The sequence below is a fragment of the Rissa tridactyla genome, chromosome 12 (assembly GCF_028500815.1).
Source record: "Rissa tridactyla isolate bRisTri1 chromosome 12, bRisTri1.patW.cur.20221130, whole genome shotgun sequence".
Taxonomy (NCBI): domain Eukaryota; kingdom Metazoa; phylum Chordata; class Aves; order Charadriiformes; family Laridae; genus Rissa; species Rissa tridactyla.
This window is the reverse complement of record NC_071477.1, coordinates 16086568-16225413: the sequence shown is the minus strand read 5'-3', so window position 1 is coordinate 16225413 and position 138846 is coordinate 16086568. Positions and strand designations below refer to the sequence as shown.

Here is a 138846-nt window from a genome sequence, read left to right as displayed (position 1 = left end):
ATGGAGGTTGATGAGAAGGAGGAAGTGGAAGAGATGGAGGTGGATGTGGAGGAGGAGGCGATGGATGTGGACCCGCCATCAGGAGGACAGGCACGTGCTCGCCATGCGCTGCCCGCAGGGAGGGAGGGTCTCCTGCCACCGGGCTGGGGCTGGGGCTGGGGTTGGTGTGGGTGGTCCCCGCTGCAGGGACACGGCGCCCGCTGCCCTCGTGCTGGCGGCACAACCGCCCCCACCGCGCTGCCCTGAGCCCCCGTCCGCTTTGGGCCGGGAGCGGTTCCTTAGGGCCGGGACAGGCAAGTGTAAGCCCGAGCCCAGGTGGGTCTCAGCGCCGGCGGCAGAGTCCCGCTGTCCCCAGCGTGTCCCAGGGCTGTGGCCATCGAATGCCCATCGGGTGAAGCCCAACCCGAAGCAGCTGCTGCCGCTGAGCCGGCTCGGGAAGCCCCAGCTCCGCTGGGTGAGGCGCTGCTCGTTAGCCAAACGGCCGTGCCGCTGGCTTTTCTTCCAGGGGCAGCAGACCAGTGGGAGTTCTGGGCAACGTACTGGAGCTGTGAAGAGGAGGAGGTGTATATAGTTGTTATATTTCTATAGTTTTTATGTTGTTGTATTTCTCTAGTTGTTGTATTTCTCTAGTTGTTGTATTTCTGCCGTTGTGTTTTGTAGTTACTTGTGTTTTTGTCAGTAGTTGTAGGTAGTTGTGTTGTTGTTAATAAAGAGTTGTGTTCATGTTTTTCACACCCAAGTTCTCTTTGCCTTTGTTTGGGCACCCGTGGCATTTGCAGAGTTGTGGTTCCAGTGTCTCAGGGATGGCGGCGCTGGAGGCGGCTGGGGGTAGTGGCACGGCCACCCCGGGGGTCCCTGTGCACAGATGGGATGTGGCTGATGGAAGGGACGTCCCTGGGCACCAGCGGGGTTCATGGGCTGCTGGGGAGTGGGGTCCCCAAGACCAAAGGGGTCCCCAGCCAAGCATGGTCTCTGCCGTGATGCCATCAAAGCAGGCAGGAAACCTGCTGCTGCCCTTGCTGCTGGAGGGAAAGGAAAGGGAGGGACGGGGCACAAGCCAGGATGGGGCCGTAGAGCTGCAAAATGCAAACTGATCAGCCGAGGGCCATGACATCCTTGGGAATGGCTGGTACAAGGATGAGGGGAGAAGGTTTTGGAGCTGTAGGTGCTGATGTTTAAGGCCTTGAACCTCGCCACACTCGGGTCCTTGCTTCTGGTTCTGCCTTGCTTTACCCAGGGCCGTGCCCAGAGCCGAAGCCCGGAGCAAAGCCCTCCTTGCCCTGTGTCACGTCCCACTCCCAGGAAAGAGGGGGAGTAAGTGACTTCAGATTCATAAATCCTCAACAGTGCGCACTAAGGTGAGATAAATCTGAAGGTCCATATAGAAATATTTATTAGCTTCCCCAAATGGTTAGTATAGGTCTTAACAAGTCCACAATAATTGGTTAGGTATATGACAAATGATGGCAAGTGGTGGGGTATGCGTTGTGTTACTTAACAACAGGTACAGGACAACTTATAGCAAGCGGTACTTAAGGTCATACTTAAGGTCGTTACTTAACAGCTGTAAGGGTAAAGAGAAACTGAGAGATAGAGAAAGGAAAAGACAGAGATAAAGAGATCACCGTTCCTGGTTCCAGCGTCTTTTTCAGGGGATCTTCCCAGGCATGATCTTCTTTCTTGGAAAAATCTTCCCAGGTATGGTCTTCTTTCTTGGGAAGGATCTTCCCAGGCATGATCTTCTTCTTTTGTTTCTTCTTTGTTCCCCCTTAGGGGCACTTATTTTCCCCTTTTCTGTTTGCTGAATGAGCATGGTCCAACCCCCCTTGCTGAGGACAGCCTCGTCCCAGGCTTCTCCCTTCTCCCAGGTGAGGTGTAGCTTGGTTTGGGTGGAGAGACGAGTGTCATAGTCATACGTGTTTAGCGTGATCTCTATAATCTTCATTAGCATATGCAGGGTGTGCGCTTTCATACGCATTTCGCGGATAATGAAGCAAAGGTCACTTATTGGACACAATGGCCTGGAGAACTGAGAACTAGCGAGCTCACCACACGAGTGGCAGAACAATCCTGTCTTCACAAGACAGTCCTCCCACGCTTTCAGGTGCCAGAAGTGTTGGCCTTACCAGTTCCTTGAAGGCCGGTCCTGCATTATTTATTTCCTTGCGAGCGTTTGAGGCATTCCACTGAAGGCTTGGAGGGCCTTCTGCCCCTCGGCAGGGAATTTCCAGCCCGGCTCTTACAGCCTGCCGGCATTCCTGCTGCCGGCAGCGGCCCCGGGCCCTGGTCCCCACTCGGGGCGAGCCGTGGAGGGGGCAGCGCAGGCTGCGGGGGGCTTTGGGGAGAGGGAGCTGGTGCAGGGGTGCGGTGGGCGCAGGGTGTCGGGGTGCGGGGAGCCGTGGGTGCCGGCAGAGTGGCGAGGGGGGGCGATGCCGTGCGGGCCGGGGGTGCGGGATGCGGGGAGCCGCGGGGGGCCGGGGCTGCGGGCACGGGGCTGCCGCCGGGCGCTCGGGAGCCGCGGCCCCGCCCGCCCCCTCATTAGCGGCGGCTCATTAGCGCCTCATTAGCGGCGGCCGGGGCGTGGTGCCCTCCCCGCGGAGGCGGTCGGGGAGCGCTGCCGGCCATGGGGGTTGCGGGCGGCGGCGCCCCGCCGTGCTGCTCCTGTCCCTGGGGGAGGCTGCCCGGGCGGGGGTCGGGCTGTGGGGGCCGGGCTGCGGAGGGGCCGCTGCCTGGGGTGCGGAGTCGGGGGGCGATGCGGGGTCCCCTCTCTCCGTGTGGCTGGGTCGGGGCTGTGTGTGTGTGTCCGGTGGGTGTCGGCTGGCGGAGCCGAGCTGTCCGTGCCCCCCCGGCTGTCAAGGCTCCCCTGGACACAGGGGCTTCAGCCAGGGACTCGCAGGTGTCCGGGCTGTCCCAGGGTCAGGCGCTGCAGGGAGCAGCCTGCACCCGGTCTCCACTCGGATCCTGCTGCCCAAAGCCATCCTTCTCCCTTCCCCCCCGCATGCTGAGACCCTTCCTGCGAGAGCTTTCCTCCTTGTGGCTTGAGTTGAGCTCACCCCTGGTGTTGGTGAGTTTGTAGCGAGTGCCCCAAGATGATGGTGTTGGGAGGGCATTAGCTTCAGCAGAGCTGTAACAATCCCAGATGAGCTGGGTAACGAGGGTGGTGTTGGGCGGGTTTGGGGAAAGGTCTGCTTAAAGAGCAATCGAGCAGAAGGGGCAAGGTGGGGGGCAAGTGGGAAGTCAGCAATAAAATGTTTGCGGGGATGACCGGGGGCATCTTTTTGTGCCCGGCAGTGAGTTGTGGGGAGCGCAAAGGAGTTTCAAGGAGCTGCAGGGAGCGATGAAGGGAAAGCCCCGGTGCCTTGGCTCGGAGGAAAGGTGCCAGGGCAAGGCGGGGGCCGAGTGCCCGGTGGGTCAGGCTTCCCAAGCTGCTGCCGAGCCCCCCGTGGGCTGGGAGGGGAAGGCATCGCCCTCAGCGGTGGGGTGGAGGCTGCGGGACGCGCTCCTTGGTGCCAGCCCCGCTGGCTGGCATGTGTCAGGGCTGAGGCGGGCGGGGGGCAGCCGGGACGGGACGGGACGGGGGGTGGCGGCAGGGGGGGGTCTCAACAAGCCGGGACGAGGTGCCGCTGGGGCTGCCGAGGCAAGCGGAGGGTCCTCAGCCCTGCTGCCTGCCCCAGCCAAAATATGGAACTTTGGTTGTTGCCAGAAGGGGAAAACACTTCAGCAAAACTCTTTTGCTCAAGGAGAATGGAAAACATAGTACTGCTCGTTTTTTGAAAATGTCTTTATTTGGTGCTTGCATTCTTCTGCCAGCAAAATGCCGATGGGAGGTTGTCTGTGACCTGCTCTTTATTGCCCCTTCTCCACGGGACAGGCTGGCTCGGGATGAAAATTCTCTCTGGGCTGAGGCCCCAGAGATGCAGAATCCCCCCCAGGTTGGTGTCGGGAGTGGGGTTGCTGCCCACTGGTGGAAAGGAGGAGGTGAGGGGGGAGGAGGAGGGATGAGCACTCTCACCGTTGGCTGGGGAAATGACTTGTTTATTTTTTGCTCACAGGTGCAGGAATGAAGAGTTTTGGTGCCCCCGCAGCAGCCCTGGCCGGCAAAGGGCTGAGATAAGGGGCAGAGCCCCGACTGCGCTGCAGAGCCGGGGGTCCCAGGCTCATCCACCAGCGCAGCAGGAGCTTTGCTTCGCCAGGTCCAGTTCTCCCGACCCTGCTCTGCACGGGCTGCTCGCCCCCACGGGCTGCTCAGGGGAGGGGTTTAAGGCTGCAGAAGGTGGGTTCGCTCCGAGTCCTGCCAAACGGCAGAGAGCTGCTGATTCCTGGGTGTAGTGTCCCCTGACAGGAGAGGTCAAGAAGGGGACCCTTTCCACTGCACAAGGAATGCAGAAAATGTAGGCAGCCCTACAGGGAGGCCCCAAGGGTCCTTGTGCCCATCACCTGTTACTGGGAACCACTGAAAAGACTCTGTCTCCATCCTCTTTAAACCCACCCTTTAGATACTTGGCAACATTAATAAGGTCTCCCCTCAGCCTTCTCTTCTCCAGGCTAAAGAGTCCCAGCTCTCTCAGCCTTTCCTCATAAGGGAGATGCTCCAATGCCTCCATCGTCTTTGTTGCCCTCCGCTGGACTCTCTCCAGCCGTTCCCTGTCTCTCTTGAACTGGGGAGCCCAGAACTGGACACAGTATTCCAGTTGTGGCCTCACCAGTGCAGAGTAGAGGGGGAGAATGACCTCCCTGGACCTGCTGGCCACGCTCTTCCCCGTGCAGCCCAGAATTCCGTTGGCCGCCTTGGCGACAAGGGCACATTGCTTGCTCGTGGATAATTTACTGGTCGTCTTCCCTGTCTGCTCGTTTTCTGGGACTTGGGGATGTGGCCTTCTCCTGAGCTTTTAGGAGTTCCTCCTTGAAGTGAGACCAGCCTTCCTGGGCACCTTTGCCCTTCAGGACTGTCCCCCAAGGGACACTCTCAACCATGCTCCTAAGCAGGCCAAAGTTTGCCCTTCGGAAACCTTCGGGAACCGCTCTCGGGAAACGTCTAAATTATCCCTGGCACCCTCAGAGACACCCCACTCCCACAAGGAGTCAGACAAGGAGTCAGACAGCTGAAGGTGGGGGGGTTGAGGTAGGAGGCAGCTTTCCACCAGTTTTAAGCTGTGCTCCTGAAGCGGTGTTTGTGAAGATGGTTATGGGCTTGGAGGGGCTTGGTTTTTGGATTTGTTTTGCCTTAAGTGTTTTACCCTTCAGGGTAACACTTTCTGTGGCAGCTGGAAACAGTCCTTCTTGTACACCAAACCCAACCCCGTATTTGGAAGGGGCATTTCGGCTGCTGCAACGTGCGTTTTCTTCCCTGGGTGACACTCGGCCCCAAGCATACACAGCCTTTCACTTTGGCACATTCTTGTCCCCCTGGCTGAAAGAGTCTGTATTTTCACGGGTTGAATGCTTCCTCAGCCCACCACAGGCCATAATGACTGTGCCTTTACAGACCACTTCCCTTGCTCACTGCTTTCAGATTTGAGCATCGAAGCCATGGAGGGAGCAGGAGAGCAGCAGCTGGAGGTAGAGCACAACCTGTTTAAGCAGCGGTGGGATGAAGGTGGCAATCGCGTGACTCCAGGGGCCGAGAGACACGGTAAGGCGCTCTTCTGCCTTTCTTGGGCAGATGCTCTGGTCGTCCTGCCATCACTGTGTGCCTGGTTTGGCTTTCACGGGAACAAGGGACAGCTGACGAGCATTTAAACACCTTTAAGGTGTTTGAAACTGAAACACCTTAAGGTTGAACCTTAAACACGTTTAAGGCACGCAAGTCTATGAAACGTGCAGATCAGTCCGACTGCTTTTATACCGGCTACTTTTGCGGGGCAAATCTTTGCCTAGTCCCTCTGAAATCATGACAAGGGCTCATGGATGCATTTCAGGAATAAAGCTCCCAAGTTAATGGTCTTTGAGGACTAGAAAGGAAGCAGCTGTTCTGGCCAAGCTTGGCTTTGGTTGTATCTTTAAATCACAGCAGGCTGACAAATGGGGTGACCTGGTTAGAGGAAAGAGCCTCTCCCCACGGAAGGTTCTGGCGACTCAAGCCTTGAAGCCTAACCTTGCCCCTTACTGCAGGTACTTTGTGTGTGTTCATGCAGACCTGAGAAATATATTGTAGTTGACTTATCGGTTACAAGTTGTAGGAAGTGGCCCTTGGCTACGTGACCCTCTCCTCTACCCTTTCTACCTGTTCTGACTCACCCTCGTTCTTCGATACAAACCAGAGAGGACTCTGGCAAAGTGTTGCAGTCTAACAGGAATACTGTCCTGACTTCTCCTTTCCAAAACATGATCTCCTGACTACCTTTTCTGGGAGACAGTGTCATTCTGTGTGTCAGCATAAAGGGAATTTGTTGGTTTGCATCACTTGGATGTAACTTTCTGGTGTTGAAGCTGAAAGGCTAAACTAAGGCAAGAGCTGAATGATGGGGAGGTACGAGGATTTCTCCCGTTGTCGCGGGAGTGTGGCGATAGTGCTCTCGCTGCAGTGTCCCTTGGCAGCCTTTCTCTATTCACAGGTTGTGGCATTGCAAATTTAATGCCTGGGGACAAGAAGTATTTAAAATGTTGCGTAACGGGTCCTGTATCAGTCACAATGTACTGACTGGGTCTACTTTAGACCCAGGATGCAGCAGCAGCCGGCCCACTCAGGCTTTCGTGCTTCCCGGGGTGACCCGGGGTACGCCCGCACCGTGATGGAAGGGGAAGGATGAGCGCTCTCACTAGGGAACTAATTCTTTTTTGTTTGCTTGCAAGTGCACGACTTAAGGGCTGTAAGTTATGCAAGCTCATGACTTGAGTGGCGAATCAGTGAATTCCCAGGAGAGACGAGGCTGGGGGGCAAAGGGGACTGAGCCCCGTTTGTCGTGTTTCCTCCTGAGCCCATGAAATAGCGCTTTATTCCCGGGGTCCCTTGCCCTGTAACTCGGAACCTTTCCCTCCCGCCCCGGCTTCCCCGTTGCCTGCTGGCGGCCCGGGCCCTTCACGCCGCCCGTCGGGGAGGACAAGGTTCGGGAGCTCCCCCCGGGCACGTCGGCGTTTCGCCCCGGGCCGGGCCCCCCGCTCCCGCGGCAGCCCGGGCCGAAGCCGCAGCCTCCGGCAGAGGCTCCGGCGCTGCCGCCGCCTTCCCCGGGCGACGGCCCGTCCCCGCGGCCTCGGCTCTCGCCCGCCGTCTCGGGGCCCCCCCGACACGCGGCGCGAGGGGACCGTTTCCCCCCGCTCCCGCCCCCAGCGTCGGCCGGGGCCGGTAACGGTCTCCGAGCGGAGCCGGCCGGAGCGAACCGCGGCCGGAGCGGCCTCTTCCCCCGCGGCAGCCCCGCAGCCCGCAGGAAAGCGCCGCCGCAGAGCGGCCCCGAGCGAGCCCGTCCCTCCCGCCCCGCGGCTCCCGGCGGCGCCCGTCAGGCGGCGGAGCCCGGCCGGCGAGCGGGGGCATGGCGGCGCCGGGCCCGGCCTCCCTGCAGCGCCGGCTGCAGAGCTCGCAGGAGGCGCGGCACCGGCAAGCGGTGCTGGTGCGGAAGCTGCAGGCGAAGGTGAGGAGCGGGGGCGCCTGCCCGGGGGGAGCTCCCCGAGGCCGGGCCGGGGTGCCCGCGCCGTCCGCGGACGGGACTCGGCGGCGGAGCCCTCGGGGGGCGAAGGCGCGGCCCCGGCGGGGTCCTGCCCGGGCCCTGCCCTGCGCTGCCGCGGGCGGGACGGCGCCGAGCCCGGAGCTCGGGGGAGGGAGGGAGGCCCCGGGAGCCGCCCCGTCCCGTCCCGTCCCGTCCCGTCCCGTCCGCGGTCACCCCCGAGCCGCTCGCCGGGGCTTGGCCGGGCTCGGGGGAAGCGAAGCTTCCCGGTCCCGAAGGGACTCGGTGTCGGAGCGGCAGCGCCGTGGCGCGGGCTGAGCTCGGGCTGCGGAGAGCGAGAGAAAAGCCGGTGCCGGAGGAGCCGGGTCCGTCCCCGGCTGCACTCGCTCATCTTCATGCCGTGTCTGCGCCCAGGTCCTGCAGTACCGGACCCGCTGCCGAGAGCTGGAGCAGCAGCTGGAAGCAGGAGCGGTGAGTGCGCAGGGCGCGAACTGAAGAGAGCGGCCGTAGCGTTCGGGAGCGAAAAAGCTCCCCGAGCCATGGCAGGGGAAAGCAAGATTGTGCTCCCGGAGGGTTTCAAGAAGCGCTGCGAGTTTGCCCGCCCCTGTTCTGCCCAGTTGCCGCTCTCAGAGCAGCCAGCAGTCCCAGAAATGCAGGATTTGAGTTGTGTGCAGGGGTGCTTTCTTGCCGGGGAGCGTTTCGTCCTGGGTCTCGGGAGAGGGCTTTGCTGCCTGTTCTGGGGCTGTCTGTGAAATAGAATGGGTGGACAGACAGTGTTTTGGAAGGCGAGAATGCTGGCGTCGGCCAGAGAGAGCTGGCTCTGTGCTTTTCGTTCTGCTTGCCGGCTAAAGCAGATCTAGGAAAGAAAGGGCGGGAGCGTAGGAGAGCATTCCTGGGCTTCAGGTGGAAGAATTGGACCAACCATTCGCTTTCTTCTTCAGGGATGCCTCCCAGGCAGGTGGGAAGGCACGGAGGCCCTGGAGAAAGCCCTGCTTCAGGTGAAAGAGGAGCAGCAAAGGTACAAGGAAGAAGCGTTCCCTCCTACTCGGTATCCTGGATGCTCACGGCAGGGAGGGAAAACCTGTCAGTGGTAGGCAGTCTCCGCAAGGGAAGTGTTGGGGCAAGCCCTTTGGAAAGGAGAGAGGTGCCCAACCTGTTGTGTGGGGCAGTAATAGTGGTGTGTGCTGACCGCTTCTGTTTGGAGCGGGGCGTTCCTGCGGGTGAGCTCCAAGGGTCCCTTTCCAGCCTAAACGCTGCCCTGGTGCAGTAGGTGAGGGACTGGGGGCAACGCTAGAGAAAGGTGATGCGTCCAGTGATGAGGCAGCACGAAGGGGAGGCAGCCGTCAACTGTGGGCATCGTCCGAGTTGCAGAGGAAGGGGAAACCCAACCTGTAGGTGGAAACTGAAGGCTTAAAGCAAGGAGAAGCACATGAGTTGGCCATCACCCAGAGATCTTAGTTCATCCTAGAAAGCGCTTTTCCTGCCTCTCAGTTTGAGAACAAAGTCAGTGTTGGGGGAGCCGGGAAATCCCGGGGATGCCGCTTGTGGATAGGGGTTGTTCAGTGACCTCATGGCTGTTCCTCCCTTTGCAAGGTGCGAGGATCTGGCTGAAGCGAACAGTCTGCTGCGGGAGCACCTGGAGAAAGCGAAAGAGGTGAATTCAGCCCTCAAAGAAGATGTTGGAAAGCTGACGGTGGATTGGATGAGGGCGCGGGAGGAGCTGGAAGCGAAGGAGCGCGAATGGCGCCAGGAACGTGAGGTGAGGCTCAGCTGCGGGAATGTCAGAGGTGGTGCCAGCGTGGCATGAGAACGCGTTTTGTTTCTGGCCCAGAGAACTTGCTGTGAGAAGGTTGTGGCTCTGTTGAGGATGTGTTGGTGTTGACGAGCAGAAGAGAGGGGTTGTCGCGGATGGAGCGATAGACTTCACTCCTAAGAGAGAAGCAGCAATATATTTATTGATATAAACCAATGATTTGACCAAGTCGATAGTAGACGCGACAGTTTTAAGGGGGTGCTATAGCAAGGTCCACTTGGTTTTTCACTGCTCGTACAGTGATGGCGGAGGCTGAACTGGCATTTCTTTTTGTCTTTGCATCTGTAGCTCTATGAGAACTACTTCAGGGGTGACCGTGACCGTCTGCTCGGGCTGTGGCATCAGATGGTCACCTTCCGCCGTCATTTCCTGGAAATGAAGACTGCCACGAACCGGTGAGTAGAAGTTGAGGCCCGATCTCTGGCAGAAAAGATGTACCTTCCCTTCACACCTCTCTGAGGTTCCTTTCTCACAGTTGCCTTCTACACAAACAAGAGCAGCGTAGCCGTGAGAGTGTCTGCTGCTGGTGTCAGCAGGCGACTTCAGACTCTGGGTTACTGTCAGCCGTTTATCTTCCTGGATGATGAACCTTCCTTAATGCGTCGAGCGTGCCTTGGTTCTTGAGTTTAGGCTTATTCTTCCTCCGCCTTCCTGAAAAGTTTATTATGTGGCTGTTGTCGTGAGTGTCTGAGCAGTCGCTCGCCAAGGTGTGTCCTGACCCCAGAGTGTCAGGGGAATGATTTGTCCCCAGCCGAGATGTCATCTTTCCTGGCAGCTTTTCCTCTTTGCGCGATTACGTGCGTGAGAAGCGAGTCAGCTGATAGAGCTGGTGGTGTGAACGTTGGCTCTTCCTTTGTTCTTCTGCAGAGATTTGTCAGAGCTGAAGGCAGAGCAAACGAGGCTTTCTGGGTCTGTAATGGCAAACTGCTCCCGTCTAAACTCCAGCGTGATGTCCTTCCAAGCCCAGGGGGAGCTGGAGAAGAAGGAGCTTCAGGACAGGTAAAGGTGTTTTAGACTTTGCTGTTAGCACCGTTCTCTTCTGGGGCTGCCTCTTGCATTCATAGATGGGCTGTGTTCACATTGCAAACACACCCGTTCTGCACAGCCTTGTTTCTGTCCCGAGTCAAACGGTTGCCTTCAACAGAAAGGACGGCAAAAATCGTCTGACTGCCAGAAGCTCCTCTGGGTAAGACCGGACTGGCAAAGAGGTGGCGTATTCCAGTGCTTTTGCTGTGAACTGGTTCTTGGTGAGCAAGCGAGAGCAGCCTAAAGAGAGCTCTGTCTCTGGTACAGCCCTTTTGCTCCCCGGGGCGGTGCTAGAGGAGTTGGCAGGAATTTGCCCAGCACCATCCTAAGCACTGTAGCACCTCTGTGCTGGCAGTTCCTTGCGAGACTGAGTGCAGAAGGCCTTTGGGGCAAGAAGGGCCATTTTGCAACATGCAGCGTATTAACCGGGACCCTCCTGTGATCCCATGGTTATTGGATTGGACATTCGTAGCCGTCTCCCCAGACAGCTTGCAGGGCCTTGGATTCATTCACTGCAGAAGGCAAAAGTAGTTGTGGGAGTCGTAGTCTGGACTTTCAAAGTCTGTTTTAGCCCAAGAAGAACTTGTGCAAGGCTTGTATCCAACGTATGAAAGAGGAGAGAGAGAACTAAGAGGCAGGAAGCTGTTGCCGGTACCTGAACGTTTTGGAAACGTTCTGTGATTTCTGGAAGCTTGATTTACTTTCTCACTGACGAACGTTTCATCCATGACAAAGAGTGACGCAGCTCTAGTCAGGAAATGCCGGTGGTGTTTAGGTGTAGGTCCAAAGCCGTTGGAAATCCTTCCAACTGCCATATCTGGGACACAGTATGTGCTCCTGGTTTTGGAAAGGAGAATGTTTTTACATTGACAACTTGTTTGTCTTTCCCCTTCTCACAGACTGAAGGACTTAGTGGCACTCGAAGACAAACACTGCGTGTTACAGCATGAGTTGGTAGTTGCGAGAGAGGCGCTGGAGGAATCGCACCTTGAGAGGGATGTGCTGAAGGAAGAGAAGCATGAGCTTAGAGTGGCCCTGGAGAAGGTATGGCCACCTTGTGATAGCAAGACCAGCACAGATGCTTTTCTCGTGTCAGTAGAGGCCAGGGAACGTGCTGTTCTCCTCCTTGGGAAATGGTGATGAGACCACGCAGGCTCCTTGGGGTAGTTTGTGGGCACGTGCTTATTGGGAGCGCTGACCTGGGAGTATGTCAGCGAGACACAGGGGATGTGGAGTTGCTGCTCGAAGGCAGGGATTTCCCTGCCCTTGTTGTCATGTTGTTCTTTTGTCTCTTCAGGCCGAGCAGTCGGTGGCAGAGCTGACGGGGGCTCAGCGTGAGCTGAGTGCTGAACTTGCCGATCTACGTGTTGCAACAGCAAACATGAGCTGTATCAATGAAGCTCTTGCGTTGGACAAAGTGCAACTGAACCAACGTGTGCTGCAGGTGAGCAGAGTTGCCACAGGTCTTGGCAGGTGTTTGTCTCCAGCTGCTGCTTCTTCTCAGACTTCTTGCCTTCTGACAGTGTGACTGACTGAATATGGAACTGTTCCTTTTTCTGTCCAAGCCCAACCTTCATAGGAAGTCTAGCAAGAGCGCCACAGATGCTGTTTCTGGCAGGGGAAGACAGGGACAATCATAGACTCGTAGAATTGTCTAGGTTGGAAGGGACCTTTAAAATCATTGAGTCCAAACACGAACCTAACACTGCCAAAACCCCACTAACCCATGTCCCTGAGCACCACGTCTACCCGTCTTTTGAACACCGTGTTGCTCCCTTTCCATTCTCCTACTGTTGTTTAAATGCAGCGTCCTTCTTCTTCTTGGGAAATGGTGATGAGACCACGCAGGCTCCTTGGGGTAGTTTGTGGGCACGTGCTTATTGGGAGCGCTGACCTGGGAGTATGTCAGCGAGACGCAGGGGATGTGGAGTTGCTGCTCTCCTCTTCTTCAGAGTAAGTCTTGCTGTATTTGATTTCCTCTGTGCTTCTGTGATTGCAGCTGGAGCAAGAGAATGAGGCTCTGTTGTGTAAAGTGGATGAGATGGAGAGAGCAAAGATCTCTGCCCAGGAGAAGCTGAGCTTGTGTGAAAGAACAAAGAGCGAGCTCTGTGCAGAGAAAGCCCACCTGGAGCAGCTGCTGAAGAAAGCAGAGGAGCAACAAGAGGAGCTGCGGGTAGAGCTGGGGGTCCTGGCAGAGGAGAAGGAAGAAGCCCAAGAGAAACTCCTTGAGGTGAGACCAAAGACCTGGTGCTTCTGGGTGGGCATGTGGCTGCTTGGCTGGGTGAAGCTGTCCGTGTTGGCCTCCTCTTTGGCTTCTGGTAAGTTGCAGAGAGAGGACTGCATCCACGACTCTACTGTTCTCCCATGTGGCAAAAGCAGCAAACTGTGTAGCTCTGGAGCCTTTGTCTGGGGCAAAAGCCAGGGCTGCACGCAAGGACTCTCACTGCATTTTGTCCCGCTTCCAGGTTTCCCGCCAGCAAGAGTCGTCTCGCAGTGGCCTGGAGCAGTTGCGCCAGGAGTCCTCTCGCCAAGGGCACGCGCTGGCCGAGGTGTGCGCAGAGAAGGAGTTGCTGGTGCGGGAGAAGGCTGCCCTGGAGGTGCGACTGGCAGCCCTGGAGCGGGAGAGACAAGGCCTTTCGGAGCAGCTGGCAGAGGCCAGGTAAGGGCAGGGAGGAGACCCTGGGCAGGACGTTCTTTAATGTCTGTAATGGTAAAGGTGACGGTGGTTACACGGGGACTGATTGCATCCTGTGTGCTTTTCACATGTTTTCGCTTCCATGGACAGAAAATGGAAGAATTTCAAGCAAAAAAACCAAAGTCTACCTTGATTTGAAGGTTATTTTTCTGACAGCTGAAGCTGGCAAAGCTCTCCTGAGCGTTGGGCTCATGTTTATGCCCCCTTACGTGTTCCTCTGTGACATCCACAGCAAGCCGAGTGGGCTCTGAACGGAGCCATAATTAAACCACGCAGACGTTTCCCAGAACGTGAAGTTTCTCTCGGGTCTTGGATTCTTGTTCTGTGCATTTGAACATCGATCTTTCCTTGTCACGTAGTTTGAGGTGGGATCTTCAGAATTGACGGCTATTGCTTATGGAGGTTGTGAGCAGGACGCTGCCCTTTGGGAGAAGCCAGAGGCTCCTGCAGAAAATGTGGAGGGCCTTCTGTTTCTAAGCTAACTGGTGTTAGTGTGGTGCAGGAGCTAGAGCTGGTGACACCAGCAGCAGGGAACCCTCTCTTGAATTCTCGCCAGCCTTCAGGGGTTCCTGCCCGTCACTGATGTCTGTTAAAATGGACATAGTTACTTTGGCCTGCCAGAGACTGGTGTAATCGGAACTGTGTGCTTGTTCTCCTTCTTGAAGATACGTCCTCCGTTGTCCATCCAAGTTTTGCTTGCTGGCACAGGCTTGGTGGGCGCAGCTACCCGTGTGTCGTGGATCAGACCCCAGCAAGTGAAGATTTGGCTATTGCAGTCCAATTCGGCTGGGCTTTCTGTGTGCTGCCAGGTGACAAGGGAAGCCTGGCCATCCCCTCGCAGGGGCCCGCATTGCTATTTTGAAGGGCAGAAATAGGCTCTCTGTGTAGGAGTTTCCAGGCGAGCCTTTTTCCGTAGGCAGGGGTAGGGATCTTGCACCGCTTCTTCCTGGAACAACTCCCTGTGGGTGTCAGGAGCAAGCAGCGCCTTTCTCTCTGTATTCACGCTTTGCAGGTCAGGGAAGGAGACCCTGGAATGCAGCCTGTTGGAGGCTCAGCAGCACTTGTCTGAGCTGGAGATCAGCAGGAGTCATCTTGAAACCCAGCTTCACGCGGTGGCGCAGGCCAAGGAGGTGATCCAAGGTGAGAGCCTCCCGTTTCTGGTGACCCCGTGCCTGGGGAAGGTGGTATGAAAGCAGCTCTCTGTCCGCAGTGCTTCTGAGGAGTGAAGGAGCTGGAGACAGACCCCTCCTCCACGGAAACTCAAAGGGCATAAGGTCAGTAAAGTCAGAGCCGCTGTTTGTGCAGACTCTGACTCTTGCCATTTGTCGTGTTTGCAGGGGAAGTGAAGTGCCTTCAGTGGGAGCTGGAAGCGGAGAGGTCTCTCCTGAAGCGGGAGCGGCAAAACATGGCGCAAGAGCTCCTGCAGAAAGAAGAGCAGCATACCGACACCCTCAAAGTTCGGGAGGCCGACCACCAAGGGGAGATAAACAAGCTCCTGCAAGACGTGGTAGGAAACACTATGCTTCTGAATGCTTCAAGCAAGCTTTGTGGGCTGGCTTGAGGAGAAGAACAGCCTGAGCGTGTGAAATGGCAGCAATGGTCTGTCCCGGGCGACACGGTGCCGGGCCAGGCAGCAGAGCCAGTGGCTCGTCCTGGAAGGAGCGTGGAGACCCCCAGGACTCTGGTGGGACAGTAAATGCAGGCACGGGTTGCGTGTGGGCGTAAGAGGAGTTCAACAGAAGGTTGGGTGGTCCCCAGCCAAAGCATGGCAGCAAAGGGCTGTGATCTTCCCAGCCTCCCGCCCGCCATGGAGTAGACTCCTAACGCTGCTGCCAGCTGCAGGCGGGGGAACTTTGTTCCTTCCTTTCTGTCCTTTGGCGGCTGACAGAGGTGTTGGAGCAGACGGAACAGGCCCCTTGTTCCTGGTACGGGAGTTCGCGGCCTGTCTTGTGAGGAGGGCACGAGGGTCTGGTCCCTTTCTGGCCCTGCAGTCCGTCTGCACCTTTTCCTTGATGAAAAGGGAGCCGAGCTGTGAAAATGGAGGCTGTGAGCCTACGCTGTTCTGAGGAGCTTGGCTGAGACTTCATGAAATGACTGAATGGTTTGGGTTGGAAGAGACCTTAAAGATCTTCTAGTTCCTACCCCCATGCCAGTGGGACACCTCCCACCAGCCCAGGCTGCTCCAAGCCCCGTCCAACCTGGCCTTGAACCCCTCCAGGGATGGGGCAGCCACAGCTTCTCTGGGCAACCTGGGCCAGCGTCTCACCGCTCGCACAGCAAAGAATTTCTTCCTAATATCTCATCTCAGTCTCCCTTCTTTCAGTCTAAAACCGTTCCCCCTGAGCCCCTTTAGGGACTGGAAGGGGCTCTAAGGTCTCCCCGGGGCCTGCTCTTCTCCGGGCTGAACCCCCCCAACTCTCTCAGCCTGTCCTCACAGCAGAGGGGCTCCAGGCCTCGCAGCATCTCTGTGGCCTCCTCTGTCCCCGCTCCAACAGGTCCGTGTGCTGATATTCATGGCCCCAGAGCTGGAGGCAGCACTGCAGGGGTTCTCCCCAGAGCAGAGCAGAGCAGAGGGGCAGAATCCCCTCCCTCGCTCTGCTGGCCACGCTACTGGGGATGCAGCCCAGGATACGGGGGGCTTTCTGGGCTGCAAGTGCACGTTGCCGGCTCTCATCGACCATCACCCCCAAGTCCTTCTGCTCAGGGCTCTCTCAATCCATTCTCTGCCCAGCCTGTGTTTGTGCTTGGGCCGAGAAGAAAATGTTTGCTAGTAATTCACCATTCAGCTGCTCAAACGCTTTCCGTCAAGCCCAGAACTAATGAAAGAACTACGCAGCTTGCCGTTAAAATTAATGCGAGTCCAAGAGCTGTGCGTGGGTGGTTGGTTCTCTCCTATCTAGGCAAGATGAAGCAATGTGTGGCGGTTGGGATTTGGCCTGGAAAGGGCACAGTTGACCAAGCGAATGCACTAAACGTAGTAGAATTTTGTAAGGATGGCTGAACAGCAGCGACACTGATGGTGCTTAGAGGATGCTTTCAGAGATGGAGACTCCTGAGGTCCAGCTTTCCCAGGGTATTAGAGAGAATGGAAATGGTACTGTTGGCTGGTGAGGTTGAAGGCTTCATTGCGCTTTCAGGGTGTTCTTTTGGCGCAGGGATTTCTCCAAGGTGATGTGGAGGAGGGCCCCTGGGAAGGGAGAGTGTTGTTTTGGGCTGTGGGCCGGGAGGAGGAGGAGAAGGGACGTAGCACTGTCCTTTCCTCCATGGTCACTCTCCGCGATGTGTTGACTCTGGCCCTTCTCTCCTTTCTGTGGCACCACTCCCATCATCTGCTCTCTGAATGCCCAGCAGGCGATTGCAGAAGGGCAGCGGCTGTCCTGGCTCTCGGAGAAGAGACTCCTGTCGCAGCGGCTGGAACGTCTGCAGCGAGCAGTTGCAAGGCTGGACCAGGAGAAGACGGAGCTGAAGCAATACAGTGCTGAGCTCAGGAGGACTCTGGAGGAGGTAGACCAGGCTTTCGCTGCCTCTGCGCAGCATCACGGTCCTCTGGAAGACACCGCATTTCCAGAGGCAGCACTGTGGAGTCCTCGGCTTGTTTCCTTCCCTCTCCCACTGTCCCCTGTGGCCACACGCTTTTGTCTTTTCTCTCTCTTCTGGCACCCCGTTGCCTTCGCAAATGCACATTCACTGCGGTACCAGCCTTCTTGCCCCAGTGTCCCCATACACACCCACTGGACACTCTTGTGTCAGGAACTCTTTCCTCCTGCTCGCTCTCTTCCGTGGGCTACTTGGAGTGCTTTTTGGCCCCAGCGTTCTGTGGTGCAATTCACAGTCTCTGAGCAGCCATCTCCTTGCCAGGATGTCCAGAGGTCCTTTTGCGCCTTGTGTGGTGGCAGGTTTCTGTGACCCTTTCTCCTACCCAACGTGCAGGTGGAACGTGAACGGAGGAGGCTGAGGAGATGTTGCAGAGGTCGGGCGCTGCCAGATGCAGGCGGATCTTCTCTCTCCGAGTCTGACCAGCACAAGATGCCGGTGTCTCAGCGGGTGAGACCAGGATCTTCCTTGGTGGGAGGAGGCTCTGGCCAGATGGAGGAACGATGGCAGCAGCCCCCCAGTATAGACCGGGTGAGGAGCAGGAAAGCTCTCATCCAGAGCCGCTGTGGCTGTGCTGATGGGCACAGCTCTGCACGATGCTGTGGCCCGAGTTTTGTTTGGCCATCGGGAAGGGAGGCCGGCAGGCAGTGGGAATACCCAGTCAGACGCGTCCCTTGGCCATGGCCAGACAGCATCGTTCACCGCGGTCTGGTCTCTGTGGTGCCTGTGGGTCAGGCAGGGTGGGAGAGGGATTGGAGGAAACTCAGAAAACGGAATGGATGGGAAATAGAGAATAGTCTAAGGACGTTCCCCTTGAGTCTTGCTCGTCTTGTTGAGCTTTCCCATTTTCCCTTTTCACGCGCTAGCTGTCACGTTTTTAAGGCAGATGAGAGCAGAAGAGTTCCTCAGTGCCTTGTGTAACCAGTAACTCTCCTGCTGAGGAAAAAGCCTGTGGCAGTAAGGTGGCAGTAGCCCCAGTCTCTCTCTTGGAAAGGAGAGTTGGGTGACTTAATCCTGTAGGAACCTCTCTCTCTCATATCCGTGTGATGTCTCGGGGTTGTACGTGTGAATGGTAAGCCAGAGAGAAAGTCAACGTGTTGATAGTGTGAGGTGAGGCCAGGGTGACTCTGGGAGCCTGTGACTTCCATTCCCCGAAGAGCAAGTGTTTGTCGGGGCTGGCGTTAGAGGGTGCGTCTTCCCCGAGAGCCGGTACCGTGGAGCTAGGGCTGGTCCTACCAGCGTGGGCTTGTCTGAGCTCGGCCTTTGGCCTCTTTCAGGTGTCCCTTCCGCAGACGCAGCTGGCGCAAGACGGAAAATAGAAGCGGGACTGGATTGAGTGCTGTGCAAAGACGGGCCAGGAACTTCAAGACCTTGAAGGCCAAAGCTGCTGCTCCGGTGGCAGAGACTCGGGAGCTGCGCTGAACCTTGTCCTGCCGCGGGGGCAGCTGCAGCATCGCGGGGTTCCCGTCTTGGGCCCTTCCCTGGACTGTGTTTGTTTTCCTGTGGGCAGGGGGGGTGCATTTGTTCTGTTTAGATTTTGCAGCATGTGATAGTGATAGTGGGGGTTTATGTTTTTGTACTAAAAGCCATTTTGTACTATTTCTGAAGGGAAAAGGGAGAGGGGTTTTTATGTTTTTGTAATAAAAGCCATTTTGTATTGTTTCTGAAGGAAAAAGAGAGTGGGGTTTATACCTTTTTTGTAATAAAAGCCATTTTGTACTGTTTCTGAAGGAAAAAGAGAGTGGTTGGTACATTCATGGGTTAGAAAAATGTTAGAGTAGGGATGTCAAAAGAATATGGTTAAAAAGTTCCAGGAGCACTTTGTATAGAATTGTAGTAGAACTTTGATGGAACTTGAGCTGAACTCCTGAAATTAAACCTTAATTGGCCTAATTAGGGGGATCTCCCAAACCGTTCCAAACTTGGACTTGAATGCATGTGTCTGAATAGGGCTGGTAAGGGAACTGTAGCTCACCCATGGGCTGTATCTCATCACTGTGAACCTGGGACTGTCGGAAACGCGTGGTGTGCTGGCTGTTGTGAAACGCCCGCCCCCCGATTCTGCAGAACTGAAATAAAGCCAAATATCTCGACTCAGTGTGTTGATTGGTTTTTGCCCAGCGGGTGAAGAACCCTGATTTAGGGACATCTCCTCCCGCCCTGGTTTTTCCCATTCCCTGCTTGCAGCTCCCTTTGGGTGAGCCCTGGCACCGGCTGCTCGAACCTGCTCCGCTGCACCGTTCTGGGCCTCCACAATAGACCTGCCTCCCCGCTGCGCAGCGAGGAGACCCAAAGGACAGGTGGCAGAGCGGTCCCCAGGGGGAGACGCCAGCGTCCGTCCCCAGAGCGGCGGGAACAAGGGTTTTGTGCAGGGCTGCTTGCTCTGAGGAGAAAGAGCCCTGGAGAAAGGATCTCGACACAAGGACCGCCAGAACCCCGGCTCAACAGAGCTGGAGCAGCCCCTCCGATAGCCCGGCCACAAAGCTTCCCAAAGGAGACAAAAGCTGGGTCTTTGCCTGACCCAGGGATTGGGAGGAAGGAAGACGAGGGAAATCATTGCAGGGAAGATGCCCAGACAGACGCAGTATGGCCTGGCTGGAAGGAAGGAAGGCACAAGCAAAGACGTGGGAGTAAACTCTTTATTGCAACGCAAGCGGGTGAGGTCTGTGTCTGCTGCCCAGGGGCTCTACACCTCGCTTGCCGCACGCCTCCTCAGGTCATGGGCCACAAGCCTTCCCGCGAACCCCCTCCTTTCTGAGGCGGGCGGCTGGGGCTCGCCTCCGACAGGCTTTACACGCAGTGATCTGCGCCGGGCTCCTGTCTGGGCAGGGGGCTTGGGACCTGCTGGAGGGACGGGCTGTCGGGACCACTGCGCGCCCATGGAGGGGAGGGCGTCCTTAGCGGGACAGCACGGCTTTCCCTCTCGTGGTGCGCGTGGTTTTGTGACACGCCTTCCAAAACTCAGTTCGGGGGACAGGGCAGGCCCACATTGACAGAACCGCTCCGACGCAGAGTCGACCGTGCAACGTGACCTGGTCCTCACACTCAAAGTGCTGGCTAAAGGTGTCTCAGAGTCAGCATCGCTACTGACCCTCCCGGCCAGCTTGGCACCTTCCCGTCCCCACTCGTATTGGGAGAAGATGTGGCCTTCCTCCAGATCTGCTTTCGCTCTTCTGCGTCGCCCTGATTTCAGGGAGATCTTGGGTGGGGGTGGGCAAGCTGGTCTTCGAGGCTGCAGCAGCCGCTCGCCCAGGCAAGAAGTGTTGATGGCTCCCGGTCGTTTGGGGGCATCCTTCAACTTGGTCATGTGTTGCCGAAGCCTTTCCTGAGAAGGAGACACCAGGCTGTGGCTCGCTGTTGCCTGGACAAGCGCTCGCAGCCCTGTGTGCTGAGCCTTCCCACGGGCACAGGTCAGGGCTCTGCTTCAGCCGTGCGACGAGGGCAGAAGAGAAGGGCTTCCCTCGGCACTCTGCGTGGCTGCACGTTGCCTTCCTGCCCGTGCCCACCCCAGCACCCTGCGCAGGCTCAGCTCCGAGCCCCGTAGTCCTTTCCCCGCCACACAGCCCGGCCCGAAACGGCAGATCGAACACTGAGGGTGATGAAATTCTATTCTTCAAAAAAGCAGTTCAACTTCCTCCCGTTAATTTTCCACCCCTTTATCTCCATTTTTTTTTTTCTCCCCTTTTCGGCTTTCCCGCCGCCCCCCCCAGTAACCGCGGTCGGGTGGTTTTATACCGAAAAGGGTCACCATCGGGTGTTTTTGCAGGGAGCGATGGCGCACAGCAAGGAAGGAGCAGCCGGTCAAGGGAAAGGGAATCCTTGAGCGCTTGTTATTTAACAGAAGTTCTCGTTATTTTCTTTCAGAGAGAAACAATTTGGATTGGAGTTGGGATGCGAAGGACTTGGAGGCCAGAAAATGCACCCCAGTCCCTCGCTGGTGCCCAGAAACCATCGCCGGAGGACGCAGGAGATGGAAAGCGTCCCTCCAAAGCCGAGATGCCTTCAGGGGGACGTCGTGGTGGCTCTGCCGGCTGATTGCCTTCTTGGTACCGTCCACGACAAGGAATTTTCCAGCAGGGAAGGAGGTGGGTGGCGATTTTAGTGATTTTTTTTGAGTGTATTTAGAGAAAACTCCCTTGCTGGAATGGCTTCTGTGAGCCACTGGTCAGCAGTTCAGCAGCTCAGCTAATCCCCCCAATTCTATTCGACTAAGACGGCAGGAATGGGCTTGGTGGTAATGAACGCTAATGGTAACGGAGTTGGTAAAGGTTCCAGGGGCCTGTTGGTGGAATTTCTGGGAAACAGGTAACCTGTTAATCCCTTTGGAGTTGTGATTTAAGTTCCTCCTAAAGCCGCGACCTGATTAGATTGTGCGAGTTTGGGGTAAAAACTGAAGGTAAGCATTAAAAACGCACAGTTCAAAAGACTGGAGGATGGCGAGGAAGGCTAAAGGCTGGTCTTGTTGGAACAATTTCTCTCTCGGGCGTTTTTTTTTGCCTGCCTTCCAGGCAGAATTGCAAGGGGGTTTGGGTGTTTTGGCTGATGAAACAGTAAAATGGGCGCCCAGCCGTGGGAAGAAGAGCAGAGTGTGGGAAAAGGTGGGACGAGGGAAGTGCTGTTGAGGAGTGGGCGTGTGGTTGGTGCAAGGCCCGTTGTGCGCAGGCCCTGGCAGTTGCCATTGAGCTTCTGCCGGTGGCTCGGCCAGTCCTCAAGGGCGCGTTTTTTGAGGCCAAGTTGGCCAGAAATGTGCGGAAATGCCCGACCAAGCGCTGTCACGGAGCGTTGCCGGCCTCCCGCGTTCTACACAACATTCCGAAGCACTTGGTGCTCGGGGGTGGTGGCTCTTGCAGCTCGCTGCTCTTCTCAGAGGGAACGTGACCACTTGGGAGAGGTTTTGAGGAGGAAGAAACCCCCAATTTTCTTGCCCGATGGGGCCCAAGAGGACTCAGGAGGCAGAACGGTACCGTGGTGGTGCTGGAGAAGTTGTTAGAGGAGAGCGATTAGCGCTTTCCTGGGAAATAGGGGCCGTCTTTCTTACAGCTCCTCCCGTATGCGCGCGTTTCTCCTGCCGGAGCTGTTCCCTGCTCGCCTTCCTCACCTCCTCTTCCTCACGCTTTCAGGCACATCAACATTGGAAGCCAATTCCAAGCGGAGCTTCCAGACCTCCAGGACCCATCCCGTTTGGAAGAGGAGGAGGAGGGAGCGTCACTAGTGTGGAAGCCCTGGGGCGACGTGGAAACCAACCCGGAGACGCAGGAGAAAGGTGTTTGGCTTTTTTTTTTCCTACCGCTTTTCTTCCACTTTGACCCCAGCCAGGGATAGGAGGGGTTGAAAATGCCACCTTTTTGGGCTTGTCTCCCTCCTTTTCTTGCCCACCTTCACGTTGGAGGGAAGGAGATGGCTGGGTTTTGGTGGGAGAGTGACTAAAGACTAACGGGCGACGCTCTCGGCAGCGTCTTGCATGAAAAACGGGTGTTTGGAGCCCTCCCATCTCATGTGCGGCGCCCTCCGGAGAGGGGAGGTTTCTCTCTGAGCTTTTAAACAGAGCTCTTTGGGGTACCGGACTTCTTTCTCTGCCTTTTCCTCGTCTGCGGTCTCTGCTGCGCTCGTCCTGTTTTCCCTCCCTCTCCTCTGGCCCCTTTTCTGGAGGAAAACTTGACTTTTTGTGGGTTTTTGTTGCGTTTGTAGTTAGAAACCTGCTCCATTTGGCGTCTCCCAAGGGCGGGCCGGGGGGCCGGGTCAACGCGGAGCTGGCTCTGCATTGTCTGCACGAGGCTCAAGGCGACGTGCTGGTAAGAAGCGGCAATTTCTAATGAAGAACAGACTTTGTTCCTGGTTTGAGCTGGGAGTCGCTCCGAGTTTTGTATTGCGCGGGCGGGAGTCTCTTTGCCGAAGGCGCAGGAGGTTCTTGGGTGCTGCCTGACGCGGCGTTAATGTGTCGTGGGCTTCCCGAGCCCTCTCCAGGTGCATCATTAAGAATTTGTTGTGATTCTGGGACGATTTGGAGAATAGAATTACTCCCGAATGAAGGGATATTGGCTAAAACCCGAGGTGTGCCTTCTATGAGCCCCGAGCGGGTCTGCTTTGCTCCCTCTTCTTGGAAGAAGGGATTTAACACCCCTGGGCTGGGCGTCTGCTGGGGCGTCGCCAGGAGGAGGGAGAATTTCCCTTTTGGCTCCTCCTCCGGAAGAATTTAACTCTTTTTTCCCTATGAAATGTGGCAGGAGGCGGCGGAGATGCTCCGTGCTGGGCCGCCTCGGAGACCCGAGTCCCATCCCCTGGCTGATTATCATTACACAGGTAAAGGAGGAGAACAGCTCCCGCCGTTCCCTTTGCTCTGATTGAATTGAGTCTTCAAAATGTTCCTTTGGGGTGGGGAAAAGAGTAGTTCTAATCCCTTTCCGGGGCTTTTGGAGGCGGGGGATGCCTATTGTAATAGTTTGGCTGTCACTGGTTAATTCCTAGGCTCGGATACTTGGACAGCGGTGGAGGAGCAATTGTTTAAAGAGGCTTTTTACATGCATAAGAAGAATTTTCACCTCATACAGAAGCAGGTAAAGCCGTTAGAGGGAGGCGCAGCTCGTTAGCGTGGGCAATTTCAACCCAGAAAGTCGTATGTTGAGTTGCGTGTTGGAATGCTGTTCTTAGGACCCTTCTTCATGCTAAAAAACCACCGGTACGAGACAAGTTTTTGCCCTCATGTGTGATGGCAAGGGACTATTTAATCTCTCTGGGAGAAAATAGCAGAGATGTTAAAAGAATAGCGACAGTTTTTGTTGTGAAACAGAGAATTCTGCCCTGAAATCGCTTCTTGATGGCGTTTTTCAGCAGGTGACGGTTTCTTTTCTGTCCGAGCTCCCCCGGACATTGCGTTGCGAGAAGCGCAGGAGAGACTCCGGGTCGATCTGCCCCTTGGGTATTTTACTGCCGCGTTTCCCTTATTAAGTGGCTCCTGGTTTTCCTCCCGGCAGATCCAGACTAAAAGCGTGTCTCAGTGTGTTGAATATTATTACACCTGGAAGAAGAAAACCCGTTTTGGCTGCACTCGGCCTCGCCTGACGCAGAAGAAGCGCCCGAGACGCCCGGAGGAGGAGGAAAATGCTAAAGATGAGGTAGAAAAGCTGCTGGGGGATGGATTTTTGTGCCAGCTTCCGCTCCTCCATGAAGCCATCTGGGAAAACATTCCTTAAAAACCAGCGGATTTGGTTCACAGAAATATTTGTAGCTTTGTTCTGGTAGAAACGGGGTGACGGTGTCACTTCGGTGCTTCGGAATTCCATGTTTTCAACCCTTTGGGATAGATTTTTGTTGCGGAAGGCGCTGTTCTGCTAAAAATAAAGAAATAATACGGGTTTTCCTTCAAGGTTTGGTCCTCCCAGAGGAATTAAAGTGTTTTTTTCTCGACTATTTAGTGTTCAGAGTCCACCCGGGCGGGGTTGGGCTGATAAAATGCGGTACCTCTGGCGCAGAAAATCCGATTCCTTTGCCACCCGCAGCTGTTTCAAGCTATTTTTTACCTGATTTACAGGCTCTTTGCAGTGCAAAGAAGAGACGGCGCGTCATCCCAAAGGAAAATCCAAAGGTGGGGAGTCAGGAAGAGAAGCCCCACGACAACGGCAGCTCCTCCATCAATGCCGGCGCTTCCTGGTGCTGGGACGGCAGCGCCGGAGATCCGGGATTTTTCCCCTGCGGCGAGTGTGGAAGGTCAGCTCTTCCTTTTTCTTCTCAAAAGCGGCTGTTTTGGGGCTCAAAAAGCAGCCGTGGGGGCAGCGGGGGAGGGCAGCTGGAGGATTCCCCTTGCCCCGGGGCCGCTTGGCGGTTTTCATTGACTTTCAGCCCCCAAAAATGTGTGTTTTCGGAGTCGGGGAGACCCTCCACCGAGCCCTGAGGTTCAGAGCGGTGGCCCTCCCTTGCGCAAGAATCCCGGCGCTTCTCCTTTTTGACCAAAAAACCCTCATGTTCCGTGAGGATTTGGGGCCTGAGGCTTCCCCGCTCCACTCGCTCGCTCCGAGCAAAATGCCTCGCGTTTCAGTTCAGTCTCATTTAAGCGATGGCCCAATTCATTCTAATATTTTAGTCGCCCACGATCTGTCCTGTTGAACCACTGACGTCCGATACTCTGTCGTACCACGCAGCAAAGCACAAGAGTTCCCAAAAGGAGGAATAACGGAGCTTGGTCTCACAAATTTACAAAAAATGCCAAAGACTTAAAACTGCCTTTCTTTTCTAACTTTCAGGGTGTTTGAGAAGATCCAGGGGAGAAACGCCCACATGAGATTCCATCGCCCCAAAGCTGATGTTTAAAAGGGCCCCGGGAGCTCTTCGAAAGGGTGGCGAAGCCACAAAAGCCCCCGCATTCCGCTGACCTCCTCCCATAACACCTGGGAACTGACACCAAACCAACCCCGAGGCCAGTTTTTACCATTTTTCTGAAAACCGCCCAGCTTTTTCTCCGCATCCGGGCAGCGGCTGGGCTTTGAGGATTCAAGAAGACGCGGTCGCCCCCGCTCTAAAAAGAGAGGGAATGGGGGAAATGGCCCCAAAAGGGTCATCCTATTTAACAGCGTGTTTCCCTGCTGGTGGTGCGCAGCGTTTAAGATCTGGACTGCAGCGCCCTTGTGGTAGAGATAAGGTTAGTTTTCGTGTGTGGATTTTCATTTACTTCTTAAATTTGGTTGGTGAGTTTTCAAGTTCTTGCCCCGCTCCAGCTTTTTGCGCGATCATTAAAGGCTTTAAAACTCGTTGCGCTGGTTCCGGGGCAGCAGAATCGGGGTGGTTAAAGGTGTTGGGTGGCCGTGAGGCGTCTCGGTCCTATTTCAAGCCATCGTTGCGTGTTTATTTTATTAATTGGTGCTCATTTGCATAAATTAACACGGCATTTGGGAGGGAACGTGGAGAGTTTGATTAGTTGAAGGGAGGAAATGGAAAGAAAAGCGTCTTGTCTCTACCGACGGTATAAAAAAGGCTGATTTTTTTTTTTTTTTGTTGTTGTTTCTGGGCCACCACATTTTCATGGCTTTGTTTAATTTTTGCTGAATCTTCATGTCCAGTAGAGGGGAAAAAAAAAAAAAATCTCTATTTTGGTTCTGTTTTTCTCTTGAAAGGACCAATGCTCAGGTCTGGGCCTCCATCAGCTCCTTTCCCCAGAGCAGAAGGCGGGTGGCAACGTTCTCCTTTGGCTTCTCAAGGCTCGTATTTTTCCAAAGAAACCTCACAGTTGCTGGGGGATACGATGGGTCCGTAGACCCCTTGACAGAAGAGACAGAGATTGCAGTGTACCCATAAGAAGGCCGCGAGTTGTGTCATGTAAGGACAATGGAAGAAAAAGGAGAAAGAAGAAGATTGCTTCAGAGAACAAGGAGGAACTAGGCTGTGAGAAAGCCGGATTTTGAGCAATGTGAACAGGATTTCAATAACCAGTCGCATTGTAGCTACGAGCGCATGTGCTATGTAACCGAACCAATTGAAAGTGTAGAAAGAACGCGTGAACGGAGCGTGAACAAGATTAGCTATATAAGAAAGCCAAGTTCACAATAAAGAGAGAGCTTAACTTAACTCTTCAAGGAGAGTCTTGTCGTTTGTCCGTCCCGACTGAAACGACAAGTGTACATCTCAAAAATGTTGCAAGGTTCCCCTTGGGCCGAGGGTTTGGTCTGTGTCCTTACCAGGAGTATCAACGCTAGCGTGCTTCAGATCCCAAGTCAGAGAAAACAAGGGTCTGGGACTGGTGAAAATATCGTTGGTGGGACAGAATTTGGAACGTCGTCCCTTGGCTCAATAAGACCCAAGGGATTTCCAACAACTAGGAGAGGCTCTGACAGCTGGCTGTATGAGAAGGAATATGACACGACCCGGAAAGCAGGAGCCGGGGTCTCCCTCCAGCTGTGCCAGCGCAAACGGCCTTGGGCTGCGCTGGAAGGGACCTGCCCGGGCCCTGGGAATTCCCGATGCTGCAGCCGTGGGCAAGGGCTGCTCACCTGCCCCCGCGCTGCCCGGCCTCCGAGGGTCCCAGCGTCGTCAGAGCCCACGCAGAGGGCATGGCCCGTCCCAGCAGAGCTGGGTGCTCTCGAGGAGCTGCCTTGGCTCAGGTGCCACCAGCAGGAAAGGCTCCAGCCCTGCCCACAGACTGCCATGACCGTCTTGGTGTCAGCGGGAGCTGTCGATTGCTTTTCGGAGTTGTAGCCGGGTTTGCTGTGGGGCTTTGCCTTTGGGTCTATGTTATGGCTGCTCACCTCCAAACCCGTAAGAGCTGTTGTACGATGAGAGCGTAAGGAATGGAGGAGGGTGAGGGGTGGGCGGCTCAAAGGCCTGCAGGGCGCTGCCTGGAGCCTGGGCTGGCACTTGCACGTGAGGACGGGCTGGGTTTTTCCTTGGCATTTCCATCCGTCCAGACCTCTTTGGGAAGGACGGGCACCACTTGACCCCGCGTCCCACAGACAGGCTGCAACGCCTTGGGTAAAACCCACTTGTTAAATAGCCAACAAACTGCCTTCCACAAGTTTCCGTGAGCATTCCTGCCCTGGCAATAACCCACCAGGACTGTCAAGGGCTGTCGTAACTCCATCTGCTGCCGTGGCAGAGATGGGCAATGCTCTTCCTGCCGTAGAGCTGGAGGGGGCACAAGCAGCCCGGGTAGCCCTGCCACACACCATGGTCTCAACTGGTGTGCTGGTCACTGGCGAAAGGTCCCTGGGCACTGGTGAGCACCGCGTGCTGTACAGATGCAGAGCGAGAGCAGAGACCAGACAGGGATGGCCATGAGATGTGAGGTGAACATCAGCTCCTGCAGGAAATAGCTGGAGAGGAACTTGTCTGTGGGTCGTGGGTGACTGCCAGGCACGAGGGGATGGTTAGGAAGAGCTGCTGAAGACAGGAATGAAGTGTACTGTGTTGGGATTCTTAACTTTGGGGGGCACGTATGTATGTATAAAGCTGCCCCCCGCTTTAAGGGGGCTCGTCCCCATCCCCACTGCGCAGTTGTCACTGGGGCTCCCGTTGCCATGGCCCGTGTTCCATCTGCAACTGCCAGTGCCCGGCGACGGGCACAACTCAGCCCTGCTCACCTACTGCCCACGCAGCCCTTCTGCCCTGCTCCTGGTGCCTCGGACCCAGAACCCAGCCCTTCCCCTGTGCACTTCTCCCGACACCTCATTCCTCATCTGTGTGCTGCCATCTCGGTGGCATCATGAAAGCCCAGGGAAAGAAGACGCTTGTGCTGGCAGAGGTATGGCCCCACTCCCCGGAGGGGGGCACCCCCCAGTGCTCAGGGGGCCGGCAGCTTGGCTCGCCCTCTCCCCCCACCCCTGCAAGGCCAGGGGCTGGCAGAAGCCCTTCTGGGCTGCTCATGCCCTGCTGGGGTGCAGCATCCCTGCGCCGGGGGGACACGTCCCCACACACAGCCCAGGCTGCCCCGGGCTGGTGCCGCAGGGATGCTCGGCGGGAGCAGGCGGGTGCTGGCCGGAGCCTGAGCCGGTGCCTGCGCTGCCCCTTTCCAGGCTGGAGCCGTGGGAGCTGAGCCCTGCCAGCGGAGCAGTGCCGAGCCCAAAGGTTGCCTGCACCAAGTAAGGAGCTTCTGGGCGCCAGGGCAGGCGCGGGGCCGGGGTCTACGCGGGGGGCGCCGGGGACTGTGCCCAGAGCCCCGTGGGGCAGGGAGCAGGGCTGCTCACCCCTGCCCTCTCTGCTCCGCCAGATCCACAGGACCGTGCCGCACTCCAAGCTGCTGAAGGAGAGGAAGAAGAGGAGCCTCCAGCTGCAGGCACTGGGGCGTCAGTGCTGGTGGGTGCTGGTGGCCAAGGAGCCACTCAGGTCCAGCCAGTTCCTGCTGGAGCCCCATGGTCCCACGGCTCTCCCCGGGCAGCAAGAGGGGCAGGGGTGTGGAGACCCCCGTCCCACAGGTCCACTGGTCTGGCCAGGGCAGGACCAATGCCCTTTTCTGCTTGCCTTTCGGCTTAGGATGTGCCAGACTGCGCTGGAGGCTGCAGAGGCGGCTGCCAGGAGTGTGGGGATGGAGGAAGAGATGGCGATGGAGGTGGATGTGGCTGAGGAGGAGGAGATGGAGGTGGATGTGGAGGAGGAGGAGGCGATGGATGTGGACCCGCCATCAGGAGGACAGGCACGTGCTCCCCATGCGCTGCCCGCAGGGAGGGAGGGTCTCCTGCCACCGGGATGGGGCTGGGGCTGGGCTGGGTGGTCCCCGCTACAGGGACACGGCGCCCGCTGCCCTCGTGCTGGCGGCACAACGGCCCCCACCACGCTGCCCTGAGCCCCCCTCCGCTTTGGGCCGGGAGCGGTTCCTTAGGGCCGGGACAGGCAAGTGTAAGCCCGAGCCCAGGTGGGGCTCAGCGCTGGCGGCAGAGTCCCGCTGTCCCCAGCGTGTCCCAGGGCTGTGGCCATTGAATGCCCGTCGGGGCGAAGCCCGACCCGAAGCAGCTGCTGCCGCTGAGCCGGCTCGGGAAGCCCCAGCTCTGCTGGGTGAGGCGCTGCTCGTTAGCCAAACGGCCGTGCCGCTGGCTTTTCTTCCAGGGGCAGCAGGCGTGCGGAAGCCAGACCAAGAGCAGATCAAGGAAGAGGAAGTGTTGTAAATAGTTGTCTACAGTTTGTTAATAGTTTTGGTGTTTGTTAATAGTTTTGTTAGTTGTTAATATTTTTGTTAGTTGTTCAGAGTTGTTAAGAGTTGTAAGAGTTGTTACTGGTTGTTAAGAGTTGTAGGTAGTTGTGTTGTTGTTAATAAAGAGTTGTGTTCCTGTTTTTCACACCCAAGCTCTGTGTGCATTTCTTGGGAGCCGCGGCCTTTGCAGAGTTGTGGTTCCAGTGTCTCGGGGATGGCGGCGCTGGAGGCGGCTGGGGGTAGTGGCACGGCCACCCCGGGGGTCCCTGTGCACAGATGGGATGTGGCTGATAGAGGGGACGTCCCTGGGCACCAGCGGGGTTCATGGGCTGCTGGGGAGTGGTGTCCCCAACAGCAAAGAGGTCCCCAACCAAGCGTGAGCTCTGCCATGACCCAACTCTGCCGTGATGCCATCAAAGCAGGCAGGAAACCTGCTGCTGCCCTTGCTGCTGGAGGGAAAGGAAAGGGAGGGACGGGGCACAAGCCAGGATGGGGCCATAGAGCTGCAAAATGCAAACTGATCAGCCGAGGGCCATGACATCCTTGGGAATGGCTGGTACAAGGATGAGGGGAGAAGGTTTTGGAGCTGCAGGGGCTGATGTTTAATGGTGTGAACCTCCCCACGCTCGGGTCTTTGCTTCTGGTCCTGCCGTGCTTTACCCGGGGCCGTGCCCAGAGCCGAAGCCCGGAGCAAAGCCCTCCTTGCCCTCCGGCATTCCTGCTGCCGGCAGCGGCCCCGGGCCCCGGTCCCCACTCGGGGCGAGCCGTGGAGGGGGCAGCGCAGGCTGCGGGGGGCTTTGGGGAGAGGGAGCTGGTGCAGGGGTGCGGTGGGGCCCGTGGGCGCAGGGTGTCGGGGTGCGGGGAGCCGTGGGTGCCGGCAGAGTGGCGAGGGGGGGCGATGCCGTGCGGGCCGGGGGTGCGGGATGCGGGGAGCCGCGGGGGGCCGGGGCTGCGGGCACGGGGCTGCCGCCGGGCGCTCGGGAGCCGCGGCCCCGCCCGCCCCCTCATTAGCCGCGGCTCATTAGCGCCTCATTAGCGGGCCGTGGTGCCCTCCCCGCGGAGGCGGTCGGGGAGCGCTGCCGGCCATGGGGGTTGCGGGCGGCGGCGCCCCGCCGCGCTGCTCCTGTCCCTGGGGGAGGCTGCCCGGGCGGGGGTCGGGCTGTGGGGGCCGGGCTGCGGAGGGGCCGCTGCCTGGGGTGCGGAGTCGGGGGGCGATGCGGGGTCCCCTCTCTCCGTGTGGCTGGGTCGGGGCTGTGTGTGTGTGTCCGGTGGGTGTCGGCTGGCGGAGCCGAGCTGTCCGTGCCCCCCCGGCTGTCAAGGCTCCCCTGGACACAGGGGCTTCAGCCAGGGACTCGCAGGTGTCCGGGCTGTCCCAGGGTCAGGCGCTGCAGGGAGCAGCCTGCACCCGGTCTCCACTCGGATCCTGCTGCCCAAAGCCATCCTTCTCCCTTCCCCCCGCATGCTGAGACCCTTCCTGCGAGAGCTTTCCTCCTTGTGGCTTGAGTTGAGCTCACCCCTGGTGTTGGTGAGTTTGTAGCGAGTGCCCCAAGATGATGGTGTTGGGAGGGCATTAGCTTCAGCAGAGCTGTAACAATCCCAGATGAGCTGGGTAACGAGGGTGGTGTTGGGCGGGTTTGGGGAAAGGTCTGCTTAAAGAGCAATCGAGCAGAAGGGGCAAGGTGGGGGGCAAGTGGGAAGTCAGCAATAAAATGTTTGCGGGGATGACCGGGGGCATCTTTTTGTGCCCGGCAGTGAGTTGTGGGGAGCGCAAAGGAGTTTCAAGGAGCTGCAGGGAGCGATGAAGGGAAAGCCCCGGTGCCTTGGCTCGGAGGAAAGGTGCCAGGGCAAGGCGGGGGCCGAGTGCCCGGTGGGTCAGGCTTCCCAAGCTGCTGCCGAGCCCCCCGTGGGCTGGGAGGGGAAGGCATCGCCCTCAGCGGTGGGGTGGAGGCTGCGGGACGCGCTCCTTGGTGCCAGCCCCGCTGGCTGGCATGTGTCAGGGCTGAGGCGGGTGGGGGACAACCGGGATGGGGCGGGGGGTGGCGGCAGGGGGGGGTCTCAACAAGCCGGGACGAGGTGCCAGTGCCACTGCCGAGGCAAGCGGAGGGTCCTCAGCCCTGCTGCCTGCCCCAGCCAAAATATGGAACTTTGGTTGTTGCCAGAAGGGGAAAACACTTCAGCAAAACTCTTTTGCTCAAGGAGAATGGAAAACATAGTACTGCTCGTTTTTTGAAAATGTCTTTATTTGGTGCTTGCATTCTTCTGCCAGCAAAATGCCCATGGGAGGTTGTCTGTGACCTGCTCTTTATTGCCCCTTCTCCACGGGACAGGCTGGCTCGGGATGAAAATTCTCTCTGGGCTGAGGCCCCAGAGATGCAGAATCCCCCCCAGGTTGGTGTCGGGAGTGGGGTTGCTGCCCACTGGCGAAAGGAGGAGGTGAGGGGGGAGGAGGAGGGATGAGCACTCTCACCGTTGGCTGGGGAAATGACTTGTTTATTTTTTGCTCACAGGTGCAGGAATGAAGAGTTTTGGTGCCCCCGCAGCAGCCCTGGCCGGCAAAGGGCTGAGATAAGGGGCAGAGCCCCGACTGCGCTGCAGAGCCGGGGGTCCCAGGCTCATCCGCCAGCGCAGCAGGAGCTTTGCTTCGCCAGGTCCAGTTCTCCCGACCCTGCTCTGCACGGGCTGCTCGCCCCCACGGGCTGCTCAGGGGAGGGGTTTAAGGCTGCAGAAGGTGGGTTCGCTCCGAGTCCTGCCAAACGGCAGAGAGCTGCTGATTCCTGGGTGTAGTGTCCCCTGACAGGAGAGGTCAAGAAGGGGAGGGACCCTTTCCACTGCACAAGGAATGCAGAAAATGTAGGCAGCCCTACAGGGAGGCCCCAAGGGTCCTTGTGCCCATCACCTGTTACTGGGAACCACTGAAAAGAGTCTGTCTCCATCCTCTTTAAACCCACCCTTTAGATACTTGGCAACATTAATAAGGTCTCCCCTCGGCCTTCTCTTCTCCAGGCTAAAGAGTCCCAGCTCTCTCAGCCTTCCCTCATAAGGGAGATGCTCCAATGCCTCCATCGTCTTTGTTGCCCTCCGCTGGACTCTCTCCAGCCGTTCCCTGTCTCTCTTGAACTGGGGAGCCCAGAACTGGACACAGTACTCCAGTTGTGGCCTCACCAGTGCAGAGTAGAGGGGGAGAATGACCTCCCTGGACCTGCTGGCCACACTCTTCCCTATGCAGCCCAGAATTCCGTTGGCCGCCTTGGCGACAAGGGCACATTGCTTGCTCGTGGATAATTTACTGGTCGTCTTCCCTGTCTGCTCGTTTTCTGGGACTTGGGGATGTGGCCTTCTCCTGAGCTTTTAGGAGTTCCTCCTTGAAGTAAGGCCAGCCTTCCTGGGCACCTTTGCCCTTCAGGACTGTCCCCCAAGGGACACTCTCAACCATGCTCCTAAGCAGGCCAAAGTTTGCCCTTCGGAAATCTTCGGGAACCGCTCTCGGGAAACGTCTAAATTATCCCTGGCACCCTCAGAGACACCCCACTCCCACAAGGAGTCAGACAACTGAAGGTGGGGGGGTTGAGGTAGGAGGCAGCTTTCCACCAGTTTTAAGCTGTGCTCCTGAAGCGGTGTTTGTGAAGATGGTTATGGGCTTGGAGGGGCTTGGTTTGTGGATTTGTTTTGCCTTAAGTGTATTACCCTTCAGGGTAACGCTTTCTGTGGCAGCTGGAAACAGTCCTTCTTGTACACCAAACCCAACCCCGTATTTGGAAGGGGCATTTCGGCTGCTGCAACGTGCGTTTTCTTCCCTGGGTGACACTCGGCCCCAAGCATACACAGCCTTTCACGTTGGCACATTCTTGTCCCCCTGGCTGAAAGAGTCTGTATTTTCACGGGTTGAATGCTTCCTCAGCCCACCACAGGCCATAATGACTGTGCCTTTACAGACCACTTCCCTTGCTCACTGCTTTCAGATTTGAGCATCGAAGCCATGGAGGGAGCAGGAGAGCAGCAGCTGGAGGTAGAGCACAACCTGTTTAAGCAGCGGTGGGATAAAGGTGGCAATCGCGTGACTCCAGGGGCCGAGAGACACGGTAAGGCGCTCTTCTGCCTTTCTTGGGCGGATGCTCTGGTCGTCCTGCCATCACTGTGTGCCTGGTTTGGCTTTCACGGGAACAAGGGACAGCTGACGAGCATTTAAACACCTTTAAGGTGTTTAAAACTGAAACACCTTAAGGTTGAACCTTAAACACGTTTAAGGCACGTTTAAGGCACGCAAGTCTAAAAAGAGAGGGAATGGGGGAAATGGCCCCAAAAGGGTCATCCTATTTAACAGCGTGTTTCCCTGCTGGTGGTGCGCAGCGTTTAAGATCTGGACTGCAGCGCCCTTTTGGTAGAGATAAGGTTAGTTTTCGTGTGTGGATTTTCGTTTACTTCTTAAATTTGGTTGGTGAGTTTTCAAGTTCTTGCCCCGCTCCAGCTTTTTGCGCGATCATTAAAGGCTTTAAAACTCGTTGCGCTGGTTCCGGGGCAGCAGAATCGGGGTGGTTAAAGGTGTTGGGTGGCCGTGAGGCGTCTCGGTCCTATTTCAAGCACCCGTTGCATGTTTATTTTATTAATTGGTGCTCATTTGCATAAATTAACGTGGCATTTGGGAGGGAACGTGGAGAGTTTGATTAGTTGAAGGGAGGAAATGGAAAGAAAGGCTTCTTGTCTCTACCGACGGTATAAAAAAGGCTGGTTTTTTTTTTTTTTTTTTGTTTTGTTTCCGGGCCACCACATTTTCATGGCTTTGTTTAATTTTTGCTGAATCTTCATGTCCAGTAGAGGGGAAAAAATAAAAGTCTGTATTTTGGTTCTGTTTTTCTCTGGAAAGGAGCAATGCTCAGGTCTGGGCCTCCATCAGCTCCTTTCCCCAGAGCAGAAGGCGGGTGGGAACGTTCTCCTTTGGCTTCTCAAGGCTTGTATTTTTCCAAAGAAACCTCAAAGTAACGTTTTTATCTAGCCCTTAAGGATTCCCAAGGGAAAGCGGCTGCCTTCCGAAAACGAAGACGGGCCTCCCAGGAAGGCCGGAGTCAGCGGCAGCCCTGCCAGCTGGGAGGACGGGGAGTTTTTAACCAACAAAACCCGGGGGCTGTTTCCTTTTCAAAAAAGAACCAGAGGTGGCTGTTGCAGCGCTGTCTGATTTTTTTTTTTTTTTTTTTAATTCCATCTGAGGGATGAGTTTTGAGCAGTTTGGCTCCGGAGGGGGAGTGAGAAAGCGAGTGCCGGGAGGCGGCGGCGCGTTCACGCCTCCTGGCTGCCAAAGCCATGCCGAAAGCGCAGGAATTTGGCAAAATACTCGGCGTCCCACGGCCCCGCCGCGGGGCTGGATTTAAACCCCCGCCGACCCCCGGAAAGGCTGGGCGTGGGGATTCCTGCTCGGCGCCTCGTTGCTGTTCCCGCTTGATTCTGAAATCTCCAAGTTTTGGCGCAAGAAGAGCGTTTGGTGCAGGTTCTGCGGCGCCAGGACGGCTCGCCGATGCTCCCGGCCGCTCTGGCCGGCGGCGAAGGCCTGCTGGGGCGAGAGGGCGGTGGCCGGGGTGGGCAGGTCCTGCCGGCTCAGCCGCCCCCGCCATTCCCCCTGCGCCCACCTCTTCTCTCCCCGGCTCTCCATGCCCCGGCCCACGCGGCGGAGGAGCAGGTGAGTGGGGCGTGTGGGGGTTACGCGGAGTTCCCCCCAGAAGAGGCGGCTCACGGCCCCACCATGTCTGGGAGTTGGGCGGGGGGCGCGGTGGTTCAAAAACGTCCAAAGCTGGAACTCTGGGGGCGAGGCGCTGAACTAGAGAAGAAGCTCTTCTTTTTCGAGCTCTTGAAAACTACTCTTCATTTCTGTAGCTCCAAGGAGGTGAAAATCCAAAGCGCGCTCTCTGCGGGTGCTCTGATCCTGGCCGCTCTCCAGGAGCTTAGACTAGGAAAAGGGTTGGAAAAGCTGTATTTAGAGCGAGCTATTGCAGCGTCGCACTGTCTGTCTGAAGGGAGAGCCAGTGTAATGAGCTGTTGTGTATCACAAGTGTCAGCATCTGAGTCTACAGAGACGTGCCTCTGTTCAGCAGCTCTTGTGTCGACGTGTCAAGAGGCGCTTTGTGTTCTCTGAGGAGAGATCTGTGTGTGCCCAGGTAGGGAAGGGGCGATGTCTGCGCGGCAGGAGGTTGCGAAAAGGCAAAGAAGGGCTGTTTCTGCCTCTAAGGCTTCTATGAGTTTTTCTGACGTGAAGGAGTTGAGAGCAGGAAAAGACTGGGGCAGGATTTCTTTGGGCAGAGAGCCGGGAGCGTGCAAGTGCCCGTGTGGGCAGAGAGGCGGTGGAGGGCCGTGGGCTGCCGTAGGGCCGTAGTGCGCATGCGCGGCGTCCCATTGGTGGGCTGGCGGGGGCGGGGGTGGGGCGCGGCGGGGATTGACGGCGGCGAGGGGCCAGTGGAGGGTGGGTGTGCGAGGAGGAGGGGGCGGGCGTCGTGGCGTGGGCGGCCAATGGGCGGGCGTGTGGTGGGGCGGGCCGGGCCGGGGCGGGGCGGGCGGTCGGGGCGTCGTCGAGGCCGTGGTGAGGCCGGTGGAGCGCGTGAAGGTGAGCGGGCGGCCCCGAGGGGTGATGGGGGGGGCGGGAGGGAGTGTGGGGGCACGGGGGGCCTGAGGGGGGGCATTGTCGTGTGGGAGGCGGGTGTGTGGGCCCGTCTCCCCTTGGGGTTCCCTTGGTGCCGGGGGCTTTGTGGTGCGGTGCCGGCGCTGGCGGAGAAGTGAAGGCCGTGAGGGCGGTAAGAAAGCGGCGGCCGGGCCGTGGTGGTGGCGCCCCGCAGGGAGGCGGGCCGGGCCGTGCGCGGTTGTGCAGCGCTCCCCCCAGAGCGGGCGTGGGGCCCTGGGTGTGTCGGGCTGTGGGGTGTGTGCGCTCCCTGAGCGTGGTGCAGGGGGGCTGCCGAGGGGGTGAGGAAGCGGAGAGGGGGAGGCGGTTTGGGGCGTGAGAGGGCGAGCGGGTGTGGTGGTGTCGGGGCTGGGGAAGGGCCTGGCGTGTGTGGTTGTGGGGCTGCGCAAGCGAGGGAGTTGTGTGGGTTTGGGCTGAGGAAGAGGGCTGGAGATGAACCGGGCGCCAGGCCCGCTCTGTCTGCGCGGAGGGTCCGTCCCGGCCGCGCTGCCGGGGGGGCAGAGGTTGTGTGAGAAACAAGTTCGGGTCCGAATGAAATAGGCTGGGGCAGAATCCTCTGTGAAGCACATTTTTGTTCACGTTCCTGCAAGAGCGGGTGACCTAGCAAGTAGGCACACTTTCAGTTCTTGAAACACACCTTTTTGTTTCCTGATCCCGGCCGAGTTTTTCCCTCCCCTGTTTCCCATTGGTTAGGTACTGCAGGGTTCACAGTCTGTGCGAGGCGCCTAAAATTCTTCCCGCGTGTCCTGCCTCTGTTTCCTTCTCGTTATGCTACACCTAAAGGGATTATCTGACTAGTTTATTTCTTTCCTTTTTGGTAAAAAAATTGCTGAATGCCTTTAGCCCTGGTTAAATGTTTGAGTGCCCGTCGAGACACTAATGCAGTAGGAATCAGTTTGTCCTTTTGTCTGTGTGATAAGAGATGTTCTACAAGGCTTTGCTGGAGCCTCTTTGTCTTGGTCCTTCCCTTATCATGCCACCTCTGATGGCAGCGGCTTTTCTCCTCTGCAAAAGCAATAGGTGCCTTTCTTACAGTTGGGTGGGGGTCCCCCGGCTCGTCCCCCTTGTGTGGGTGTGACAACCGGGCTCATTTTTCAGCTCTTCTTTTCCCAGGGTGACCTTGTGCGGCACGGCAAGAAAATCCTGCCCGGCTGATTGCGCTCGCTGCTGAGGTAATGGCACACGTGTGTAATGGCACACATAATGAGTGTCTCATCGGCCATGGGAGGGAAAAGGGGAGATCAAGAGTCCACCTAAACGAACCTTGCGGCGTTAAGAGACTGTTCTCTGGGGGGTTCACCGCGAAAATTATGTGTTGGGGAAGCTCGTTTTACCGAGCGACGTGCTGCGGCCGGTTTGGGGAGTCAATATCTCCAAACTTTGGTGTTGGTTAAGTGCTTTTTGGTTGTTAGTTGGATGTCTTGGGTTTTTTCTTTCCCTATTTACCACCTTTTCCTGCTAAAGGAACTGCAGAGATTTCCCAAGTAGGCCCGAAACGGCGGATCGAGCGCTGAGGGTGCTGAAATTCTATTCTTTAAAAAAGCGGTTCAACTTCCTCCCCTTAATTTTCCACCCCTTTATCTCCATATTTTTTTTTTCCACTTTTTGGCTTTCCCACCGCCCCCCCAATAACCGCGGTCGGGTGGTTTTCTACCGAAAAAGGTCGCCATCGGGTGTTTTTACAGGGAGCGATGGCGCAAAGCAAGGAAGGAGCAGCAGGTCAAGGGAAAGGGAATCCTTGAGCGCTTGTTATTTAACAGCAGTTCTCGTTATTTTCTTTCAGAGAGAAACCATTTGGATTGGAGTTGGGATGCGAAGGACTTGGAGGCCAGAAAATGCACCCCAGTTCCTCGCTGGTGCCCAGAAACCATCGCCGGAGGCCGCAGGAGATGGAAAGCGTCCCTCCAAAGCCGAGATGCCTTCAGGGGAACGTTGCGGTGGCTCTGCCGGCTGATTGCCTTCTCGGTACCGTCCACGAGAAGGAATTTGGCAGCAGGGAAGGAGGTGGGTGGTGATTTTAGTGATTTTCTTTTGAGTGTATTTAGAGAAAACTCCCTTGCTGGAATGGCTTCTGTGAGCCACTGGTCAGCAGTTCAGCAGCTCAGCTAATCCCCCCAATTCTATTCGACTCAGACGGCAGGAATGGGCTTGGTGGTAATGAAGGCTAATGGTAACGGAGTTGGTAAAGGTTCCAGGGGCCTGTTGGTGGAATTTGTGGGAAAGAGGTAACCTGTTAATCACTTCGGAGTTGCGATTTAGGTAAATCCGCGACCTGATTAGATTGCGCGAGTTTGGGGTAAAAACTGAAGGTAAGCATTAAAAACGGACAATTCAAAAGACTTGAGGATGGCGAGGAAGGCTAAAGGCTGGTCTTGTTGGAACGATTTTTCTCTCAGGCGGTATTTTTTTGCTACCTTCCGGGCAGAATTGCAAGGGGGTTTGGGTGTTTTGGCTGATGAAACAGTAAAACGGGCGCCCAGCCGTGGGAAGAAGAGCAGAGTGTGGGAAAAGCGGGGACGAGGGAAGTGCCGTTGAGGAGTGGGCGTGTGGTTGGTGCAAGGCCCGGTGTGCGCAGGCCCTGGCAGTTGCCATTGAGCTTCTGCCGGTGGCTCGGCCGGTCCTCAAGGGTGGGTTTTTTGGGGCAAAGTTGGCCAGAAATGTGCGGAAATGCCCGGCCAAGCGCTGTCACGGAGCGTTGCCGGCCTCCCGCGTTCTACACAACATTCCGAAGCACTTGGTGCTCGGCAGTGGTGGCTCTTGCAGCTCGCTGCTCTTCTCAGAGGGAACCTGACCACTTGGGAGAGGTTTTGAGAAGGAAGAAATCCCCAGTTTTCTTGCCCAATGGGGCCCAAGAGGACCCAGGAGGCAGAACGGTACCGTGGTGGTGCTGGAGAAGTTGTTAGAGGAGAGCGATTAGCGCTTTCCTGGGAAATAGGGGCCGTCTTTCTTACAGCTTCTCCCGTATGCACGCGTTTCTCCTGCCGGAGCTGTTCCCCGCTCGCCTTCCTCACCTCCTCTTCCTCACGCTTTCAGGCGCATTAACATTGGAAGCCAATTCCAAGCGGAGCTTCCAGACCTCCAGGACCCAGCCCATTTGGAAGAGGAGGAAGAGGGAGCGTCGCTGGTGTGGAAGCCCTGGGGCGATGTGGAAACCAACCCGGAGACGCAGGAGAAAGGTGTTTGGTTTTTTTTTTCCTACCGCTTTTCTTCCACTTTGACCCCAGCCAGGGATAGGAGGGGTTGAAAATGCCACCCTTTTGGGCTTGTCTCCCTCCTTTTCTTGCCCGCGTTCCCGTTGGAGGGAAGGAGATGGCTGGGTTTTGGTGGGAGAGGGACTAAAGACTAACGGGCGACGCTCTCGGCAGCGTCTTGCATGAAAAAGGGGCGTTTGGAGCCCTCCCAGCTCATGTGCGGCACCCTCGGGAGAGGGGAGGTTTCTCTCCGAGCTTTTAAACAGAGCTCTTTGGGGTACCGGACTTCTTTCTCTGCCTTTTCCTCGTCTGCGGTCTCTGCTGCGCTCGTCCTGTTTTCCCTCCCTCTCCTCTGGCCCCTTTTCTGGAGCAAAACGTGACTTTTTGTGGGTTTTTGTTGCGTTTGTAGTTAGAAACCTGCTCCATTTGGCGTCTCCCAAGGGCGGGCCGGGGGGCCGGGTCAACGCGGAGCTGGCTCTGCATTGTCTGCACGAGGCTCAAGGCGACGTGCTGGTAAGAAGCGGCAATTTCTAATGAAGAACGGACTTTGTTCCTGGTTTGAGCTGGGAGTCGCTCCGAGTTTTCTATTGCGCGGGCGGGAGTCTCTTTGCCGAAGGCGCAGGAGGTTCTTGGGTGCAGCCTGACGTGGTGTTAATGTGTCGTGGGCTTCCCGAGCCCTCTCCTGGTGCATCACTAAGAGTTTGTTTTGATTCTGGGAGGATTTGGAGAATAGAATTACTCCCGAATGAAGGGATATTGGCTAAAACCCGAGGTGTGTCCTCGATGAGCCCCGAGCGGGTCTGCTTTGCTCCTTCTTCTTGGAAGAAGGGATTTAACACCCCTGGGCTGGGAGTCTGCTGGGGCGTGGCCAGGAGGAGGGACAATTTCCCTTTTGGCTCCTCCTCCGGAGGAATTTAACTCTTTTTTCGCTATGAAATCTGGCAGGAGGCGGCGGAGATGCTCCGTGCTGGGCCGCCTTGGAGACCCGAGTCCCATCCCCTGGCTGATTATCATTACACAGGTAAAGGAGGAGAACAGCTCCCGCCGTTCCCTTTGCTCTGATTGAATTGAGGCTTCCAAATGTTCTTTTGGGGTGGGGAAAAGAGTAGTTCTAATCCCTTTCCGGGGCTTTTGGAGGCGGGGGATGCCTATTGTAATAGTTTGGCTGTCGCTGGTTAATTCCTAGGCTCGGATACTTGGACACCGGTGGAGGAGCAATTGTTTAAAGAGGCTTTTTACCTGCATAAGAAGAATTTTTGCCTCATACAGAAGCAGGTAAAGCCGTTAGAGGGAGGCGCAGCTCGTTAGCGTGGGCAGTTTCAACCCAGAAAGTCGTATTTTGAGTTGCGTGTTGGAATGCTGTTCTTAGGACGCTTCTTCATGCTAAAAAACCACCGGTACGAGACAAGTTTTTGCCCTCATGTGTGATGGCAAGGGACTATTTAATCTCTCTGGGAGAAAATAGCAGAGATATTAAAAGAATAATGACAGTTTTTGTTGTGAAACGGAGAATTCTGCCCTGTAAACGCTTCTTGACGGCGTTTTTCAGCAGGTGAAGGTTTCTTTTCTGTCCGAGCTCTCCCGGACTTTGCGTTGCGAGAAGCGCAGGAGAGACTCCGGGTCGATCTGCCCCTTGGGTATTTTACTGCCGCGTTTCCCTTATTAAGTGGCTCCTGGTTTTCCTCCCGGCAGATCCAGACTAAAAGCGTGTCTCAGTGTGTTGAATATTATTACACCTGGAAGAAGAAAACCCGTTTCGGCTGCACTCGGCCTCGCCTGACACAGAAGCAGCGCCCGAGACGCCCGGAGGAGGAGGAAAAGGCTAAAGACGAGGTAGAAAAGCTGCTGGGGGAGGGATTTTTGTGCCAGCTTCCGCTCCTCCATGAAGCCATCTGGGAAAACTTTCCTTAAAAACCATTGGATTTGGTTCACAGAAATATTTGTAACTTTGTGGTGGTAGAAACGGGGTGACAGTGTCGCTTCGGTGCTTCGGAATTCCATGTTTTCAACCTGTCGGGGTAGATTTTTGCGTCAGAAAGCGCTGTTCTGCCTCAAATAGAGAACTGATAGGGTTTTTCTTTCAAGGTCTGGTCCTCCCAGAGGAATTAAAGTGTTTTTTTCTCGACTGTTTAGTGTTCGGAGTCCACCCGGCCGGGGTTGGGCTGATAAAGTGTGGTACCTCCGGCGCAAAAAATCCAATTCCTTTGCCGCCCGCAGCTGTTTCAAGCTATTTTTTACCTGATTTACAGGCCCTTTGCAGTGCAAAGAAGAGGCGGCGCATCATCCCCAAGGAAAATCCAAAGTTGGGGAGTCAGGAAGAGAACCCCTGCAACGGCGGCAGCTCCTCCATCAATGCTGCTGCTTCCTGGTGCTGGGACGGCGGCGCCGGAGATCCGGGATTTTTCCCCTGCGGCGAGTGCGGAAGGTCAGCTCTTCCTTTTTCTTCTCAAAAGCGGCTGTTTTGTGTCTCAAAAAGCAGCCGTGGGGGCAGCGGGGGAGGGCAGCTGGAGGATTCCCCTTGACCCGGGGCCGCTTGGCGGTTTTCATTGACTTTCAGCCCCCAAAAATGTGTGTTTTCGGAGTCGGGGAGACCCTCCACCGAGCCCTGAGGTTCAGAGCGGTGGCCCTCCCTTGCGCAAGAATCCCAGCGCTTCTCCTTTTTTGAACAAAAAACCCTCAAGTTCTGTGAGGATTTGGGGCCTGAGGCTTCCCCGCTCCACTCGCTCGCGCCGAGCAAAATGCCTCGCGTTTCAATTCAGCCTCATTTTAAGCGATGGCCCAATTAATTCTAATATTTTAATCGCCCACGATCTGTCCTGCTGAACCACCGACGTCGGAAACTCTGTCGTACCACGCAGCAAAGCGTAAGAGTTCCCAAAAGGAGGAATAACGGAGCTTGGTCTCACAAATTTACAAAAACGGCCAAAGACTTAAAAATGCCTTTCTTTTCTAACTTTCAGGGTGTTTGAGAAGATCCAGGGGAGAAACGCCCACATGAGATCCCATCGCCCCAAAGCTGATGTTTAAAAGGGCCCCGGGAGCTCTTCTAAAGGGTGGCGAAGCCACAAAAGCCCCCGCATTCCGCTGACCTCCTCCCATAACACCTGGGAACTGACACCAAACCAACCCCGAGGCCAGTTTTTACCATTTTTCTGAAAACCCCCCAGCTTTTTCTCCGCATCTGGGCAGCGGCTGGGCTTTGAGGATTCAAGAAGACGCGGTCGCCCCCGCTCTAAAAAGAGAGGGAATGGGGGAAATGGCCCCAAAAGGGTCATCCTATTTAACAGCGTGTTTCCCTGCTGGTGGTGCGCAGCGTTTAAGATCTGGACTGCAGCGCCCTTTTGGTAGAGAGAAGGTTAGTTTTCGTGTGTGGATTTTCGTTTACTTTTTAAATTTGGTTGGTGAGTTTTCAAGTTCTTGCCCCGCTCCAGCTTTTTGCGCGATCATTAAAGGCTTTAAAAGTTGTTGCGCTGGTTCCGGGGCAGCAGAATCGGGGTGGTTAAAGGTGTTGGGTGGCCGTGAGGCATCTCGGTCCTATTTCAAGCACCCGTTGCATGTTTATTTTATTAATTGGTGCTCATTTGCATAAATTAACGTGGCATTTGGGAGGGAACGTGGAGAGTTTGATTAGTTGAAGGGAGGAAATGGAAAGAAAGGCGTCTTGTCTCCACCGATGGTATAAAAAGGGCTGATTTTTTTGTTGTTGCTGGGCCACCACATTTTCATGGCTTTGTTTAATTTTTGTTGAATCTTCATGTCCATTAGAGGGGGAAAAAAAATAAAAGTCTGTATTTTGGTTCTGTTTTTCTCTGGAAAGGACCAATGCTCAGGTCTGGGCCTCCATCAGCTCCTTTCCCCAGAGCAGAAGGCGGGTGGGAACGTTCTCCTTTGGCTTCTCAAGGCTTGTATTTTTCCAAAGAAACCTCAAAGTAACGTTTTTATCTGGCCCTTACGGATTCCCAAGGGAAAGCAGCTGCCTTCCGAAAACAAAGACGGGCCTCCCAGGAAGGCCGGAGTCAGCGGCAGCCCTGCCAGCTGGGAGGACGGGGAGTTTTTAACCAACAAAACCTGGGGGCTGTTTCCTTTTCAAAAAAGAACCAGAGGTGGCTGTTGCAGCGCTGAGTGATTTTTTTTTTTAATGCCATCTGAGGGATGAGTTTTGAGCAGTTTGGCTCCGGAGGGGGGGTGAGAAAGCGAGTGCCGGGAGGCGGTGGCACATTGTTGAATAATTACTAAAATGGCCTAAATATAGCATTGTTTAGACATTAAGGAAAGTTATAAAATCAAAAGGCTTCTGAGGTAGAATACAGCCACAGCTGGCATGCGAAGAATGCGACATCTGCGGTTCCGTATACAAGGTTGTTTGCGAAGCTACAGGAGGAATGGAACGGAACGCGATCATTCCGTGGCCTTGCCTTGTGACGAAGAGCAGATACGGGAACGAGATGCTGCTACAGAACTGATAAGCTGCCTACTCTCTACCCTGAGCCAACATTTCATCAAATGTTGATGAAATGGTGTCCTTTGTGCGAACTTTGCTCATTACAATGTACCAAAACACGCCTCCATCCCGGAGGCTACCCGCTTCCAAGGTGAGACCACTCCTCCTTGAGTACACCAATCCTAGTAAAAGTGTTAATGACTAAAGTCACTCAAACTCCACGTTGAAGATAAAAAAATAGTATAAAAATAGCCCGAGAGAGGGGGGATATCGAGGAAGACACCATCACGAACCAGTCAAGGAGAACTCCATCAGTGACGTCCGGGACCAGTCGACGGGCTGGGCCTTTCTTCCCCCCATAGGGATGCCTTTGGGTAAGAGTCAGAATATACCGAGTGTGTCCTCGGGGAACTTAGAAATCTCTCTAGAGAATCTCTCTCCTGCATTTATAGCCAGGCCGTATTGTTTATAACTTTGTCGCGTGTTTTGTGTACTTAACAACACCTTTATTTGCACGTGCTTTGCAGACAGCGTATTTATCACCGGCAATCCTAAGAACCTCTATATCTGTTGTTTAAATAAACTGCACTGTTTAAGTAGCCGGTCGTTTCGGTTTCTCGCTGAACGTGACCAAAGACTCGAGAGAGGCCGTGCTAGTTCAGGAGCACGACTAGACTGAAGGTGCAGTCCACTGTTAGTGTATCCAAACCGTAACAGTTTAATACATATTAAACGCGACTGGACTGATCGTGGCGAATTGGGCATCACTCAGAATTTAAACCCAGCCGCACCCGGCCTCCCACCTGGGTGAGGAGTGTCAGAATGCAAGGGGGGTTATCTTCCGCCAAAACCGCTTTGTCCCTTTTCACGCAGCAGAGGTGTCCCTGCCCAGGGCAGGGGGGTGGCACTGAATGGTCTGTAAGGTCCCTTCCAACCGGAACTGTTCTGTGATTCTCAATCTTGTACAGAACACTTTACGTTAAAGCTTGGTTGAATTGTATATAGAAGTGTGCGCTTCCGCACTGGTACCTGGTTTTGGTGTATTGTAGGAATATTGTCGTTTTCATTTCTGTTCAGAAATGTACATTTACGCAATTTCTAGGAGTGCGACCCACATACTGCTTACAGACGGCACGCGCGGATGGCAGTCTGACTCCCTTTTGTTTTCAGATCTCCCTATGACTTTATCTAGCTGCCGCCTTGGACTAGTTATCTGTTGGATAATCCCGTGTCAGTTGCTAGATCTGGAGCATAAAGTGGTTGGTTTTTTTCAGTTCTGGGATTACTTACAAAGAACGTTGTAATTCTGAAATGCTCCAGTGCTGTCTCCTACTGTTCGTAACATTGCTTTGATGATCCTGGCTATAGCATATACGCTTTCAAATTGACAAAAAATTCTCATCCTGTTAAAGACTGGATGTAGCAGGACAGGTTTGCTGCCCCAAAACGTGACCCTTCCATGATCCAAGGTAAAGAACAAGGACACTCTAAAGCCCATTTCACTGAAGGCCATCAGCCCACTGTGATGTAGGTCAGAGCATTGGGAAGATTAAATAACCAGTTTGTCAGTTCTCAGGTGCCTCTGAGGCACAGTTACTTGCTACACAGTACAAAAGATTAAAAAAAAAGCTCGATCTGCGCTTGCAACTCATTTCACCATCGGTTTGAGCAAGACACACGTATCCAGAGGCCTGAGGTGTAACCCAGCGATTACAAGGATTAAATACTGAACAGCACGATCCGTGCAAGCCCAGCAATGTATTTCCCACCACGAAAGGAATCGGTTCTGACACGTTGTTATCACTGAATAACCGTAACTGGGTTAACGTTGCTGGAAAGGACCAGAGCCATCTACAGACGTCAAGAAGGGTCTAAAGAAGATAGTTATCAGCGGCCTGCAGAAAACAAGTTGCAAGCAGAAAGCGGTGGATAAATACAGAGTATACAAGGAAAACTACTGGGTATACAAGGAAAGTATACAAGAGTATACAAGGAAAACTACAAGGTCCAACAACCTGCTGCTTAATAGCAACAGATAAATACCAAAAGGGTATTAGATGCCCTAGGTACCTAGATGCCCACTGCCTGCAAGATAAAACTGACACCAGACCAGGGCGTAACCAAAAGGAATACGCCACAGTTCATATTGCATATGCAACATACGCAGCTTCAGAGAGTTACAAGAGGCTTAACTGAAAAGAAAATCAGTTCTGTTTTACCTCCAACCGGGACACTCTCTACGTGCACTGACCTCCAGACACTGTCCCACAGGCCTTCAAGGCACCTCTAGGAACAGCTGATGGCATTTGTGCTCACTCAGGTTTATCCCAGCACCCCCCAGACCTTCATGTCCCTCCCAGGAGCCTGGCTGTGCAAGGACACTGCTGTGTGCTCCCACCCTGCGCACTCACTCACGTTTGCTCTTCACTGATGTTCCTTCTCCTGGGCACGTTACTGGCCGTGTGCTTGAGAGGCATTTTGGGACGAGACCTGAGCCTTCAGGCACTGCCCTGACGCGATCCCCTCGTTATGATGGAAATGCTGTTTTGGAGGCCAGCTCTGTCACCAAGCTTCAAGAGCACTCAAGCCTTATAGCAAGAGAGGAGCTAAGAAGGAGAGCGCTGAAGTGGAAAGGGAGCAGCTCTGGGAAGACCAAGCGCTGGTGCTCCTTGACAGTGCTCCGGTGCCGGGACTCTTTTCCCCTCCAGCTCTGCACGCAGGATCTGCCCCTGCAGCTCTAGAGAAGGTCTCAAAGGAAGGATCTCAGACAAATAATTCATTGGAAGGTCCTTTATTTTGTTAAAACAGAGAGGGAGGGTGGCTCCTCCTTTACACAGTCTCTGGGTCACACAGAAGGTGGATAAATACGTAATTAGAAATGTCACAAATAATGACATTTCTCTGTGGACAATATTATAATATAGAAAACAAAGCAAAAATACCCCAAACTCACAACCAAAACCAACCTGCAATGAGTTCCATTAGGAGTGATTTGCAGAAGACGACAAGCAGTTTAATGCCTCTGAAAGCATCCAGTTATCAGTTTCCACACTGCATCCTTGAGCTGCTGGTTCCTCATGCTGTAGATGAAGGGGTTCACTGCTGGAGGCACCACGGAGTACAGAACTGCTGTCACCAGATCCAGGGATGGGGAGGAGAGGAAGGGGGGCTTCAAGTGGGCAAACACTGCAGTGCTGACAAGCAGGGAGACCACGGCCAGGTGAGGGAGGCACGTGGAAAAGGCTTTGTGCCGTCCCTGCTCAGAGGGGATCCTCAGCACGGCCCTGAAGATCTGCACGTAGGACACCACAATGAAAACAAAACAACCAAAGCCCAAACAGACACTGACCACAAGAAGCCCAACTTCCCTGAGGTAGGCGTGTGAGCAGGAGAGCTTGAGGATCTGGGGGATTTCACAGAAGAACTGGTAAATAGCATTGCCCTGGCAGAGGGGCAGTGAAAATGTATTGGCCGTGTGCAGCAGAGCAGTGAGAAAGCCACTGCCCCAGGCAGCTGCTGCCATGTGGACACAAGCTCTGCTGCCCAGGAGGGTGCCGTAGTGCAGGGGTTTGCAGATGGCCACGTAGCGGTCGTAGGCCATAACGGTGAGAAGAAAATACTCAGCTGACATAAAAAACAAAAAGAAAAAAAGCTGGGAAGCACATCCTGAGGAGGAAATGGTCCTTGTATCCCACAGCGAATTGGCCATGGATTTGGGGAGAGTGGTGGAGATGGAGCCCAGGTCAAGAACAGAGAGGCTGAGGAGGAAGAAGTACATGGGGGTGTGGAGGTGATGGTCCCAGGCTACGGCGGTGATGATGAGGCCGTTGCCCAGGAGGGCAGCCAGGTAGGTGCCCAGGAAGAGCCAGAAGTGCAAGAGCTGCAGCTCCCGCGTGTCTGCGAATGCCAGGAGGAGGAACTGGGTGATGGAGCTGCTGTTGGACATTTGGTGCCTCTGGGCACTGGGACCTGTCTATGGAAGAAAAAAAAAAAAAAAAAAGTGAGAAATTAGAGCAGACTTCTTTCAAATAAAAGTATTCTATTGCTCTTAGAGCCCCACCCAACTGCGTCTCCCCTTTCAGGAAGACCTTTGGAAGGTCCTTTCTGTACACTCTGGTTGGTGCTGGCTGACAGTCCAGCAGGGAGCTGAGAGCTCTGCAGGATGCAGTCCTGCCCTACAGCCATGGGTAAAAAGGAACACGGGGTGATCTCAGATTAAATCCGCTTGTGGCATCAAAGGGCTTTTCAGCATTGTCATCCCAAATTCACCCGACTGCAGAGCAGAGCTGAGGGCACCTTTTTGTTGCTGTTCTCTTTTCCCACCACAGCCGAGGGGTGTTTTCAAGGCAGAAATCCCTGTCATTTCTGTTGTGCTGCAAGTGAAACCTCGTGGGTCCTAAGAGCCAAGGGGACCGTCCCTCCGTGCAGAGTGAGGACAGCGAGTTTGTCCATCGGAATTGCTCTCAGCTGCCCTGTGCTGGTACCTCTCTCAGCTGGAGGACAATCCCAAGCAGACATTCCCATGAGAAGAAACTGGACACTGCTGAGAGCAGAGGGAGACCATTTACAAGCGCAGGTCTCCCAACCCTTCATGCCATCTCTTTGGACCCGAGGAGGATCTCGGCTCTCCCCTCCCAGCCAGGGACACAGAGGGCTCATTGCGGCTGCCTACCTTCAGCCCTCCAGCTGGATTTACGTGGCCTTGGCACTGACATGTCTACTCTGTGGGGCTCCCAGACAACACAGAGATGCCACGGGAGAGCTGTGCCCTTCTGGAGGGCAGCGTGCAGCCAAGCAGGACGCTCCAGGGAGAGAGTCAACTACCCTAAAGATGGGGTATCCTGATGGGAGGGTCGTCTTACTCTCAGTCCCTCACACTGCCGTCCCCAGAGCCCCAAAAATAAGTGGATTTGGATGCTGTTCCTCCATGGATACACCCGCGTGACAGGACATGCAGCATCAGCGTCTGAGCTGCACCTGAATCCTCACCCCTCACCACAGCAAAAAGAAGGGAAAGAACAACGGCAGCAGAGGCAAGAGGGGAACATGCCAAAGTTCTGCCAAGAGAGTCAGGACAGGGAGACACAGTCAGACACTCGAGCATTTCTCCTCTTTGGTGGTTGGGCTGCTGGAAAGGCAACTCAAGACTAAGTCACCAGCATATTAAGGGGTGGGGAACTCTACTGTGTGGGAGAGGAGACCACGAAATGTCTCCGGGGAAGGTATCCCCACTTGAGGGGATGGCAGGGAGGTGCCATCCTAAACAGGAAAAGAAATTCCTATCTCCCACTACCCATCCATCCCACCAAGCGTGGAAAATTACAACTTTTTTTCTTTCAGGTAAATGCTGCCTTGTAGTCCTTCTTCAAAACGACCATTAGTAAATGTCCTGGGGGTGATCTGGAGCTGGAAACCTGACCCACACAGCACCCACCCGACTTCAGAAGGACCCTGCCATGCCCTGGGTGGAGACACTCATTCCCTCCATAGCTTCTCCCCACAGGGCCATGGGGAGCTCCCTGGGCAGGCTGAGAGCTGACCCGGGCAGGCAGCAGAGTCCCTGGCCCAGCACACAGTTCCCTGGGACACGGGGACCCTGCTCTCAAGGACGGTCCTGAGCACCCCTGGATGCACACCCACCTTCACAGCCCGGCAGCCGTCCCTGGGAGAAGGCAGCCGACGTGCCCTGTACCTTTGATGATGTGGTAGGGGCGCCCTGCTCTCGAGCACATCCTCAACACCAACGCAGCCTTGAGAGCCTTCCTGACAGATCACATGAGACATGGGCCGTGCCAGCTTTAGGAGACTGATCCAGGAAGCCTCTCCACATTATACTGCAGCAGAGACACATCATGCCCTGTCCCTCTGATGGCGCAGCAGGGAAGCCCTGCTCCACACGTTGTCCTTCTCCTCTACGCTAGAGAAACTGTGAGAGTTGTACTTGCAGATCCCGTAGGCTGTGGGTTGTTCCTGCTTCTGGAGATCCCTCCAGCAGCTGCAGATTCATTGCCCTGCAGCCAGAGACTGTGGCAAAGGCTGTGAGGATTTCTCCCAGTGAGCTCTCAGTATTCTCCCACCACAGGCTGCCTTTAAGCTCTGCCGGCCTCACACATCTCCCCTGGGTGCCTGCAGGCCGTGCCCTCAGCCCTGCTGCGCTTGGCAGAGGAGCTGCTCCTGGGCAGGGCTGTCTCTCTGCAGCGCTGCCCGCTTGCCATGAGCTCCCTCCGTCCCAGGAGCCCAGCCCAGCTCCGCAGCAGAGGACCAGCCCGAGGCGTTTTAATGACCCCTCTGGTGGGTTTGGTACCGAGTCCATGAAACTCAGACCCTGAGAGGAAGATGAAGTCGAAGTCAGATTCAAAACCCAAAGTTTCCTGGAGCATTAATGGGTCCCACTGAGGACCATTACCGACAAAGCCTCCACAGTGGCTGGTTAGAGCAGTCAACTGGTGGCAGAGAGGCAAAGGGAATGTAAAGGCGGAATAGATTTGGAGTAAGCCTGGATGGGTTACATTCAGGCAAAGGGCCAAGCCGCGACCCCCAGCCCCTGGGAAGGGAGATCCTGTCCCTCAGAAGTAACTCCGGGCTCTTCCTGGGGCAGTGTGATGTGGGGATGCTCAATGCCAACGGTAGGACTGTGGAACAAGAGCTCCCAGGCTCTTGGGCGGGGAAGGGGAGGCAATGAGACGCTAATGGTGTCAGGATAAAGTGCTTCCTCATAGGCATCAGTGGCAGAGACAGCAGCCATAGCCGAGGGCAGAAAGAGCTCATCTCTGTTGGTGCGTTTCAGACTTTCTTCATCCCTCTGTCAGCTCCACCACAGGCTGTCCTGCAGTGTCCCACACCTGCACCTCTTTTTCTGCAGGCTGTAGACGCCCACCCTGCTACCACACCTTGCTCTCACCTCAGCATCTTCCTTCCTTTACGGATATCTCTCCATCCTCCCTGGCTGCTCCTTGAAACACAAAGCCTCGGGCTGATCCCGTCTCCCTCTGGGTGACTTGTTACAGCACAGCACTGCCCTTGGAGTGACATTTCTTTTTCTTCCTGTGCAGTCTGGACCTCCCCAGATGAAGGTTGCGTCGTTATTTCTTTCTCATGCTGTACCTTACGAGAAAGAAAAGGTCCGTCACCTCTGAAAGCAGCCTTCAAGCACTCTCAGGCTACTGCTATACTGCTTGGAGCCCCCCCAGTGCTGGGGTGAAGAACTCCAGGTCCCTCAGCCACCCCACACAGGTCGTGTGCACTAGGTCCCCAACCCCACCTTGGCAGACCTCCACTCGACACTCTCTAGTCCATCACTACTTCTCAGAAATGGGGAGCAACACACTGGGACACAGCCATGTGTGTGGGGCCACACCGGTGCTGAGCTGAGGGGGACGAGAACTCAGGTTGTCTGGGTGGCCCACGTTCCTCCTAATGCAGCTTGGCCTTGTTCATAGTGTCCATACTCTACTGGCTCGTAGTGCCCAGGCCCAGGTCCTTCTCCTCAGAGCCTCTGCTCAGCCGGTCAGGTCCCAGCCTGTCCTGATGGATGGGCTTATTCTCCCCTTTCCCCCCGGCACACACCGATGCAGGACTGGCCACTTCTCCTTGTAAAACTTCAAGTGACTACTGTTGGCCGAATCCCAGTTTCACAAAGTCCCCATGGACTGAAGCACCGTTTGCTCAGCATTTAATGTTCGCATGCAGCTGGCTCATCTTGACTGGGGCGCCTCTCACAAGAGAAGAGCATGAGGAGATGCAGGGCACTACAAATATCTCTCCTAGAGAAACTTGGGGGTCGGTGCTGATCATGCCATAGGTCTGGACCCAGAGGGGAAGTTGCCCTTTCTGGGAGAGAGCAGCAGGAACACCTGTGGCTCTGCCTGGGGGTGGAAGATGACTCAACTGAGAGCTGAAGGGCCAGCACGAGAGGGCAGAACATGGGCACCGCTGTGGTGGGTGGATGTCTGTCTGCTATGGATCCCCTGCTCAGGAAGAGGAAGCAGATGAGGCCTTCTTTAGTCACCTGGAAGAAACCTCATGTTTGCAGGCCCTGGTCCTCATGGCAGACCTGAACTACCCCAGCATTTGCTGAAGGGGCAACACGGTGAGGTGCAAGCCTTACAGGAGAGTTTTGGAGCTCACTGGGGATGTCCTGCTTAGAAGGGTGACTGTGATGCCATGAGGTGAAGTGCCCTGCAGGACTTCCTCCTTACAAACAGGGAAGAGCTGGTCAGGGCTGTAACAGTCAGGGACGAGAAGGTAAAGGTGAGGCTCCCGAAAGAAGCAAACCCATAGGTTTTTCCTTGTGTTTCTTCCCCTCTTCTGAGTCGCCTTTTTAAATCTTCTTTTATTTTTCCCCCTGACAGCCAGAATGTTTTATCAAAAGTGTTTTTCAGCAAGAAAGTTGTCAGTGACTGAGGAGGAATCTGCTTACAAAGCTTTCTGTTCTACCTGGCAAAGTTCAAGAATGGATGGAAGGAAGAACACAGGCTTTTCCTCTTTGCCCTGTTTGGCTCTGGTTTTCCCTGATAATCAAACCTTCTCCTTTTCTCCGTCTCTCCTGCTTACCTTTACTTCCCACATCTCATTTGTCACCATCTCCATACTGCTTTCTCTCTGTTTCTCTCCTAATGAAAGGTTAAAGCCACTTTGCTGAGGTGTTTTATCTTTCAGTAGAATTACCTTTAGCCCATCCTAGAAGATGTATTTAAATAGACTAGAGTAAGAACAATTCAGAAACCCCTATGTTTTTCTCCATCGACTGTAAAGAGACTCTTGCGTAAGAGCCCAAATCCAATCACTTACCTACTGTTTATAGCGGAGTCCTACTCTAAGTCCCATAAGAAGTTTGTTCTTTGTGCAGAAAAGGATGTCTTCTTGTTCTCGGCTGATTCTCCTCTCCATTCTTCTGTTTTCCTTCCAGCCTGTGCCCGAATGTCCCCATGAGCCTCTTTTCTCATCCTTCTACATTCTTTTGCTCTGTCTCATCTTTTTTTAACCTCCTGAAGCATTGCTTCCTCCACTGACCATCTGACCTTACTCATTGCAGCTGGGATACAAAATATTGAACCATACCAATGTCACGGAGCTCCTCCTTTTGGGCTTCTCCTCCACCGTCAGGAGCACCTAACGGCAATAACTCTCCGTGCTTTGTACCTGGTTATCTTAGTTTGCCCTTTTTAGAGGCCTGTTTGACGGAGTCCCTTGGGAAGCAGTCCTGAAGGGCAAAGGAGTCCTGGAAGGCTGGACAGGAGCAGGCCGTCCCCATGTGCCTAAAACCAGGCTGGTGGGGAAGAAGACCAGCCTGGCCAAACAGAGAGCTTTGTCTTGAACTTGGGGAAAAAAGGAGTTTATGACCTTTTGAAGAAGGGGCGGGCAACTCAGGGGGACCACAAGGATGTCGTGAGCTTATGCAGGGAAAAAATTAGAGGGGCCAAAGCCATCTAGGTCTTTACCTGGCTACTGCCGTAAAAGACAATAAAAAATGTTTCTATAATTACATTAGAAACACAAAGAGAGCTAAGGAGAATCTCCATCCTTTATTGGATGCAGCGGGAAACATAGTGATAATGGGTGAGGAAAAGGCTGAGGTACTTCATACCTTCTTTGCCTCAGTCTTTAACGGTAAGACCAGTAGTTCTCTGGGTACGCAGCCCCTGAGCTGGAAGACAGGGATGGGGAGCAGCATGGAGCCCCCATAATCCAAGGGGACTAGTGAGGGACCTGCTACAGGACCTAGACATAGACAAGTCTATGGGGCCAGATGGGATCCACCCAAAGGTACTGAGGGAGCTCTTGGAGAAGCTCACCAAGCCCCTTTCCATCATTTATCAGATGCCCATCTACAAGAAGGGAGAGAAGGAGGATCCGGGGACCTACAGGCCTGTCGTCTGACCTCGGTGCTGGGGAAGATTATGGAGCAGATCATCCTGAGTGCCATCATGCGGCACATGAGGACAACCAGGTGATCAGGCCTAGTCAGCATGGGTGTATGTAGGGCAGGTCCTGCTTGACAAACCTGATCTCCTTCTATGAGAAGGTGACCCGCTTAGTGGAGGAGGGAAAGGCTGTGGATGTTCTTTACCTAAACTTTGAGAAAGTCTTTGACAGCCATTTCCCAAAGCATTCTTCTGGAGAAACTGTCTGCTCAGGGCTTGGGCAGGCATACTCTTCGCTGGTAAAAACCTGGCTGGATGGTTGGGCCAAAGAGTGGGCAAAGTGGTGGTGAACAGGGTTTAATGCAGTTGGCAGCTGGTCACACGTGGTGTTCCCCAGGGCCTACAACTGGGGCCAGTTCCTTTTCATGTCTTTATCAATGATTTGTATGAATGTTTCGAGTGCACCCTCAGTAAGTTTGCAGGAGACACCAAGTTGTGCTGGAGTGTCGACCTGCTTGAGGGTAGAAAGGCTTTGCAGAGGGATCTGGACAGGCTGGATCGATGGGCCGAGGCCAGTGATATGAGGTTCAACAAGGCCAAGTGCCGGGTCCTACACTTGGGTCACAACAACCCCATGCAGCGTTACAAGTTTGGGGAAGAGCAGCTGGAGAGCTGCCTGGCAAAAAAGGACCTGGGGGTTCTGGTTGACAGCCGGCTGGATACGAGCCAGCAGTGTGCCCAGGTGGCCAAGGCGGCCAACAGCATCCTGGCCTGTATCAGGACCAGTGTGGCCAGCAGGACTCGGGAAGTGATTGTACCTCTGTACTATGCACTGCTGAGGTCCCACCTCGAGTGCTGTGTCCAGTTTTGGTCCCCTCAGTTTAAGAAAGACATTGAGGTCCTGGAGCATTTCCAAAGAAGCTGAACGAAGGTGGTGAAGGTTCTGGAGCGGCTGAGGGAGCTGGGGGTGTTCAGCCTGGAGAAAAGGAGGTTGAAGACCTTCTCGCTCTCTACAACTTCCTGAAAGGAGGTTATAGGGAGGTGGGTGTTGTCTCTTCTCCCAAGTAACGAGATATATGAAGAGAGGAAATGGTTGTAAGTTGTGCCAGGAGAGATTTAGATTGGATAGTAGGAAAAACTTCTTCACTGAAAGGTTTGTCAAGCACTGGAACAGGCTGCCCAGGCTGAGTCACCATCCCTGGAGGTGTTTATGGGATGTGGAGATGTGGCACGTAGGGATGTGGTGTAGTGGTGGACGTGGCAGTGTGAGGTTTACAGTTGGACTCAATGATCTTGAAGGTCCTCTCCAACCTAAATGATTGTGTGAGTCGATGATTCATTTGAAGCTCAGGACTTTGTTTCGTTCTTGCCCCTTCTTTGGGAGGCCAGGAGGTGCCACAGAATGTTCCTACCCTTGGCATTGCTCCCCCTCACATCCCACTGCCCCCAGGAAGAGCCCTGGGCCACAAGTGAGGGACAGGAACTGCCTTGCCAGGGCCGGGGGCGAGGGCTTGGCCTTTCTGCTGCATCAAACCAAGCCAGGGTTTGCTCAGCATCACAGCCACCTGCACTCTGCCTTTGCCCACCTGCAGTCACAGCCTCCACTTATCTGCTCTAACGAGTCCCTGGGAAGGCCTTGTCAGTAAAGGCCCTCAGAGGGCTCATTAATGCTTCCAGGTACTTGGAGTTTTTCCTTCTGATTTCTTGAGCACTCTGTTCAATCTTCTCTCAGGATCTGAGGCTCATGGACCCAGCAGCAAATACCCCGTGGGGCTCATTAAAAGACAGAAAGCCCTAACAAGGTATTTCTCTCTTTGTAATTTTCTTCAAGTCTTCAAGAGCAGTACAGCTAATTGGAGAGGTTCTGTAGTATAGTTAAGGAGGAAGGTTTCCAAGTGCATCTAATGAAAACGATTTCTTGCTTTTCAAGGGTATATTTTATTCCTTTTCAGTGTAAAGAAGAGGTGACAGAAGCATTCTCCAAGGGACAGTGATGCAGAGTGTCTCCTCAGGAGGTCTGGACAGGGAGGAAAAGCGGTCCCTTGGGGTCTGGCACTGTGTGGACAGCTTTGCTCCTCACCTCCCACACCCCACCATTTCTGGCGTTGGCCACCTGGGACTTCCATCACTGCTCCTTGCATCAGACTTCTCCACTGACCTCTGCAGCTGGATGTTACAGCCCCATTGCACCATCTCCCACCTGCTCAGCTGAGAGACCTGGCTGCACACGGGCACAGGAGAATTTGTCCTGTTCCTCAGAAAAGACAAGTAAAGCATAATCAGTTTTCATAAACGATAAAATAGACTCTGTAATCATACGCTAAGCACAAGCTACCACTAAGGAGCTTGCCTTTCTGCAAGGGAAAATCTTAATGAGAAATATTTGAGGCAGGTAGAGACAAAAAGGTAGATCTAAACACAATTAAAGAGCTGGCTTAGGAGACAATTGGAGTGTGTAAAGACAGGCAAGCTTTTAATCCCAGAAGCTCAAAGCAGCAGCACAGGTGAGAGGTATCTGAATGAGCAAAGAGCAAAGGCAGGAGAAAACTGGAGAATAATGGAAAGGGCCTTTGCCTAGACAGCCTGCGTCTGAAACAATGACTGCAGAAACGGCCGTTGCACCAGGATAAGTGTAAGTATATGAAAGATTAGAGGAAGTAAACACGCTGCATTAGAGGGAGACTAGTGGTAATGAGGTTGCAGGGGAAGATCGATGTTTCTTTGGAATATCCCTTTTGAAAGGTCATGGGATCGGCAGAGGTCTCTTGTGAGAAGTGAAAAATCGGTCTTGCACTCCTCTGTGCAAGAGGCCAAGAGTGCAACCCAGGGAAGCCCAGGCTGTACAAGCTCACTTTGGTGATCAGTGTGCCATCACTGAGAGTCTTCCTGGGGGACATTTCTGGGCACCAATAGCAGAAGAACGTGTCCAAGAACCATCAGCATGGAGTTACCAAGGGTAAATCAAAGAAAAAGGAAGCAAGGTGGAAGCAAGGACAAGTAGACGGGGAGGAATAAAGGGAAATTGTCCAAGCAGCCAGGGGTCACGTTAAGCAAGCCAAAGCCCAGATGGAGTTAAATGTGGCCTGGAACGTCAAGGGCAACAAGCAAAACTTCTATAGCTATGTCAGTGACAAAAGGAAGACTAGGGAAAATGTGCGCCCACTCAGGAAGGAAACGGGAGACCTGGTCACCTGGGATATGGAGAAGGCTGAGGTACTCAATGACTTCTTTGCCTCGGTCTTCACCGGCAAGGGTTCTAGCCACACCTCCCAAGTCACAGCAGGCAAAGGCAGGGCCTGGGAGAATGAGGTACTGCCCACAGTAGGTGACGATCAAGTACGAGACCATCTAAGGAAGCTGAAGGTGCACAAGTCCATGGGACCTGATGAGATTAATCCGCGGGTCCTGAAGGAACTGGCAGATGAAGTTACCAAGCCACTACCCATCACATTTGAGAACTCGTGAAGTTCTTGCTGGCTGAAAAAGGGGAAACACAGCACCTGTTTTCGAAAAGGGAGTATAGTTAGATCTGAGGAACTACAGGCCGGTCAGTCTCGCCTCTGGCCTTCCCAGCAAGGTCATGGAGGAGATTCCTCCTGGAAACTTGGCTAAGGCCCATGGAAAATAAGGAGGTGACTGGTGACAGCCAATATGGCTTCACTAAGGGCAAATCGTGACTGACAAATATGATGGCCTCCTACGATGGTGGTGGTAGGCATTTGTGGATAAGGAAAGAGCAACTGATATCATCTGCCTGGACTTGTGCACAGAATTTGACACTGTCCCGCTCACCATCCTGGTCTCTAAATTGGAGAGACATGGATTTGGTGGAAGGATCACTCAACGGATACAGAATTGACTGGATGGCTGTACTCAAAGAGTTGCGGTCAATGGCTCAATGTCCAAGTGGCGTGCAGTGATGAGTGGTGTTCCTCAAGGGTTGGTACTGGGACCGGTGCTGTTCAACATCTTGGTTGGCAACATGGAGAGTAGGATTGCGTGCACCACAACAAGCTTGCTGATGACACCAAGCTGTGTGGTGCGGTCAACACGCTAGAGGGAAGGGATGCCATCCAGAGGGACCTGAACAGGCTGGAGAGCTGGGCCTGTGCAACCATCATGAAGTTCAACAAGGCTGAGTGCAAGGTCCTGCACTGGGTCACAGCAATCCCAGGCACAACTACAGGCTGGGCAGAGAATGGCTTGAGAGCATCCCTGAGGAGAAGGCCTTGGGTGTATTGGCTGCTGAGAGGCTCAACATGAGCTGGCGATGGGTGCCACAGCCCAGAAAGCCAACTGCATCCTGGGCTGCATCACGAGCAGCATGGCCAGCAGGTTGAGGGAGGTGATTCTCCCCCTCTGCTCCGCTGTAGTGAGACCCCCACCTGGAGTCCTGCGTCCAGCTCTGGGGCCCACAATATAAGAAGGACATGGACCTGTTGGAGTGAGTTCAGAGGACATGAAGACGATCCGAGGGCTGGAGCACCTCTGCCATGAGGACAGGCTGAGAGAGTTGGGGGTGTCCAGCCTGGAGAAGAGAAGGCTCCGGGGAGACCTTAGAGTCCCGTCCAGTCCCTAAAGGGCTACAGAAAAGGTGGAGAGTAACTCTTTGTCAGGGAGCGTAGCAATTGGACAAATTTTCCATTAAAAGAGGGTAGATTTACCTTTGCTATTGGGAAGAAATCTTTCACTCTGAGGGTGGTGAGACACTGGCACCGGCTGCCCAGAGAAGTTGTGGATGCCTCTTCCCTGGAGGTTTCGATGCCAGGTTGGATGGGATCTTTGAGTAACCTGGTCTAGTGGGAGTTGTCCCTGCCCATGGCTATGGCCTTTAAAGGTCCTTTCCAACCCAAAGTAGTCTAAGATTCTATGATAAGAAAGATGATGAAAGCACTAGAGGGGTTTCAGAGACTGGAACCTAAAAAGAATTGTCTCAAAGCTTGCTAAATTTTCTGCAAGCCGTCAGGGGGTTTGCCGCCTACGGGCCGACAAGAAGCTGGTGCAGACTTTCGTCAGACCAACAGGGTGTCTGGAAATTTGCCTGCTGCTGCCTGTGTGGTGTACGTGCCAACCAACTAGTGCCATGCCAGCCCCCAGTTGGGAGCCTCACCACCCTCACTTGAGAACTACGGATCAACGGGACACCGTTGAACTCCAAGGACCGTCGAGATGCCAGCGGGCCTGTGGTGGTGACTATACTCTTGCTGTGCTCCGTAACACTGCTTCTCTCTTTTCTTCCTGTTCTCTCTTTCCTCCTTTACTCTATCGCTCGTCTTGGTGACTAATGCTGGGGAATAACAATAAATCTGCAGTGAGCGGCATCTGACCTCATTTGTGTCTTAATCTCATGCTCAGAATCAGCCCGAACCCCTCCCAGACCAAATGTAGTCAGACCAGGATGTAACAAGGGCTTTGTGATGTGAGGGGTGACCTTCATTGCCGAGGGGTGACCTCCATTGCCGAGGGGTGACCTCGTTGCTGTCTTCAACGTCCTCCTGCTGGGGAGTGCAGAGGGAGGTGCTGACCTCTTTTCTCTAGTGTCCGGTGATAGGATGCAAGGGAATGGCTTACAGCTGTGTCTGTCAAAGTTCAGACTGGCTACTGGAAGTAAGTTCTTCCCTAGAAGAGTGGTCAAGCACTGGAATAAGCTCCCCAGGGAAGTGGTCATGACCCCAAGCCCACCATTGATCAAGAAGCGACGTGACAACGCTCTTAGATATGTGCTTTAACTTGCAGGTTGCCCTGTGTGGAGTCAAGAGTTGGACTTGATGATCCTCATGGCTCCCTTCCAACTGCTGTGATTCTATGAGCCCCATCCAGTTCCTCCTTGTCTGTGAGTAAGAGTGCAAATGTGGTCAGCTCAGGAGCTTTCTCGGCCAAAACCTGTCTTCAGCATCCTCTGGAAATCTCTTGGGCTGATTCTTTCCAGCGCCACTGACCTTGCAGCAGATTTTGTGGTGGTTCAACTACCCACGTAAGGCTGGAGCAGCGACTACAAGGCTTCCTCCGAGACAAGGCCCTCTGCGCTCCCTGCTCCCCTGTGCACAGAGCACACCTCTGCCTCCTCACCACCCTGCCTGCCTTCCTGAGGAACCCTACCCATCCATGGCTGCCCTCCCACCACCCAGCCTGTCCCACCACAGCTCTGCCATCCCATGGAGGCAGGGCAGAGACAGGTGCCGGTAAAGAGGAAGCTGATGGATATTGGATGTGGAGTCCATCGGAGACGATGACAGAAGAAGAGAGGGCGCGAAGCAGGCAAAGGTGACCCAAATTGAGGTGTTGCTTGTGAGTCGCTTCTTTTACAGGACCCTGACTGGCCAACAGCTGGGAGGAGCCATTTTGAGGCAAAGAGGCACATCACAAAACCACTCATCCCAACAGAGGAACATACAGGGGCTGAGTAAAATTAGGGGCAGAGAGGAGGGACTCCTGACTTCTCATGCCACCATCAAGTACAGGTGAGCTTTGCCTTTTCTCAAAACATGCCCGTGTGACACAGGCACTAAATATCAAAGCCTTTTCTGTAGCCTGTCCTTGCTTTCACTTCCTAATGGCTGCTTCGAGGCCGCTGCCAGCGCACTGTCCGTCACTGGCACAGCCCTGCTGCCCCAAATGTGGTCCCATAGACCTGCTGCACAGGAACGGTAGAGGGTAAGTTCATTCAGGGTGGGGAGATGCAACCCTGGCACAGTCCCCTGACAGCCCTCAGGGCTCTGTCCTTATCAGCCTTCCTGCTCGGGCAGCCTCCAGCAGTGCCCTTGTCGCGCAGGAGCTGCTGCGAGCTGATGTGTGACAGAGAAACCTGATTCTCCTTCTCACATCTCATTTCTGACACACACACGGTGCCCCGTGCTTCTCCAGGGACAGGCCTGCTCCCCAGAGAGTCTTTCCCCAGCTGACCGGTCAGTGCTTGCCTGGCCAGACATTCCTGGTTCCCTCCCCATGCTCCCTGCAAGGCCTCAAGCTGGTGGTGCTGCTCTGCAGAGCAAGGGGCTTGTGGAGCCCCTGGGCAACGAGGAGAGCCCACACTGGCTGTGCTGGCCAGGCTGGGAAGCAGACCCTTCCCAGGGCTCTGTGGACAATCACGAGACATTCCATCTCTCTCAGGGAGTGTGTCAGGCTCATCACGGGATCTAGCCCATGGCCCTCATTAGCCTGGCCATCTTTTGCTTTTACCTTCTTGTGAAACTCCATCCATTGTGCACCCAACGCAAGGCACGCGGTGTCTCTGGACACCTCTTGTGCTCTTCTGGTAGCTCCTGATAGCGCCCTGAAGAACACGAGTCTTCAGCAGGTACGGGAGCCCATGGCAGGGATGATTTATAGGGTCCCTTCTAACCCAAACCGTTCTATGATTCTATGAAAAAAGCAAGTATTTGTGTAGTGACAGGTTTATAACTGATACAATGACCACAAGACAAATGCTGCCGGAAATAAATACGAGGTCACTTGTAAAGAGAGATGGGAGATTCGCTGCTGCTGAAGCAAACTGGTAGAATCACAGGCCTTCCAGAGGGCACCCTTGAGCTCCTTGTTCCTCAGGCTGTAGATGAGGGGATTCACTGTTGGAGGAACCACCAAGTACGCAACAGCCACCACCAGATCCAGGGATGGGGAGGAGAGGAAGGGGGGCTTCAAGTGGGCAAACACTGCAGTGCTGACAAGCAGGGAGACCACGGCCAGGTGAGGGAGGCACGTGGAAAAGGCTTTGCGCCGTCCCTGCTCAGAGGGGATCCTCAGCACGGCCCTGAAGATCTGCACATAGGACACCACGATGAAAACAAAACAACCAAACAATAAATAGACAGTAAGAACAAGAAGCCCAACTTCCCTGAGGTAGGAGTGTGAGCAGGAGAGCTTGAGGATCTGGGGGATTTCACAGAAGAACTGGTAAATAGCATTGCCCTGGCAGAGGGGCAGTGAAAATGTATTGGCCGTGTGCAGCAGAGCAGTGAGAAAGCCACTGCCCCAGGCAGCTGCTGCCATGTGGACACAAGCTCTGCTGCCCAGGAGGGTGCCGTAGTGCAGGGGTTTGCAGATGGCCACGTAGCGGTCGTAGGCCATGATGGTGAGAAGGGCAAACTCTGCTCCAAAGAAGAAGGCAAGCAGAAAGACCTGGGCAGCACATCCCGCATAGGAGATGACGCTGGTGTCCCAGAGGGAATTGGCCATGGATTTGGGGAGAGTGGTGGAGATGGAGCCCAGGTCAAGAACAGAGAGGTTGAGGAGGAAGAAGTACATGGGGGTGTGGAGGTGATGGTCCCAGGCTACGGCGGTGATGATGAGGCCGTTGCCCAGGAGGGCAGCCAGGTAGATGCCCAGGAAGAGCCAGAAGTGCAAGAGCTGCAGCTCCCGCGTGTCTGCGAATGCCAGGAGGAGGAACTGGGTGATGGAGCTGCTGTTGGACATTTGCTGTTTCTTGTCATGGGGGCTCTGTGCAAAGAAGGAAAAACACAGGGAAAAATTAGGACAGCCTTCTTTGAGCAAAGATGCTCCCTTTTTCTTCCGTTGTCTGTGTTTTTCATTTTTCACTATCACATCTGGTGAGTGTTCTTTTTAAGGGCAGAAATCCTCATTTTTATCACTAAAAATGGGAAGAGTCTTGAGACGGGACAAGCAAACAGGCTCAGCTCCCTTTGGCCTAGTGCAGAGCCAGGAGAGCTGCTGTGTCCATCAGTCTTTTTCCCATCTGTCCTGCACTTTTGCTTGTGCTGCACCTGAAGATGAATTCACACACAACTCGCTCTTGCATAAAACCCAAACAGCTGAGCTCCCACGGGAGCAGAGGAGCACTGGTTCAAAGAGCAGATCTGCGAACTCTTCTCTGTCTCAGCCCAGAGATGGAGCTGTGAGTGTGATGGAGACAGCAGGACACGACACAACCCCTCCCAGCGAGAAGCAAAGGACTCGGAGAGGAGAGTGCCGAACCCCCGAGGAAAGGCTCAGCCCTCCCTGGGATCCCACCGGAGAGCTGTGCCTTTCTGGGGGCAGCTGGCAAGCCCAGCAGGACAGGCAAAGCGGACAGTCAGGGGTCCCAGAGATGGGGTGCTCTAGAGAGTCACGTCATTGCCCCTCAGTCAACGCCCAGAAGACAACTCCAGTGAAGGACCAAGAGAGAGCTGCCTGAACGCCCCCTCCCCAGTGCGTGTCGGCATTTCCCCCCAGCCCTTGCCCATGTCTCTGCTGCCTGGAGCTGCCCCTGCCCGGAGCCCTTTGTCTGCGCCCAGGTCTCCTCCCTGCCAGTGCCCCCAGAGCCCATCCCACCCGCTGGGGGCTCAGCTCTGCCCTGCACACCCCTCCCGGCAGCAGGGCACTGCCCAGGGCCATCTCTGGCTGTGCAGGCTCCCGTGGGGACATCGAGCAACCCTGATGAGGCTGGAAAAGCGATATTGGTGCTGTCTGTGAGCAGCAGGGTGTTGCTTCCTGATACTCCCTGGTTCATTCACCTCTAACAGAAACAGATTGGGAATTTCAGTGCCTCCTCCTGAACTGAGAGATAAAGCTCTCTGCCCACCCAGAAAACGCAGAGTAGGAGATTAAAAGAACAGAATCCTTGCCTTTCAGGCAGAGCCTGCCTCGCTGTGCTTCTTGAAAAGTCTCCTGTAGTCACCTGCAGCTGTGGGCAGCCCCGAACCACGCAGCACCCCCTTGACAGCAGGGCCCTGCCCTGCCGGAGTTTCTCCTTCCACCCACAGCTTCTCCCCACAGAAGCTCCGGGGGGAGCTCCCCGGGCAGGCTGAGAGCTGACCCTGGCAGACGGCAGAGGCCCTGCCCCGGCAAACAGCCCCTGGGGTGCAGGGACCCTGCTCTGAAGGACAGCCCTGGGCACCCCTGGCTGCACGCCCACTTGCACACCTCCACAACCATCCCCAGCAGAAAGCAGCCGTCGTGCCCTGTGCCTCTGATGGCGCAGCAGGGAAGCCCTGCTCGGGAGCACACCCTCCTCCTGTACAGTAGAGAAACTAAGAGAGTCCTCCTGACAGATGCCATCGGCTGTCAGAGGCACCAGGTCTAGGAGATCCCTCCAGGAACTGAAGCTGCAGTGCCCTGCAGCCAGAGGCTTACCGCGCAGAGGGCTGTGAAGATTTCTTCCCCAAAGAGGTCTCAACGTCCTCCCACTCCCAACTGCTTTAAGCTCTCTCAGCCTCACAGATCTCCTCTCGCTGCCTGCAGGCAGTGCCCCCAGCCCTGCTCCTGGGCAGAGCTGTCTCTCTGCAGCGCTGCCCGCTTGCCATGAGCTCCCTCCGTCCCAGGAGCCCAGCCCAGCTCCGCAGCAGAGGACCAGCCCGAGGCAGCGCTTCCTCTGTCCCCTCTTGGCTCCCTCAAACATCTCCCTGGGGCTCCAGGGGAACCGCCTGTGAAACAAACTGAAGTCATTACTGATGTTCCCTTCCTCAGCTGGGGAGAGAGACTTCTTTCCAGCTGGGTTCTTTCCCCTCCCAGAGACAGAGTTAGGGACAAGAAGAGTTGATTTTGGACCAAGAATCTAGGTCCAAGAATCACCTCTTCTTGTCCCACTATGAGATAGGACATTCAAATAGTGAAAGGGAGAAATCTCCCCTACCTCCTGTACCCTCGCAAACAACAGGGGACATCTGAGGTGCCAGAGGTGGTCCAGAACACTTGCAGGTAACAGTAAGCTCTAACGGAGCGGTTCAGCGGGACAGGGCAGCGTCTGGGGCCGTCATTTTGGGACATTGCTTTGGCCAGCTGAAGTGACAGCAGATGTCCATGTTTAGGACAATGAAGCCTGTTCCTGCTCAATATGTCCAGGGCAGCCTATAGAGCTATTCCTCTGAGCAAATGGAGTCATTGCCACTGGAAGAGTTCTCTCTCTCTCTCTTCTCCACCAGCTGTCTTTACCAGATCTCCATTAGGGCTGGTTTCTCATTGACACCCCTACAATGCCTAACCTAATTCAGGGCAGCTGCCCAATTTCAAGGTTAACTCCATCCCGTGGTGCTGCCTGAGGTGCCAGGGCTCTCCAGCACAACTGCGTGCAGCCAGCAGGGACAGCACAAGACTTGCACGAACACCATCCCCATTCAGAGCAGCCGTGTAACAGACCCCAAGAGAACTTGAGACACGTTCGGTGCTTTCATTCAAGCAACTGCAGTGAGGCAAGTCCTGTCCCATCTCAATCCAGTAGATGTAGGCAGTGCTTCTCCCACATCCTTCAGTCATACCTGTGATGACGCAGTCAAGGAACAGAGCAATGATTTTCACAGTGTTCCTGGATCACGGGATGTCTATAGCCAAGGACATTTTGAAAAGCACCTTGTCCTTCCTGGAGATCAGCTTCACCTGCACCACAGGCCCTCTGGGGCTGCAGAGACCCCACAGACAGCAAAACCCTCTCCTGCCCGGGCTGCACCATCCAGCCCTGCTTCTCTCTCGTCCTGAGGAGAGCAGGGTTTGATCTCCTCATTTCGCCTTTATGTTGCCATCTGCCATCCCCCCCCAGCATGCTCTGAACCAAACCTTTTGCCTTCATGGTACTTGGGCACTTGGGAACAGCTTGCTCTGTTGCACGCCTGAGCTTGGCCCTGGTGCCACGACTGAGGTCCAGCACATCTCTGCTCTGACAAAAAGAACCAGTAATCAAGGAGAGGAAGTGGACCAACTCTTATTTAACCAACCTGAGGGAGTCTTGGGATCATCAATGACTTTGCGTCTTCCTGGGGACATCAGTGGCCCTGTGTATTGAGTTGACATGGATAGGTTTTGGTAGGGGTGAGGGGGGGTTGCAGAGGCAGCTTAGGAGAAAAGAGATCAAGAGCTGACTCCATGTGAGAGAGAGCCCATTTCAGCTGGCTCCAAAACGGACATGCCACTGCCCAAAGCTGCGCCCGTAAGCAATTCTCGTGGCACCTCTGTGACAGCATATTGAAGAAAGGCTAAAAGAGAGAGGAGTGAGACACATGGAGAGGAACAGCCCTGCAGACAGCAAGGCGAGTGAAGAAGGTGGGGGAGCTGGAGTGAAGCTGGGTGGGCACCCGGCAGGCAAAAGTCAGCCCAGCACCCCCTGACATTCACAGGAGAGCACCGGGCAAATGCTCCTTTAGGTGTCTGGAGGCTCTTTGCCTCAGCTTTTTAGCAGAGCTGCCAGATGGGCCAACCAATGTGATGCTCATCTGGATTGGAAAACCTGCGTCGTCCTTGTCAGCCTTGGCTCTAGTAGCAAAGAGTGAAGTCTCAGCTCCCAAGGGAGTGAGGAAGAAGAGCAGTGCAGATTCCAGGTCTCAGGGTGGCAAATGTTGGCCTATTCCGGGAACTTTCCATTCAGGCTGGAAGTGACCTTGCAAGATGTCTATAGACGAACACACTACTCAAAGCAGGGTCACACCAGCTCGCTCATGGCTTTATCCAGGTGGGTCTTTGAAAATTCCAGGCACGGAAGCAGCACACACTCTCTGCAAAATGTCTGACTGTCCTCGAGTGTCAAATATTTCTCTTTATATCAAGCCTGACCCTCTTCTCTTCACCAAGAACAAGGAGGCCCATTGCCTCTTGTCTTCCGCTCTTGCACCAGAGTGTCTAATTGGAAACCGCGCTGTAGGCAGTGAAAGGCTGCTTTCCCAAAAGCCCTCCATTCTCCAGTCTGAACAAGCTCAGCTCCCTCAGCCCCTCCTAACAGGGCAGGTGCTTCAGCCCTGACCATGTTTCTTGACCTCCACTGAACGGGCTCCAGTTTGCCAAGGTCTCTCTGGTATTGCGGGGCACCAAAACCTGGTAAAGTGTTCTGGATGTGGTCTAACGTGCACTGAGCAGAGCAAGATAATCACTGCCCCTGCTCATACAGCCCGGGATGCTGTTGGCCTCCTTTGCTGAATGGCCCATGTTTTGCCTAATGCAACGCAAGGACCATCGCAGCCTTTCCTGAAGAACTGCTTCTTAAACCTAGTCAGTCGCAGGCCTCTGTCTTTGCAGGAGCTTAGTCCACCTCAAGAGCAGGACTTTGCATTTATCCTGATGGCATATCATGAGGTTCCTTCCATGGCTCCAGCCTGTCTAGGTCCTTTGGGATGACGTCCCTGCCCGCCACTGTAGTGTCTGCTCTCCTCAAAGGACTGTCATCTACAAATGTTACGAAAAAGCACTCTCTCATCTTGGCTGGGTGATTAAAAATGCGTTAAACAGGGCAAGTTGCACGCCAGACCTCTGCAGGACCCTGTTAGCTAGAGTCTTCCAGGCAGAGCAGCACGCATTGACCACATCTGTCCAAGCCTCACTGTCCAACTGGTTTTTTACCTGCCCACTTATTCACCCGTGTGGACCATAATGACTTAACTCGGACACCGGCATATCGTGGGGAATAATGCTGAAAGCCTTTCTGACTTTGAGGTAAAAGACAACCTCTGCTCTCCCCGCATCCAGCAATCCCGTCCTTTCATCAGAGGAAGCAAAGAGGATGGCCAGGCACAGTCTCCCTGGGGCAAATTCTCTATTCAGTACCCAGAAATGGAATCCAAGTGAGCTTGCAATGGGGACAGCCTAAACCCTTTGGCTTTTGCCCTTTGGGCCTTTTTCAGAAAGTGCATGCAGCCTTTGGGTGCTGCCAGTTGTTAAGGACTTCCCGCAAACTCCAGATCCTTTCAAAGACGATGGGGAGTGGCTTTACTGTGGCATCGCCCTGCCCTCTCAGCTCCCTTGGACGCCACCCCTCCAGTCTCATCGACTGGTAAGGATTGAGCTGGCTCAAGTAACTCCCGACTTGATCCAAATTCACCACGGAGGCCTTGCTGGAGGAGACTAAGGCAAGAAGGACACAGAAAATCTCGGATTAATCTACACCTGCTGTTACTAAATTCCAGCAGTGGCCACTCATTCTCTTGGTTTCTTCTTTAACTGTTCCTGAAGCAGCGGCCTCTCCTCTTGGTGCCCTTGAACCCCTTGCAAGGGTCTACACCTGGGAAGCTCTAGCTTACCTAAAGCCACCCCCATTTCTAAATTACTCCTTGAGTTCCTGCATCTACCTCTTGGATACTCTCTTTTTACTATGGAACTTCCTGATGAGGTCCCATTTTAGCCAATTCTCTGTCCGGAGATACCTGGTTGTTTTCCCGTGTATTGGTGTGAACAGTTCTTGTACTTGAAAGATAGTCCTTCCAACTCAGGACCACAAACCAAGGAGGAGGTGCCTCGAATGACAAAGCTGACCGCCTTTGCTCAGCAGGGGCAAAGGAGATCTGCCACTGTCCAGGTTTCCTGTCTCATACCAGAAGTAACAAGACCTTTCTCGTGCGCAGCTCTCTCTGATAGGAGAATTTACACGGCTGGAAAAAAGTGTCTCTCCACAGGTGCAAGAGAGACCACACAGTATTACTTCAGTCCCTTTCCCAATAGGATCCTCTGGAGCCCCAGGGAGATGTTTGAGGGAGCCAAGAGGGGACAGAGGAAGCGCTGCCTCGGGCTGGTCCTCTGCTGCGGAGCTGGGCTGGGCTCCTGGGACGGAGGGAGCTCATGGCAAGCGGGCAGCGCTGCAGAGAGACAGCCCTGCCCAGGAGCAGGGCTGGGGGCACTGCCTGCAGGCAGCGAGAGGAGATCTGTGAGGCTGAGAGAGCTTAAAGCAGTTGGGAGTGGGAGGACGTTGAGACCTCTTTGGGGAAGAAATCTTCACAGCCCTCTGCGCGGTAAGCCTCTGGCTGCAGGGCACTGCAGCTTCAGTTCCTGGAGGGATCTCCCAGACCTGGTGCCTCTGACAGCCGACGGCATCTGTCAGGAGGACTCTCTTAGTTTCTCTACTGTACAGGAGGAGGGTGTGCTCCCGAGCAGGGCTTCCCTGCTGCGCCATCAGAGGCACAGGGCACGACGGCTGCTTTCTGCTGGGGATGGTTGTGGAGGTGTGCAAGTGGGCGTGCAGCCAGGGGTGCCCAGGGCTGTCCTTCAGAGCAGGGTCCCTGCACCCCAGGGGCTGTTTGCCGGGGCAGGGCCTCTGCCGTCTGCCAGGGTCAGCTCTCAGCCTGCCCGGGGAGCTCCCCCCGGAGCTTCTGTGGGGAGAAGCTGTGGGTGGAAGGAGAAACTCCGGCAGGGCAGGGCCCTGCTGTCAAGGGGGTGCTGCGTGGTTCGGGGCTGCCCACAGCTGCAGGTGACTACAGGAGACTTTTCAAGAAGCACAGCGAGGCAGGCTCTGCCTGAAAGGCAAGGATTCTGTTCTTTTAATCTCCTACTCTGCGTTTTCTGGGTGGGCAGAGAGCTTTATCTCTCAGTTCAGGAGGAGGCACTGAAATTCCCAATCTGTTTCTGTTAGAGGTGAATGAACCAGGGAGTATCAGGAAGCAACACCCTGCTGCTCACAGACAGCACCAATATCGCTTTTCCAGCCTCATCAGGGTTGCTCGATGTCCCCACGGGAGCCTGCACAGCCAGAGATGGCCCTGGGCAGTGCCCTGCTGCCGGGAGGGGTGTGCAGGGCAGAGCTGAGCCCCCAGCGGGTGGGATGGGCTCTGGGGGCACTGGCAGGGAGGAGACCTGGGCGCAGACAAAGGGCTCCGGGCAGGGGCAGCTCCAGGCAGCAGAGACATGGGCAAGGGCTGGGGGGAAATGCCGACACGCACTGGGGAGGGGGCGTTCAGGCAGCTCTCTCTTGGTCCTTCACTGGAGTTGTCTTCTGGGCGTTGACTGAGGGGCAATGACGTGACTCTCTAGAGCACCCCATCTCTGGGACCCCTGACTGTCCGCTTTGCCTGTCCTGCTGGGCTTGCCAGCTGCCCCCAGAAAGGCACAGCTCTCCGGTGGGATCCCAGGGAGGGCTGAGCCTTTCCTCGGGGGTTCGGCACTCTCCTCTCCGAGTCCTTTGCTTCTCGCTGGGAGGGGTTGTGTCGTGTCCTGCTGTCTCCATCACACTCACAGCTCCATCTCTGGGCTGAGACAGAGAAGAGTTCGCAGATCTGCTCTTTGAACCAGTGCTCCTCTGCTCCCGTGGGAGCTCAGCTGTTTGGGTTTTATGCAAGAGCGAGTTGTGTGTGAATTCATCTTCAGGTGCAGCACAAGCAAAAGTGCAGGACAGATGGGAAAAAGACTGATGGACACAGCAGCTCTCCTGGCTCTGCACTAGGCCAAAGGGAGCTGAGCCTGTTTGCTTGTCCCGTCTCAAGACTCTTCCCATTTTTAGTGATAAAAATGAGGATTTCTGCCCTTAAAAAGAACACTCACCAGATGTGATAGTGAAAAATGAAAAACACAGACAACGGAAGAAAAAGGGAGCATCTTTGCTCAAAGAAGGCTGTCCTAATTTTTCCCTGTGTTTTTCCTTCTTTGCACAGAGCCCCCATGACAAGAAACAGCAAATGTCCAACAGCAGCTCCATCACCCAGTTCCTCCTCCTGGCATTCGCAGACACGCGGGAGCTGCAGCTCTTGCACTTCTGGCTCTTCCCGGGCATCTACCTGGCTGCCCTCCTGGGCAACGGCCTCATCATCACCGCCGTAGCCTGGGACCATCACCTCCACACCCCCATGTACTTCTTCCTCCTCAACCTCTCTGTTCTTGACCTGGGCTCCATCTCCACCACTCTCCCCAAATCCATGGCCAATTCCCTCTGGGACACCAGCGTCATCTCCTACGCGGGATGTGCTGCCCAGGTCTTTCTGCTTGCCTTCTTCTTTGGAGCAGAGTTTGCCCTTCTCACCATCATGGCCTACGACCGCTACGTGGCCATCTGCAAACCCCTGCACTACGGCACCCTCCTGGGCAGCAGAGCTTGTGTCCACATGGCAGCAGCTGCCTGGGGCAGTGGCTTTCTCACTGCTCTGCTGCACACGGCCAATACATTTTCACTGCCCCTCTGCCAGGGCAATGTTATTTACCAGTTCTTCTGTGAAATCCCCCAGATCCTCAAGCTCTCCTGCTCACACTCCTACCTCAGGGAAGTTGGGCTTCTTGTTCTTACTGTCTATTTATTGTTTGGTTGTTTTGTTTTCATCGTGGTGTCCTATGTGCAGATCTTCAGGGCCGTGCTGAGGATCCCCTCTGAGCAGGGACGGCGCAAAGCCTTTTCCACGTGCCTCCCTCACCTGGCCGTGGTCTCCCTGCTTGTCAGCACTGCAGTGTTTGCCCACTTGAAGCCCCCCTTCCTCTCCTCCCCATCCCTGGATCTGGTGGTGGCTGTTGCGTACTTGGTGGTTCCTCCAACAGTGAATCCCCTCATCTACAGCCTGAGGAACAAGGAGCTCAAGGGTGCCCTCTGGAAGGCCTGTGATTCTACCAGTTTGCTTCAGCAGCAGCGAATCTCCCATCTCTCTTTACAAGTGACCTCGTATTTATTTCCGGCAGCATTTGTCTTGTGGTCATTGTATCAGATATAAACCTGTCTCTACACAAATACTTGCTTTTTTCATAGAATCATAGAATCATAGAACGGTTTGGGTTAGAAGGGACCCTATAAATCATCCCTGCCATGGGCTCCCGTACCTGCTGAAGACTCGTGTTCTTCAGGGCGCTATCAGGAGCTACCAGAAGAGCACAAGAGGTGTCCAGAGACACCGCGTGCCTTGCGTTGGGTGCACAATGGATGGAGTTTCACAAGAAGGTAAAAGCAAAAGATGGCCAGGCTAATGAGGGCCATGGGCTAGATCCCGTGATGAGCCTGACACACTCCCTGAGAGAGATGGAATGTCCCGTGATTGTCCACAGAGCCCTGGGAAGGGTCTGCTTCCCAGCCTGGCCAGCACAGCCAGTGTGGGCTCTCCTCGTTGCCCAGGGGCTCCACAAGCCCCTTGCTCTGCAGAGCAGCACCACCAGCTTGAGGCCTTGCAGGGAGCATGGGGAAGGAACCAGGAATGTCTGGCCAGGCAAGCACTGACCGGGTCAGCTGGGGAAAGACTCTCTGGGGAGCAGGCCTGTCCCTGGAGAAGCACGGGGCACCGTGTGTGTGTCAGAAATGAGATGTGAGAAGGAGAATCAGGTTTCTCTGTCACACATCAGCTCGCGGCAGCTCCTGCGCGACAAGGGCACTGCTGGAGGCTGCCCGAGCAGGAAGGCTGATAAGGACAGAGCCCTGAGGGCTGTCAGGGGACTGTGCCAGGGTTGCATCTCCCCACCCTGAATGAACTTACCCTCTACCGTTCCTGTGCAGCAGGTCTATGGGACCACATTTGGGGCAGCAGGGCTGTGCCAGTGACGGACAGTGCGCTGGCAGCGGCCTCGAAGCAGCCATTAGGAAGTGAAAGCAAGGACAGGCTACAGAAAAGGCTTTGATATTTAGTGCCTGTGTCACACGGGCATGTTTTGAGAAAAGGCAAAGCTCACCTGTACTTGATGGTGGCATGAGAAGTCAGGAGTCCCTCCTCTCTGCCCCTAATTTTACTCAGCCCCTGTATGTTCCTCTGTTGGGATGAGTGGTTTTGTGATGTGCCTCTTTGCCTCAAAATGGCTCCTCCCAGCTGTTGGCCAGTCAGGGTCCTGTAAAAGAAGCGACTCACAAGCAACACCTCAATTTGGGTCACCTTTGCCTGCTTCGCGCCCTCTCTTCCTCTGTCATCGTCTCCGATGGACTCCGCATCCAATATCCATCAGCTTCCTCTTTACTGGCATCTGTCTCTGCCCTGCCTCCATGGGATGGCAGAGCTGTGGTGGGACAGGTTGGGTGGTGGGAGGGCAGCCATGGATGGGTAGGGTTCCTCAGGAAGGCAGGCAGGGTGGTGAGGAGGTAGAGGTGTGCTCTGTGCACAGGGGAGCAGGGAGCGCAGAGGGCCTTGTCTCGGAGGAAGCCTTGTAGTCGCTGCTCCAGCCTTACATGGGTAGTTGAACCACCACAAAATCTGCTGCAAGGTCAGTGGCGCTGGAAAGAATCAGCCCAAGAGATTTCCAGAGGATGCTGAAGACAGGTTTTGGCCGAGAAAGCTCCTGAGCTGACCACATTTGCACTCTTACTCACAGACAAGGAGGAACTGGATGGGGCTCATAGAATCACAGCAGTTGGAAGGGAGCCATGAGGATCATCAAGTCCAACTCTTGACTCCACACAGGGCAACCTGCAAGTTAAGGCACATATCTAAGAGCGTTGTCACGTCGCTTCTTGATCAATGGTGGGCTTGGGGTCATGACCACTTCCCTGGGGAGCTTATTCCAGTGCTTGACCACTCTTCTAGGGAAGAACTTACTTCCAGTAGCCAGTCTCAACTTTGACAGACACAGCTGTAAGCCATTCCCTTGCATCCTATCACCGGACACTAGAGAAAAGAGGTCAGCACCTCCCTCTGCACTCCCCAGCAGGAGGACGTTGAAGACAGCAACAAGGTCACCCCTCGGCGATGGAGGTCACCCCTCGGCAATGAAGGTCACCCCTCACATCACAAAGCCCTTGTTACATCCTGGTCTGACTACGTTTGGTCCGGGAGGGGTTCGGGCTGATTCTGAGCATGAGATTAAGACACAAATGAGGTCAGATGCCGCTCACTGCAGATTTATTGTTATTCCCCAGCATTAGTCACCAAGACGAGCGATAGAGTAAAGGAGGAAATAGAGAACAGGAAGAAAAGAGAGAAGCAGTGTTACGGAGCACAGCAAGAGTATAGTCACCACCACAGGCCCGCTGGCATCTCGACGGTCCTTGGAGTTCAACGGTGTCCCGTTGATCCGTAGTTCTCAAGTGAGGGTGGTGAGGCTCCCAACTGGGGGCTGGCATGGCACTAGTTGGTTGGCACGTACACCACACAGGCAGCAGCAGGCAAATTTCCAGACACCCTGTTGGTCTGACGAAAGTCTGCACCAGCTTCTTGTCGGCCCGTAGGCGGCAAACCCCCTGACGGCTTGCAGAAAATTTAGCAAGCTTTGAGACAATTCTTTTTAGGTTCCAGTCTCTGAAACCCCTCTAGTGCTTTCATCATCTTTCTTATCATAGAATCTTAGACTAGTTTGGGTTGGAAAGGACCTTTAAAGGCCATAGCCATGGGCAGGGACAACTCCCACTAGACCAGGTTACTCAAAGATCCCATCCAACCTGGCCTCAAAACCTCCAGGGAAGAGGCATCCACAACTTCTCTGGGCAGCCAGTGCCAGTGTCTCACCACCATCAGAGTGAAAGATTTCTTCCCAATAGCGAAGGTAAATCTACCCTCTTTTAATGGAAAATTTGTCCAATTGCTACACTCCCTGACAAAGAGTTACTCTCCACCTTTTCTGTAGCCCTTTAGGGACTGGAAGGGACTCTAAGGTCTCCCCGGAGCCTTCTCTTCTCCAGGCTGGACACCCCCAACTCTCTCAGCCTGTCCTCATGGCAGAGGTGCTCCAGCCCTCGGATCGTCTTCATGTCCTCTGAACTCACTCCAACAGGTCCATGTCCTTCTTATATTGTGGGCCCCAGAGCTGGACGCAGGACTCCAGGTGGGGGTCTCACTACAGCGGAGCAGAGGGGGAGAATCACCTCCCTCAACCTGCTGGCCATGCTGCTCGTGATGCAGCCCAGGATGCAGTTGGCTTTCTGGGCTGTGGCACCCATCGCCAGCTCATGTTGAGCCTCTCAGCAGCCAATACACCCAAGGCCTTCTCCTCAGGGATGCTCTCAAGCCATTCTCTGCCCAGCCTGTAGTTGTGCCTGGGATTGCTGTGACCCAGTGCAGGACCTTGCACTCAGCCTTGTTGAACTTCATGTCGGTTGCACGGGCCCAGCTCTCCAGCCTGTTCAGGTCCCTCTGGATGGCATCCCTTCCCTCTAGCGTGTTGACCGCACCACACAGCTTGGTGTCATCAGCAAGCTTGTTGTGGTGCACGCAATCCTACTCTCCATGTTGCCAACCAAGATGTTGAACAGCACCGGTCCCAGTACCAACCCTTGAGGAACGCCACTCATCACTGCTCGCCACTTGGACATTGAGCCATTGACCGCAACTCTTTGAGTACAGCCATCCAGTCAATTCTGTATCCGTTGAGTGATCCTTCCACCAAATCCATGAGTCTCCAATTTAGAGACCAGGATGGTGAGCGGGATAGCGTCAAATTCTGTGCACAAGTCCAGGCAGATGATATCCGTTGCTCTTTCCTTATCCACAAATGCTGTAACACCATCATAGGAGACCATCATATTTGTCAGTCACGATTTGCCCTTAGTGAAGCCATATTGTCTGCCACCAGTCACCTCCTTATTTTCCATGGGCCTTAGCCAAGTTTCCAGGAGGAATCTCCTCCATGATCTTGCTGGGAAGGCCAGAGGTGAGACTGACCGGCCTGTAGTTCCTCAGATCTAACTATACTCCCTTTTCGAAAACAGGTGCTGTGTTTCCCCTTTTTCAGCCAGCAAGAACTTCACGAGTTCTCAAATGTGATGGGTAGTGGCTTGGTAACTTCATCTGCCAGTTCCTTCAGGACCCGCGGATTAATCTCATCAGGTCCCATGGACTTGAGCACCTTCAGCTTCCTTAGATGGTCTCGTACTTGATCTTCACCTGCTGTGGGCAGTACCTCATTCTCCCAGGCCCTGCCTTTGCCTGCTGTGACTTGGGAGGTGTGGCTAGAACCCTTGCCGGTGAAGACCGAGGCAAAGAAGTCATTGAGTACCTCAGCCTTCTCCATATCCCGGGTGACCAGGTCTCCCGTTTCCTTCCTGAGTGGGCGCACATTTTCCCTAGTCTTCCTTTTGTCACTGACATAGCTATAGAAGTTTTGCTTGTTGCCCTTGACGTTCCAGGCCACATTTAACTCCATCTGGGCTTTGGCTTGCTTAACCTGACCCCTGGCTGCTTGGACAATTTCCCTTTATTCCTCCCCGTCTACTTGTCCTTGCTTCCACCTTGCTTCCTTTTTCTTTGATTTACCCTTGGTAACTCCATGCTGATGGTTCTTGGACACGTTCTTCTGCTATTGGTGCCCAGAAATGTCCCCCAGGAAGACTCTCAGTGATGGCACACTGATCACCAAAGTGAGCTTGTACAGCCTGGGCTTCCCTGGGTTGCACTCTTGGCCTCTTGCACAGAGGAGTGCAAGACCGATTTTTCACTTCTCACAAGAGACCTCTGCCGATCCCATGACCTTTCAAAAGGGATATTCCAAAGAAACATCGATCTTCCCCTGCAACCTCATTACCACTAGTCTCCCTCTAATGCAGCGTGTTTACTTCCTCTAATCTTTCATATACTTACACTTATCCTGGTGCAACGGCCGTTTCTGCAGTCATCGTTTCAGACGCAGGCTGTCTAGGCAAAGGCCCTTTCCATTATTCTCCAGTTTTCTCCTGCCTTTGCTCTTTGCTCATTCAGATACCTCTCACCTGTGCTGCTGCTTTGAGCTTCTGGGATTAAAAGCTTGCCTGTCTTTACACACTCCAATTGTCTCCTAAGCCAGCTCTTTAATTGTGTTTAGATCTATTTTTTTGTCTCTACCTGCCTCAAATATTTCTCATTAAGATTTTCCCTTGCAGAAAGGCAAGCTCCTTAGTGGTAGCTTGTGCTTAGCGTATGATTACAGAGTCTATTTTATCGTTTATGAAAACTGATTATGCTTTACTTGTCTTTTCTGAGGAACAGGACAAATTCTCCTGTGCCCGTGTGCAGCCAGGTCTCTCAGCTGAGCAGGTGGGAGATGGTGCAATGGGGCTGTAACATCCAGCTGCAGAGGTCAGTGGAGAAGTCTGATGCAAGGAGCAGTGATGGAAGTCCCAGGTGGCCAACGCCAGAAATGGTGGGGTGTGGGAGGTGAGGAGCAAAGCTGTCCACACAGTGCTAGACCCCAAGGGACCGCTTTTCCTCCCTGTCCAGACCTCCTGAGGAGACACTCTGCATCACTGTCCCTTGGAGAATGCTTCTGTCACCTCTTCTTTACACTGAAAAGGAATAAAATATACCCTTGAAAAGCAAGAAATCGTTTTCATTAGATGCACTTGGAAACCTTCCACCTTAACTAAACTACAGAACCTCTCCAATTAGCTGTACTGCTCTTGAAGACTTGAAGAAAATTACAAAGAGAGAAATACCTTGTTAGGGCTTTCTGTCTTTTAATGAGCCCCACGGGGTATTTGCTGCTGGGTCCATGAGCCTCAGATCCTGAGAGAAGATTGAACAGAGTGCTCAAGAAATCAGAAGGAAAAACTCCAAGTACCTGGAAGCATTAATGAGCCCTCTGAGGGCCTTTACTGACAAGGCCTTCCCAGGGACTCGTTAGAGCAGATAAGTGGAGGCTGTGACTGCAGGTGGGCAAAGGCAGAGTGCAGGTGGCTGTGATGCTGAGCAAACCCTGGCTTGGTTTGATGCAGCAGAAAGGCCAAGCCCTCGCCCCCGGCCCTGGCAAGGCAGTTCCTGTCCCTCACTTGTGGCCCAGGGCTCTTCCTGGGGGCAGTGGGATGTGAGGGGGAGCAATGCCAAGGGTAGGAACATTCTGTGGCACCTCCTGGCCTCCCAAAGAAGGGGCAAGAACGAAACAAAGTCCTGAGCTTCAAATGAATCATCGACTCACACAATCATTTAGGTTGGAGAGGACCTTCAAGATCATTGAGTCTAACTGTAAACCTCACACTGCCACGTCCACCACTACACCACATCCCTACGTGCCACATCTCCACATCCCATAAACACCTCCAGGGATGGTGACTCAGCCTGGGCAGCCTGTTCCAGTGCTTGACAAACCTTTCAGTGAAGAAGTTTTTCCTACTATCCAATCTAAATCTCTCCTGGCACAACTTACAACCATTTCCTCTCTTCATATATCTCGTTACTTGGGAGAAGAGACAACACCCACCTCCCTATAACCTCCTTTCAGGAAGTTGTAGAGAGCGAGAAGGTCTTCAACCTCCTTTTCTCCAGGCTGAACACCCCCAGCTCCCTCAGCCGCTCCAGAACCTTCACCACCTTCGTTCAGCTTCTTTGGAAATGCTCCAGGACCTCAATGTCTTTCTTAAACTGAGGGGACCAAAACTGGACACAGCACTCGAGGTGGGACCTCAGCAGTGCATAGTACAGAGGTACAATCGCTTCCCGAGTCCTGCTGGCCACACTGGTCCTGATACAGGCCAGGATGCTGTTGGCCGCCTTGGCCACCTGGGCACACTGCTGGCTCATATCCAGCCGGCTGTCAACCAGAACCCCCAGGTCCTTTTCTGCCAGGCAGCTCTCCAGCTGCTCTTCCCCAAACTTGTAACGCTGCATGGGGTTGTTGTGACCCAAGTGTAGGACCCGGCACTTGGCCTTGTTGAACCTCATATCACTGGCCTCGGCCCATCGATCCAGCCTGTCCAGATCCCTCTGCAAAGCCTTTCTACCCTCAAGCAGGTCGACACTCCAGCACAACTTGGTGTCTCCTGCAAACTTACTGAGGGTGCACTCGAAACATTCATACAAATCATTGATAAAGACATGAAAAGGAACTGGCCCCAGTTGTAGGCCCTGGGGAACACCACGTGTGACCAGCTGCCAACTGCATTAAACCCTGTTCACCACCACTTTGGCCACTCTTTGGCCCAACCATCCAGCCAGGTTTTTACCAGCGAAGAGTATGCCTGCCCAAGCCCTGAGCAGGCAGTTTCTCCAGAAGAATGCTTTGGGAAATGGCTGTCAAAGACTTTCTCAAAGTTTAGGTAAAGAACATCCACAGCCTTTCCCTCCTCCACTAAGCGGGTCACCTTCTCATAGAAGGAGATCAGGTTTGTCAAGCAGGACCTGCCCTTCATACACCCATGCTGACTAGGCCTGATCACCTGGTTGTCCTCATGTGCCGCATGATGGCACTCAGGATGATCTGTTCCATAATCTTCCCCAGCACCGAGGTCAGACGACAGGCCTGTAGGTCCCCGGATCCTCCTTCTCTCCCTTCTTGTAGATGGGCATCTGATAAATGATGGAAAGGGGCTTGGTGAGCTTCTCCAAGAGCTCCCTCAGTACCTTTGGGTGGATCCCATCTGGCCCCATAGACTTGTCTATGTCTAGGTCCTGTAGCAGGTCCCTCACTAGTCCCCTTGGATTATGGGGGCTCCATGCTGCTCCCCATCCCTGTCTTCCAGCTCAGGGGCTGCGTACCCAGAGAACTACTGGTCTTACCGTTAAAGACTGAGGCAAAGAAGGTATGAAGTACCTCAGCCTTTTCCTCACCCATTATCACTATGTTTCCCGCTGCATCCAATAAAGGATGGAGATTCTCCTTAGCTCTCTTTGTGTTTCTAATGTAATTATAGAAACATTTTTTATTGTCTTTTACGGCAGTAGCCAGGTAAAGACCTAGATGGCTTTGGCCCCTCTAATTTTTTCCCTGCATAAGCTCACGACATCCTTGTGGTCCCCCTGAGTTGCCCGCCCCTTCTTCAAAAGGTCATAAACTCCTTTTTTCCCCAAGTTCAAGACAAAGCTCTCTGTTTGGCCAGGCTGGTCTTCTTCCCCACCAGCCTGGTTTTAGGCACATGGGGACGGCCTGCTCCTGTCCAGCCTTCCAGGACTCCTTTGCCCTTCAGGACTGCTTCCCAAGGGACTCCGTCAAACAGGCCTCTAAAAAGGGCAAACTAAGATAACCAGGTACAAAGCACAGAGAGTTATTGCCGTTAGGTGCTCCTGACGGTGGAGGAGAAGCCCAAAAGGAGGAGCTCCGTGACATTGGTATGGTTCAATATTTTGTATCCCAGCTGCAATGAGTAAGGTCAGATGGTCAGTGGAGGAAGCAATGCTTCAGGAGGTTAAAAAAAGATGAGACAGAGCAAAAGAATGTAGAAGGATGAGAAAAGAGGCTCATGGGGACATTCGGGCACAGGCTGGAAGGAAAACAGAAGAATGGAGAGGAGAATCAGCCGAGAACAAGAAGACATCCTTTTCTGCACAAAGAACAAACTTCTTATGGGACTTAGAGTAGGACTCCGCTATAAACAGTAGGTAAGTGATTGGATTTGGGCTCTTACCCAAGAGTCTCTTTACAGTCGATGGAGAAAAACATAGGGGTTTCTGAATTGTTCTTACTCTAGTCTATTTAAATACATCTTTTAGGATGGGCTAAAGGTAATTCTACTGAAAGATAAAACACCTCAGCAAAGTGGCTTTAACCTTTCATTAGGAGAAAAACAGAGAGAAAGCAGTATGGAGATGGTGACAAATGAGATGTGGGAAGTAAAGGTAAGCAGGAGAGACGGAGAAAAGGAGAAGGTTTGATTATCAGGGAAAACCAGAGCCAAAGAAGGCAAAGAGGAAAAGCCTGTGTTCTTCCTTCCATCCATTCTTGAACTTTGCCAGGTAGAACAGAAAGCTTTGTAAGCAGATTCCTCCTCAGTCACTGACAACTTTCTTGCTGAAAAACACTTTTGATAAAACATTCTGGCTGTCAGGGGGAAAAATAAAAGAAGATTTAAAAAGGCGACTCAGAAGAGGGGAAGAAACACAAGGAAAAACCTATGGGTTTGCTTCTTTCAGGAGCCTCACCTTTACCTTCTCGTCCCTGACTGTTACAGCCCTGACCAGCTCTTCCCTGTTTGTAAGGAGGAAGTCCTGCAGGGCACTTCACCTCATGGCATCACAGTCACCCTTGTAAGCAGGACATCCCCAGTGAGCTCCAAAACTCTCCTGTAAGGCTTGCACCTCACCGTGTTGCCCCTTCAGCAAATGCTGGGGTAGTTCAGGTCTGCCATGAGGACCAGGGCCTGCAAACATGAGGTTTCTTCCAGGTGACTAAAGAAGGCCTCATCTGCTTCCTCTTCCTGAGCAGGGGATCCATAGCAGACAGTCATCCACCCACCACAGCGGTGCCCATGTTCTGCCCTCTCGTGCTGGCCCTTCAGCTCTCAGTTGAGTCATCTTCCACCCCCAGGCAGAGCCACAGGTGTTCCTGCTGCTCTCTCCCAGAAAGGGCAACTTCCCCTCTGGGTCCAGACCTATGGCATGATCAGCACCGACCCCCAAGTTTCTCTAGGAGAGATATTTGTAGTGCCCTGCATCTCCTCATGCTCTTCTCTTGTGAGAGGCACCCCAGTCAAGATGAGCCAGCTGCATGCGAACATTAAATGCTGAGCAAACGGTGCTTCAGTCCATGGGGACTTTGTGAAACTGGGATTCGGCCAACAGTAGTCACTTGAAGTTTTACAAGGAGAAGTGGCCAGTCCTGCATCGGTGTGTGCCGGGGGGAAAGGGGAGAATAAGCCCATCCATCAGGACAGGCTGGGACCTGACCGGCTGAGCAGAGGCTCTGAGGAGAAGGACCTGGGCCTGGGCACTACAAGCCAGTAGAGTATGGACACTATGAACAAGGCCAAGCTGCATTAGGAGGAACGTGGGCCACCCAGACAACCTGAGTTCTCGTCCCCCTCAGCTCAGCACCGGTGTGGCCCCACACACATGGCTGTGTCCCAGTGTGTTGCTCCCCATTTCTGAGAAGTAGTGATGGACTAGAGAGTGTCGAGTGGAGGTCTGCCAAGGTGGGGTTGGGGACCTAGTGCACACGACCTGTGTGGGGTGGCTGAGGGACCTGGAGTTCTTCACCCCAGCACTGGGGGGGCTCCAAGCAGTATAGCAGTAGCCTGAGAGTGCTTGAAGGCTGCTTTCAGAGGTGACGGACCTTTTCTTTCTCGTAAGGTACAGCACGAGAAAGAAATAACGACGCAACCTTCATCTGGGGAGGTCCAGACTGCACAGGAAGAAAAAGAAATGTCACTCAAAGGGCAGTGCTGTGCTGTAACAAGTCACCCAGAGGGAGACGGGATCAGCCCGAGGCTTTGTGTTTCAAGGAGCAGCCAGGGAGGATGGAGAGATATCTGTAAAGGAAGGAAGATGCTGAGGGGAGAGCAAGGTGTGGTAGCAGGGTGGGTGTCTACAGCCTGCAGAGAAAGAGGTGCAGGTGTGGGACACTGCAGGACAGCCTGTGGTGGAGCTGACAGAGGGATGAAGAAAGTCTGAAACGCACCAACAGAGATGAGCTCTTTCTGCCCTCGGCTACGGCTGCTGTCTCTGCCACTGATGCCTATGAGGAAGCACTTTATCCTGACACCATTAGCGTCTCATTGCCTCCCCTTCCCCGCCCAAGAGCCTGGGAGCTCTTGTTCCACACTCCTACCGTTGGCATTGAGCATCCCCACATCACACTGCCCCAGGAAGAGCCCGGAGTTACTTCTGAGGGACAGGATCTCCCTTCCCAGGGGCTGGGGGTCGCGGCTTGGCCCTTTGCCTGAATGTAACCCATCCAGGCTTACTCCAAATCTATTCCGCCTTTACATTCCCTTTGCCTCTCTGCCACCAGTTGACACCAGTTGTGTCCTAATTTTTCCCTGTGTTTTTCCTTCTTTGCACAGAGCCCCCATGACAAGAAACAGCAAATGTCCAACAGCAGCTCCATCACCCAGTTCCTCCTCCTGGCATTCGCAGACACGCGGGAGCTGCAGCTCTTGCACTTCTGGCTCTTCCTGGGCATCTACCTGGCTGCCCTCCTGGGCAACGGCCTCATCATCACCGCCGTAGCCTGGGACCATCACCTCCACACCCCCATGTACTTCTTCCTCCTCAACCTCTCTGTTCTTGACCTGGGCTCCATCTCCACCACTCTCCCCAAATCCATGGCCAATTCGCTGTGGGATACAAGGACCATTTCCTCCTCAGGATGTGCTTCCCAGCTTTTTTTCTTTTTGTTTTTTATGTCAGCTGAGTATTTTCTTCTCACCGTTATGGCCTACGACCGCTACGTGGCCATCTGCAAACCCCTGCACTACGGCACCCTCCTGGGCAGCAGAGCTTGTGTCCACATGGCAGCAGCTGCCTGGGGCAGTGGCTTTCTCACTGCTCTGCTGCACACGGCCAATACATTTTCACTGCCCCTCTGCCAGGGCAATGCTATTTACCAGTTCTTCTGTGAAATCCCCCAGATCCTCAAGCTCTCCTGCTCACACGCCTACCTCAGGGAAGTTGGGCTTCTTGTGGTCAGTGTCTGTTTGGGCTTTGGTTGTTTTGTTTTCATCGTGGTGTCCTATGTGCAGATCTTCAGGGCCGTGCTGAGGATCCCCTCTGAGCAGGGACGGCACAAAGCCTTTTCCACGTGCCTCCCTCACCTGGCCGTGGTCTCCCTGCTTGTCAGCACTGCAGTGTTTGCCCACTTGAAGCCCCCCTTCCTCTCCTCCCCATCCCTGGATCTGGTGACAGCAGTTCTGTACTCCGTGGTGCCTCCAGCAGTGAACCCCTTCATCTACAGCATGAGGAACCAGCAGCTCAAGGATGCAGTGTGGAAACTGATAACTGGATGCTTTCAGAGGCATTAAACTGCTTGTCGTCTTCTGCAAATCACTCCTAATGGACCTCATTGCAGGTTGGTTTTGGTTGTGAGTTTGGGGTATTTTTGCTTTGTTTTCTATATTATAATATTGTCCACAGAGAAATGTCATTATTTGTGCCATTTCTAATTACGTATTTATCCACCTTCTGTGTGACCCAGAGACTGTGTAAAGGAGGAGCCACCCTCCCTCTCTGTTTTAACAAAATAAAGGACCTTCCAATGAATTATTTGTCTGAGATCCTTCCTTTGAGACCTTCTCTAGAGCTGCAGGGGCAGATCCTGCGTGCAGAGCTGGAGGGGAAAAGAGTCCCGGCACCGGAGCACTGTCAAGGAGCACTGTCAAGGAGCACCAGCGCTTGGTCTTCCCAGAGCTGCTCCCTTTCCACTTCAGCGCTCTCCTTCTTAGCTCCTCTCTTGGTATAAGGCTTGAGTGCTCTTGAAGCTTGGTGACAGTTTTGTTGTGTGGTGGTCCTGTGGCTGCAGGCAGGGACAGGGAATGAGCACTTCTGTGACAGAGCTGGCCTCCAAAACAGCATTTCCATCATAACGAGGGGATCGCGTCAGGGCTCAGGTCTCGTCCCAAAATGCCTCTCAAGCACACGGCCAGTAACGTGCCCAGGAGAAGGAACATCAGTGAAGAGCAAACGTGAGTGAGTGCGCAGGGTGGGAGCACACAGCAGTGTCCTTGCACAGCCAGGCTCCTGGGAGGGACATGAAGGTCTGGGGGGTGCTGGGATAAACCTGAGTGAGCACAAATGCCATCAGCTGTTCCTAGAGGTGCCTTGAAGGCCTGTGGGACAGTGTCTGGAGGTCAGTGCACGTAGAGTGTCCTGGTTGGAGGTAAAACAGAACTGATTTTCTTTTCAGTTAAGCCTCTTGTAACTCTCTGAAGCTGCGTATGTTGCATATGCAATATGAACTGTGGCGTATTCCTTTTGGTTACGCCCTGGTCTGGTGTCAGTTTTATCTTGCAGGCGGTGGGCATCTAGGTACCTAGGGCATCTAATACCCTTTTGGTATTTATCTGTTGCTATTAAGCAGCAGGTTGTTGGACCTTGTAGTTTTCCTTGTATACTCTTGTATACTTTCCTTGTATACCCAGTAGTTTTCCTTGTATACTCTGTATTTATCCACCGCTTTCTGCTTGCAACTTGTTTTCTGCAGGCCGCTGATAACTATCTTCTTTAGACCCTTCTTGACGTCTGTAGATGGCTCTGGTCCTTTCCAGCAACGTTAACCCAGTTACAGTTATTCAGTGATAACAACGTGTCAGAACCGATTCCTTTCGTGGTGGGAAATACATTGCTGGGCTTGCACGGATCGTGCTGTTCAGTATTTAATCCTTGTAATCGCTGGGTTACACCTCAGGCCTCTGGATACGTGTGTCTTGCTCAAACCGATGGTGAAATGAGTTGCAAGCGCAGATCGAGCTTTTTTTTTTAATCTTTTGTACTGTGTAGCAAGTAACTGTGCCTCAGAGGCACCTGAGAACTGACAAACTGGTTATTTAATCTTCCCAATGCTCTGACCTACATCACAGTGGGCTGATGGCCTTCAGTGAAATGGGCTTTAGAGTGTCCTTGTTCTTGACCTTGGATCATGGAAGGGTCACGTTTTGGGGCAGCAAACCTGTCCTGCTACATCCAGTCTTTAACAGGATGAGAATTTTTTGTCAATTTGAAAGCGTATATGCTATAGCCAGGATCATCAAAGCAATGTTACGAACAGTAGGAGACAGCACTGGAGCATTTCAGAATTACAACGTTCTTTGTAAGTAATCCCAGAACTGAAAAAAACCAACCACTTTATGCTCCAGATCTAGCAACTGACACGGGATTATCCAACAGATAACTAGTCCAAGGCGGCAGCTAGATAAAGTCATAGGGAGATCTGAAAACAAAAGGGAGTCAGACTGCCATCCGCGCGTGCCGTCTGTAAGCAGTATGTGGGTCGCACTCCTAGAAATCGCGTAAATGTACATTTCTGAACAGAAATGAAAACGACAATATTCCTACAATACACCAAAACCAGGTACCAGTGCGGAAGCGCACACTTCTATATACAATTCAACCAAGCTTTAACGTAAAGTGTTCTGTACAAGATTGAGAATCACAGAACAGTTCCGGTTGGAAGGGACCTTACAGACCATTCAGTGCCACCCCCCTGCCCTGGGCAGGGACACCTCTGCTGCGTGAAAAGGGACAAAGCGGTTTTGGCGGAAGATAACCCCCCTTGCGTTCTGACACTCCTCACCCAGGTGGGAGGCCGGGTGCGGCTGGGTTTAAATTCTGAGTGATGCCCAATTCGCCACGATCAGTCCAGTCGCGTTTAATATGTATTAAACTGTTACGGTTTGGATACGCTAACAGTGGACCGCACCTTCAGTCTAGTCGTGCTCCTGAACTAGCACGGCCTCTCTCGAGTCTTTGGTCACGTTCAGCGAGAAACCGAAACGACCGGCTACTTAAACAGTGCAGTTTATTTAAACAACAGATATAGAGGTTCTTAGGATTGCCGGTGATAAATACGCTGTCTGCAAAGCACGTGCAAATAAAGGTGTTGTTAAGTACACAAAACACGCGACAAAGTTATAAACAATACGGCCTGGCTATAAATGCAGGAGAGAGATTCTCTAGAGAGATTTCTAAGTTCCCCGAGGACACACTCGGTATATTCTGACTCTTACCCAAAGGCGCCCCTATGGGGGGAAGAAAGGCCCAGCCCGTCGACTGGTCCCGGACGTCACTGATGGAGTTCTCCTTGACTGGTTCGTGATGGTGTCTTCCCCGATATCCCCCCTCTCTCGGGCTATTTTTATACTATTTTTTTATCTTCAACGTGGAGTTTGAGTGACTTTAGTCATTAACACTTTTACTAGGATTGGTGTACTCAAGGAGGAGTGGTCTCACCTTGGAAGCAGGTAGCCTCCGGGATGGAGGCGTGTTTTGGTACATTGTAATGAGCAAAGTTCGCACAAAGGACACCATTTGATCAACATTTGATGAAATGTTGGCTCAGGGTAGAGAGTAGGCAGCTTATCAGTTCTGTAGCAGCATCTCGTTCCCGTATCTGCTCTTCGTCACAAGGCAAGGCCACGGAATGATCGCGTTCCGTTCCATTCCTCCTGTAGCTTCGCAAACAACCTTGTATACGGAACCGCAGATGTCGCATTCTTCGCATGCCAGCTGTGGCTGTATTCTACCTCAGAAGCCTTTTGATTTTATAACTTTCCTTAATGTCTAAACAATGCTATATTTAGGCCATTTTAGTAATTATTCAACAATGTGCCACCGCCTCCCGGCACTCGCTTTCTCACCCCCCCTCCGGAGCCAAACTGCTCAAAACTCATCCCTCAGATGGAATTAAAAAAAAAAAATCACTCAGCGCTGAAACAGCCACCTCTGGTTCTTTTTTGAAAAGGAAACAGCCCCCGGGTTTTGTTGGTTAAAAACTCCCCGTCCTCCCAGCTGGCAGGGCTGCCGCTGACTCCGGCCTTCCTGGGAGGCCCGTCTTCGTTTTCGGAAGGCAGCCGCTTTCCCTTGGGAATCCTTAAGGGCTAGATAAAAACGTTACTTTGAGGTTTCTTTGGAAAAATACAAGCCTTGAGAAGCCAAAGGAGAACGTTCCCACCCGCCTTCTGCTCTGGGGAAAGGAGCTGATGGAGGCCCAGACCTGAGCATTGGTCCTTTCCAGAGAAAAACAGAACCAAAATACAGACTTTTATTTTTTTTCCCCCTCTAATGGACATGAAGATTCAACAAAAATTAAACAAAGCCATGAAAATGTGGTGGCCCGGAAACAAAACAAAACAAAAAAAAAAAAACAAACCAGCCTTTTTTATACCGTCGGTAGAGACAAGACGCCTTTCTTTCCATTTCCTCCCTTCAACTAATCAAACTCTCCACGTTCCCTCCCAAATGCCACGTTAATTTATGCAAATGAGCACCAATTAATAAAATAAACATGCAACGGGTGCTTGAAATAGGACCGAGACGCCTCACGGCCACCCAACACCTTTAACCACCCCGATTCTGCTGCCCCGGAACCAGCGCAACGAGTTTTAAAGCCTTTAATGATCGCGCAAAAAGCTGGAGCGGGGCAAGAACTTGAAAACTCACCAACCAAATTTAAGAAGTAAACGAAAATCCACACACGAAAACTAACCTTATCTTTACCAAAAGGGCGCTGCAGTCCAGATCTTAAACGCTGCGCACCACCAGCAGGGAAACACGCTGTTAAATAGGATGACCCTTTTGGGGCCATTTCCCCCATTCCCTCTCTTTTTAGACTTGCGTGCCTTAAACGTGCCTTAAATGTGCCTTAAACGTGTTTAAGGTTCAACCTTAAGGTGTTTCAGTTTTAAACACCTTAAAGGTGTTTAAATGCTCGTCAGCTGTCCCTTGTTCCCGTGAAAGCCAAACCAGGCACACAGTGATGGCAGGACGACCAGAGCATCTGCCCAAGAAAGGCAGAAGAGCGCCTTACCGTGTCTCTCGGCCCCTGGAGTCACGCGATTGCCACCTTTATCCCACTGCTGCTTAAACAGGTTGTGCTCTACCTCCAGCTGCTGCTCTCCTGCTCCCTCCATGGCTTCGATGCTCAAATCTGAAAGCAGTGAGCAAGGGAAGTGGTCTGTAAAGGCACAGTCATTATGGCCTGTGGTGGGCTGAGGAAGCATTCAACCCGTGAAAATACAGACTCTTTCAGCCAGGGGGACAAGAATGTGCCAAAGTGAAAGGCTGTGTATGCTTGGGGCCGAGTGTCACCCAGGGAAGAAAACGCACATTGCAGCAGCCAAAATGCCCCTTCCAAATACGGGGTTGGGTTTGGTGTACAAGAAGGACTGTTTCCAGCTGCCACAGAAAGCGTTACCCTGAAGGGTAATACACTTAAGGCAAAACAAATCCACAAACCAAGCCCCTCCAAGCCCATAACCATCTTCACAAACACCGCTTCAGGAGCACAGCTTAAAACTGGTGGAAAGCTGCCTCCTACCTCAACCCCCCCACCTTCAGCTGTCTGACTCCTTGTCTGACTCCTTGTGGGAGTGGGGTGTCTCTGAGGGTGCCAGGGATAATTTAGACGTTTCCCGAGAGCGGTTCCCGAAGGTTTCCGAAGGGCAAACTTTGGCCTGCTTAGGAGCATGGTTGAGAGTGTCCCTTGGGGGACAGTCCTGAAGGGCAAAGGTGCCCAGGAAGGCTGGTCTCACTTCAAGGAGGAACTCCTAAAAAGCTCAGGAGAAGGCCACATCCCCAAGTCCCAGAAAACGAGCAGACAGGGAAGACGACCAGTAAATTATCCACGAGCAAGCAATGTGCCCTTGTCGCCAAGGCGGCCAACGGAATTCTGGGCTGCACAGGGAAGAGTGTGGCCAGCAGGTCCAGGGAGGTCATTCTCCCCCTCTACTCTGCACTGGTGAGGCCACAACTGGAGTACTGTGTCCAGTTCTGGGCTCCCCAGTTCAAGAGAGACAGGGAACGGCTGGAGAGAGTCCAGCGCAGGGCAACAAAGACGATGGAGGCATTGGAGCATCTCCCTTATGAGGAAAGGCTGAGAGAGCTGGGACTCTTTAGCCTGGAGAAGAGAAGGCTGAGGGGAGACCTTATTAATGTTGCCAAGTATCTAAAGGGTGGGTTTAAAGAGGATGGAGACAGACTCTTTTCAGTGGTTCCCAGTAACAGGTGATGGGCACAAGGACCCTTGGGGCCTCCCTGTAGGGCTGCCTACACTTTCTGCATTCCTTGTGCAGTGGAAAGGGTCCCCTTCTTGACCTCTCCTGTCAGGGGACACTACACCCAGGAATCAGCAGCTCTCTGCCGTTTGGCAGGACTCGGAGCGAACCCACCTTCTGCAGCCTTAAACCCCTCCCCTGAGCAGCCCGTGGGGGCGAGCAGCCCGTGCAGAGCAGGGTCGGGAGAACTGGACCTGGCGAAGCAAAGCTCCTGCTGCGCTGGTGGATGAGCCTGGGACCCCCGGCTCTGCAGCGCAGTCGGGGCTCTGCCCCTTATCTCAGCCCTTTGCCGGCCAGGGCTGCTGCGGGGGCACCAAAACTCTTCATTCCTGCACCTGTGAGCAAAAAATAAACAAGTCATTTCCCCAGCCAATGGTGAGAGTGCTCATCCCTCCTCCTCCCCCCTCACCTCCTCCTTTCGCCAGTGGGCAGCAACCCCACTCCCGACACCAACCTGGGGGGGATTCTGCATCTCTGGGGCCTCAGCCCAGAGAGAATTTTCATCCCGAGCCAGCCTGTCCCGTGGAGAAGGGGCAATAAAGAGCAGGTCACAGACAACCTCCCATCGGCACGTTTGCTGGCAGAAGAATGCAAGCACCAAATAAAGACATTTTCAAAAAACGAGCAGTACTATGTTTTCCATTCTCCTTGAGCAAAAGAGTTTTGCTGAAGTGTTTTCCCCTTCTGGCAACAACCAAAGTTCCATATTTTGGCTGGGGCAGGCAGCAGGGCTGAGGACCCTCCGCTTGCCTCGGCAGCGGCACCTCGTCCCGGCTTGTTGAGACCCCCCCCGCTGCCACCCCCCGTCCCGTCCCGGTTGTCCCCCGCCCGCCTCAGCCCTGACACATGCCAGCCAGCGGGGCTGGCACCAAGGAGCGCGTCCCGCAGCCTCCACCCCACCGCTGAGGGCGATGCCTTCCCCTCCCAGCCCGCGGGGGGCTCGGCAGCACCTTGGGAAGCCTGACCCACCGGGCACTCGGCCCCCGCCTTGCCCTGGCACCTTTCCTCCGAGCCAAGGCACCGGGGCTTTCCCTTCATTGCTCCCTGCAGCTCCTCGCAACTCCTTTGCGCTCCCCACAACTCACTGCCGGGCACAAAAAGATGCCCCCAGTCATCCCCGCAAATATTTTATTGCTGACTTCCCACTTGCCCCCCACCTTGCCCCTTCTGCTCGATTGCTCTTTAAGCAGACCTTTCCCCAAACCCGCCCAACACCACCCTCGTTACCCAGCTCATCTGGGATTGTTACAGCTCTGCTGAAGTTAATGCCCTCCCAACACCATCATCTTGGGGCACTCGCTACAAACTCACCAACACCAGGGGTGAGCTCAACTCAAGCCACAAGGAGGAAAGCTCTCGCAGGAAGGGTCTCAGCATGCGGGGGGGAAGGGAGAAGGATGGCTTTGGGCAGCAGGATCCGAGTGGAGACCGGGTGCAGGCTGCTCCCTGCAGCGCCTGACCCTGGGACAGCCCGGACACCTGCGAGTCCCTGGCTGAAGCCTCTGTGTCCAGGGGAGCCTTGACAGCCGGGGGGGCACGGACAGCTCGGCTCCGCCAGCCGACACCCACCGGACACACACACACAGCCCCGACCCAGCCACACGGAGAGAGGGGACCCCGCATCGCCCCCCGACTCCGCACCCCAGGCAGCGGCCCCTCCGCAGCCCGGCCCCCACAGCCCGACCCCCGCCCGGGCAGCCTCCCCCAGGGACAGGAGCAGCACGGCGGGGCGCCGCCGCCCGCAACCCCCATGGCCGGCAGCGCTCCCCGACCGCCTCCGCGGGGAGGGCACCACGCCCCGGCCGCCGCTAATGAGGCGCTAATGAGCCGCGGCTAATGAGGGGGCGGGCGGGGCCGCGGCTCCCGAGCGCCCGGCGGCAGCCCCGTGCCCGCAGCCCCGGCCCCCCGCGGCTCCCCGCATCCCGCACCCCCGGCCCGCACGGCATCGCCCCCCCTCGCCACTCTGCCGGCACCCACGGCTCCCCGCACCCCGACACCCTGCGCCCACCGCACCCCTGCACCAGCTCCCTCTCCCCAAAGCCCCCCGCAGCCTGCGCTGCCCCCTCCACGGCTCGCCCCGAGTGGGGACCAGGGCCCGGGGCCGCTGCCGGCAGCAGGAATGCCGGAGGGCAAGGAGGGCTTTGCTCCGGGCTTCGGCTCTGGGCACGGCCCCGGGTAAAGCACGGCAGGACCAGAAGCAAAGACCCGAGCGTGGGGAGGTTCGCACCATTAAACATCAGCCCCTGCAGCTCCAAAACCTTCTCCCCTCATCCTTGTACCAGCCATTCCCAAGGATGTCATGGCCCTCGGCTGATCAGTTTGCATTTTGCAGCTCTACGGCCCCATCCTGGCTTGTGCCCCGTCCCTCCCTTTCCTTTCCCTCCAGCAGCAAGGCCAGCAGCAGGTTTCCTGCCTGCTTTGATGGCATCACGGCAGAGACCATGCTTGGCTGGGGACCCCTTTGGTCTTGGGGACCCCACTCCCCAGCAGCCCATGAACCCTGCTGGTGCCCAGGGACGTCCCTTTCATCAGCCGCACCCCATCTGTGCACAGGGACCCCCGGGGTGGCCGTGCCACTACCCCCAGCCGCCTCCAGCGCCGCCATCCCCGAGACACTGGAACCACAACTCTGCAAAGGCCGCGGCTCCCAAGAAATGCACACAGAGCTTGGGTGTGAAAAACAGGAACACAACTCTTTATTAACAACAACACAACTACCTACAACTCTTAACAACCAGTAACAACTCTTACAACTCTTAACAACTCTGAACAACTAACAAAAATATTAACAACTAACAAAACTATTAACAAACAACAAAACTATTAACAAACTGTAGACAAGTATTTACAACACAAATCCACACACGAAAACTAACCTTCTCTCTACCAAAAGGGCGCTGCAGTCCAGATCTTAAACGCTGCGCACCACCAGCAGGGAAACACGCTGTTAAATAGGATGACCCTTTTGGAGCCATTTCCCCCATTCCCTCTCTTTTTAGAGCGGGGGCGACCGCGTCTTCTTGAATCCTCAAAGCGCAGCCGCTGCCCGGATGCGGAGAAAAAGCTGGGGGGTTTTCAGAAAAATGGTAAAAACTGGCCTCGGGGTTGGTTTGGTGTCAGTTCCCAGGTGTTATGGGAGGAGGTCAGCGGAATGCGGGGGCTTTTGTGGCTTCGCCACCCTTTAGAAGAGCTCCCGGGGCCCTTTTAAACACCAGCTTTGGGGCGATGGGATCTCATGTGGGCGTTTCTCCCCTGGATCTTCTCAAACACCCTGAAAGTTAGAAAAGAAAGGCATTTTTAAGTCTTTGGCCGTTTTTGTAAATTTGTGAGACCAAGCTCCGTTATTCCTCCTTTTGGGAACTCTTACGCTTTGCTGCGTGGTACGACAGAGTTTCCGACGTCGGTGGTTCAACAGGACAGATCGTGGGCGATTAACATATTAGAATTAATTGGGCCATCGCTTAAAATGAGGCTGAATTGAAACGCGAGGCATTTTGCTCGGCGCGAGCGAGTGGAGCGGGGAAGCCTCAGGCCCCAAATCCTCACGGAAATTGAGGGGTTTTTGGTCAAAAAGGAGACGCGCTGGGATTCTTGCACAAGGGAGGGCCACCGCTCTGAACCTCAGGGCTCGGTGGAGGGTCTCCCCGACTCCGAAAACACACATTTTTGGGGGGTTGAAAGTCAATGAAAACCGCCAAGCGGCCCCGGGGCAAGGGGAATCCTCCAGCTGCCCTCCCCCGCTGCCCCCACGGCTGCTTTTTGAGCCCCAAAACAGCCGCTTTTGAGAAGAAAAAGGAAGAGCTGACCTTCCACACTCGCCGCAGGGGAAAAATCCCGGATCTCCGGCGCCGCCGTCCCAGCACCAGGAAGCACCGGCATTGATGGAGGAGCTGCCGCCGTTGCAGGGGTTCTCTTCCTGACTCCCCAACTTTGGATTTTCCTTGGGGATGATGTGCCGCCTCTTCTTTGCACTGCAAAGGGCCTGTAAATCAGGTAAAAAATAGCTTGAAACAGCCGCGGGCGGCAAAGGAATTGGATTTTTTGTGCCGGAGGTACCACATTTTATCAGCCCAACCCCGGCCGGGTGGACTCCGAACACTAAACAGTCGAGAAAAAAACACTTTAATTCCTCTGGGAGGACCAGACCTTGAAAGAAAAGCCCTATTAGTTCTCTATTTGAAGCAGAACAGCGCCTTCCGCCACAAAAATCTACCCCGACAGGTTGAAAACATGGAATTCCGAAGCACCGAAACGACACCGTCACCCCATTTCTGCCATCACAAAGCTACAAATATTTCTGTGAACCAAATCTGCTGGTTTTTAAGGAAAGTTTTCGCAGATGGCTTCATGGAGGAGTGGAAGCTGGCACAAAAATCCCTCCCCCAGCAGCTTTTCTACCTCGTCTTTAGCCTTTTCCTCCTCCTCCGGGCGTCTCGGGCGCTTCTTCTGCATCAGGCGAGGCCGAGTGCAGCCAAAACGGGTTTTCTTCTTCCAGGTGTAATAATATTCAACACACTGAGACACGCTTTTAGTCTGGATCTGCCGGGAGGAAAACCAGGAGCCACTTAATAAGGGAAACGCGGCAGTAAAATACCCAAGGGGCAGATCGACCAGGAGTCTCTCCTGCGCTTCTCGCAACGCAACGTCCAGGAGAGCTCGGACAGAAAAGAAACCTTCACCTGCTGAAAAACGCCGTCAAGAAGCGTTTTCAGGGCAGAATTCTCCGTTTCACCACACAAACTGTCGTTATTCTTTTAATATCTCTGCTATTTTCTCCCAGAGAGATTAAATAGTCCCTTGCCATCACACATGAGGGCAAAAACTTGTCTCGTGCCGGTGGTTTTTTAGCATGAAGAAGCGTCCTAAGAACAGCATTCCAACACGCAACTCAAAATACGACTTTCTGGGTTGAAACTGCCCACGCTAACGAGCTGTGCCTCCCTCTAACAGCTTTACCTGCTTCTGTATGAGGCGAAAATTCTTCTTATGCAGGTAAAAAGCCTCTTTAAACAATTGCTCCTCCACCGGTGTCCAAGTATCCGAGCCTAGGAATTAACCAGCGACAGCCAAACTATTACAATAGGCATCCCCCGCCTCCAAAAGCCCCGGAAAGGGATTAGAACTACTCTTTTCCCCACCCCAAAAGAACATTTGGAAGCCTCAATTCAATCAGAGCAAAGGGAACGGCGGGAGCTGTTCTCCTCCTTTACCTGTGTAATGATAATCAGCCAGGGGATGGGACTCGGGTCTCCGAGGCGGCCCAGCACGGAGCATCTCCGCCGCCTCCTGCCAGATTTCATAGGGAAAAAAAGAGTTAAATTCCTCCAGAGGAGGAGCCAAAAGGGAAATTCTCCCTCCTCCTGGCCATGCCCCAGCAGACGCCCAGCCCAGGGGTGTTAAATCCCTTCTTCCAAGAAGAGGGAGCAAAGCAGACCCGCTCGGGGCTCATCGAGGACACACCTCGGGTTTTAGCCAATATCCCTTCATTCGGGAGCAATTCTATTCTCCAGATCCTCCCAGAATCAAAACAAACTCTTAGCGATGCACCAGGAGAGGGCTCGGGAAGCCCACGACACATTAACGCCGTGACAGGCAACATCCAAGAACCTCCTGCGCCTTCGGCAAAGAGACTCCCGCCCGCGCAATAGAAAACTCGGAGCGACTCCCAGCTCAAACCAGGAGCAAAGTCCGTTCTTCATTAGAAATTGCCGCTTCTTACCAGCACGTCGCCTTGAGCCTCGTGCAGGCAATGCAGAGCCAGCTCCGCGTTGACCCGGCCCCCCGGCCCGCCCTTGGGAGACGCCAAATGGAGCAGGTTTCTAACTACAAACGCAACAAAAACCCACAAAAAGTCACGTTTTGCTCCAGAAAAGGGGTCATAGGAGAGGGAGGGAAAACAGGATGAGCACAGCAGAGACCGCAGACGAGGAAAAGGCAGAGAAAGAAGTCCGGTACCCCAAAGAGCTCTGTTTAAAAGCTCGGAGAGAAACCTCCCCTCTCCCGAGGGCACCGCTCATGAGCTGGGAGGGCTCCAAACGCCCCTTTTTCATGCAAGACGCTGCCGAGAGCATCGCCCGTTAGTCTTTAGTCACTCTCCCACCAAAACCCAGCCATCTCCTTCCCTCCAACGGGAACGCAGGCAAGAAAAGGAGGGAGACAAGCCCAAAAAGGTGGCATTTTCAACCCCTCCTGTCCCTGGCTGGGGTGAAAGTGGAAGAAAAGCGGTAGGAAAAAAAAAAGCCAAACACCTTTCTCCTGCGTCTCCGAGTTGGTTTCCACGTCGCCCCAGGGCTTCCACACCAGCGACGCTCCCTCTTCCTCCTCTACCAAACGGGCTGGGTCCTGGAGGTCTGGAAGCTCCGCTTGGAATTGGCTTCCAATGTTGATGCGCCTGAAAGCGTGAGGAAGAGGAGGTGAGGAAGGCGAGCGGGGAACAGCTCCGGCAGGAGAAACGCGCGCATACGGGAGGAGCTGTAAGAAAGACGGCCCCTATTTCCCAGGAAAGCGCTAATCGCTCTCCTCTAACAACTTCTCCAGCACCACCACGGTACCGTTCTGCCTCCTGAGTCCTCTTGGGCCCCATCGGGCAAGAAAATTGGGGGTTTCTTCCTTCTCAAAACCTCTCCCAAGTGGTCAGGTTCACTCTGAGAAGAGCAGCGAGCTGCAAGAGCCACCACCGCCGAGCACCAAGTGCTTCGGAATGTTGTGTAGAACGCGGGAGGCCGGCAACGCTCCGTGGCAGCGCTTGGCCGGGCATTTCCGCACATTTCTGGCCAACTTTGCCCCAAAAAACCCACCCTTGAGGACTGGCCGAGCCACCGGCAGAAGCTCGATGGCAACTGCCAGGGCCTGCGCACACCGGGCCTTGCACCAACCACACGCCCACTCCTCAACGGCACTTCCCTCGTCCCCCCTTTTCCCACACTCTGCTCTTCTTCCCACGGCTGGGCGCCCATTTTACTGTTTCATCAGCCAAAACACCCAAACCCCCTTGCAATTCTGCCCGGAAGGTAGCAAAAAAAAACGCCCGAGAGGAAAATCATTTAACCAGGACCAGCCTTTAGCCTTCCTCGCCATCCTCAAGTCTTTTGAACTGTGTGTTTTTAATGCTTACCTTCAGCTTTTACCCCAAACTCGCACAATCTAATCAGGTCGCGGCTTTAGGAGGAACTTAATCGCAACTCCAAAGTGATTAACAGGTTACCTGTTTCCCACAAATTCCACCAACAGGCCCCTGGAACCTTTACCAACTCCGTTACCATTAGCCTTCATTACCACCAAGCCCATTCCTGCCGTCTTAGTCGAATAGAACTGGGGGGATTAGCTGAGCTGCTGAACTGCTGACCAGTGGCTCACAGAAGCCATTCCAGCAAGGGAGTTTTCTCTAAATACACTCAAAAAAATCACTAAAATCGCCACCCACCTCCTTCCCTGCTGCCAAATTCCTTCTCGTGGATGGTACCGAGAAGGCAATCAGCCGGCAGAGCCACCGCAACGTTCCCCTGAAGGCATCTTGGCTTTGGAGGGACGCTTTCCATCTCCTGCGTCCTCCGGCGATGGTTTCTGGGCACCAGCGAGGGACTGGGGTGCATTTTCTGGCCTCCAAGTCCTTCGCATCCCAACTCCAATCCAAATGGTTTCTCTCTGAAAGAAAATAACGAGAACTCCTGTTAAATAACAAGCGCTCAAGGATTCCCTTTCCCTTGACCTGCTGCTCCTTCCTTGCTTTGCGCCATCGCTCCCCGCAAAAACACCCGATGGCGACCTTTTTCGGTAGAAAACCACCCGACCGCGGTTCTTGCCGGGGGGAAGCCGAAAAGTGGAGAAAAAAAAATATGGAGATAAAGGGGTGGAAAATTAAGGGGAGGAAATTGAACCGCTTTTTCAAAGAATAGAATTTCATCACCCTCAGTGTTCGATCTGCCATTTCGGGCCAGGCTGTGTGGCGGGGAAAGGACTACGGGGCTCGGAGCTGAGCCTGCGCAGGGTGCTGGGGTGGGCACGGGCAGGAAGGCGACGTGCAGCCACGCAGAGTGCCGAGGGAAGCCCTTCTCTTCTGCCCTCGTTGCACGGCTGAAGCAGAGCCCTGGCCTGTGCCCGCGGGAAGGCTCAGCACGCAGGGCTGCGAGCGCTTGTCCAGGCAACAGCGAGCCACAGCCTGGTGTCTCCTTCTCAGGAAAGGCTTCCGCAACACCCGACCAAGTCGAAGGATGCCCCCAAACCGCCAGGAGCCATCAACACTTCTTGCCATTTAGGATGGCCCTAAATCAGGGTTCTTCACCCGCTGGGCAAAAACCAATCAACACACTGAGTCGAGATATTTGGCTTTATTTCAGTTCTGCAGAATCAGGTGCCGGGCGTTTCACAACAGCCAGCACACCACACGTTTCCGACAGACACTGTCTCCCAGAAAAGGTAGTCAGGAGATCATATTTTGGAAAGGAGAAGTCAGGACAGTATTCCTGTTAGACTGCAACACTGTGCCAGAATCCTCTCTGGTTTGTATCGAAGAACGAGGGTGAGTCAGAACAGGTAGAAAGGGTAGAGGAGAGGGTCACGTAGCCAAGGGCCACTTCCTACAACTTGTAACCGATAAGTCAACTACAATATATTTCTCAGGTCTGCATGAACACACACAAAGTACCTGCAGTAAGGGGCAAGTTCAGGCTTCAAGGCTTGAGTCTCCAGAACCTTCCCTGGGGAGAGGCTCTTTCCTCTAACCAGGTCACCCCATTTGTCAGCCTGCTGTGATTTAAAGATACAACCAAAGCCAAGCTTGGCCAGAACAGCTGCTTCCTTTCTAGTCGTCAAAGACCATTAACTTGGGAGCTTTATTCCTGAAATGCATCCATGAGCCCTTGTCATAATGTCAGAGGGACTAGGCAAAGATTTGCCCCGCAAAAGTAGCCGGTATAAAAGCAGTCGGACTGATCTGCACGTTTCATAGACTTGCGTGCCTTAAACGTGTTTAAGGTTCAACCTTAAGGTGTTTCAGTTTCAAACACCTTAAAGGTGTTTAAATGCTCGTCAGCTGTCCCTTGTTCCTGTGAAAGCCAAACCAGGCACACAGTGATGGCAGGACGACCAGAGCATCTGCCCAAGAAAGGCAGAAGAGCGCCTTACCGTGTCTCTCGGCCCCTGGAGTCACGCGATTGCCACCTTTATCCCACCGCTGCTTAAACAGGTTGTGCTCTACCTCCAGCTGCTGCTCTCCTGCTCCCTCCATGGCTTCGATGCTCAAATCTGAAAGCAGTGAGCAAGGGAAGTGGTCTGTAAAGGCACAGTCATTATGGCCTGTGGTGGGCTGAGGACGCATTCAACCCGTGAAAATACAGACTCTTTCAGCCAGGGGGACAAGAATGTGCCAAAGTGAAAGGCTGTGTATGCTTGGGGCCGAGTGTCACCCAGGGAAGAAAACGCACGTTGCAGCAGCCAAAATGCCCCTTCCAAATACGGGGTTGGGTTTGGTGTACAAGAAGGACTGTTTCCAGCTGCCACAGAAAGCGTTACCCTGAAGGGTAATACACTTAAGGCCAAACAAATCCACAAACCAAGCCCCTCCAAGCCCATAACCATCTTCACAAACACCGCTTCAGGAGCACAGCTTAAAACTGGTGGAAAGCTGCCTCCTACCTCAAACCCCCACCTTCAGCTGTCTGACTCCTTGTGGGAGTGGGGTGTCTCTGAGGGTGCCAGGGATAATTTAGACGTTTCCCGAGAGCGGTTCCCGAAGATTTCCGAAGGGCAAACTTTGGCCTGCTTAGGAGCATGGTTGAGAGTGTCCCTTGGGGGACAGTCCTGAAGGGCAAAGGTGCCCAGGAAGGCTGGTCTTACTTCAAGGAGGAACTCTTAAAAGCTCAGGAGAAGGCCACATCCCCAAGTCCCAGAAAACGAGCAGACAGGGAAGACGACCAGTAAATTATCCACGAGCAAGCAATGTGCCCTTGTCGCCAAGGCGGCCAACGGAATTCTGGGCTGCATAGGGAAGAGTGTGGCCAGCAGGTCCAGGGAGGTCATTCTCCCCCTCTACTCTGCACTGGTGAGGCCACAACTGGAATACTGTGTCCAGTTCTGGGCTCCCCAGTTCAAGAGAGACAGGGAACGGCTGGAGAGAGTCCAGCGGAGGGCAACAAAGACGATGGAGGCATTGGAGCATCTCCCTTATGAGGGAAGGCTGAGAGAGCTGGGACTCTTTAGCCTGGAGAAGAGAAGGCCGAGGGGAGACCTTATTAATGTTGCCAAGTATCTAAAGGGTGGGTTTAAAGAGGATGGAGACAGACTCTTTTCAGTGGTTCCCAGTAACAGGTGATGGGCACAAGGACCCTTGGGGCCTCCCTGTAGGGCTGCCTACATTTTCTGCATTCCTTGTGCAGTGGAAAGGGTCCCCTTCTTGACCTCTCCTGTCAGGGGACACTACACCCGGGAATCAGCAGCTCTCTGCCGTTTGGCAGGACTCGGAGCGAACCCACCTTCTGCAGCCTTAAACCCCTCCCCTGAGCAGCCCGTGGGGGCGAGCAGCCCATGCAGAGCAGGGTCGGGAGAACTGGACCTGGCGAAGCAAAGCTCCTGCTGCGCTGGTGGATGAGCCTGGGACCCCCGGCTCTGCAGCGCAGTCGGGGCTCTGCCCCTTATCTCAGCCCTTTGCCGGCCAGGGCTGCTGCGGGGGCACCAAAGCTCTTCATTCCTGCACCTGTGAGCAAAAAATAAACAAGTCATTTCCCCAGCCAACGGTGAGAGTGCTCATCCCTCCTCCTCCCCCCTCACCTCCTCCTTTCGCCAGTGGGCAGCAACCCCACTCCCGACACCAACCTGGGGGGGATTCTGCATCTCCGGGGCCTCAGCCCAGAGAGAATTTTCATCCCGAGCCAGCCTGTCCCGTGGAGAAGGGGCAATAAAGAGCAGGTCACAGACAACCTCCCATCGGCACATTTGCTGGCAGAAGAATGCAAGCACCAAATAAAGACATTTTCAAAAAACGAGCAGTACTATGTTTTCCATTCTCCTTGGGCAAAAGAGTTTTGCTGAAGTGTTTTCCCCTTCTGGCAGCAACCAAAGTTCCATATTTTGGCTGGGGCAGGCAGCAGGGCTGGGGACCCTCCGCTTGCCTCGGCAGCAGCACTGGCACCTCGTCCCGGCTTGTTGAGGCCCCCCCCCTGCCGCCACCCCCCGCCCCATCCCGGTTGTCCCCCACCTGCCTCAGCCCTGACACATGCCAGCCAGCGGGGCTGGCACCAAGGAGCGCGTCCCGCAGCCTCCACCCCACCGCTGAGGGCTATGCCTTCCCCTCCCAGCCCGCGGGGGGCTCGGCAGCACCTTGGGAAGCCTGACCCACCGGGCACTCGGCCCCCGCCTTGCCCTGGCACCTTTCCTCCGAGCCAAGGCACCGGGGCTTTCCCTTCATTGCTCCCTGCAGCTCCTTGAAACTCCTTTGCGCTCCCCACAACTCACTGCCGGGCACAAAAAGATGCCCCCAGTCATCCCCGCAAACATTTTATTGCTGACTTCCCACTTGCCCCCCACCTTGCCCCTTCTGCTCGATTGCTCTTTAAGCAGACCTTTCCCCAAACCCGCCCAACACCACCCTCGTTACCCAGCTCATCTGGGATTGTTACAGCTCTGCTGAAGTTAATGCCCTCCCAACACCATCATCTTGGGGCACTCGCTACAAACTCACCAACACCAGGGGTGAGCTCAACTCAAGCCACAAGGAGGAAAGCTCTCGCAGGAAGGGTCTCAGCATGCGGGGGGGAAGGGAGAAGGACGGCTTTGGGCAGCAGGATCCGAGTGGAGACCGGGTGCAGGCTGCTCCCTGCAGCGCCTGACCCTGGGACAGCCCGGACACCTGCGAGTCCCTGGCTGAAGCCCCTGTGTCCAGGGGAGCCTTGACAGCCGGGGGGGCACGGACAGCTCGGCTCCGCCAGCCGACACCCACCGGACACACACACACAGCCCCGACCCAGCCACACGGAGAGAGGGGACCCCGCATCGCCCCCCGACTCCGCACCCCAGGCAGCGGCCCCTCCGCAGCCCGGCCCCCACAGCCCGACCCCCGCCCGGGCAGCCTCCCCCAGGGACAGGAGCAGCACGGCGGGGCGCCGCCGCCCGCAACCCCCATGGCCGGCAGCGCTCCCCGACCGCCTCCGCGGGGAGGGCACCACGCCCCGGCCGCCGCTAATGAGGCGCTAATGAGCCGCGGCTAATGAGGGGGCGGGCGGGGCCGCGGCTCCCGAGCGCCCGGCGGCAGCCCCGTGCCCGCAGCCCCGGCCCCCCGCGGCTCCCCGCATCCCGCACCCCCGGCCCGCACGGCATCGCCCCCCCTCGCCACTCTGCCGGCACCCACGGCTCCCCGCACCCCGACACCCTGCGCCCACCGCACCCCTGCACCAGCTCCCTCTCCCCAAAGCCCCCCGCAGCCTGCGCTGCCCCCTCCACGGCTCGCCCCGAGTGGGGACCGGGGCCCGGGGCCGCTGCCGGCAGCAGGAATGCCGGAGGGCAAGGAGGGCTTTGCTCCGGGCTTCGGCTCTGGGCACGGCCCCGGGTAAAGCACGGCAGGACCAGAAGCAAAGACCCGGGCGTGGGGAGGTTCACACCATTAAACATCAGCCCCTGCAGCTCCAAAACCTTCTCCCCTCATCCTTGTACCAGCCATTCCCAAGGATGTCATGGCCCTCGGCTGATCAGTTTGCATTTTGCAGCTCTACGGCCCCATCCTGGCTTGTGCCCCGTCCCTCCCTTTCCTTTCCCTCCAGCAGCAAGGGCAGCAGCAGGTTTCCTGCCTGCTTTGATGGCATCATGGCAGGGGTCGGTCATGGCAGAGTCCGTGCTTGGCTGGGGACCACTTTGCTGTTGGGGACCCCACTCCCCAGCAGCCCATGAACCCCGCTGGTGCCCAGGGACGTCCCTTCCATCAGCCACATCCCATCTGTGCACAGGGACCCCCGGGGTGGCCGTGCCACCACCCCCAGCCGCCTCCAGCCCCGCCATCCCTGAGACACTGGAACCACAACTCTGCAAATGCCACGGGTGCCCAAACAAAGGCAAAGAGAACTTGGGTGTGAAAAACATGAACACAACTCTTTATTAACAACAACACAACTACCTACAACTACTGACAAAAACACAAGTAACTACAAAACACAACGGTAGAAATACAACAACTAGAGAAATACAACAACTAGAGAAATACAACAACATAAAAACTATAGAAATATAACAACTATAGAAATACAACTATATACACCTCCTCCTCTTCACAGCTCCAGTACGTTGCCCAGAACTCCCACTGGTCTGCTGCCCCTGGAAGAAAAGCCAGCGGCACGGCCGTTTTGCTAACGAGCAGCGCCTCACCCAGCAGAGCTGGGGTTTCCCGAGCCGGCTCAGCGGCAGCAGCTGCTTCGGGTCGGGCTTCGCCCTGACGGGCATTCGATGGCCACAGCCCTGGGACACGCTGGGGACAGCGGGACTCTGCCGCCGGCGCTGAGACCCACCTGGGCTCGGGCTTACACTTGCCTGTCCCGGCCCTAAGGAACCGCTCCCGGCCCAAAGCGGAGGGGGGCTCAGGGCAGCGCGCTGGGGGCCGTTGTGCCGCCAGCACGAGGGCAGCGGGTGCCGTGTCCCTGCAGTGGGGACCACCCAGCCCAGCCCCAGCCCCAGCCCGGTGGCAGGAGACCCTCCCTCCCTGCGGGCAGTGCATGGGGAGCACGTGCCTGTCCTCCTGATGGCGGGTCCACATCCATCGCCTCCTCCTCCTCCACATCCACCTCCATCTCTTCCACTTCCTCCTTCTCATCAACCTCCATTTCTTCCTCTCTCTTCACACTCCTGGCAGCATCCTCCGAAGCCTCCAGCGCAAGTTCTAACATCCTAAGACAAGAGGCAAGCAGAAAAGTGCATTGGTCCTGCCCTGCCCAGCTGAGGGGACCCACGGGACAGGTCTCTCCACGCCCCTGCCCCTCTCACCACCTGGGGAGAGCCGTGGGCACATCCCCAGCAGGAACTGGCTGGACCTGGGCAGCTCCTTGGCCACCAGCACCCACCAGAGCTGACGCCCCAGCGCCTGCAGCTGGAGGCTCCTTTGCTTCTGCATCTTCATTATTTTGGTGTTTCGCATGGTCTTCTGGATCTGATGGTGCAGAGAGGGCAGGGGTGAGCAGCCCTGCTCCCTGCCCCGCGGGGCCACGAGCACAAACCCCGGGGCCCCCACACACAGATCCCGGCCCACGCGTGGTGTGCCTGGGCGCCCAGAAGCTCCTTACTCGGTGCAGATGGCCTTTGGGCTCGGCGCTGCTCCGCTGGCAGGGCTCAGCTCCCACGGCTCCAGCCTGGAAAGGGGCAGCGCAGGCACCGGCTCAGGCTCTGGCCAGCACCCGCCTGCTCCCGGCGAGCATCCCTGCGGCACCAGCCCGGGGCAGCCTGGGCTGTGTGTGGGGACGTGTCCCCCCGGCGCAGGGATGCTGCATCCCAGCAGGGCATGAGCAGCCCAGAAGGGCTTCTGCCAGCCCCTGGCCTTGCAGGGGTGGGGGGAGAGGGCGAGCCAAGCTCCTGGCACCACGACTACGGGGGGCTGCCCACCTCCAGGGGGCAGGGATGTACCTCTGCCAGCACACATGGATTCTTCTTCATCGCCTTCATTATCACAACGCTAGGGGAAAGAAATTGGGATCAGGCGGGATGGGAAGGGAAGGGCTCAGTCGAGGGTAGGAGCTGTGAGGAGCAGGAGAGCAGGGCTGTGTGGGGAGCAGGAGAGAAGGGCTGTCGGGCGCAGGGCAGAGGGGATGCGTTGTGCCCGTCGCCAGGGACTGGCAGTTACAGATGGAACACGGGCCATGGCAACGGGAGCGCAGTGGGGATGGGGACGAGCCCCCTTAAAGGTGGGGCAGCTTAATACATACCTACCCCCCAAAGTTAAGAATCCCAACACATTACACTTCAGTCCTGTCTTCAGCGGCTCTTCCTGACCATCCCCTCATGCCTGACCATCCCCTCATGCCAAGCTGCTCCTCAGTTTAGTCTCAGAAGCGTGCCGGAGAAGACGTGCCCAACAGCATCCAGCCTACGCTGCTGCGGGCTACGCTGGCCGAAGAGCAGGAGCTTAAAGAGGAGGCTGAGACCGTGGTCGGGGAAGTGCTGGATGGGGGAAGGCGCTGGATCAGTCCCTCCATGTCTTCAGGAGGGCTCCCCATGGGGTCGGCGGGAGGTTGTTTGCCAGTGCCAGAGAGGCAGAGCCTTTGGACACTTCTCCTGCAGAGCGACGGCAGGAATTTGGACTGGTGGCTCGAGAGATTGTGGCGAGCGAGTTGGGGAGCTTTGGGCAGCGTTTGGTCCTGAGGAGGTGTGCGGCTCCTGGGGCACAGAGTCCCCGCGCAGCCCCACCAGGCGGACAAGAAAACGTTTGCCCCCAGGGGGTGCCTTGTGCCTTCCTTCCTTCAGGCCAGGCCATACTGTGTCTGTCTGGGCATCTTCCCTGCAATGATTTCCCTCTTCTTCCTCCCTCCCACAGCCTGGGTCAGGCGAAGACCCAGCTTTTGTCTCCTTTGGGAAGCTTTGTGGCCGGGCTATCGGAGGGGCTGCTCCAGCTCTGTTGAGCCGGGGTTCTGGCGGTCCTTGTGTCGAGATCCTTTCTCCAGGGCTCTTTCTCCTCAGAGCAAGCAGCCCTGCATGAAACCCTTGTTCCCACCGCTCCAGGGACGGACGCTGGCGTCTCCCCCTGGGGACCGCTCTGCCACCTGTCCTTTGGGTCTCCTCGCTGCGCAGCGGGGAGGCAGGTCTATTGTGGAGGCCCAGAACGGTGCAGCGGAGCAGGTTCGAGCAGCCGGTGCCAGGGCTCACCCAAAGGGAGCTGCAAGCAGGGAATGGGAAAAACCAGGGCCGGAGGAGATGGCCCTAAATCAGGGTTCTTCACCCGCTGTGCAAAAACCAATCAACACACTGAGTCGAGATATTTGGCTTTATTTCAGTTCTGCAGAATCGGGGGCCGGGCGTTTCACAACAGCCAGCACACCACACGTTTCCGACAGTCCCAGGTTCACAGTGATAAGATACAGCCCATGGGTGAGCTACAGTTCCCTTACCAGCCCTCATCAGACACATGCATTCAAGTCCAAGTTTGGAACGGTTTGGGAGATCCCCCTAATTAGGCCAATTAAGGTTTAATTTCAGGAGTTCAGCTCAAGTTCCATCAAAGTTCTACTACAATTCTATACAAAGCGCTCCTGGAACTTTTGAACCATATTCTTTTGACATCCCTACTCTAACATTATTCTAACCCATGAATGTACCAAGCACTCTCCTTTAACTTCAAGAAACAGTACAAAATGTCTTTTATTACAAAAAGGTAAAAACCCCACTCCCCCTTTCCTTCAGAAACAGTACAAAATGGCGTTTATTACAAAAAAGGTAAAAACCCCACTCTCCCTTTCCTCCAGAAATAGTACAAAATGGCTTTTATTACAAAAACATAAAAACCCCTCTCCCTTTTCCCTTCAGAAACAATACAAAATGGCTTTTATTACAAAAACATAAAAACCCCTCGCCCTTTTCCCTTCAGAAATAGTACAAAATGGTTTTTAGTACAAAAACATAAACCCCCACTATCACTAGCACATGCTGCAAAATCTACACAGAACAAATGCACCCCCCCTGCCCACAGGAAAACAAACACAGTCCAGGGAAGGGCCCAAGACGGGAACCCCGCGATGCTGCAGCTGCTCCGCGGCAGGACAAGGTTCAGCGCAGCTCCCGAGTCTCTGCCACCGGAGCAGCAGCTTTGGCCTTCAAGGTCTTCAAGTTCCTGGCCCGTCTTTGCACAGCACTCAATCCAGTCCCGCTTCTATTTTCCGTCTTGCGCCAGCTGCGTCTGCGGAAGGGACACCTGAAAGAGGCCAAAGGCCGAGCTCAGACAAGCCCACGCTGGTAGGACCAGCCCTAGCTCCACGGTACCGGCTCTCGGGGAAGACGCACCCTCTAACGCCAGCCCCGACAAACACTTGCTCTTCGGGGAATGGAAGTCACAGGCTCCCAGAGTCACCCTGGCCTCACCTCACACTATCAACACGTTGACTTTCTCTCTGGCTTACCATTCACACGTACAACCCCGAGACATCACATGGATATGAGAGAGAGAGGTTCCTACAGGATTAAGTCACCCAACTCTCCTTTCCAAGAGAGAGACTGGGGCTACTGCCACCTTACTGCCACAGGCTTTTTCCTCAGCAGGAGAGTTACTGGTTACACAAGGCACTGAGGAACTCTTCTGCTCTCATCTGCCTTGAAAACGTGACAGCTAGCGCGTGAAAAGGGAAAACGGGAAAGCTTAACAAGACGAGCAAGACTCAAGGGGAACGTCCTTAGACTATTCTCTATTTCCCATCCATTCCGTTTTCTGAGTTTCCTCCAATCCCTCTCCCACCCTGCCTGACCCGATGGCACCACAGAGACCAGACCGCGGTGAACGATGCTGTCTGGCCATGGCCAAGGGACGCGTCTGACTGGGTATTCCCACTGCCTGCCGGCCTCCCTTCCCGATGGCCAAACAAAACTCGGGCCACAGCATCGTGCAGAGCTGTGCCCATCAGCACAGCCACAGCGGCTCTGGATGAGAGCTTTCCTGCTCCTCACCCGGTCTATACTGGGGGGCTGCTGCCATCGTTCCTCCATCTGGCCAGAGCCTCCTCCCACCAAGGAAGATCCTGGTCTCACCTGCTGAGACGCCGGCATCTTGTGCTGGTCAGACTCGGAGAGAGAAGATCCGCCTGCATCTGGCAGCGCCCGACCTCTGCAACATCTCCTCAGCCTCCTCCGTTCACGTTCCACCTGCACGTTGGATAGGAGAAAGGGTCACAGAAACCTGCCACCACACAAGGAGCAAAAGGACCTCTGGACATCCTGGCAAGGAGATGGCTGCTCACAGACTGTGAATTGCACCACAGAACGTTGGGGCCAAAAAGCACTCCAAGCAGCCCACGGAAGAGAGCGAGCAGGAGGAAAGAGTTCCTGACACAAGAGTGTCCAGTGGGTGTGTATGGGGACACTGGGGCAAGAAGGCTGGTACCGCAGTGAATGTGCATTTGCGAAGGCAACGGGGTGCCAGAAGAGAGAGAAAAGACAAAAGCGTGTGGCCACAGGGGACAGTGGGAGAGGGAAGGAAACAAGCCGAGGACTCCACAGTGCTGCCTCTGGAAATGCGGTGTCTTCCAGAGGACCGTGATGCTGCGCAGAGGCAGCAAAAGCCTGGTCTACCTCCTCCAGAGTCCTCCTGAGCTCAGCACTGTATTGCTTCAGCTCCGTCTTCTCCTGGTCCAGCCTTGCAACTGCTCGCTGCAGACGTTCCAGCCGCTGTGACAGGAGTCTCTTCTCCGAGAGCCAGGACAGCCGCTGCCCTTCTGCAATCGCCTGCTGGGCATTCAGAGAGCAGATGATGGGAGTGGTGCCACAGAAAGGAGAGAAGGGACAGAGTCAACACATCGCGGAGAGTGACCATGGAGGAGAGGACAGTGCTACGTCCCTTCTCCTCCTCCTCCCGGCCCACAGCCCAAAACAACACTCTCCCTTCCCAGGGGCCCTCCTCCACATCACCTCGGAGAAATCCCTGCGCCAAAAGAACACCCTGAAAGCGCAATGAAGCCTTCAACCTCACCAGTCAACGGTACCATTTCCATTCTCTCTAATACCCTGGGAAAGCTGGACCTCAGGAGTCTCCATCTCTGAAAGCCTCCTCTAAGCACCACCAGTGTCGCTGCTGTTCAACCATCCTTACAAAATTCTACTACGTTTAGTACATTCGCTTGGTCAACTGTACCCTTTCCTTTCCAGGCCAAATCCCAACCGCCACACATTGCTTCATCTTGCCTAGATAGGAGAGAACCAATCACCCACGCACAGCTCTTGGACTCGCATTAATTTTAACGGCAAGCTGCGTAGTTCTTTCATTAGTTCTGGGCTTGACGGAAAGCGTTTGAGCAGCTGAATGGTGAATTACTAGCAAACATTTTCTTCTCGGCCCAAGCACAAACACAGGCTGGGCAGAGAATGGATTGAGAGAGCCCTGAGCAGGAGGACTTGGGGGTGATGGTCGATGAGAGCCGGCAACGTGCACTTGCAGCCCAGAAAGCCCCCCGTATCCTGGGCTGCATCCCCAGTAGCGTGGCCAGCAGAGCGAGGGAGGGGATTCTGCCCCTCTGCTCTGCTCTGCTCTGGGGAGAACCCCTGCAGTGCTGCCTCCAGCTCTGGGGCCATGAATATCAGCACACGGACCTGTTGGAGCGGGGACAGAGGAGGCCACAGAGATGCTGCGAGGCCTGGAGCCCCTCTGCTGTGAGGACAGGCTGAGAGAGTTGGGGGGGTTCAGCCCGGAGAAGAGCAGGCCCCGGGGAGACCTTAGAGCCCCTTCCAGTCCCTAAAGGGGCTCAGGGGGAACGGTTTTAGACTGAAAGAAGGGAGACTGAGATGAGATATTAGGAAGAAATTCTTTGCTGTGAGGGCGGTGAGCCCCTGGCCCAGGTTGCCCAGAGAAGCTGTGGCTGCCCCATCCCTGGAGGGGTTCAAGGCCAGGTTGGACGGGGCTTGGAGCAACCTGAGCTGGTGGGAGGTGTCCCACTGGCATGGGGGTAGGAACTAGAAGATCTTTAAGGTCTCTTCCAACCCAAACCATTCAGTCATTTCATGAAGTCTCAGCCAAGCTCCTCAGAACAGCGTAGGCTCACAGCCTCCATTTTCACAGCTCGGCTCCCTTTTCATCAAGGAAAAGGTGCAGACGGACTGCAGGGCCAGAAAGGGACCAGACCCTCCTGCCCTCCTCACAAGACAGGCCGCGAACGCCAGTACCAGGAACAAGGGGCCTGTTCTGTCTGCTCCAACACCTCTGTCAGCCGCCAAAGGACAGAAAGGAAGGAACAAAGTTCCCCCGCCTGCAGCTGGCAGCAGCGTTAGGAGTCTACTCCATGGCGGGCGGGAGGCTGGGAAGATCCCAGCCCTTTGCTGCCATGCTTTGGCTGGGGACCACCCAACCTTCTGTTGAACTCCTCTTACGCCCACACGCAACCCGTGCCTGCATTTACTGTCCCACCAGAGTCCCGGGGGTCTGCACGCTCCTTCCAGGACGAGCCACTGGCTCTGCTGCCTGGCCCGGCACCGTGTCGCCCGGGACAGACCATTGCTGCCATTTCACACGCTCAGGCTGTTCTTCTCCTCAAGCCAGCCCACAAAGCTTGCTTGAAGCATTCAGAAGCATAGTGTTTCCTACCACGTCCTGCAGGAGCTTGTTTATCTCCCCTTGGTGGTCGGCCTCCCGAACTTTGAGGGTGTCGGTATGCTGCTCTTCTTTCTGCAGGAGCTCTTGCGCCACGTTTTGCCGTTCCCGCTTCAGGAGAGACCTCTCCGCTTCCAGCTCCCACTGAAGGCACTTCACTTCCCCTGCAAACACGACAAATGGCAAGAGTCAGAGTCTGCACAAACAGCGGCTCTGACTTTACTGACCTTACGCCCTTTGAGTTTCCGTGGAGGAGGGGTCTGTCTCCAGCTCCTTCACTCCTCAGAAGCACTGCGGACAGAGAGCTGCTTTCATACCACCTTCCCCAGGCACGGGATCACCAGAAACGGGAGGCTCTCACCTTGGATCACCTCCTTGGCCTGCGCCACCGCGTGAAGCTGGGTTTCAAGATGACTCCTGCTGATCTCCAGCTCAGACAAGTGCTGCTGAGCCTCCAACAGGCTGCATTCCAGGGTCTCCTTCCCTGACCTGCAAAGCGTGAATACAGAGAGAAAGGAGCTGCTTGCTCCTGACACCCACAGGGAGTTGTTCCAGGAAGAAGCGGTGCAAGATCCCTACCCCTGCCTACGGAAAAAGGCTCGCCTGGAAACTCCTACACAGAGAGCCTATTCCTGCCCTTCAAAATAGCAATGCGGGCCCCTGCGAGGGGATGGCCAGGCTTCCCTTGTCACCTGGCAGCACACAGAAAGCCCAGCCGAATTGGACTGCAATAGCCAAATCTTCACTTGCTGGGGTCTGATCCACGACACACGGGTAGCTGCGCCCACCAAGCCTGTGCCAGCAAGCAAAACTTGGATGGACAACGGAGGATGTATCTTCAAGAAGGAGAACAAGCACACAGTTCCGATTACACCGGTCTCTGGCAGGCCAAAGTAACTATGTCCATTTTAACAGACATCAGTGACGGGCAGGAACCCCTGAAGGCTGGCGAGAATTCAAGAGAGGGTTCCCTGCTGCTGGTGTCACCAGCTCTAGCTCCTGCACCACACTAACACCAGTTAGCTTAGAAACAGAAGGCCCTCCACATTTTCTGCAGGAGCCTCTGGCTTCTCCCGAAGGGCAGCGTCCTGCTCACAACCTCCATAAGCAATAGCCGTCAATTCTGAAGATCCCACCTCAAACTACGTGACAAGGAAAGATCGATGTTCAAATGCACAGAACAAGAATCCAAGACCCGAGAGAAACTTCACGTTCTGGGAAACGTCTGCGTGGTTTAATTATGGCTCCGTTCAGAGCCCACTCGGCTTGCTGTGGACGTCACAGAGGAACACGTAAGGGGGCATAAACATGAACCCAACGCTCAGGAGAGCTTTGCCAGCTTCAGCTGTCAGAAAAATAACCTTCAAATCAAGGTAGACTTTGGTTTTTTTGCTTGAAATTCTTCCATTTTCTGTCCATGGAAGCGAAAACATGTGAAAAGCACACAGGATGCAATCAGTCCCCGTGTAACCACCGTCACCTTTACCATTACAGACATTAAAGAACGTCCTGCCCAGGGTCTCCTCCCTGCCCTTACCTGGCCTCTGCCAGCTGCTCCGAAAGGCCTTGTCTCTCCCGCTCCAGGGCTGCCAGTCGCACCTCCAGGGCAGCCTTCTCCCGCACCAGCAACTCCTTCTCTGCGCACACCTCGGCCAGCGCGTGCCCTTGGCGAGAGGACTCCTGGCGCAACTGCTCCAGGCCACTGCGAGACGACTCTTGCTGGCGGGAAACCTGGAAGCGGGACAAAATGCAGTGAGAGTCCTTGCGTGCAGCCCTGGCTTTTGCCCCAGACAAAGGCTCCAGAGCTACACAGTTTGCTGCTTTTGCCACATGGGAGAACAGTAGAGTCGTGGATGCAGTCCTCTCTCTGCAACTTACCAGAAGCCAAAAAGGAGGCCAACACGGACAGCTTCACCCAGCCAAGCAGCCACATGCCCACCCAGAAGCACCAGGTCTTTGGTCTCACCTCAAGGAGTTTCTCTTGGGCTTCTTCCTTCTCCTCTGCCAGGACCCCCAGCTCTACCCGCAGCTCCTCTTGTTGCTCCTCTGCTTTCTTCAGCAGCTGCTCCAGGTGGGCTTTCTCTGCACAGAGCTCGCTCTTTGTTCTTTCACACAAGCTCAGCTTCTCCTGGGCAGAGATCTTTGCTCTCTCCATCTCATCCACTTTACACAACAGAGCCTCATTCTCTTGCTCCAGCTGCAATCACAGAAGCACAGAGGAAATCAAATACAGCAAGACTTACTCTGAAGAAGAGGAGAGCAGCAACTCCACATCCCCTGCGTCTCGCTGACATACTCCCAGGTCAGCGCTCCCAATAAGCACGTGCCCACAAACTACCCCAAGGAGCCTGCGTGGTCTCATCACCATTTTCCACGAAGAAGAAGGACGCTGCATTTAAACAACAGTAGGAGAATGGAAAGGGAGCAACACGGATAAACTACCCCAAAGAGCCTGCGTGGTCTCATCACCATTTTCCAAGAAGAAGAAGGACGCTGCATTTAAACAACAGTAGGAGAATGGAAAGGGAGCAACACGGTGTTCAAAGACGGGTAGACGTGGTGCTCAGGGACATGGGTTAGTGGGGTTTTGGCAGTGTTAGGTTCGTGTTTGGACTCAATGATTTTAACGGTCCCTTCCAACCTAGACAATTCTACGAGTCTATGATTGTCCCTGTCTTCCCCTGCCAGAAACAGCATCTGTGGCGGTCTTGCTAGACTTCCTATGAAGGTTGGGCTTGGACAGAAAAAGGAACAGTTCCATATTCAGTCAGTCACACTGTCAGAAGGCAAGAAGTCTGAGAAGAAGCAGCAGCTGGAGACAAACACCTGCCAAGACCTGTGGCAACTCTGCTCACCTGCAGCACACGTTGGTTCAGTTGCACTTTGTCCAACGCAAGAGCTTCATTGATACAGCTCATGTTTGCTGTTGCAACACGTAGATCGGCAAGTTCAGCACTCAGCTCACGCTGAGCCCCCGTCAGCTCTGCCACCGACTGCTCGGCCTGAAGAGACAAAAGAACAACATGACAACAAGGGCAGGGAAATCCCTGCCTTCGAGCAGCAACTCCACATCCCCTGCGTCTCGCTGACATACTCCCAGGTCAGCGCTCCCAATAAGCACGTGCCGACAAACTACCCCAAGGAGCCTGCGTGGTCTCATCACCATTTCCCAAGGAGGGGAACAGCACGTTCCCTGGCCTCTACTGACACGAAAAAAGCATCTGTGCTGGTCTTGCTATCACAAGGTGGCCATACCTTCTCCAGGGCCACTCTAAGCTCATGCTTCTCTTCCTTCAGCACATCCCTCTCAAGGTGCGATTCCTCCAGCGCCTCTCTCGCAACTACCAACTCATGCTCTAACACGCAGTGTTTGTCTTCGAGTGCCACTAAGTCCTTCAGTCTGTGAGAAGGGGAAAGACAAACAAGTTGTCAACGTAAAAACATTCTTGTTTCCAAAACCAGGAGCACATACTGTGTCCCAGATATGGCAGTTGGAAGGATTTCCAACGGCTTTGGACCTACACCTAAACACCACCGGCATTTCCTGACTAGAGCTGCGTCACTCTTTGTAATGGATGAAGCGTTCGTCATTGAGAAAGTAAATCAAGCTTCCAGAAATCACAGAACGTTTCCAAAACGTTCAGGTACTGGCAACAGCTTCCTGCCTCTTAGTTCTCTCTCTCCTCTTTCATACGTTGGATACAAGCCTTGCACAAGTTCTTCTTGGGCTAAAACAGACTTTGAAAGTCCAGACTACGACTCCCACAACTACTTTTGCCTTCTGCAGTGAATGAATCCAAGGCCCTGCAAGCTGTCTGGGGAGACGGCTATGAATGTCCAATCCAATAACCATGGGATCACAGGAGGGTCCCGGTTAATACGCTGCATGTTGCAAAATGGCCCTTCTTGCCCCAAAGGCCTTCTGCACTCAGTCTCGCAAGGAACTGTCAGCACAGAGGTGCTACAGTGCTTAGGATGGTGCTGGGCAAATTCCTGCCAACTCCTCTAGCACCGCTCCGGGGAGCAAAAGGGCTGTACCAGAGACAGAGCTCTCTTTAGGCTGCTCTCGCTTGCTCACCAAGAACCAGTTCACAGCAAAAGCACTGGAACACGCCACCTCTTTGCCAGTCTGGTCTTACCCAGAGGAGCTTCTGGCAGTCAGACGATTTTTGCCGTCCTTTCTGTTGAAGGCAACCGTTTGACTCGGGACAGAAACAAGGCCGTGCAGAACGGGTGTGTTTGCAATGTGAACACAGCCCATCTATGAATGCAAGAGGCAGCCCCAGAAGAGAACGGTGCTAACAGCAAAGTTTAAAACACCTTTACCTGTCCTGAAGCTCCTTCTTCTCCAGCTCCCCCTGGGCTTGGGAGGACATCACGCTGGAGTTTAGACGGGAGCAGTTTGCCATTACAGACCCAGAAAGCCTCGTTTGCTCTGCCTTCAGCTCTGACAAATCTCTGCAGAAGAACAAAGGAAGAGCCAACGTTCACACCACCAGCTCTATCAGCTGACTCGCTTCTCACGCACGTAATCGCGCAAAGAGGAAAAGCTGCCAGGAAAGATGACATCTCGGCTGGGGACAAATCATTCCCCTGACACTCTGGGGTCAGGACACACCTTGGCGAGCGACTGCTCAGAGGCTCACGACGACAGCCACATAATAAACTTTTCAGGAAGGCGGAGGAAGAATAAGCCTAAAACGGCGTAACGAAAAAGCACAAAGAACTCAAGAACCAAGGCACGCTCGACGCATTAAGGAAGGTTCATAATCCCGGAAGACAAATGGCTGACAGTAACCCAGAGTCTGGAGTCGCCTGCTGACACCAGCAGCAGACACTCTCACGGCTACGCTGCTCTTGTTTGTGTAGAAGGCAACTGTGAGAAAGGAACCTCAGAGAGGTGTGAAGGGAAGGTACATCTTTTCTGCCAGAGATCGGGCCTCAACTTCTACTCACCGGTTCGTGGCAGTCTTCATTTCCAGGAAATGACGGCGGAAGGTGACCATCTGATGCCACAGCCCGAGCAGACGGTCACGGTCACCCCTGAAGTAGTTCTCATAGAGCTAAAGATGCAAAGACAAAAAGAAATGCCAGTTCAGCCTCCGCCATCACTGTACGAGTCTTTCCGCTGGCAGAGAGCACAACCACCATCGCCAGCTCTCCTTGAATAACTATTCCGACAGGGCACCAAGGACTGAGGAGGCACCGCAGAAGCAGCCCCAGCAGACCTGTCACCTGCCTTCAAAGAAGTCAACATCCACCCTTCTCCTGCGGGAGGGGACATCAGCAAAGCAAGCTGACCCCGAGTCAGCACCTCGCCTTGCAGAGCTGTCTCACACTCTTGGTGGAGGAAGACAAAGACAAGCCCCTCCAAGACCACCGTCCCATTTGCTAGCGGTGACGGAGGCCTGTCTTCTTCTTCCCTTGGCTGCTCTGAATCTCAAAACACACAGACCTCTCTGCTCTCACGGCTCTAGACGGAGATTTAAGAACCATCAAAAAGACGAGCGCTCCCGTGTCGCTGCCCTACAGCGTCCAGCAGCAGCAAGCATTTGCCTTCAGGACCCAGCAGCACGGCCACAGCAGGTGGGCCTCTTCCGTCACCACAATTTGCTGACACTCCCCCAGCACCCTCTTAAAACTGTCGCGTCTGCTATCGACTTGGTCAAATCATTGGTTTATATCAATAAATATATTGCTGCTTCTCTCTTAGGAGTGAAGTCTATCGCTCCATCCGCGACAACCCCTCTCTTCTGCTCGTCAACACCAACACATCCTCAACAGAGCCACAGCCTTCTCACAGCAAGTTCAGCTGAGCCTCACCTCACGTTCCTGGCGCCACTCGCGCTCCTTCGCTTCCAGCTCCTCCCGCGCCCTCATCCAATCCACCATCAGCTTTCCAACATCATCTTTGAGGGCTGAATTCACCTCTTTCGCTTTCTCCAGGTGCTCCCGCAGCAGACTGTTCGCTTCGGCCAGATCCTCGCACCTTGCAAAGGGAGGAACAGCCATGAGGTCACTGAACAACCCCTATCCACAAGCGGCATCCCCGGGATTTCCCGGCTCCCCCAACACTGACTTTGGTCTCAAACTGAGAGGCAGGAAAAGCGCTTTCTAGGATGAACTAAGATCTCTCGCTGATGGCAAACTCATGTGCTTCTCCTTGCTTTAAGCCTTCAGTTTCCACCTACAGGTTGGCTTTCCCCTTCCTCTGCAACTCGGACGATGCCCACAGTTGACGGCTGCCTCCCCTTCGTGCTGCCTCATCACTGGACGCATCACCTTTCTCTAGCGTTGCCCCCAGTCCCTCACCTACTGCACCAGGGCAGCGTTTAGGCTGGAAAGGGACCCTTGGAGCTCACCCGCAGGAACGCCCCGCTCCAAACAGAAGCGGTCAGCACACACCACTATTACTGCCCCACACAACAGGTTGGGCACCTCTCTCCTTTCCAAAGGGCTTGCCCCAACACTTCCCTTGCGGAGACTGCCTACCACTGACAGGTTTTCCCTCCCTGCCGTGAGCATCCAGGATACCCAGTAGGAGGGAACGCTTCTTCCTTGTACCTTTGCTGCTCCTCTTTCACCTGAAGCAGGGCTTTCTCCAGGGCCTCCGTGCCTTCCCACCTGCCTGGGAGGCATCCCTGAAGAAGAAAGCAAATGGTTGGTCCAATTCTTCCACCTGAAGCCCAGGAATGCTCTCCTACGCTCCCGCCCTTTCTTTCCTAGATCTGCTTTAGCCGGCAAGCAGAACGAAAAGCACAGAGCCAGCTCTCTCTGGCCGACGCCAGCATTCTCGCCTTCCAAAACACTGTCTGTCCACCCATTCTATTTCAGAGACAGCCCCAGAACAGGCAGCAAAGCCCTCTCCCGAGACCCAGGACGAAACGCTCCCCGGCAAGAAAGCACCCCTGCACACAACTCAAATCCTGCATTTCTGGGACTGCTGGCTGCTCTGAGAGCGGCAACTGGGCAGAACAGGGGCGGGCAAACTCGCAGCGCTTCTTGAAACCCTCCGGGAGCACAATCTTGCTTTCCCCTGCCATGGCTCGGGGAGCTTTTTCGCTCCCGAACGCTACGGCCGCTCTCTTCAGTTCGCGCCCTGCGCACTCACCGCTCCTGCTTCCAGCTGCTGCTCCAGCTCTCGGCAGCGGGTCCGGTACTGCAGGACCTGGGCGCAGACACGGCATGAAGATGAGCGAGTGCAGCCGGGGACGGACCCGGCTCCTCCGGCACCGGCTTTTCTCTCGCTCTCCGCAGCCCGAGCTCAGCCCGCGCCACGGCGCTGCCGCTCCGACACCGAGTCCCTTCGGGACCGGGAAGCTTCGCTTCCCCCGAGCCCGGCCAAGCCCCGGCGAGCGGCTCGGGGGTGACCGCGGACGGGACGGGACGGGGCGGCTCCCGGGGCCTCCCTCCCTCCCTCCCCCGAGCTCCGGGCTCGGCGCCGTCCCGCCCGCGGCAGCGCAGGGCAGGGCCCGGGCAGGACCCCGCCGGGGCCGCGCCTTCGCCCCCCGAGGGCTCCGCCGCCGAGTCCCGTCCGCGGACGGCGCGGGCACCCCGGCCCGGCCTCGGGGAGCTCCCCCCGGGCAGGCGCCCCCGCTCCTCACCTTCGCCTGCAGCTTCCGCACCAGCACCGCTTGCCGGTGCCGCGCCTCCTGCGAGCTCTGCAGCCGGCGCTGCAGGGAGGCCGGGCCCGGCGCCGCCATGCCCCCGCTCGCCGGCCGGGCTCCGCCGCCTGACGGGCGCCGCCGGGAGCCGCGGGGCGGGAGGGACGGGCTCGCTCGGGGCCGCTCTGCGGCGGCGCTTTCCTGCGGGCTGCGGGGCTGCCGCGGGGGAAGAGGCCGCTCCGGCCGCGGTTCGCTCCGGCCGGCTCCGCTCGGAGACCGTTACCGGCCCCGGCCGACGCTGGGGGCGGGAGCGGGGGGAAACGGTCCCCGCGAGCCGCGTGTCGGGGGGGGCCCGCGACGGCGGGCGAGAGCCGGGGCCGCGGGGACGGGCCGTCGCCCGGGGAAGGCGGCGGCAGCGCCGGAGCCTCTGCCGGAGGCTGCGGCTTCGGCCCGGGCTGCCGCGGGAGCGGGGGGCCCGGCCCGGGGCGAAACGCCGACGTGCCCGGGGGGAGCTCCCGGACCTTGTCCTCCCCGACGGGCGGCGCGAAGGGCCCGGGCCGCCAGCAGGCAACGGGGAAGCCGGGGCGGGAGGGAAAGCTTCCGAGTTCCAGGGCAACGGGCTCCGGGAATAAAGCGCTATTTCATGGGCTCAGGGGGGAAACACGACAAACGGGGCTCAGTCCCCTTTGCCCCCCGGCCTCGTCTGTCCTGGGAGTAGAGAAAGGCTGCCAAGGGACACCGCAGCGAGAGCACTATCACCACACTCCCGCGACAACGGGAGAAATCCTCGTACCTCCCCATCATTCAGCTCTTGCCTTAGTTTAGCCTTTCAGCTTCAACACCAGAAAGTTACATCCAAGTGATGCAAACCAACAAACTCCCTTTATGCTGACACACAGAATGACGCTGTCTCCCAGAAAAGGTAGTCAGCAGATCATGTTTTGGAAAGGAGAAGTCAGGACAGTATTCCTGTTAGACTGCAACACTGTGCCAGAATCCTCTCTGGTTTGTATCGAAGAACGAGGGTGAGTCAGAACAGGTAGAAAGGGTAGAGGAGAGGGTCACGTAGCCAAGGGCCACTTCCTACAACTTGTAACCGATAAGTCAACTACAATATATTTCTCAGGTCTGCATGAACACACACAAAGTACCTGCAGTAAGGGGCAAGGTTAGGCTTCAAGGCTTGAGTCGCCGGAACCTTCCCTGGGGAGAGGCTCTTTCCTCTAACCAGGTCATCCCATTTGTCAGCCTGCTGTGATTTAAAGATACAACTAAAGCCAAGCTTGGCCAGAACAGCTGCTTCCTTTCTAGTCGTCAAAGACCATTAACTTGGGAGCTTTATTCCTGAAATGCATCCATGAGCCCTTGTCATAATGTCAGAGGGACTAGGCAAAGATTTGCCCCGCAAAAGTAGCCGGTATAAAAGCAGTCGGACTGATCTGCACGTTTCATAGACTTGCGTGCCTTAAACGTGTTTAAGGTTCAACCTTAAGGTGTTTCAGTTTCAAACACCTTAAAGGTGTTTAAATGCTCGTCAGCTGTCCCTTGTTCCCGTGAAAGCCAAACCAGGCACACAGTGATGGCAGGACGACCAGAGCATCTGCCCAAGAAAGGCAGAAGAGCGCCTTACCGTGTCTCTCGGCCCCTGGAGTCACGCGATTGCCACCTTTATCCCACCGCTGCTTAAACAGGTTGTGCTCTACCTCCAGCTGCTGCTCTCCTGCTCCCTCCATGGTTTCGATGCTCAAATCTGAAGGCAGTGAGCAAGGGAAGTGGTCTGTAAAGGCACAGTCATTATGGCCTGTGGTGGGCTGAGGAAGCATTCAACCCGTGAAAACACAGACTCTTTCAGCCAGGGGGACAAGAATGTGCCAAAGTGAAAGGCTGTGTATGCTTGGGGCCGAGTGTCACCCAGGGAAGAAAACGCACGTTGCAGCAGCCGAAATGCCCCTTCCAAATACGGGGTTGGGTTTGGTGTACAAGAAGGACTGTTTCCAGCTGCCACAGAAAGCGTTACCCTGAAGGGTAATACACTTAAGGCCAAACAAATCCACAAACCAAGCCCCTCCAAGCCCATAACCATCTTCACAAACACCGCTTCAGGAGCACAGCTTAAAACTGGTTGAAAGCTGCCTCCTACCTCAACCCCCCCACCTTCAGCTGTCTGACTCCTTGTCTGACTCCTTGTGGGAGTGGGGTGTCTCTGAGGGTGCCAGGGATAATTTAGACGTTTCCCGAGAGCGGTTCCCGAAGATTTCCGAAGGGCAAACTTTGGCCTGCTTAGGAGCATGGTTGAGAGTGTCCCTTGGGGGACAGTCCTGAAGGGCAAAGGTGCCCAGGAAGGCTGGCCTTACTTCAAGGAGGAACTCCTAAAAGCTCAGGAGAAGGCCACATCCCCAAGTCCCAGAAAACGAGCAGACAGGGAAGACGACCAGTAAATTATCCACGAGCAAGCAATGTGCCCTTGTCGCCAAGGCGGCCAACGGAATTCTGGGCTGCGTAGGGAAGAGTGTGGCCAGCAGGTCCAGGGAGGTCATTCTCCCCCTCTACTCTGCACTGGTGAGGCCACAACTGGAATACTGTGTCCAGTTCTGGGCTCCCCAGTTCAAGAGAGACAGGGAACGGCTGGAGAGAGTCCAGCGGAGGGCAACAAAGACGATGGAGGCATTGGAGCATCTCCCTTATGAGGGAAGGCTGAGAGAGCTGGGACTCTTTAGCCTGGAGAAGAGAAGGCCGAGGGGAGACCTTATTAATGTTGCCAAGTATCTAAAGGGTGGGTTTAAAGAGGATGGAGACAGACTCTTTTCAGTGGTTCCCAGTAACAGGTGATGGGCACAAGGACCCTTGGGGCCTCCCTGTAGGGCTGCCTACACTTTCTGCATTCCTTGTGCAGTGGAAAGGGTCCCCTCCTTGACCTCTCCTGTCAGGGGACACTACACCCAGGAATCAGCAGCTCTCTGCCGTTTGGCAGGACTCGGAGCGAACCCACCTTCTGCAGCCTTAAACCCCTCCCCTGAGCAGCCCGTGGGGGCGAGCAGCCCGTGCAGAGCAGGGTCGGGAGAACTGGACCTGGCGAAGCAAAGCTCCTGCTGCGCTGGTGGATGAGCCTGGGACCCCCGGCTCTGCAGCGCAGTCGGGGCTCTGCCCCTTATCTCAGCCCTTTGCCGGCCAGGGCTGCTGCGGGGGCACCAAAACTCTTCATTCCTGCACCTGTGAGCAAAAAATAAACAAGTCATTTCCCCAGCCAACGGTGAGAGTGCTCATCCCTCCTCCTCCCCCCTCACCTCCTCCTTTCGCCAGTGGGCAGCAACCCCACTCCCGACACCAACCTGGGGGGGATTCTGCATCTCCGGGGCCTCAGCCCAGAGAGAATTTTCATCCCGAGCCAGCCTGTCCCGTGGAGAAGGGGCAATAAAGAGCAGGTCACAGACAACCTCCCATCGGCACGTTTGCTGGCAGAAGAATGCAAGCACCAAATAAAGACATTTTCAAAAAACGAGCAGTACTATGTTTTCCATTCTCCTTGAGCAAAAGAGTTTTGCTGAAGTGTTTTCCCCTTCTGGCAACAACCAAAGTTCCATATTTTGGCTGGGGCAGGCAGCAGGGCTGAGGACCCTCCGCTTGCCTCGGCAGCGGCACCTCGTCCCGGCTTGTTGAGACCCCCCCCCTGCCGCCACCCCCCGCCCCATCCCGGTTGTCCCCCACCCGCCTCAGCCCTGACACATGCCAGCCAGCGGGGCTGGCACCAAGGAGCGCGTCCCGCAGCCTCCACCCCACCGCTGAGGGCGATGCCTTCCCCTCCCAGCCCACGGGGGGCTCGGCAGCAGCTTGGGAAGCCTGACCCACCGGGCACTCGGCCCCCGCCTTGCCCTGGCACCTTTCCTCCGAGCCAAGGCACCGGGGCTTTCCCTTCATTGCTCCCTGCAGCTCCTCGCAACTCCTTTGCGCTCCCCACAACTCACTGCCGGGCACAAAAAGATGCCCCCAGTCATCCCCGCAAACATTTTATTGCTGACTTCCCACTTGCCCCCCACCTTGCCCCTTCTGCTCGATTGCTCTTTAAGCAGACCTTTCCCCAAACCCGCCCAACACCACCCTCGTTACCCAGCTCATCTGGGATTGTTACAGCTCTGCTGAAGCTAATGCCCTCCCAACACCATCATCTTGGGGCACTCGCTACAAACTCACCAACACCAGGGGTGAGCTCAACTCAAGCCACAAGGAGGAAAGCTCTCGCAGGAAGGGTCTCAGCATGCGGGGGGGAAGGGAGAAGGATGGCTTTGGGCAGCAGGATCCGAGTGGAGACCGGGTGCAGGCTGCTCCCTGCAGCGCCTGACCCTGGGACAGCCCGGACACCTGCGAGTCCCTGGCTGAAGCCCCTGTGTCCAGGGGAGCCTTGACAGCCGGGGGGGCACGGACAGCTCGGCTCCGCCAGCCGACACCCACCGGACACACACACACAGCCCCGACCCAGCCACACGGAGAGAGGGGACCCCGCATCGCCCCCCGACTCCGCACCCCAGGCAGCGGCCCCTCCGCAGCCCGGCCCCCACAGCCCGACCCCCGCCCGGGCAGCCTCCCCCAGGGACAGGAGCAGCACGGCGGGGCGCCGCCGCCCGCAACCCCCATGGCCGGCAGCGCTCCCCGACCGCCTCCGCGGGGAGGGCACCACGCCCCGGCCGCCGCTAATGAGGCGCTAATGAGCCGCGGCTAATGAGGGGGCGGGCGGGGCCGCGGCTCCCGAGCGCCCGGCGGCAGCCCCGTGCCCGCAGCCCCGGCCCCCCGCGGCTCCCCGCATCCCGCACCCCCGGCCCGCACGGCATCGCCCCCCCTCGCCACTCTGCCGGCACCCACGGCTCCCCGCACCCCGACACCCTGCGCCCACCGCACCCCTGCACCAGCTCCCTCTCCCCAAAGCCCCCCGCAGCCTGCGCTGCCCCCTCCACGGCTCGCCCCGAGTGGGGACCAGGGCCCGGGGCCGCTGCCGGCAGCAGGAATGCCGGAGGGCAAGGAGGGCTTTGCTCCGGGCTTCGGCTCTGGGCACGGCCCCGGGTAAAGCACGGCAGGACCAGAAGCAAAGACCCGAGCGTGGGGAGGTTCACACCATTAAACATCAGCCCCTGCAGCTCCAAAACCTTCTCCCCTCATCCTTGTACCAGCCATTCCCAAGGATGAAATGGCCCTCGGCTGATCAGTTTGCATTTTGCAGCTCTACGGCCCCATCCTGGCTTGTGCCCCGTCCCTCCCTTTCCTTTCCCTCCAGCAGCAAGGCCAGCAGCAGGTTTCCTGCCTGCTTTGATGGCATCACGGCAGAGACCATGCTTGGCTGGGGACCCCTTTGCTGTTGGGGACCCCACTCCCCAGCAGCCCATGAACCCCGCTGGTGCCCAGGGACGTCCCTTTCATCAGCCGCACCCCATCTGTGCACAGGGACCCCCGGGGTGGCCGTGCCACTACCCCCAGCCGCCTCCAGCGCCGCCATCCCCAAGACACTGGAACCACAACTCTGCAAAGGCCGCGGCTCCCAAGAAATGCACACAGAGCTTGGGTGTGAAAAACAGGAACACAACTCTTTATTAACAACAACACAACCACCTACAACTCTTAACAACCAGTAACAACTCTTACAACTCTTAACAACTCTGAACAACTAACAAAACTATTAACAACTAACAAAACTATTAACAAACAACAAAACTATTAACAAACTGTAGACAAGTATTTACAACACAAATCCACACACAAAAACTAACCTTATCTCTACCAAAAGGGCGCTGCAGTCCAGATCTTAAACGCTGCGCACCACCAGCAGGGAAACACGCTGTTAAATAGGATGACCCTTTTGGGGCCATTTCCCCCATTCCCTCTCTTTTTGGAGCGGGGGCGACCGCGTCTTCTTGAATCCTCAAAGCCCAGCCGCTGCCCGGATGCGGAGAAAAAGCTGGGGGGTTTTCAGAAAAATGGTAAAAACTGGCCTCGGGGTTGGTTTGGTGTCAGTTCCCAGGTGTTATGGGAGGAGGTCAGCGGAATGCGGGGGCTTTTGTGGCTTCGCCACCCTTTAGAAGAGCTCCCGGGGCCCTTTTAAACATCAGCTTTGGGGCGATGGAATCTCATGTGGGCGTTTCTCCCCTGCATCTTCTCAAACACCCTGAAAGTTAGAAAAGAAAGGCATTTTTAAGTCTTTGGCCGTTTTTGTAAATTTGTGAGACCAAGCTCCGTTATTCCTCCTTTTGGGAACTCTTATGCTTTGCTGCGTGGTACGACAGAGTTTCCGACGTCGGTGGTTCAACAGGACAGATCGTGGGCGATTAAAATATTAGAATTAATTGGGCCATCGCTTAAAATGAGGCTGAATTGAAACGCGAGGCATTTTGCTCGGCGCGAGCGAGTGGAGCGGGGAAGCCTCAGGCCCCAAATCCTCACGGAACTTGAGGGTTTTTTGGTCAAAAAGGAGAAGCGCCGGGATTCTTGCGCAAGGGAGGGCCACTGCTCTGAACCTCAGGGCTCGGTGGAGGGTCTCCCCGACTCCGAAAACACACATTTTTGGGGGCTGAAAGTCAATGAAAACCGCCAAGCGGCCCCGGGGCAAGGGGAATCCTCCAGCTGCCCTCCCCCGCTGCCCCCACGGCTGCTTTTTGAGCCACAAAACAGACGCTTTTGAGAAGAAAAAGGAAGAGCTGACCTTCCACACTCGCCGCAGGGGAAAAATCCCGGATCTCCGGCGCCGCCGTCCCAGCACCAGGAAGCACCGGCATTGATGGAGGAGCTGCCGCCGTTGCAGGGGTTCTCTTCCTGACTCCCCAACTTTGGATTTTCCTTGGGGATGACGCGCCGCCTCTTCTTTGCACTGCAAAGGGCCTGTAAATCAGGTAAAAAATAGCTTGAAACAGCTGCGGGCGGCAAAGGAATTGGATTTTTTGCGCCGGAGGTACCGCGTTTTATCAGCCCAACCCCGCCCGGGTGGACTCCGAACACTAAACAGTCGAGAAAAAACCACTTTAATTCCTCTGGGAGGACCAGACCTTGAAAGAAAAACCCTATTAGTTCTCTATTTGAAGCAGAACAGCGCCTTCCGCCATAAAAATCTACCCCGACAGGTTGAAAACATGGAATTCCAAAGCACCGAAGCGACACCGTCACCCCATTTCTACCACCACAAAGCTACAAATATTTCTGTGAACCAAATCTGCTGGTTTTTAAGGAAAGTTTTCGCAGATGGCTTCATGGAGGAGCGGAAGCTGGCACAAAAATCCCTCCCCCAGCAGCTTTTCTACCTCATCTTTAGCCTTTTCCTCCTCCTCCGGGCGTCTCGGGCGCTTCTTCTGCGTCAGGCGAGGCCGAGTGCAGCCAAAACGGGTTTTCTTCTTCCAGGTGTAATAATATTCAACACACTGAGACACGCTTTTAGTCTGGATCTGCCGGGAGGAAAACCAGGAGCCACTTAATAAGGGAAACGCGGCAGTAAAATACCCAAGGGGCAGATCGACCAGGAGTCTCTCCTGCGCTTCTCGCAACGCAACGTCCAGGAGAGCTCGGACAGAAAAGAAACCTTCACCTGCTGAAAAACACCGTCAAGAAGCGATTTCAGGGCAGAATTCTCCATTTCACCACACAAACTGTCGTTATTCTTTTAATATCTCTGCTATTTTCTCCCAGAGGGATTAAATAGTCCCTTGCCATCACACATGAGGGCAAAAACTTGTCTCGTACCGGTGGTTTTTTAGCATGAAGAAGCGTCCTAAGAACAGCATTCCAACACGCAACTCAAAATACGACTTTCTGGGTTGAAACTGCCCACGCTAACGAGCTGCGTCTCCCTCTAACGGCTTTACCTGCTTCTGTATGAGGCGAAAATTCTTCTTATGCAGGTAAAAAGCCTCTTTAAACAATTGCTCCTCCACCGGTGTCCAAGTATCCGAGCCTAGGAATTAACCAGCGACAGCCAAACTATTACAATAGGCATCCCCCGCCTCCAAAAGCCCCGGAAAGGGATTAGAACTACTCTTTTCCCCACCCCAAAAGAACATTTGGAAGCCTCAATTCAATCAGAGCAAAGGGAACGGCGGGAGCTGTTCTCCTCCTTTACCTGTGTAATGATAATCAGCCAGGGGATGGGACTCGGGTCTCCGAGGCGGCCCAGCACGGAGCATCTCCGCCACCTCCTGCCAGATTTCATAGGGAAAAAAAGAGTTAAATTCCTCCGGAGGAGGAGCCAAAAGGGAAATTCTCCCTCCTCCTGGCCACGCCCCAGCAGACGCCCAGCCCAGGGGTGTTAAATCCCTTCTTCCAAGAAGAGGGAGCAAAGCAGACCCGCTCGGGGCTCATCGAGGACACACCTCGGGTTTTAGCCAATATCCCTTCATTCGGGAGCAATTCTATTCTCCAAATCCTCCCAGAATCAAAACCAACTCTTAGTGATGCACCAGGAGAGGGCTCGGGAAGCCCATGAGACGTTAACGCCGTGACAGGCAACATCCAAGAACCTCCTGCGCCTTCGGCAAAGAGACTCCCGCCCGCGCAATAGAAAACTCGGAGCGACTCCCAGCTCAAACCAGGAACAAAGTCCGTTCTTCATTAGAAATTGCCGCTTCTTACCAGCACGTCGCCTTGAGCCTCGTGCAGGCAATGCAGAGCCAGCTCCGCGTTGACCCGGCTCCCCGGCCCGCCCTTGGCAGACGCCAAATGGAGCAGGTTTCTAACTACAAACGCAACAAAAACCCACAAAAAGTCACGTTTTGCTCCAGAAAAGGGGCCAGAGGAGAGGGAGGGAAAACAGGACGAGCGCAGCAGAGACCGCAGACGAGGAAAAGGCAGAGAAAGAAGTCCGGTACCCCAAAGAGCTCTGTTTAAAAGCTCGGAGAGAAACCTCCCCTCTCCCGAGGGCGCCGCACATGAGCTGGGAGGGCTCCAAACACCTGTTTTTCATGCAAGACTCTGCCGAGAGCGTCGCCCGTTAGTCTTTAGTCCCTCTCCCACCAAAACCCAGCCGTCTCCTTCCCTCCAACGTGAACGTGGGCAAGAAAAGGAGGGAGACAAGCCCAAAAAGGTGGCATTTTCAACCCCTCCTATCCCTGGCTGGGGTCAAAGTGGAAGAAAAGAGGTAGGAAAAAAAAAAGCCAAACACCTTTCTCCTGCGTCTCCGGGTTGGTTTCCACGTCGCCCCAGGGCTTCCACACCAGCGACGCTCCCTCTTCCTCCTCTACCAAACGGGCTGGATCCTGGAGGTCTGGAAGCTCTGCTTGGAATTGGCTTCCAATGTTGATGCGCCTGAAAGCGTGAGGAAGAGGAGGTGAGGAAGGCGAGCGGGGAACAGCTCCGGCAGGAGAAACGCGTGCATACGGGAGGAGCTGTAAGAAAGACGGCCCCTATTTCCCAGGAAAGCGCTAATCGCTCTCCTCTAACAACTTCTCCAGCACCACCACGGTACCGTTCTGCCTCCTGAGTCCTCTTGGGCCCCATCGGGCAAGAAAATTGGGGGTTTCTTCCTTCTCAAAACCTCTCCCAAGTGGTCAGGTTCACTCTGAGAAGAGCAGCGAGCTGCAAGAGCCACCACCGCCGAGCACCAAGTGCTTCGGAATGTTGTGTAGAACGCGGGAGTCCGGCAACGCTCCGTGGCAGCGCTTGGCCGGGCATTTCCGCATCTTTCTGGCCAACTTTGCCCCAAAAAACCCACCCTTGAGGACTGGCCGAGCCACCGGCAGAAGCTCAATGGCAACTGCCAGGGCCTGCGCACACCGGGCCTTGCACCAACCACATGCCCACTCCTCAACGGCACTTCCCTCGTCCCCCCTTTTCCCACACTCTGCTCTTCTTCCCACGGTTGGGCGCCCATTTTACTGTTTCATCAGCCAAAACACCCAAACCCCCTTGCAATTCTGCCTGGAAGGTAGCAAAAAAATACCGCCTGAGAGAAAAATCGTTCCAACAAGACCAGCCTTTAGCCTTCCTCGCCATCCTCCAGTCTTTTGAACTGTGCGTTTTTAATGCTTACCTTCAGTTTTTACCCCAAACTCGCGCAATCTAATCAGGTCCCGGCTTTAGGAGGAACCTAAATCGCAACTCCAAAGTGATTAACAGGTTACCTGTTTCCCACAAATTCCACCAACAGGCCCCTGGAAACTTTACCAACTCCGTTACCATTAGCGTTCATTACCACCAAGCCCATTCCTGCCGTCTTAGTCGAATAGAATTGGGGGGATTAGCTGAGCTGCTGAACTGCTGACCAGTGGCTCACAGAAGCCATTCCAGCAAGGGAGTTTTCTCTAAATACACTCAAAAAAATCACTAAAATCACCACCCACCTCCTTCCCTGCTGCCAAATTCCTTCTCGTGGACGGTACCGAGAAGGCAATCAGCCGGCAGAGCCACCGTGACGTTCCCCTGAAGGCATCTCGGCTTTGGAGGGACGCTTTCCATCTCCTGCAGCCTCCGGCGATGGTTTCTGGGCACCAGCGAGGGACTGGGGTGCATTTTCTGGCCTCCAAGTCCTTCGCATCCCAACTCAAATCCAAATGGTTTCTCTCTGAAAGAAAATAACGAGAACTGCTGTTAAATAACAAGCGCTCAAGGATTCCCTTTCCCTTGACCTGCTGCTCCTTCCTTGCTCTGCGCCATCGCTCCCCGCAAAAACACCCGATGGCGACCTTTTTCGGTATAAAACCACCTGACCGCGGTTATTGGGGGGGGTGTTGGGAAAGCTGAAAAGTGGAGAAAAAAAATATGGAGATAAAGGGGTGGAAAATTAAGGGGAGGAATTTGAACCACTTTTTTAAAGAATAGAATTTCATCACCCTCAGTGTTCGATCTGCCATTTCGGGCCGGGCTGTGTGGCGGGGAAAGGATTACGGGGCTTGGAGCTGAGCCTGCGCAGGGTGCTGGGGTGGGCACGGGCAGGAAGGCGACGTGCAGCCACGCAGAGTGCCGAGGGAAGCCCTTCTCTTCTGCCCTCGTCCCACGGCTGAAGCAGAGCCCCGGCCTGTGCCCGCGGGAAGGCTCAGCACGCAGGGCTGCGAGCGCTTGTCCAGGCAACAGCGAGCCACAACCTGGTGTCTCCTTCTCAGGAAAGGCTTCCGCAACACCCGACCAAGTCGAAGGATGCCCCCAAACCGCCAGGAGCCATCAACACTTCTTGCCTGGGCGAGCGGCTGCTGTAGCCTCGAAGACCAGCTTGCCCACCCCCACCCAAGAGCTCCAAGATCTCCCTGAAATCAGGGCGACGCAGAAGAGCGAAAGCAGATCTGGAGAAGGCCACATCTTCTCCCAATACGAGTGGGGACGGGAAGGTGCCAAGCTGGCCGGGAGGGTCAGTAGCGATGCTGACTCTGAGACACCTTTAGCCAGCACTTTGAGTGTGAGGACCAGGTCACGTTGCACGGTCGACTCTGCGTCGGAGCGGTTCTGTCAATGTGGGCCTGCCCTGTCCCCCGAACTGAGTTTTGGAAGGCGTGTCACAAAACCACACGCACCACGAGAGGGAAAGCCGTGCTGTCCCGCTAAGGACGCCCTCCCCTCCATGGGCGCGCAGTGGTCCCGACAGCCCGTCCCTCCAGCAGGTCCCAAGCCCCCTGCCCAGACAGGAGCCCGGCGCAGATCACTGCGTGTAAAGCCTGTCGGAGGCGAGCCCCAGCCGCCCGCCTCAGAAAGGAGGGCGTTCGCGGGAAGGCTTGTGGCCCATGACCTGAGGAGGCGTGCGGCAAGCGAGGTGTAGAGCCCCTGGGCAGCAGACACAGACCTTACCCCCTCGTATTGCAATAAAGAGTTTACTCCCACGTCTTTGCTTGTGCCTTCCTTCCTTCCAGCCAGGCCATACTGTGTCTGAGCATCTTCCCTGCAACGTTTTCCCTCTTCTTCCTCCCTCCCACAGCCTGGGTCAGGCGAAGACCCAGCTTTTGTCTCCTTTGGGAAGCTTTGTGGCCGGGCTATGGGAGGGGCTGCTCCAGCTCTGTTGAGCCGGGGTTCTGGCAGTCCTTGTGTCGAGATCTTTTCTCCAGGGCTCTTTCTCCTCAGAGCAAGCAGCCCTGCATGAAACCCTTGTTCCCACCGCTCTGGGGACGGACGCTGGCGTCTCCCCCTGGGGACCGCTCTGCCACCTGTCCTTTGGGTCTCCTCGCTGCGCAGCGGGGAGGCAGCTCTATTGTGGAGGCCCAGAACGGTGCAGCGGAGCAGGTTCGAGCAGCCGGTGCCAGGGCTCACCCAAAGGGAGCTGCAAGCAGGGAATGGGAAAAACCAGGGCGGGAGGAGATGGCCCTAAATCAGGGTTCTTCACCCGCTGGGCAAAAACCAGTCAACACACTGAGTCGAGATATTTGGCTTTATTTCAGTTCTGCAGAATCAGGTGCCGGGCGTTTCACAACAGCCAGCACACCACACGTTTCCGACAGTCCCAGGTTCACAGTGATAAGATACAGCCCATGGGTGAGCTACAGTTCCCTTACCATCCCTCATCAGACACATGCATTCAAGTCCAAGTTTGGAACGGTTTGGGAGATCCCCCTAATTAGGCCAATTAAGGTTTAATTTCAGGAGTTCAGCTCAAGTTCCATCAAAGTTCTACTACAATTCTATACAAAGTGCTCCTGTAACTTTTTAACCATATTCTTTTGACATCCCTACTCTAACATTATTCTAACCCATGAATGTACCAAGCACTCTCTTTTTCCTTCAGAAACAGTACAAAATGGCGTTTATTACAAAAAAGGTAAAAACCCCACTCTCTCTTTCCTTCGGAAACAGTACAAAATGGTTTCTATTACAAAAAAGGTAAAAACCCCTCTCCCTTTTCCCTTCAGAAATAGTACAAAACGGCTTTTAGTACAAAAACATAAACCCCCACTATCACTAGCACATGCTGCAAAATCTAAACAGAACAAATGCACCCCCCCTGCCCACAGGAAAACAAACACAGTCCAGGGAAGGGCCCAAGACGGGAACCCCGCGATGCTGCAGCTGCTCCGCGGCAGGACAAGGTTCAGCGCAGCTCCCGAGTCTCTGCCACCGGAGCAGCAGCTTTGGCCTTCAAGGTCTTCAAGTTCCTGGCCGGTCTTTGCACAGCACTCAATCCAGTCCCGCTTCTATTTTCCGTCTTGCGCCAGCTGCGTCTGCGGAAGGGACACCTGAAAGAGGCCAAAGGCCGAGCTCAGACAAGCCCACGCTGGTAGGACCAGCCCTAGCTCCACGGTACCGGCTCTCGGGGAAGACGCACCCTCTAACGCCAGCCCCGACAAACACTTGCTCTTCGGGGAATGGAAGTCACAGGCTCCCAGAGTCACCCTGGCCTCACCTCACGCTATCAACAAGTTGACTTTCTCTCTGGCTTACCATTCACACGTACAACCCCGAGACATCACATGGATATGAGAGAGAGAGGTTCCTACAGGATTAAGTCACCCAACTCTCCTTTCCAAGAGAGAGACTGGGGCTACTGCCACCTTACTGCCACAGGCTTTTTCCTCAGCAGGAGAGTTACTGGTTACACAAGGCACTGAGGAACTCTTCTGCTCTCATCTGCCTTGAAAACGTGACAGCTAGCGCGTGAAAAGGGAAAACGGGAAAGCTTAACAAGACGAGCAAGACTCAAGGGGAACGTCCTTAGACTATTCTCTATTTCCCATCCATTCCGTTTTCTGAGTTTCCTCCAATCCCTCTCCCACCCTGCCTGACCCGATGGCACCACAGAGACCAGACCGCGGTGAACGATGCTGTCTGGCCATGGCCAAGGGACGCGTCTGACTGGGTATTCCCACTGCCTGCCGGCCTCCCTTCCCGATGGCCAAACAAAACTCGGGCCACAGCATCGTGCAGAGCTGTGCCCATCAGCACAGCCACAGCGGCTCTGGATGAGAGCTTTCCTGCTCCTCACCCGGTCTATACTGGGGGGCTGCTGCCATCGTTCCTCCATCTGGCCAGAGCCTCCTCCCACCAAGGAAGATCCTGGTCTCACCTGCTGAGACACCGGCATCTTGTGCTGGTCAGACTCGGAGAGAGAAGATCCGCCTGCATCTGGCAGCGCCCGACCTCTGCAACATCTCCTCAGCCTCCTCCGTTCACGTTCCACCTGCACGTTGGGTAGGAGAAAGGGTCACAGAAACCTGCCACCACACAAGGAGCAAAAGGACCTCTGGACATCCTGGCAAGGAGATGGCTGCTCAGAGACTGTGAACTGCACCACAGAACGCTGGGGCCAAAAAGCACTCCAAGCAGCCCACGGAAGAGAGCGAGCAGGAGGAAAGAGTTCCTGACACAAGAGTGTCCAGTGGGTGTGTATGGGGACACTGGGGCAAGAAGGCTGGTACCGCAGTGAATGTGCATTTGCGAAGGCAACGGGGTGCCAGAAGAGAGAGAAAAGACAAAAGCGTGTGGCCACAGGGGACAGTGGGAGAGGGAAGGAAACAAGCCGAGGACTCCACAGTGCTGCCTCTGGAAATGCGGTGTCTTCCAGAGGACCGTGATGCTGCGCAGAGGCAGCGAAAGCCTGGTCTACCTCCTCCAGAGTCCTCCTGAGCTCAGCACTGTATTGCTTCAGCTCCGTCTTCTCCCGGTCCAGCCTTGCAACTGCTCGCTGCAGACGTTCCAGCCGCTGCGACAGGAGTCTCTTCTCCGAGAGCCAGGACAGCCGCTGCCCTTCTGCAGTCGCCTGCTGGGCATTCAGAGAGCAGATGATGGGAGTGGTGCCACAGAAAGGAGAGAAGGGCCAGAGTCAACACATCGCGGAGAGTGACCATGGAGGAAAGGACAGTGCTACGTCCCTTCTCCTCCTCCTCCCGGCCCACAGCCCAAAACAACACTCTCCCTTCCCAGGGGCCCTCCTCCACATCACCTCGGAGAAATCCCTGCGCCAAAAGAACACCCTGAAAGCGCAATGAAGCCTTCAACCTCACCAGCCAACGGTACCATTTCCATTCTCTCTAATACCCTGGGAAAGCTGGACCTCAGGAGTCTCCATCTCTGAAAGCATCCTCTAAGCACCACCAGTGTCGCTGCTGTTCAGCCATCCTTACAAAATTCTACTACGTTTAGTGCATTCGCTTGGTCAACTGTGCCCTTTCCAGGCCAAATCCCAACCGCCACACATTGCTTCATCTTGCCTAGATAGGAGAGAACCAACCACCCACGCACAGCTCTTGGACTCGCATTAATTTTAACGGCAAGCTGCGTAGTTCTTTCATTAGTTCTGGGCTTGACGGAAAGCATTTGAGCAGCTGAATGGTGAATTACTAGCAAACATTGTCTTCTCGGCCCAAGCACAAACACAGGCTGGGCAGAGAATGGATTGAGAGAGCCCTGAGCAGGAGGACTTGGGGGTGATGGTCGATGAGAGCCGGCAACGTGCACTTGCAGCCCAGAAAGCCCCCCGTATCCTGGGCTGCATCCCCAGTAGCGTGGCCAGCAGAGCGAGGGAGGGGATTCTGCCCCTCTGCTCTGCTCTGCTCTGGGGAGAACCCCTGCAGTGCTGCCTCCAGCTCTGGGGCCATGAATATCAGCACACGGACCTGTTGGAGCGGGGACAGAGGAGGCCACAGAGATGCTGCGAGGCCTGGAGCCCCTCTGCTGTGAGGACAGGCTGAGAGAGTTGGGGGGGTTCAGCCATACCCTCGTGCCCTCCTCACAAGACAGGCCGCGAACGCCAGTACCAGGAACAAGGGGCCTGTTCCGTCTGCTCCAACACCTCTGTCAGCCGCCAAAGGACAGAAAGGAAGGAACAAAGTTCCCCCGCCTGCAGCTGGCAGCAGCGTTAGGAGTCTACTCCATGGCGGGCGGGAGGCTGGGAAGATCCCAGCCCTTTGCTGCCATGCTTTGGCTGGGGACCACCCAACCTTCTGTTGAACTCCTCTTACGCCCACACGCAACCCGTGCCTGCATTTACTGTCCCACCAGAGTCCTGGGGGTCTCCACGCTCCTTCCAGGACGAGCCACTGGCTCTGCTGCCTGGCCCGGCACCGTGTCGCCCGGGACAGACCATTGCTGCCATTTCACACGCTCAGGCTGTTCTTCTCCTCAAGCCAGCCCACAAAGCTTGCTTGAAGCATTCAGAAGCATAGTGTTTCCTACCACGTCCTGCAGGAGCTTGTTTATCTCCCCTTGGTGGTCGGCCTCCCGAACTTTGAGGGTGTCGGTATGCTGCTGTCCTTTCTGCAGGAGCTCTTGCGCCATGTTTTGCCGTTCCCGCTTCAGGAGAGACCTCTCCGCTTCCAGCTCCCACTGAAGGCACTTCACTTCCCCTGCAAACACGACAAATGGCAAGAGTCAGAGTCTGCACAAACAGCGGCTCTGACTTTACTGACCTTACGCCCTTTGAGTTTCCGTGGAGGAGGGGTCTGTCTCCAGCTCCTTCACTCCTCAGAAGCACTGCGGACAGAGAGCTGCTTTCATACCACCTTCCCCAGGCACGGGGTCACCAGAAACGGGAGGCTCTCACCTTGGATCACCTCCTTGGCCTGCGCCACCGCGTGAAGCTGGGTTTCAAGATGACTCCTGGTGATCTCCAGCTCAGACAAGTGCTGCTGAGCCTCCAACAGGCTGCATTCCAGGGTCTCCTTCCCTGACCTGCAAAGCGTGAATACAGAGAGAAAGGAGCTGCTTGCTCCTGACACCCACAGGGAGTTGTTCCAGGAAGAAGCGGTGCAAGATCCCTACCCCTGCCTACGGAAAAAGGCTCGCGTGGAAACTCCTACACAGAGAGCCTATTCCTGCCCTTCAAAATAGCAATGCGGGCCCCTGCGAGGGGATGGCCAGGCTTCCCTTGTCACCTGGCAGCACACAGAAAGCCCAGCCGAATTGGACTGCAATAGCCAAATCTTCACTTGCTGGGGTCTGATCCACGACACACGGGTAGCTGCGCCCACCAAGCCTGTGCCAGCAAGCAAAACTTGGATGGACAACGGAGGACGTATCTTCAAGAAGGAGAACAAGCACACAGTTCCGATTACACCAGTCTCTGGCAGGCCAAAGTAACTATGTCCATTTTAACAGACATCAGTGACGGGCAGGAACCCCTGAAGGCTGGCGAGAATTCAAGAGAGGGTTCCCTGCTGCTGGTGTCACCAGCTCTAGCTCCTGCACCACACTAACACCAGTTAGCTTAGAAACAGAAGGCCCTCCACATTTTCTGCAGGAGCCTCTGGCTTCTCCCGAAGGGCAGCGTCCTGCTCACAACCTCCATAAGCAATAGCCGTCAATTCTGAAGATCCCACCTCAAACTACGTGACAAGGAAAGATCGATGTTCAAATGCACAGAACAAGAATCCAAGACCCGAGAGAAACTTCACGTTCTGGGAAACGTCTGCGTGGTTTAATTATGGCTCCGTTCAGAGCCCACTCGGCTTGCTGTGGACGTCACAGAGGAACACGTAAGGGGACATAAACATGAGCCCAACGCTCAGGAGAGCTTTGCCAGCTTCAGCTGTCAGAAAAATAACCTTCAAATCAAGGTAGACTTTTTTTTTTGCTTGAAATTCTTCCATTTTCTGTCCATGGAAGCGAAAACATGTGAAAAGCACACAGGATGCAATCAGTCCCCGTGTAACCACCGTCACCTTTACCATTACAGACATTAAAGAACGTCCTGCCCAGGGTCTCCTCCCTGCCCTTACCTGGCCTCTGCCAGCTGCTCCGAAAGGCCTTGTCTCTCCCGCTCCATGGCTGCCAGTCGCACCTCCAGGGCAGCCTTCTCCCGCACCAGCAACTCCTTCTCTGCGCACACCTCGGCCAGCGCGTGCCCTTGGCGAGAGGACTCCTGGCGCAACTGCTCCAGGCCACTGCGAGACGACTCTTGCTGGCGGGAAACCTGGAAGCGGGACAAAATGCAGTGAGAGTCCTTGCGTGCAGCCCTGGCTTTTGCCCCAGACAAAGGCTCCAGAGCTACACAGTTTGCTGCTTTTGCCACATGGGAGAACAGTAGAGTCGTGGATGCAGTCCTCTCTCTGCAACTTACCAGAAGCCAAAGAGGAGGCCAACACGGACAGCTTCACCCAGCCAAGCAGCCACATGCCCACCCAGAAGCACCAGGTCTTTGGTCTCACCTCAAGGAGTTTCTCTTGGGCTTCTTCCTTCTCCTCTGCCAGGACCCCCAGCTCTACCCGCAGCTCCTCTTGTTGTTCCTCTGCTTTCTTCAGCAGCTGCTCCAGGTGGGCTTTCTCTGCACAGAGCTCGCTCTTTGTTCTTTCACACAAGCTCAGCTTCTCCTGGGCAGAGATCTTTGCTCTCTCCATCTCATCCACTTTACACAACAGAGCCTCATTCTCTTGCTCCAGCTGCAATCACAGAAGCACAGAGGAAATTAAATACAGCAAGACTTACTCTGAAGAAGAGGAGAGCAGCAACTCCACATCCCCTGCGTCTCGCTGACATACTCCCAGGTCAGCGCTCCCAATAAGCACGTGCCAACAAACTACCCCAAGGAGCCTGCGTGGTCTCATCACCATTTCCCAAGGAGGAGAACAGCACGTTCCCTGGCCTCTACTGACACGAAAAAAGCATCTGTGCTGGTCTTGCTATCACAAGGTGGCCATACCTTCTCCAGGGCCACTCTAAGCTCATGCTTCTCTTCCTTCAGCACATCCCTCTCAAGGTGCGATTCCTCCAGCGCCTCTCTCGCAACTACCAACTCATGCTCTAACACGCAGTGTTTGTCTTCAAGTGCCACTAAGTCCTTCAGTCTGTGAGAAGGGGAAAGACAAACAAGTTGTCAATGTAAAAACATTCTCCTTTCCAAAACCAGGAGCACATACTGTGTCCCAGATATGGCAGTTGGAAGGATTTCCAACGGCTTTGGACATACACCTAAACACCACCGGCATTTCCTGACTAGAGCTGCATCGCTCTTTGTCAAGAGAACGGTGCTAACAGCAAAGTCTAAAACACCTTTACCTGTCCTGAAGCTCCTTCTTCTCCAGCTCCCCCTTGGCTTGGAAGGACATCACGCTGCAGTTTAGACGGGAGCAGTTTGCCATTACAGACCCAGAAAGCCTCGTTTGCTCTGCCTTCAGCTCTGACAAATCTCTGCAGAAGAACAAAGGAAGAGCCAACGTTCACACCACCAGCTCTATCAGCTGACTCGCTTCTCACGCACGTAATCGCGCAAAGAGGAAAAGCTGCCAGGAAAGATGACATCTCGGCTGGGGACAAATCATTCCCCTGACACTCTGGGGTCAGGACACACCTTGGCGAGCGACTGCTCAGACGCTCACGACAACAGCCACATAATAAACTTTTCAGGAAGGCGGAGGAAGAATAAGCCTAAAACGGCGTAACGAAAAAGCACAAAGAACACAAGAACCAAGGCACGCTCGACGCATTAAGGAAGGTTCATCATCCAGGAAGATAAATGGCTGACAGTAACCCAGAGTCTGAAGTCGCCTGCTGACACCAGCAGCAGACACTCTCACGGCTACGCTGCTCTTGTTTGTGTAGAAGGCAACTGTGAGAAAGGAACCTCAGAGAGGTGTGAAGGGAAGGTACATCTTTTCTGCCAGAGATCGGGCCTCAACTTCTACTCACCGGTTCGTGGCAGTCTTCATTTCCAGGAAATGACGGCGGAAGGTGACCATCTGATGCCACAGCCCGAGCAGACGGTCACGGTCACCCCTGAAGTAGTTCTCATAGAGCTAAAGATGCAAAGACAAAAAGAAATGCCAGTTCAGCCTCCGCCATCACTGTACGAGCAGTGAAAAACCAAGTGGACCTTGCTATAGCACCCCCTTAAAACTGTCGCGTCTACTATCGACTTGGTCAAATCATTGGTTTATATCAATAAATATATTGCTGCTTCTCTCTTAGGAGTGAAGTCTATTGCTCCATCCGCGACAACCCCTCTCTTCTGCTCGTCAACACCAACACATCCTCAACAGAGCCACAACCTTCTCACAGCAAGTTCTCTGGGCCAGAAACAAAACGCGTTCTCCTGCCACGCTGGCACCACCTCTGACATTCCCGCAGCTGAGCCTCACCTCACGTTCCTGGCGCCACTCGCGCTCCTTCGCTTCCAGCTCCTCCCGCGCCCTCATCCAATCCACCGTCAGCTTTCCAACATCTTCTTTGAGGGCTGAATTCACCTCTTTCGCTTTCTCCAGGTGCTCCCGCAGCAGACTGTTCGCTTCGGCCAGATCCTCGCACCTTGCAAAGGGAGGAACAGCCATGAGGTCACTGAACAACCCCTATCCACAAGCGGCATCCCCGGGATTTCCCGGCTCCCCCAACACTGACTTTGTTCTCAAACTGAGAGGCAGGAAAAGCGCTTTCTAGGATGAACTAAGATCTCTGGGTGATGGCCAACTCATGTGCTTCTCCTTGCTTTAAGCCTTCAGTTTCCACCTACAGGTTGGCTTTCCCCTTCCTCTGCAACTCGGACGATGCCCACAGTTGACGGCTGCCTCCCCTTCGTGCTGCCTCATCACTGGACGCATCACCTTTCTCTAGCGTTGCCCCCAGTCCCTCACCTACTGCACCAGGGCAGCGTTTAGGCTGGAAAGGGACCCTTGGAGCTCACCCGCAGGAACGCCCCGCTCCAAACAGAAGCGGTCAGCACACACCACTATTACTGCCCCACACAACAGGTTGTGCACCTCTCTCCTTTCCAAAGGGCTTGCCCCAACACTTCCCTTGCGGAGACTGCCTACCACTGACAGGTTTTCCCTCCCTGCCGTGAGCATCCAGGATACCGAGTAGGAGGGAACGCTTCTTCCTTGTACCTTTGCTGCTCCTCTTTCACCTGAAGCAGGGCTTTCTCCAGGGCCTCCGTGCCTTCCCACCTGCCTGGGAGGCATCCCTGAAGAAGAAAGCGAATGGTTGGTCCAATTCTTCCACCTGAAGCCCAGGAATGCTCTCCTACGCTCCCGCCCTTTCTTTCCTAGATCTGCTTTAGCCGGCAAGCAGAACGAAAAGCACAGAGCCAGCTCTCTCTGCCCGACGCCAGCATTCTCGCCTTCCAAAACACTGTCTGTCCACCCATTCTATTTCAGAGACAGCCCCAGAACAGGCAGCAAAGCCCTCTCCCGAGACCCAGGACGAAACGCTCCCCGCCAATAAAGCACCCCTGCACACAACTCAAATTCTGCATTTCTGGGACTGCTGGCTGCTCTGAGAGCGGCAACTGGGCAGAACAGGGGCGGGCAAACTCGCAGCGCTTCTTGAAACCCTCCGGGAGCACAATCTTGCTTTCCCCTGCCATGGCTCGGGGAGCTTTTTCGCTCCCGAACGCTACGGCCGCTCTCTTCAGTTCGCGCCCTGCGCACTCACCGCTCCTGCTTCCAGCTGCTGCTCCAGCTCTCGGCAGCGGGTCCGGTACTGCAGGACCTGGGCGCAGACACGGCATGAAGATGAGCGAGTGCAGCCGGGGACGGACCCGGCTCCTCCGGCACCGGCTTTTCTCTCGCTCTCTGCAGCCCGAGCTCAGCCCGCGCCACGGCGCTGCCGCTCCGACACCGAGTCCCTTCGGGACCGGGAAGCTTCGCTTCCCCAGCCCGGCCAAGCCCCGGCGAGCGGCTCGGGGGTGACCGCGGACGGGACGGGACGGGACGGGGCGGCTCCCGGGGCCTCCCTCCCTCCCTCCCCCGAGCTCCGGGCTCGGCGCCGTCCCGCCCGCGGCAGCGCAGGGCAGGGCCCGGGCAGGACCCCGCCGGGGCCGCGCCTTCGCCCCCCGAGGGCTCCGCCGCCGAGTCCCGTCCGCGGACGGCGCGGGCACCCCGGCCCGGCCTCGGGGAGCTCCCCCCGGGCAGGCGCCCCCGCTCCTCACCTTCGCCTGCAGCTTCCGCACCAGCACCGCTTGCCGGTGCCGCGCCTCCTGCGAGCTCTGCAGCCGGCGCTGCAGGGAGGCCGGGCCCGGCGCCGCCATGCCCCCGCTCGCCGGCCGGGCTCCGCCGCCTGACGGGCGCCGCCGGGAGCCGCGGGGCGGGAGGGACGGGCTCGCTCGGGGCCGCTCTGCGGCGGCGCTTTCCTGCGGGCTGCGGGGCTGCCGCGGGGGAAGAGGCCGCTCCGGCCGCGGTTCGCTCCGGCCGGCTCCGCTCGGAGACCGTTACCGGCCCCGGCCGACGCTGGGGGCGGGAGCGGGGGGAAACGGTCCCCGCGAGCCGCGTGTCGGGGGGGGCCCGCGACGGCGGGCGAGAGCCGGGGCCGCGGGGACGGGCCGTCGCCCGGGGAAGGCGGCGGCAGCGCCGGAGCCTCTGCCGGAGGCTGCGGCTTCGGCCCGGGCTGCCGCGGGAGCGGGGGGCCCGGCCCGGGGCGAAACGCCGACGTGCCCGGGGGGAGCTCCCGGACCTTGTCCTCCCCGACGGGCGGCGCGAAGGGCCCGGGCCGCCAGCAGGCAACGGGGAAGCCGGGGCGGGAGGGAAAGCTTCCGAGTTCCAGGGCAACGGGCTCCGGGAATAAAGCGCTATTTCATGGGCTCAGGGGGGAAACACGACAAACGGGGCTCAGTCCCCTTTGCCCCCCGGCCTCGTCTGTCCTGGGAGTAGAGAAAGGCTGCCAAGGGACACCGCAGCGAGAGCACTATCACCACACTCCCGCGACAACGGGAGAAATCCTCGTACCTCCCCATCATTCAGCTCTTGCCTTAGTTTAGCCTTTCAGCTTCAACACCAGAAAGTTACATCCAAGTGATGCAAACCAACAAACTCCCTTTATGCTGACACACAG

General features: G+C 55.2%; 5 protein-coding genes across 5 annotated transcripts; 2 read left to right on the top strand and 3 right to left on the bottom strand.

Annotated features, from left to right (window-relative positions):
• Positions 1–46636: 46636 nt before the first annotated feature.
• Positions 46637–47569, bottom strand: LOC128916570 (olfactory receptor 14A16-like). Its single transcript, XM_054218465.1, has one exon. The coding sequence runs from the start codon at positions 47567–47569 to the stop codon at positions 46637–46639; it is 933 nt and encodes a 310-aa protein (XP_054074440.1).
• Positions 47570–60881: 13312 nt separating this feature from the next.
• Positions 60882–61913, bottom strand: LOC128916728 (olfactory receptor 14A16-like). Its single transcript, XM_054218745.1, has one exon. The coding sequence runs from the start codon at positions 61896–61898 to the stop codon at positions 60882–60884; it is 1017 nt and encodes a 338-aa protein (XP_054074720.1). The 5' UTR covers positions 61899–61913.
• Positions 61914–69778: 7865 nt separating this feature from the next.
• On the top strand, positions 69779–70795 carry LOC128916727 (olfactory receptor 14A16-like). The gene has a single exon (XM_054218743.1). It carries the CDS (start codon positions 69779–69781, stop codon positions 70793–70795), a length of 1017 nt encoding a protein of 338 aa, XP_054074718.1.
• Positions 70796–81693: 10898 nt separating this feature from the next.
• LOC128916578 (olfactory receptor 14A16-like) lies at positions 81694–84627 on the top strand. Its single transcript, XM_054218480.1, has 2 exons — positions 81694–82589; positions 84603–84627. Exons 1-2 carry the CDS (start codon positions 81694–81696, stop codon positions 84625–84627), a joined length of 921 nt encoding a protein of 306 aa, XP_054074455.1.
• Positions 84628–103371: 18744 nt separating this feature from the next.
• Positions 103372–111963, bottom strand: LOC128916726 (centrosome-associated protein CEP250-like). The gene is made up of 4 exons (XM_054218742.1): positions 111872–111963; positions 111472–111618; positions 110604–110813; positions 103372–103497 (listed from the first exon to the last, which is right to left on the bottom strand). The coding sequence occupies exons 2-4, from the start codon at positions 111532–111534 to the stop codon at positions 103372–103374; spliced, it is 399 nt and encodes a 132-aa protein (XP_054074717.1). The 5' UTR covers positions 111535–111618; positions 111872–111963.
• Between the last annotated feature and the right edge of the window lie 26883 nt (positions 111964–138846).

Coding starts and splice junctions, on each gene's coding strand:
- LOC128916727 (XM_054218743.1), top strand. CDS start 69,779: ATGTCCAACAGCAGCTCCATCACCCAGTTCCTCCTCCTGGCATTCGCA.
- LOC128916578 (XM_054218480.1), top strand. CDS start 81,694: ATGTCCAACAGCAGCTCCATCACCCAGTTCCTCCTCCTGGCATTCGCA. Junction 82,590..84,602: donor CAGCAGCTCAAGGATGCAGT/GTGGAAACTGAT, acceptor TCGCACTCCTAG/AAATCGCGTAAATGTACATT.
- LOC128916726 (XM_054218742.1), bottom strand. CDS start 111,534: ATGAGCTGTATCAATGAAGCTCTTGCGTTGGACAAAGTGCAACTGAAC. Junction 110,814..111,471: donor TGAACCAACGTGTGCTGCAG/GTGAGCAGAGTT, acceptor CTGTGATTGCAG/CTGGAGCAAGAGAATGAGGC. Junction 103,498..110,603: donor TGGCAGAGGAGAAGGAAGAA/GCCCAAGAGAAA, acceptor TCCCCCATCCAG/CACTTCCCCGACCACGGTCT.
- LOC128916728 (XM_054218745.1), bottom strand. CDS start 61,898: ATGTCCAACAGCAGCTCCATCACCCAGTTCCTCCTCCTGGCATTCGCA.
- LOC128916570 (XM_054218465.1), bottom strand. CDS start 47,569: ATGTCCAACAGCAGCTCCATCACCCAGTTCCTCCTCCTGGCATTCGCA.